Here is a 123190-nt window from a genome sequence, read left to right as displayed (position 1 = left end):
TCAGAGAAGAAAGTCAAGTTAAATATGCAAGAAGGGTGTAAACTTCCCTGGACTTGAAGCTAGAGAACACATGGTAAGGAATGCAGATAGCCCCTGGGATGAGAGTGGCCCCTAGTTGTAGCAGGAATCTTAAAAGTTCTTATTAATAAAAACAACCCCAGAGCCAGGTTCTGGGGTGAATGCTGGAAGATCAGAGAAGCAGAACAAGCCACAGCCACCACCTCACCAATTCTTCAGTTGGTTCTGTTTCCTCAGACTGCAAGCCTTTGTCCTCATCTAAAACAATCTCAGCTGAGCTGCTACTCAAAAGCCTAAAAGCTTAACCAGCTCTAGTTCCTGGTCCTCACACCTCATATACCTTTCTGCTTTCGCCATCACTTCCTAGAATTAAAGGCTCTTGTCACCCTGCTTGGCTGTTTCCAGTGTGGCCTTGAACTCACAGAGATCCAGACGAATCTCTGCCTCTGGAATGCTAGGATTAAAGGCATGTGTGTCACCATTTTCTGGCCTCTATATCTAGTAGCTGTTCTGTTCTGACCCCAGATAAGTTTATTAGGGTGCACAATATTTTGGGGAACATAATATCACCACACCTAGGGGGCAATCAACTAGGAAACTGGTTCTTTTCCACAACCAGAAACTGAAGGCTGCCAGCAAAGGAAAGTCTAGAAGGAGACTTCCCTGAAGTGTCTCCAGATAAGAGCTCAACTGTGTCTTCTTCCATTCTCATGAGACCCTAAACAAAGAATTCAGCCATGTGGTGTGTGACACCTCAGCTCCAGGATTGAGCTCGTAATCAGGCCTGGCTTTAAACTACCTAGCATGTGATGTGCAGCAAAGGAGGGCCATTATCAGCTGTATAGACTTGGTGTGTGCATGACAAAAGATGACTTAAATCCTACCCTGGCCAAGTGCTTGGGATTCAGAGCAACTCAATTCCTTCATAGTCATATTTTAGATAGAATGGCACTAACTATATAGTACAATTATTACATATATAATATACTAGTCTAACCCCAGTTCCTCAGTTGAATCCAAATCTCTGCAGATAAAGATATAGATATAGGCATAGATACTGCTTGTTTGTTTTTTCAAATTGGCCAAATGAGTTAATCTGTGGTTTGTTCCCCCCCCCCCCCCCCCTGCAACTCTTATTCTCAGTTCTCAGACTACATGGAAGAACCATATTTAAAATTATTTCTCAAAACAGGTCACCAGGGTACATGCCTACTATAATCCCAGCATTTGGAAGATAGAGGAGGAAGAATCAGGAGTTCAAGGTTATTTTTGGCTATATAGTGAATTTGGAGGCAGTCTGGGCCATGTAGAAAATTGGAGGCTAGTCTGGGCCACAGTTGACCTTATCTCAAAAAAAAAAAAACACCTTTGTTGGTATTTCCACAGGTACCTCCAACAAAGCATACCCCAAAATGAATTGTTTCTCTTTCAATGTCCTTCCTTCCTTCTTCTTCTTCTTTTTTTTTTAAATGCGCATTGGTGTTTTGCCTATATGTATGTCTGTGTGAGGGTGCCAGATCCCCTGGAACTGGAGTTACAGGCAGCCATAAGCTGCCATGTGGGTGTTGGGAACCAAATCTGGGTCCCCTGAAGAGCAGCCAGTGCTCTTACTGCTGAGCCATCTCTCCACCCCCTCTTCCTTCTTTTTTATTTTATTTTGGAGTTCCCGCTGGCCTGGAACTCACTCTATATAGACCAGAATGGCCTTGAACTTACTATGTAGCTAAGGATGACCTTGAACTTCTGATCCTATCTTTGTCTTCCTAGTGTTAATATGAAGGGTGTGAGTTGCAATGTCCCAAATTATTTTATTTTAGTTATGTATACATGTTTATAGCTATGTGTGGATGTGTTCATGCTAGGGCTGGTGCCTCTAGAGATCAGAGAGCATCAGATCCACTGAGCTAGAGTCTAGGCAGCCATGAGCTAGGAATAGAATTTTGGTCCTCTGCAAGAGCAGTACAGACTCTTAACCACTGAGCCATTTATTTCTCCAGTCTTGAAATTCATATTATCACTTGCCTCAGTTAGTGTTTCTATTACTGTGATGAGGGATCATGACCAAAAGCAAGTTAGGGAGGAACAGGTTTATTTGGCTAACACTTCCACATTGTAGTCCATCTGTTGGTTTTTATGCAGCAGTGCTGTGTTATTCATTAAGCAGCGCTGTTACCATGTGAGAAAAGCCATGAAGTAGACAAAACCCACTATAACGGTTTATTAGGAGAAGGAATGACAGAAGACATGTGCAAGGAGAGAGTAGGGGGAGAAGAAGAAACGAGGAGTCTGTGACTCACTTTTTATGGATTCCCCTGCGCATGCATATATGGGCTTATGGAGCTATGTCAAGCATGCCCATAGATTGCATGATCCACAATCACACTGCACCCAAATTACATGATCACGCAGCACATGGATTACATAGGACTAAAGCCCTGAAATGACTAATCACTTTTGTGCCCTCATATGCATGGTCATGTAGCTGGGGAAGTGGCTAGGAATTCCAATACCGCCATTGAAGGAAGTTGGACAGGAACTCAAACAGAGAAGGTACCTGGAGGCAGGAGTTGATGCAGAGGCCATGGAGGAATGCTGCTTACTAGCTTGCTCCTCATGGTTTGCTTAGCTCGCTTTCTTGTAGAGCCCAGGATTACCAGCCTATGGATGGAACAACCCACCATGGGTTGGGTCCTCCCCATCAATCACTAATTAAGAAAAATGCCCTATAGCTGGATCTGATGGAGGCAGTTTCTCAACTGAGGTTCCCTCCTTTAAGATGGCTCTAGTTTGTATCAAGTTGACATAAAACTAGCCAGGACACCTGACTTCCCATCTAAGTTTCCTTCCCGCTCTGTCTTCTAGTCATCATACCACATGCTGTGCATACCACTGGCAATTCCTCTGCTGACCATCTTTCCTCTCCAGCTTCTTAACTGGTCTTATTCCTAAGTTGTTTTCTACCTGAAATTCAGTATCCTGCTTTTCACTAGTTAAAAACAAAAGCCAAGGCTTCTTCTAACAGCACATGAAACATTTTGGGCAGGGAGGGCATACCCTTGTTCAGCATCCTGCTTAGTGTCCCCCCCACCCTCTCTCTTTAAGCTTGACAATTTTACTAGTTTAAGAGAAATATAGAGAGAGGTTAGTTGAAAATACTAGCAGCTGCCACAGGCTCCCAGCACTTGGGAGGCAAAATATGAGTTTGAGGCCATCTGGTGTACATAAAGAGCTCCAGGATAGTCAGGACTACACAGGGAGACCCTGACTCAAAAACAAACAGCTGAGAGGTAGTGGAGCAAGCCTTTAATTCCAGCACTCGGGAGGCAGAGGCAGGCAGATCTCTGTGAATTCAAAGCCAGCCTGGTCTGGCCTACAGAGTTGAGTTCCAGGATAGCCAGGGCTGTTGTACAGAGAAACCTTGTCTCAGAAAAGGAAAAAAACAAAAACGAAACAAACAAACAAAAAAAAAAAAAAACCACACACACAACTAGACATGGGCATGGTATAGAAATACAGATAGCTTATTAGGAAAGGAAAAAACGCTAGTGAGCTAAGCAAAGAGCCCCCAAGGCTAGTGAATTCTTGATCTTAAACTAACAATGCATGTAGTTGGTGCCAGCATACTTGTTTGGACCTTGTTCTCCCTTCTTGTCTAGGCAACACATTTACATAACCCTTCCCCTAATGCCTACTTATCTTGCAGCTCACAGCTCAAGTTCTTCAAGCTCTAGCTGCCTTCTCTGACATACCTCAATCCACTTTCTCCCAACTCTCGACAGGCTACAGTGCATCACACCACTGGCCAAACTTGACTGCAATTGGCTGTTTACCTAATCTCTTTTTTGCTATTTGTGTTCCCAATCGCTTAGATAACAGGCTGGGGAAAATGCACAGAGAATGAGGGTGAGTGAGTGAGTGAATGGATGGATGGCTGAAAACATTCCTAGCTATAACCTAAAATGAACTTGTTTTTAGTAACCTCTAAAATCACCTGTTCAAGTTCAGAGGCCATGACCTACACAGGTTAGTTATGGAAGAGTCTGAGTAATAATCATGGTGCTGGGATCAAACCCCAGGCCTTGCACATACTCAGTGGCATTCTAGAACTTCATCTACAGCCCTTGAGCTCTTCAAGTTCTTCCCTTTAAAGACCTCTCATTTGGCCACTTGTGGGGGGCCCCAAAACAGCTTGACCACACAGCTGCCGTGATAGGCTTAGAGGCCCAGACACAACTTCTGGCAGGCAACACCTGGACCCAGGAAAAGCCATGAGCTGACCCCACACAGGGAAGGCCTGCATCTAAGGGTAAATACCTGACATTCTAAATATTCCCTATACCCCCAGACAAATGTCAGCCAATCAGGGTCCTGAACCATGGAAATCCCCTCACTCCAACCTCTGCTATGAGCACAACTCCACCCTGCCTGGGCTCTGGGCTCTTTGCTCTCACCACTACATGGGACAGACAGAGAAATCAAGCCCTGGAGCTTGAAAGTAAAGGCTCTTTGCTTTTACATACAGAATTTGGTCCCCATGATCTGGGCATAACACACTCAGCTCCTTTCCTGAAGGAACAATAGACCAGAGCAGCAGCAGTTTGAAAGGGGAGTGGGTCTAGTTACCATAGGCACTCCAGAAACCACACAAGGCTCCAGACGCTTTCAGTGGGTAAGGAAGTGTGGACAAAAGTTGTACACTTTATCATTTATTTGACTGGGTCTCATGAAACCCAAGCTGGCCTCAAACTCATTATGTTGTTAAGAATGAACTTGAACTTATCCTCCTACCTCCATGTCCCAAGGGCTAGGACCCACAGGTGTGTTTCACCATACCTGGAGGTTCTGGATTTTGTTTTTAATGAACAAAATCTGAAGATTTTTCTGTGCCACTTTTTGAGGGTTTATTTTACTGACCCGGTAGAGCGGTAGAGCAAATCCTTGAAGTGCATGGGTTGAACAAGTTTGTGGGACTTGTGAGTATATGTATGTGTGAATGCAATGACTTTTTATAAACAAGGGAGAAGTACCTAGGTTATCATGTCAAGACTGTCCTCTCTGCTACAGGCTGTAGAAAAGAGCCTCCTCCAAGATCCGGTTAATGTGGATGGACCTTGACCTTGGCACAGTTCTTGTGGGAGAACTCCGGGATATCAGAGTAAAGTTCAACAGTGTTCTGGTGTAAGCTGCTCTCTGTCCTTTTCACTGTCACTACTTGACAGCTGCATAGCTTGGAGTCCTGATTCTTTGTGGGGTGGGGAACAACGGTTGTCTTCCTCTTCAGTGTCATCTCTTCCCACTGGATGACCATTTCCCCTGCTGCTTTTAAACTGTGTAGAAATGAAGGCTGGGAGGCAAACATAATGATAAACACCAGTCATTCTTACTTGCCTAAAACAGCATGGTGAACTGAATTGTAACTTAAAAATGGTTACAATTGCAAATATTATGTTCATTAAAGAAAATAGGGTGAGCCGGGCAGTGGTGGTGACATACGCCTGTAATCCCAGCACTCGAGAGGCAGAGGCAGGTGGATCTCTGTGAGTTCGAGGCCAGCCTGGTCTACAGAGCTAGTCCAGGACAGGCTCCAAAAGCTACAGGGAAACCCTGTCTTGAAAAATCAAAAAAAAAAAAAAAAAAAAAAGTGGTGATGGTGTCATGGGCCTATGAGGATGCTGGACAAAAGTCTATCAAATTGTGCAAACAGGAAAATTGTATACTTTTTGTCAATAAAGATTTTATAAAATGTAAAAAAAAAAAAAAAAAAACCAAAAAACAGCATAGTGAACCACCTGTGATGAGAGCCTGTATTCCCCTAAATTTGTGGGACTTTAAAGGTCTGTGAATGCAATGGTTTGAAATTTTGCTGAGTCATAATGTTGAATTATGTTGGACTATGACCCTCAGGCTCCACATCCCAACTCATCATGTCACATTATTAGATCAAAGAGGGATCATTACATACTGTGGCTGTTTGATCACCTCTAATGTAGGAATTAAATTATGTAAAGGTGCTCAAGATCTCGGCACAGGGCTGTTATGCCTCATACCTACTGCTGTGGTTTTCATCTTGCCAGAAAACAAAATAACAAAACTTTACAGCAATTTAACATTTAATCTTGTAATAGTAATCAATCAAATTGAAGAGATAAGTTGTTTGTCCAAGAATCTGGTACAAAAACAATTGCTGACAACACAGCTAGTTTTGTTGACATGAATTTGAAAAATCCAGAGTCCTAGCAGCTGAATTTCTAGTATGTTCTTTGGAGAGGAGCCTTGAAAGAAATAGCACCAGCCTTATGAGCCTGAGCAGACAGCCAAGCACTTCAGTGGCAGCATGTGACACAGCCAGAAAAGGTCACGAGACCACTTCCAAGCCAGTTACTCCCTAGGCAAAGGATAGCTAATAAAGGTCAAAAACCCAGGTTAACCACACCCAGCTTTGAATTCCAACTGTGACTAACCAATCAGCCATGTGTGCCTAAACAAATTTAGTTTTTCTGAGTGCCTAACAGTTTACTCTTAAAAGTTATATGGCCCAGAGAATGAGTTCCTCTGGTACTCTGTACTCTAGACTCAAGGCTCATGGGCAGGGACCCTTTGCTGCATTACTTGACAGGACTGCTTTCTAGGCTCATACCCTATTCTGCCCATCCTCTTCCAGAGCCTGGACTTTGCAGAGGAAAAAGTAAATTGTTGACATTGCTTGTAAAAGGTCTTTTTGCTTTCAAGGCAGGACCTATGTGTCTGGTTTGTCTGGAGCTTGTAATCTTCCTGCTTCCCCTGTGATGGCCTGCACCACCACTCCTGGCCTTTTATTTATTTGAGATTTTGTTTGAGATGGGCTCAGGAAATTTGTCTCAACCTCCTGAGTGCTGGAAGGCAGGTTCCCCTTCATTTTGAAGGTCTTCAAAGTACAACTGCTTATGGTTCCAAAGGCTGGATTTGAACCCATACATCAAAGAGCTAAGAATTTTGAGACTTCAGCTTTTACTAGTGTGTCCCCCAACCCCCGCAGGGCTGGGTCTAAAATCCAGGCCAGGTAGAAATATGCAAAGTGAGCTCTCTAACCCGTAAGCTTTATCCTCCATCCTTACATTTTTGAGGGAGCAGACCCAGAATCAGAAATATTAGTTATGTTTCTCTATGCTAAGACAGTGACAGATGTCAGATTGCAAGGTGGTAAGGCTATTCTTCTGCTCACGAGTCTGGACTGATGTTGAAGAACTGAAATCTAGGAGCTTGAGAGATGGCTCAGTTGTTAGGAGCACTTACTGCTCTTGCAAGAAGCTCTCAGTTTGGTTCCCAAACCCTACATGGTGGTTCATCACCTTTCCACACATTCTTCTGGTCTCTGTGGCCAACAGGCAGGCATGCACTTAGCACACATACATACACGTAGGCAAAACAGTCATACACATACAATAAAGTCCCAAACAGAACAAATCACCACTGGCCAGGTCTCCCTCTGTTCACCACTATTTCCTGTCTAGTAGGAGTAGAAGCAAATCAGACAATATAGCTTTTTAAAAATTATTTAATTTAGTAGGTTTTTTTTTTTTTTTTGAAAAAAAGCAATAAGGCAAAAAAACTGAAAATATATATAGTCTTGTTTTACTTTCATGTGACTTTATTCCATCTTCAGGACTTCTAGGCTTCTTCCATTAGCAGGAATCTGGGAATCAAGCTAGAAATGTAGTGCAGATATATGGGAAAAGGGGCTAAAGCGACGAGGTTTCTTGGGAAATTTCCATTTTATCCCAGTCTCCAGAGATGGTGCCCATTTTATGGGTCTCTCCGGAGTAACCCTTGTGCTGGGGAAAGCCTTCTTAGGAGGAAATTCCCCAGTGATCAATCTTTGATCCTGTTTGATCTGGGGAGGGAGAGCCAGTGGGGGGAGGGGGTGAGAGGATTACTAAAAGTACTAATTTACCCAGGAAGATCCAATTTCCCTGGAGGGATAGCTTCCTCTGGAATGGTATTTTTCCCCAAGGACCCACACTGGCTGAGGCTCAATAGTTAAGGAAGAAAAACAAAAACACTAACAAAAAGTACATAAGGAAGGCACCTCAATTTATGACCCTCAACCAAGGGTGGGTTGCACAAGGGTTATGTTTCTGAACAGGAAACTAACATTAATACAGAGAAAAATGAAAGAAGGAAGCCAGGGCCCAGCAGGAGCAGTTCCCACAGAGCATGAGGGCTCTTAGCTCACATCCTTGGAAGCAAACTCTTTTGGGATTTAGCCTGAGCTGGCTGGAACAGAAGGAAGCTAGAAACCACCCTCCTGACTTTCTACCCGTACTCCCGAGGAAGGAAACTGAGGCGGGGGTGGGGGAGGTGGGGGGGGTAGGAGACTAGGACTTCCTTTCCAAGAGCCAGGTGATCAGGAAAGCAGAGCTGAGGCAGCATTAAGTCACTGTGACAAACCCTCCTCCTTGTCCCTGTCCTGTAACTGCCACACGTGACCCTGCTTAGGGTTGCAATGCCCCTCAAAGATGGAAAGCAGAGGAGCATCAACCCATATTAACATGCGTCCCAGAGTCCCAGGGAGACAGGTGATATAAAAAAAAAAACCAAGATTCTTCATGGGAAAGAGGAAAACAAACAAAAAAAAATTAGATTTTTCTCTACATACATATATATATATATATAATATACAGATGATTTAACACATTATTCCAGAGGTGGCTCCATTCCATGGGACTTTCAAGATGATGAAAACGTTTGTTGCAGAGAAACTTCTCTCAGATTCTGAAATGTACAGAACGGGTCAGGCAATGTTTTGCTCCAGACTGTGGCACACACCCAAACTGGTACTGTGCCAGGAGAGAAGCCAGAAGGGCAATGAAGACGGGATGAGGGGCTGGGAAGGTCCCAGGGGCCAGCAGTCTTCTTCCATCCTGCCTGTGTTCTCAGAGGTTCTCCACCTGAGGAGACCATGAACCCTTTATAAAGATAGCGTGGCCCTCTTATCAACTGCCAAAGAGGCCTCTAGTTGCTGTCAGAGTAGACAGAAAACAGCAGAGAGGTGTTGTATGCAAGTGAAGAAAAAATCTCCAAGAATATAACTCAATATTCCAGCCCTAGAGAACAATCTCTCCTGCAGATGCTCCAAAACCTCAGTTATCTACATACGACGCCTTGTTAAACCAACTCCACACGTGAGCACATTTCCTAACATGAGACCTGTGCATGATGCCTCTGCTGGTTAAGTCTTATGTGTTTCTTTTAAAGGAACTTTAAGTAAGATCAGTTCTTGCTCTGAACAGCACCAAAATGCTCATGAATCACGATCTTAAGCAGGTCTTGGCTGAGTAGGACACTACAAGGGGAGGGTGAATGACATCATCTTATACGGGGGCAGAGGGAGAAGACCACGAACACTTACTTGCCTTTGTAGATGTAGAGTAACACTAACTTTCAGCCACTAAACCGCTCCCTTACAAACACGGGTATCTACTACGTCGATTTCAGCGTCAATCAGCTAAGGCAACCAGCCAATCACCACCACGGGTGTCTGCTTCTGGTGATTGATTTGGAAAAAGTGATTGGTTAAGACAGACAAATTTGAGGAAAGCACTTGGTAAGAGTCCCAACTGCCAGCCTTTTTGAACATCTTCTGCCGTCTTCTCCGATCGACCCTCTTCCTTTGAGTTACAACCACTTCAGAAAATGTCTGGGCAAGAGCCCCAGTCCTGCTTTTCCTTACATTCCCAATATTCACCCCTATAAATATGGGTTAGCTCCTTGGTGACAGGGTCCTTCTTCCGCTCAAACCACAGTGCCTTATAGGGGTCATATGGTGTGCCTAAAAGGGAAGCAATGAAAAGCAAGGTTAGAGCTGGCCCTCGCCATGCACCTAGAAATAAGAACAGTGGACAGGTCTGTTACTACCATCTTCCGTGGCTTTCATAGCTTCTGCTTCTCTCTTTTTCCTGGAGAGTCTCTGTTTCTCCTCTAGGCGCTGCTTCTCAGCATTTGCTTCATCCCAGCGCCCGTTTTCCATCAGTCTCTGGTCAGGCCGAAGCCGGCTGTCTGTAGGTGCAGTGCCACCTTCCCAGGCATTGAGAGTGAGGGCGAGCTCTGAGAAGTAGTACATGTTCTCTGCATTCTTCCTAAGAACAAACAAGACAGAGGAAAGGCAGCTCTACAGCCTCGATCCAACCCAAGGAGCAACAGCTTGGAATATTGCCTACATATAAGTGTCCCACAAGTGGAAAAACTCCAAAGCCTTATCAGGTAATCCCAAATAAGAGAGCCAAACTGTATCACTCCCACCCTACCCCAGTATCACTTCATCCAATAGCTACTGCAGCATCTACACTCAGAATTATCTACACTTATCAGGAAGAACGAAATCTTCAAAAAACTGCCTCCTTCCTATTTCCTTTGCTTCCTTTAGATTTAGACCTCTTTCTGGGGTGATCTGGCTATTTCTGTAGACACAACATATAAGATGATGACAGGAGACAAACAGCCTGTACTTGTCTCTAAAGTTCTGTTTGTCATCTCAGGGGTCTGTAGGGGAAACCGTTAGCAGATGGAAAGTATCTTCCTCTTCTGGCTGCTTTTGAAAACTTCTGCTCTGAATTGCAGTGAGTATACAGGACATGGTGGTGAATGCCTGTAACTCAGCTTGGGAGATACAAGTAAAAGGGTCAGATCAAGACTTCAAAGAGAGCCTAAGCTGTACAGTGAGATCTGCCAGGACTACATAAGACCCAGTCTCAAAAACAGAACACTAAATTACAAAGAGATTCTCTTGAGTCATGACTCAGTGGACCTTCAGAAAGGAGAACTACAATATGTTTGGTGAGGTAGAGTCTTGGAACAAAGCATGCTACAACTCCAATCACATGTCAAACTCTGGTAATCTCCACATGGTTTTCCTCTCCCTGAACAGTCCCACAGATAACCCCAGTGTTAGGGCAAAGCCCCTGGAGGCTTGCATGTGACACTCACGGTAAAGGATTCCTCTTCCATAGCATGACCCTACTCTCTTCTGCTTCATGGCCTCTCTGCCGAGCATCACCCCCATTTTCCCCAGAGGCTGGTTGAACTTTGAAACAATCCATTTTCTCATCCCATGTCCCCAGGAGGGCAAAGTGAACTTTTCCTGACGGGTCTGTCACTTCTCCTGTCACCTACAAGGATGGAGAGCACAGCTTTGGAGCAGAGCGACCACTGTGGGGTGGTCTAACTTAGAAAAGGTCCCAGGGTAAGTCCTGGCTAAGTCCAGTTAAACATCATGGAGTTGGCCAAGTTTTTGCTGATTTTTAAACACTACTTGAAACATAGCTATGAACTGATATAAGCAAAGCTTCTTATTGCACAGGAATTTCTGATGTAAGGATATAAGAAAGAAAAGAAAGTGCCTGACTGACACTTAAACTGCTCTAGAAATTACACAGATCCACAAACACATTTGAATTCCCAACTAGTCTTCATATCCCATCGCCCCCCCCCCCCCCCCCCCCCCCCCCCGCAGTTTTCAAGTTTCTCTGTGTAACCCTGGCTGTCCTGAAACTCACTCTGTAGACCAGGCTGCCTCAAACTTAGAGATCCGCTTGCCTCTGCCTCCCAAGTGCCGGGATTAAAGGTGTGTGCCATCATCCTAGCTAATCTTCATTCCTACATAAAAATCTGAATCTGTGGCATGATGCCCCTGTGGTAGTAACAGACATCTCTCCTTTGCAGTGTCACAGTGGTTCTACTGTCTGTACCTTTTTCCTGTCCTCCATGTTCCCACACTCTATGACTGTGCCATCTGTTTTTGCTTGTCTTTCTTTTAAAAATAAATTTATTTATTTTTATTTAGGCATGTATAAGCCACATGTATACAAGTGCATTTGCAGATCCAAAGGTGTCAGATCCCCTGGAGCTGTTTGCAAGCATTTGTGAACTACTTGATATGGGTGCTGGGATTTCAACTCAGGTCCTCTGGAGAAACAGTAAGTGCTCTTAACCACTAGCATCTCTCTCTCCAGCCCCTGAACTTGTCTTTACTTCATCATCATTAGAAAGGGGTTCAATAGTACATGTGGTCCCTTTCTGGTTTTCTTCTTTATATCTTTTTTAATGCCTACTTTTCTGACCTCTATATATTTAGAATACATGTCTTTCTACCTACCTACCTGTCTATACATGCACACACACCAGCCCTTCTAAGGGATATACATTAAATGAAAAATATTTACATTCCAACCTCTTACCTTTCTTGCTATATCCCGAGAGAAGTAGCTATAAGGAACAAATTTAAGATTACACTTGTCTCCTGTCTTGTGATTTACGATGTCAATCTCACCAGACTATAAAGTGAAAAGAATCATGGGTTAGTTTTATGAAGACTGACATAAATTTTACATGTGAGTGTTCCCTTGTTTAAAGAACAAGTCCTAGCCAGACCTGGGCACTGTGGAACCCTTCTGTAATCATGGTATTTCAGGTTGAATTAAGGTCAAACTCTTTTGGTTTTTTTAATGTCACATGTTGGTGACATAACTTGACCTTCAGTACACATGTAATAATCTACCCTTCTGAACAATCCCCTCACTAGGAGCCTTCTAGAATTCCTTTGCTTAACACAAATTACAGTTTCAAAGTTCTACAGATCTTCCTACAGACTTCATTTGTTTTATTTTTCTCTCCTTTCTATCTTTCAAAGATTCAGCTTAATTCTACATCTACCATGAAGCCCTTCTTAGAAGACAGTATTACCTCTTTTCTGGCCATAGTTAAACCAGTCTTACCCCAAAGTTAACACTTAACTAGATAGTCTCTTAGAATATCTCCTGTATTAGGCAATTTCATACTTTTCAACCTAAATGTCCTATTTCTTCAATGACACAATCCTTGGAGGGCCTTCTCTGACTTTGTAACACTAGTACCTAGGACACTGCTTGGCAACAAACATTTCATGAATAACAAAAGCATTAAGAGCTGGGGCTATGTGACTATGTCTTACATCCCTTTATATTGCCCAACAAAGTCTTGGTAGTCACTGATGGAACTTATAATTTGGTCATTCATAAATAATAATTTATAGGTAGAATTTTATGGAGGTAGGACTACTTCCTGAGAGAAAATTCATAGGAGATCCAGTAAAAACAGTCTGAGACCAGTTACTGGGTCTTAAATACAACAAAGATTACCTGAAGAGGTGCTCTCAAGTTCAGAGGCACTTTGGGTACTTCTGCTTACCTGATCTATCCACAACTTGCCCACAATAATGTTGTGTACTGTTGTGGTCACTTTTTTCCAAGTGTAATGGTGCCCGGTTGCATGGAAAATGCAATGGATGGTACCTAGAAGCAAAAGTGTATAGTCAAATATCAGAAAAACAGCATCATGCACACTAGAAATAAGATTGATTTCCTTTTAACATTTCTTGCTTTAAAAAGAAAGTGGCAAGTGGAAAAAAAAAGCATAACTTTCTTAATTATTGTATTAGTTTACTTTTTTTACTTGATTTTAAGCACAGGAATAAAATATGATTAGGTGATATCAGATAACGACAACCGATGCATCTTAGCCAGGGAGTTGTACTTTATAATACAACTTTCAAAATTTACGGAAACAAGACAAATGTGCCCCATCATGAAAACAACAACAACAAAAACCCACTGCATTGTGAAAGGAACATGTATTGGCAGTCAGGATTAGTAATCAGCTGGGTGACCTTAAAGCAAACTACTTATTTATGGGTCTTAATCCTAAAAGTAGAGAATGTAGAGAGGAAAGCTTCAGAACAGGAACTGAATTCAGTCCTGGCCTTTCACTCACTAGATGTGCAATCCTATGTTACATAATAATTTGTCTGGGTTTGTTATGGTTACTGGAAGAGACTCTTTTGACTGCTGTAACTTCTCAAGAGAAATTATCTTAGGTGGGTTTAATATTTTATGCTGCTGGGGTAACTCAGAGGATCACTGAAATAATTCAGATGAGAGGAAGACAGGCTAGAAAGATCTACCGTGTGGTTGCTGAGTTTGGGCTTTGAATCACCTATTATCATCATACCTACTAACCTTCAAGAAGGAAAGACAGATATTAAATTAAATCTGATAGGATTCAATTAATTAAGCTCACATAATGAAACCCCAATAAAACCTCTGGAGTCCAAAATTGAAGAATAACAGGTCCTGATTCCTTTGGGGGCGGTCATGGAAGTGCTGCATGCAGAACCCTCTTTGCTTCTGCTTCAAAATCTCTTCCTTCAACTAGCCTTCATTTGTACACTGAATGACGACAACACTGTATCTTCACTACTTCCCTGAGTTCCACAAGCCATTCCAGTAAGTTTTCAAAACTAATGACTGAAGAGGTGCTTCAGTGGTTAAGGGCACTTTTTGCCCTTGCAGAGGACCCAGTTTGGTTCCCAAAATCTACACAGTGACTTACAACCATCCATAACTAGAATTCTAGAGGATCTGTCTGACATTTTCTTCTGATCACTGAGGGCACCAGGCACACACAGCACACATACATAAAATAAGATAAAAAAAAAAAATCTAGAATTTTTTTTTTCACTTTTCAAACCCAAGGGAACTTGGGTATCCCTTGAACTTATAGCTTGTTGGTTCAAAGTATGGGAAGCTTAGCCCCCCCCCAAAATTTGTGGCTTATTTAAGAAGCAAGGAAAATCTTGTTGGGGACTGTGCCCTTAACATATGGAGTCTGTAAATACTGTGGGTAGTTAGTGTCAGGATTGTATTTATAATGAATATTTTAACTTCCTTTGGCCAGTTTTTATCATCTATAGACTTGGGAAACCACATCCTGGTCAGCAGTCAATACTTGCTTATTTGCTCATTAAGTTGCTTGTAACATAACAGGTACTCACTTAGTAGGTATAGCTTCCCAAATGCATACAAAATTAAAATCCATAGTAGGAGCAGAGGTATCTGAGAACTCAAATGTGTGTGTGTGTGTGTGTGTGTGTGTGTGTGTGTGTGTGTGTGTGTGTATGTGTGTGTGTAGCTGAAAGCACTTGCTGTTTTTGCAAAAGACCTGAGTTCTGTCCCCAGCACTCATGTCAGGTTCTATCAATTGCCTGTATCTCCAGCTCCAGGGGACTCAATGCCTTCTTCTGGTCCAGAGAGGCATCTGAACTCTCTAGGCATACACATACACATACACACACACACACACACACACACACACACACACACAAAATGAAAAGATAGTTTCTAAAGAAAAAAGAATTCACATTGAATTACAAGGGAATTCAATCAGCTTAAACAATTTTGAAAATAAACAAAGCTGTAAGATTCATACTTTCAGATTTCAGGCTTATTACAAAACCATACTAACCAAAACAATGTAGTACTAGGATAAAGACAACAAGTTATGGCACAGATCAAAAAGCCCAGAAATAAGACCTTATATATATTCTCAAATGATTTATGACAAGGGTGACAAAATCATTAAATAGGAAAAGAACAGTCTTTTATTTACATGAAAAATAAAGCTGAACCTTATTTTTTTTTCCTTTTAAAAAAATGTGCATTGGTGTTTTGCCTGCACAAGGGTGTTGGGTATCCCGGAACTAGAGTTACAGACAGCTATGAGATGCTATGTGGGTGCTGATAATTGAACCCAGATCCTCTGGAAGGCAGCCAGTGCTCTTAACTGTTGAGCTATCTCTCCAGTCTCATTTTTTTTTTAATAAGGACCTTTTCCTAATAGTATACACAAACATTAATCCCAAACATCAAATGTTACACCTCAAACTATATAAAACTCAAAAGAAGTCAGGCAGTGGTAGCAGACACCTTTAATCCGAGCACTCCAGAGGCAGAGGCAGGTGAATCTTTGAGTTCAAGGCCAGCCTGATCTACAGAATGAGTTCCAAGATCGCCAGGGCTACACAAAGAAACCCAGTCTTTTGGTGGTGGTGGTGGTGGTGGGCACTCAAAAGAATCAAAGGCAAAAGCTGCAAGACATTAGTAATGACTTTTTTTCTTGTTTGGTTTTTCAAGACAGGGTTTCTCTGTGTAGCCCTTGCTGTTTTAGAACTCACTCTGTAGACCCAGCTAGCCTGGTATTCAGATATCCTCCTGCCTCTGCCTCCCTAGTGCTGGTACGAAAGGCATGCGCCACCATCGCCAGCAGTAACAACTTTTAGGAAATGACACCAAAAGTATAAACAACAGTAAAAACAAACAGAAAGATAGACAAAATGGTCTTTTTGAAAATTAAAAATTTTGTACATCAAAGGGCAATACAATAGAGTAAAAAGGCAACTCACAGAACAGAAGAAAGCATTTGTAAATCCTATTTTTGTTTTTGTTTTTTGTTTTTTGATATAGGGTTTCTCTGTGTAGCCCAGGCTGATCTGGGACTCACTCTGTAGACCAGGTTGGCCTCGAACTCAGAAATCCAACTGCCTTTACCTCCCAAGTGCTGGGATTAAAGGCATGTACCACCATTGCGTAGCTTGTAAATCCTATTTTTTTTTTAATTGATAAGGGAAAGATATCCAGACCACATATAAAACTCCTAAAACTCAACAAAATTCAATTTAAAATCTAGCAAAGGGGACGAGGTATGATGACACATAATTTTAACCCGAGCACCCAGAAGATAGAGGGCAGGCAGATCTCTGAGTTCCATTCCAATTTAGTGAGACTGTCTCAAAAAACCAAAATAACAGAAATTATCAATAGGCTCAGGCATGGTGGTGTACACCTTTGACCCAGCACTCCAGAAGCAGTGCATCTCAGTAAGGTCAAGGCCAGCCTGGCTGACATTTTGAGATCCAGACAGCCAGAGCTACAAAATCTCAAAACAATAAAAATCATAAAAACAACTGGCAAAGGACTTACATAGACTGCTCTAAAGTAAATACACAAATCATTAAAAAGCACACGAAAATATACTCCACACCACTATTAAACCAAAAGCACATGAGATATACTTCACAACAATCAGTGTAGATACTACTGAGGAATGAATGAATAAATGAACAACAAGGACATGGGGTAACTACAGCCTTGCCACAGTTTGGAGGGATATAAAATGGTAATGTCACACTGTGGGAAACATTGTGGAATTTCTCAAAACATTAAAAAGAGAATTACCATGTGATCCAGCAATTCCACTACTGGTATATACTCAAAAGAATAGGAAGCAAGGATGTAGTGATATTGTGTTCCTCAATATATTGTGCACCCTAATAAACTTATCTGGGGTCAGAGAACAGAACAGCCACTAGACAGACACAGAAGCCAGAAAATGGTGGCACACACACACCTTTAATTCTATCACCAGATGGATCTCTGTGAGTTCAAAGCTACACTGGAAACAGCCAGGCATGGTGACATACACCTTTATTTATGTATGTATTTATTTATTTAAAGTTTTTCAATTCACAAATTAGCAGATTACTTAGAACTGAAGGTGAGATGGGGAGTAAATTATTAAAAAAAAAAAATTCCCAAACAAGAAAACAATAAGGCTTAGAAAACTTAAGAGTTATGGGAGTCCAGTGGCCCAGATATGTGTGTGGCTGGGTGTCCTCTGATCAACTGACTGTCTTTCTTTTTCTTTCTTCTTTCTCTCTTTCTTTCTTTTTCAAGACAAGGTTTCTCTGTGTAACAGCCCTGGCTGTCCTAGAGTTAGCTTTGTAGACCAGGCTGTCCTAGAACTCATAGAGATCTACCTGCCTCTGCCTCCCGAGTGCTGGAATTAAAGGCGTGCGAACCACCACGCCCAAGTTCAACTGTCTTCTGATGTCCCATCAACACAGCAGAGATGGATGCTGGCAGCTGAATTTGTATTTGGTTACATGTTGGTAAAGGCTGAGGCCAAGAGGAGCCGAGAAGAGCTTCAGGAGGCAAAGAAGGCAGGCCATTCCTGCCTGGCCACACATGCGTAAGACAGCCCTTTCCGATGGCTTGGCCAGTGAAGTGCTTACCACACACGCATGGGGACCTTGAATTAGATCCCCAGAATCCATCTGAAAGGTTAGGTAGAGTAGGGTAAGTCTGTAATCCCTGCTCTTGGGAGGCAGACAGCTGAATTCCTAGGGTTCACTAGCCAACCAGCCTAACCCACTTTCCTCCAGGCCAATGAGACCTGATCTCAAAAAAAAGAAGAAACAAGGTTGACAGCTCATAAGGAATGACATCTGAGGTTGACATTCAACCTCCACACATGTACCTATATCCATCCACATGTGCATATGTTCCACCTTCCCAGCTACCAGGAAAATAGAATTTCACCCCAAACTGGACATTGTATTATTCACATTTGATCAGTAAAATGAGAAGCTTGGTGTAATGTCCATGGACACACACCTTTAATTCCAGGAAGTGATGGCAGGGAGCAGAAAAGTACATAAGGCATGAGGCACAGGAACTATTTAGGCTTTTAAGCTTTGAGGCTTTTAGCAGCAATTCAGCTGAGATCCATTCGGGTGATGATTCAGAGGCTTCCGGAAGTTTAAGGAAACAAGGTCAGCTGAGAAGTTGGCGAGGTGAGATTAGCTGTGGCTTGTTCTGCTTCTCTAATCTTTCAGAATTTACCCCAATATCTGCCTCTGGGTTTGTTTTTATTAATAAGACCTTTTAAGATTCGTGCTACTCAAAGACTCTAAGAGATATTTACACTCAACTTCATAGAAGAATATATATGCAATAATTGAAACATAGAAGCAACCTGTTACCATCAACAAGTGGACAAATTAAAAGAAAACCCCAGTGTGTGTACATTTACAATGTAATAGGAATAGTCAGCTTAAAAATAGAAATCGTAACACTGAACACAGAAGAAAAAGACCCTGAGATAAAATAAACCAGTCACAAGAAGACAATTACTTTTAAGTCACAGATCTGTCAAAATTATACAGACAAAAAGTAAAGCAATGGTTTTCTAAGTCTGGAGGAAGGAGCAAGTGAGCAGTTACTATTTACTGGGTGGAGAGTTTCAGCAGAACAAAATGAAGTATCTTGGAGTCAGATGGTTAATAGTGTTCATATGCCATTATGAATGTAGTAAACAGCACTGGACTATAAATTTGACATGTATGAAATGCTTATAGGTGTGTGAATATAATATATATAATTACAATACAAAATTTGAGGGGAAAAAGCATACAGGAGGCCAAGAGACAGTAGAATAATGTATTCAAGACATGGAGAAGACTATCAAAGGAAGAATTCTACATCCAATAAAACTATCAGAGTCATTCCCAGGTCAACAAAATTGAAATAACCGGTCTTCTATAAGAAATTCTGAAAGGACACACTAGTCAAGAACTTTAACCCACATTAAGAAACTAAAGAGATCAGTAAAGCCAGATATGTATTAAAGATAGTATGTAACTTTTTTCTTTTAAAATTTATAAAATATATGTATAAGTAAACAATATAAAGTTATGTGATGAGACTATAAACTATAAAAATACAATTTTCAGCTGGGCGGGGGTGGTGCACGCCTGTAATCCCAGCACTCGGGAGGCAGAGGCAGGTGGATCTCTGTGAGTTCGAGGCCAGCCTGGTCTACAAAGCTAGTCCAGGACAGGCTCCAAAGCTATAGAGAAACCCTGTCTCAAAAAAAAAAAACAAAAAAAAAAAAAAACAAACAAACAAACAAACAAAAAAAAACCAAATAAATAAATAAATAAAATACAATTTTCAGAGGCTGGAAAAATGGCTCTGTGGTTAAATGCTCTTCTAGAGGATCCAAGGTTGACTGCCAGCATGAATACCTGGTGGCACACATCTGTCTGTAACACCAGCTCCAGGGGATCTGACGCCTTTGGCTTCTGTGGGAACTACACTGAACACATATGTACACCCTCACATGCAAACACACATACACACATTAAAAATAGTAAATCTTAACAGGGTTTCTCTGTAATAGCCCTGGCTGTCCCGGAACCCGCTTTGTAGACTAAGCTGGCCACGAACTTACAGAGATACACCTGGCTCTGCCTCTCTCGTGCTAGGATTAAAGGCATGCGCCACCATGCCTAGCAAAAAATAAATCTTAAAAGATTCACACACTCACACACGCATGCACACATTTGCCAGAAAATCAGTGCAAAGTGAGGAATGGCAATGCTGCAAAGTTCTGGTGTGCTCCCAACTCTACAGGTTCCTACTCCAGGCTTCATCTTTTTGATCCTAATACAAAACAGCTTATAATCCAATAAAATAAAGTTTCATCTTACCCAGGATTCAGTCATTACATAAATGACACCTAATCCATCAAGCAGAGGAGAGAGGACCATAGGAGAGAGACTAGCCAAGAAACCTGATCTCATAATCCTAAATGTTCTATGTACAGATGCAACTAGAGTAATGGGGAAAGACATTTAAAAGAATTTGTTAATGCTAAAACCCACAGTCTAAAGTAGTTCTTAGAGACGAAAAAGTAACTACACCAAAGAGACAAAGAATTTTATGGCAGAATGGTATAAAGGTAAAGAGGACCTGGCCTCCTTACTCATTTGATAGTTGGGAAGTTAAATGATTGAGGTTGGTGCCTGAAACGGTGGCCTCCTCCATCATGCCAGAACACCGTTCACTGGGACAAACATGGCGGCCTTACCGAGGGGCATAATGGAGAGGTATTTGCCTCGAAACTTGCTGGTGATTTTGATTTCCTGACGCAATGTCCAGCCATTTTTGGATTCAGCATGGTGTGCAGCAGCAGGGGGATGATGACTCACCTGGAAGAAATCAGGTTTGAATTGAGAAAGAAGACTGGAGAAGAGAAAGATAGGCCTATTAATTGGTGATAAACACCCAAGAGTCTCCTTTGATAGTTTTACATCCACAACAATGGTGGTCTGTTGAACCCTAATGAAAAAGAAGACAGACAGAGCTGACTGAGACTGGCTTCTCAAAAACTACCCAGTCATAAGAAAGGAAAAGTGCTAGGCCTGGGCTCTTTACCTGCTCACAGAGGGATCGATACCCATTCTCCTCCAGTCGGTCCAGTTCGAAGGTCTCCCCAAGGAGAGGGTTGAATGGCTTGCTGGTTCGGAAGACAGTAGTGGAATAGGAGGAAACAGTGAAGGCTGCAACATAGCAGAGCTGTTCTAGAGAGTTCTCACACTTTGCAGCTCTGTCTAATAGCTCATGGTATTCCAGATCTTCAGTAAGGCGCTGAAGCATGGACAAGGGCTCGTTAAAGTTTACCTGTAAGGAAGAGAACAGACCTAAGCTTTTCTAGACGTTCACAGAAGACAGCTGGAGGAGATGCTGAGGAGATAAAGCAACAGGAAGAGAAAAGAAGTTGTAGCTCTCCAATTAGACTTCAGGCAACCCACTCTCCCTTGTTATGCCTATGTCAGTGAGGGACAGGAATCTCTGAGATGGAAATTATGCCTCTTCCATGCAGCACTGCAGACCCAACAACAGCCAGAAGTGACTGACCATAGGAGACCTCATCAGACAGGAACTGAGTGAATGAGTCATTAAAGGAATGAAAAATTTCAGAAGTGTACCTAGAGAGGAGTTAGATAGTGAACATTTTGTGGGGAGAAACCTAGGGGTGATAAACTATAAGTACAGGTGTGTCCTGACTACTGAAATGATTATATGGCCAAAGTCAGCTTCTGCCCTGGACTAGTTGCTTGCTGAGTCTTGATCAGGAGCTGACTTCTGACAGTATTGCCAGACATGGACTGCTGCTGCCGGGGCTGAGAGGGAGCATGGCATGCTCTCACTTTTCAAATTATACAGCCAACTTATAGCACCCAATCACTAGATGATGCAAGTATGTGGAAAGGGGTGCAGGGAGCGAAGAAGCATTTCTGCTAGGGGAAATGTGCACCCATTCATTACACAAATACTATCTGAATGTTGTGTGTGCCAGAGCCTATGCTTCCCACTTGGTGGAGAAGTAACAGCAGATACTGCTCACACTGCGCCTCCCTTCAGAAAATAAGTTAATTTCTAAGGTAACTTTGAAATTTTAAATAATTTTGATAATTTAAAATTTGTTATAAGGCCAGGCATGGTGGCACATGCCTTTACCTAGTACTCGGAGAGGCAGAGGCAGGTGGATCTCTCTGAGTCCCAAGCTAGCCTGTTCTAAATACTAAGTTCCAGAACAGCCAGAGCTACATAATAGAGACCCATGTATCCAAACAAACAAACAAACAAACAAACAAGTACAATTTGCTCTAGGGGCTGGGCCAAGTGGGTAGGAGCTCTTACTCTGCAAGCATAAGGACCTGAATTTGAATTTTGGGAAAAAAAAAAAACAAAAACAGGCATGGCTGCATGGGCTTGTAACCCCAGCACTGGGGGGAGTGGTGGAGGGAGACTGGCACCTCGCAAGAGCTCAGTGGCCATTCAGCCTAGCTGAAATGGGGAGCTTCAAGACTTGTGAGAGACCATCTCAAGAGAATATATGACAGAGTGCCTCCCTTGCACCCCCACACAAAACCATAAATAATTTAAAGAGAGAGAGGGAGAAGGGGATGGAAAGAGGGCTCGGTGGTTAACAGTACTTGCTGCTCCTCCAGAGGACTTGAGTTCTATTAGATGTAGTGGGTAGCCGTTCCAGCTTTGATCTGGAAGTTCCAACCCGCTTTGAGGCTTCGGTAACTGTCACGCCTACAAGGCGGAGCTGAGAGAGGACCCCTAAAGACCTGAGATCTGGATGGGGGAGCTCTCTTGGTTCCTGGACCCTGGAGGTAGACCGAGCAGAGTTCTCCAGAGAACACTGCCAGACTGCGCTACACCTTTCCCAAACCCTGTAACCTATTCCTTCACTTGTGAGTTACCCCACAAAATAAACCTCCCTTTTAACTACGTGGAGTTACCTTAGTAATTTCACCAATAATTAGCAGCATCCATATTAGCTCACAACCACCTGTAACTCCCGCTCCAGTGAATCAGATGACCCTGTCCTCCAGCCACTTGAACTCACATGCACATATCCACACTCATATGTATAATTAAAAATAAAATAAATCTTAGAAAGAGAGAGAATCAATTTTGCTATAAAAGGAAGCTGGGTTCCCAAGCAAGCCTGTAACATTGACTTAGTAATAAAGCTACATGAGCGTGGATATTACAGGCATGAGTTCTAGTCTAGACAAAGGAAGAGGAACAATGTTCTTTCTCTTGAAGACTACTTAAGCCCTGTTTCAGTGAACATTTTCTTTCTTACTCCACCTTTCTGTCTCTGATCCCTTCCTGTGATACTCTTGCCTCAGCCTCCAAAGAAGCCTACACTACAAAAAATCCTTCAAAGTGGTAGTGACCAACTGGTAACAGTCAAGGCCCGAATTCTTACTGCAGCAGAATCTCTTAGTGGCAACACTTTAGGCAGAAGGAAGGAAAATTTTTCACACATTCAAAGCAAAATCCTACTGGTGCTACCAGACATAGACCAGAACCTGGACCAGAGTCTGCACATCCCTGGACTGTCACTACTTTTCATTTACATATAACCCACCTTCTAATAAATGTTCCAAGAACCCTGGCTTCTCTGAAAGTGCCAAGCTTTGTATAATGATCATTTTATCTCTCAGAGGCCAAACACAAACACATGAATTTGAGTATTTTAGGTGGAAGGAAGCAAGGACATCATTCACTGCCAATAAGAGTTGGCTAACCACAAAAGAACCAGAAGTTAGGGCTGGAGAGATGGCTCAGAGGTTAAGAGCACTGGCTGCTCTTCCAGAAGTCCTGAGTTCAATTCCCAGCATCCACACGGTGGCTCACAACCATCTGTAATGAGATCTGGTGCCCTCTTCTGGCATGCAGACAGAACACTGTATACATAATAAACGATTCTCATCCATGAGCTGGGGGGACAAAGAAAAATAGGGACATCACTGCACCTCAGAGGCTCAGGGGATATGTCAAAAGCTTGAGGAGCTTGGGAGGACTGTCTAGTGAAAACTAGAGTCACACAGCCACTACCAGAAGATTGCCTGAAAGAAAGCCTTGATCTCCTACTGGTGTCTTATACTGTCAGATGCCAGCAGGAACAGACACACTCCAATATAACACGGACAACCCTGTGATAGAGTGCTGCCTGAAGAGATGGTGTGACTTGTGTGGAGGCAGGTACAGGACTACACATTCCTAATGGCGATGTCAATAAGGAAAGAAGACACAGAGGTCATCTAACTCCAGAAGCTGTTTATAAGTAGGATCTACTTTCTGAGCCAGTAATGGCCTGCCTTTCCAGCCCACTTGCCAACTAATTCCTCTAAGGTGCTCAATGCTTGAACAAGTGGGTCCTCCTCTATTTATGTTTCCCAAACACCAATTATTTGGAGGTTTCTCCAATATATGCTCACTAAGATCCTTTTCTTGTCTGTAGTTCAACCTTCATTTCATTTTAATTAATTAATTTTTACCACTATTTTCTTTCTATTTTCATTCATTCTTCATTTATTTATTTGTTTGTTTGTTTGTTTGTTTGTTTATTTATTTTGAGACTGAGTTTCTCTGTATAACAGTTCTGGCTGTCCTGGAACTTGTTTTGTAGACCAGGCTGGCCTCAAACTCAGAGATCTGCCTGCCTCTACCTCCTGAGTGCTGGGATTAAAGCCATGTGCCACCATTGCCCAGGTGTTGCTACCACTATTACTATCCTATCATCATAAATATTATTACTTTGCAGTACTGGAGATGGAATGTAGGGCCTTAAACATCCTAGGCAAGCAATCTTATCACTGAGCTACATTTTCACCGTTGGAATAATTTCTTTTAAAAACTAAACCTTATACATGTGTATAAAAACATGTATTTTCTGAGGCTAAATTAATTACTTCAGTATTTGCTGAATGTCCATGCCAGGCAGTAATGCTGAGCAGCAAGGACATACATAACACCACCACAGTTCCTACCTTTGAGAAATAGTCTAAGAGGTAGTACCTATATATCAAGAGACTGAGGAGGGTATTTTATTTCTGCTTCCAAGTACCAGGCTATGAACAGAACATCAGCTCCCAAACCCTAAATCTTCATTTCTAGACTTTTCTCTAGATAGCTATGGTCAGATAAGTAAGTTGTGGCCACAGAGATTTAAGAGATTAATAGATTATGCGATTTCCGGGAAGTGTTCATAAAATTAACAGCCTGCTCTTATTTTTCCATCTTCTAGCTGACTGCAAAGTACCCCTCTGATGGCTCAAGGAGCCATTGCAGATCTATGAATTAAGGCACCTAATCATATGTAGAGAGCCACAAAGTAGAAAGAAACTTGGTCTTGACACTGTAGGTATCAGCTCTGGACAACCTACTTCTGGATTTCAAAATAAGAATGTGTTAGGCCAGCCGGGCGGTGGTGTCGCACGCCTTTAATCCCAGCACTTGGGAGGCAGAGCCAGGTGGGTCTTTGTGAGTTCGAGGCCAGCCTGGTCTACAGAGCAAGATCCAGGAAAGGCACAAAGCTACACAGAGAAACCCTGTCTAGGAAAAAAAAAAAAAAAAAGTGTTAGGCCAACATTTGTTTAAGACAGGTGCCCATTTTTTGGTTTGTTTGTTTGTTTGTTTGTTTGTTTTTCTGTAGAGAGCTACACAGTAAATATTTAAGCCTTCAGGACCAGGTGGTCTCTGTCACATCATTCTATACTGTTGTTACAGCAAGACAGTAGCAACAAACAGAAATAAATGAATGAGAATCTCTGTCCCCACAAAGCTTTATTTGTGGGCATTAACCTCATGAATTATTACATTCCTTTAGATTTCTTCCCCAACCACTTAATAAAAAAATAAAAACATATTCTTGGCTTATGGCTGTTTAGATGGCAGCCAGATTTGGCCACAGGGCCTTAGTTTGCTGACCCCTGATTCAAATTAATGTGGCTTGGGATTTCTTTCTATAAACAGAACATCTGCCTAAGAGACATACTGGCATTGCATATGGCAAATTGGAACTACTCAGTAAATACTCGTAGAATGAATAAGCAAGCAGAACACTGCCAGACACAAACAATGGAGCGTCTTGAAGCACAGGGGATCAATATATCATCCTGATAGATAGGCTAGAGGTTTATTAAAGAGACACAACAAAATCCCCCAACAAAAGGGTTGTAGTCACAGCAAAGGGCCATGGGTTGGTGGGCAAATAAACACAGTTCAAGCATAAAGAGCTGTGTGTCTGTAAATGCCCTAAGGGAAGAGGCAAGATGCTTTAACACCTGAAGGCTATCCTGACTCTAATCTTCAAGACAGAGATCTGCCCATCAGGAGAAAGCACACAGACCACTAAGGAACCAGATTATAGTCAAGGCAGCAATGATCCACTAAAGGACAGTAAGCTGAGAACTCACATGACCACACTTCCAGTTTTTGTTTGTTTGTTTGTTTGTTTTTTGTTTTTCAAGACAGGGTTTCTCTGTGTAGTTTTGGTGCCTTTCCTAGAACTCGCTTTGTAGACCAGGCTGGCCTCAAACTTACAGAGATCCGCCTGCCTCTGCCTCCCAAGTGCTGGGATTACAGGCGTGCGCCACCAATGCCCGGCTTAAAGATTTGTTTTTGTTTTGTTTTGTTTTTTTCCCCAGAGCTGAGGACCGAACCCAGGGCCAAACCCAGGGCCTTGTGCTTGCTAGGTAAGCGCTCTACCACTGAGCTAAATCCAACCCACTTCCAGTTTTAAGATCCCTTTGACAAGAGCATGGACAGTCAGGAGAAGTGCAGTTAGAGGAAGGGAGGTCAGCTCAAATCCCATCTCTTTGCTTATTTTTGAGACAAGGTCTCAAGTAGCTCAGGCTGGCCTCAAACTTGATCTGCAGTCAAGGCTGACTCCTGAACTCTTGATCTTCCTCCTACTTCTACATCCCAAGTGCTGGGATCATAGGTGTGCACTACCATGCCCAGTTCCAATATCCATCTTCACCATGGAGATGGTCCTTTGCTGTGGATAGCACTCTGTATAAATAAAGTGCTGATTGGCCAGTAGCCAGGCAGGAAGATAGGGTAGGCGGGACAAGGAAGAAGAGCAGGCTGGGAACAGGAAGGCTGGGGACAGACACTGCCAGCCGCCGCCATGAGAAGCAACATGTAAAGACACTGGTAAGCCACAAGCCATGTGGCAAAGTATAGACTAACAGAAATGGGTTAATTTAAGATAGATGAAGTAGCTAACAAGAAGCCTGCCACGGCCATACAGTTTATAAACAATGTAAGTTTCTGTGTGCTTTCTTGGTTGGGTCTGAGCGACTGTGGGACTGGCGGGTAAGAGAGATTTGTCCTGACTGGGCCAGGCAGGAAAACTCTAACTACAGTCCTTACCTACTAGGTTAAATAAACAAACTACTTCTGTGTTTCCTTTGTATATAGGACTTCCCATAGCACTAAAAGAGGAAAAAATATCATCCACCTGTTTCCTTGATTCCTTTAATCTATGTGTGTTTTGTTTTGGTGAGACACGGTCTCACTCTAACCCAGGTCGGCATGGAACTACGTAGCCTAGGCTAGTCTCAAACTACTGTCATTCCTCCCAGTGCTGGTATTAACAGGTATGAATTACCACACCCACCTACTACATTCTTCTATTCTAGTTGTGTATGTATGTAGTGAGTGAATGAGTGCATGTGCATAGGAAGGCAGACACAGATGTCACCAGGCTTATGTTCTTGTGCTTACATGGTAGTACCTTTACTGATTACGCCATCTCCTTGGTCCCACTATGTGCTTCTTGAAGACAGTATCAGTGCTGTGTTGTCTGTGCATGCCTCACGCCTGCCTGCCTGCCTGCCTGCCACAGGAATTACTCATAAACGTTACCAAACAGAAGCAATTGACTCTAGATGATCTGGAAACATACCAGATCCATAGCCAGAACTATATAATCTGACTTAAAGGGATGGTTTATGACTAGCAAGGAAATAAAGACCACGCTTAAAGCTGCTCCAGTGTGGACAGAGTGCCCCTGCGGTGGAGAGGACACCAGTCTGGGTACTTGAGGACTCACTGGCATTGGGATCTTAGAGAGCTCTTTTCCAATGCAGTTCTTCATGATGCTCCACAAGTTGAGGCTGTAGTTTGGCTTATATGGTATTCTGGTTCTCTTTTCCTTCTTGGTCTCCTCCAGCTGATGCTTGTACTAGGAGCAAAAACAAAGCCATTCAATCAGCCACAAAGAACAAAAAATCTGCTATCTATACCCTTCCCTTCCCCCATGCTTAACAAACAACAACAGGAGTTTCTATTTCTCTTAGCACTTCACAGACAAATCCTTGGGAATCAAAACTGAAGTCCCTGACTCTGACAATTTCCAAGTAAGAGTTACCTGTTCATCAAGGCTGATGTCACTGCTGGCTCCACTGATATTGCTACCAGTACGTCTTCATGGATGAAAAACAGAAGAGCATTAGAACGAAGACCAGAACGAAAGTTTGGGCCTCATCAGTCTTTTATGAAGCACAATCCAAATATACTGCACACACTTAGAATGGGTATGCTTTTGGGGTCTCTGGAGAATTCAATGTATAAGTGCTAACTGTTTTCTATCGACTTATCACAAAGGGCCCACATCTTAGCAACTGTCACCAGCTCAGATTCTCATGGGAAGGATTCTCATGATATAAATACACATGTTCATTTTCTTCAACAGTCAAGAACAACTTACTTGTGGCCCAAATTTTCAGGCATGGTGATAATCTCTGGTGCATCAAAAAATTCATTCTCGTCATCTTCATCACTCATGTCCCCTTTGCCAGCACAGCACTGATCTACAAGGAGAAGAGCCTCATTTGTTTTCTGTGCCTACATTTACCAATACCTAGCACAGAGGGTTCTTTTAAATACTGATCACAAACATGGTAACAATGGTAGAAAGCAGTGGAGAAGCCAAAAGAAACCAACAGCTCTAAAAGCATCTCACATGAGCCACCAATTGTAGAGAATTTCTTCTGTCAGTTGCGGAAACCAGCTGGGTCTCATCGAGCAGCTATGGAAGAGCTAAGTCTCTCACCTTTACCAGAACCAGCACTGCCCGGAGTGTTGGCCGGCAGCACCGTGGCTCCCCGGAAGGCTCTCTCCAGGTGATTGTGCTGCTTCGCCAGCTGCTCAAGAGTCTCTTCCAGTCGGATGCGCTGGTCTCTTTCATACTGCAGTGACTTCTGCCACTTTCTACTGTGAGTCTGGGCTAACATGAGGAAATCTCTGCAGGCCTGTCCAGAGAAAGTGTCGGTTATGCCACCTCAGCCAGTCAGCCTCCCCACAGTAGCCTCATTCTGGGACATGAGAAAGCATGTGACAACCAAATACTTCCTGCTATTTCATAGTATCAGCGACAGCCAACTCTGTGCTGCAATCACGGTCAGACCTGGGAAAGAGTGAACACCGTTGTCATAGTTCTCCTATTTTCCTTGGTCACGAGGACCAAGCAAATACCAAGTGAGCAGCAAACCCAAACAAGGCATTTGTGGCAGCAGCACAAGGGCAGGCATGTGAACTGCACCCAAGATCTACTGGTTGAGAGATAAAGTGCATGACAACTGCTTTCACTAAACCAACTAAACTCACATAACCCAAAGCTGAGGACTGAGACACCGCGAACAGGATCCGCACTCACTTGGCTTTGCTTTTATTTTAGTCATTTAGGAACCAATTGATCTTAAAAATTAGAATACTACTTGGTGAATCAAGGATGAGATGTAGAGAAAAACAAACAACAACCCTCTGCCCCCCAATCTGATTATCCCAGTCCCTTTACTCATGACTAGGATCAAATCCTAATTATGGTTACAACACAAACGGCCCTTCTAAGTATGGCCACCAACCACCTAAATCCTCCTCTCTGCCGCTGCTACCTCTGTACTGTACAACACAGCCACACTGAACGCATCATTTCTTGAGCACACAATTTTCTTCCAGCCCTGACTACTTGCCTACACTGCTCTTCCCTCTCCCCTTTCTCTAAGAAAGGAGAAGACATGTAAGAGAAATGGTACTTCTGTGACACCCACACTTCTAAGCAACCAGTTGCTTCTTCGATCTCCTTACCAGTTTCAGCATACTTCTACCTAACACACACACAGCAGTATCATGACTGAATTTCTAACTCTCCAGAAGGATCACAAGCAACTTTAAAACACATTTTACAGCTCATTCATATACAGGTCTGCAGCTCCTAACGCAAAGCAGGAGCCTCATAAAGTTTGCTTAATAAATAAAGGAAGGAAGGAACCAATGTAAGCTTGAAAGTGTATTCCCTGTTACAGAGAAACAAAAGGGTTCTATTAGAATGTCTGCTCCCATGGTTTCAACAATTGCCTACAGGTCCACCAATGGCTACTACATCAGTGATTCCAAATTGGACTCTCTGAGTTTCAGACCAGAATATCCAAGTGCCTCTTCAATGGCTCAAAGTAACTTCAAAATCAGTGGGTCTCACGCTTGATTCACCACATTCTCTTGCTGCCTCTTGTTTCTTCCTTTGAATTTCTCCATCACAAAGCGGTTCCAAGCCTATGGGGCGTCCGCTTTCAGTTTTGCTTCCTTCTTCACATCCAAATATCAAGTCCTAGAGACTCTCCTTTAATATTCTGGAGTCTGTAATCTCTTTCCATCCTCCATGGCAGAAGCAGTGGAGCACACATCTGGAATTGGGCTGGTTGGCCTAAATCAGAGCTTTCCTGCTATCTACTTAGTTACAGAACTCCTCTGCGCCTCACATTCATTGTAACAAAGACTAACAGCAGAGACCACCTCTGAGTTGTCACTTCACATACACACTTAGAACCACACTGGGCTCAGAGTAAATATTCAGTAAGGCAGTAAGCCAGCTTGCTTGCCTCAAGACTGGCCTCAGCTTCTTCTAGTCAGCTACCAGCAAGCCCACTCATCTTCATCTGCACTGCCCCTAACCTCCATTCACGCCTCACCTCTAGCTACTTCCCTAACAGTCACCAGCAGTTCCCAGACTCTGAGGAGAAGGGCTCCACATATATCACATCACTACCCTCACCAATTCTTCTCCCTTATTCTCTTTTAATAATACTGATAACAAATTTAGCAGGAACCACTGGGCATGGCGGTGCTTGTCTTTAATCTCAGCACGAGGGAGGCAGAGGCAAACAGATTTCTAAGATTTTGAGGTCAGCCTAGTTTATATCATAAGTTCCAAGACAACTAGAGCTACACAGAGATCCTGTCTCAAAAATTAAAATAAAATAAAAAGTTATCAAGAGATAGTTGTACCGCCAGACACTTTGCCAAGCATTTCAAATCTATTACCTGAAGTCTTTAACAAAACTGTGAAAGATCTACTAGTATCAAAGCATTTACGGCTATGAAACAGAGGTCACAGAATGGGTAGGTTTCCCTGGGTTATGTAGACAGTGCTGGAGTCCAAGTCAGAAGTCTCTATTGCCTTCTTTCTAGGTAGAGTTTCATTCTCTCTCAACATTTAAATGCCATATTAGCTTCGCTAGCCTTCCTAGTACATGCTGAACACCTCCAACGTGCTGCCTATGTCTATTCTGTCTATTCTGTCGTGGCACATAGCTGCTCAGATAGGCTTTGAACTCTTTTTTTTTTTTTTTTTTAAAGATTTCTTTATTTATTATATATACATCATGTATGACTGTAGGCCAGAAGAGGGCACCAGATCTCATTACAGGTGGCTGTGAGCCACCATGTAGGTGCTAGGAATTGAACTCAGGACCTCTGAAAGAGCAGCCAGTGCTCTTAACCACTGAGCTATCTCTCCAGCCCAGCTTTGAACTCTTGTTCCTCCTGCCTAAGGCTCCAGAGTGCTGAGATTAACAGGCATGTGTCACCATACCTGGCTTATTGTTAAAATGCATATTGCGATTATCACCTGAAAGATAAGCAGATAACAACACAGGATAAAAAGTGCATTTCAGGCAACAACTAAATAATAGGGACACAGGCAGTGAACAAGAAAGCAAAGAGGGAGAGAACAGCTTACTTCTACCCAGCTGTTGGAGACTTAGTGTGTGCTGTGCTGAGGATCAAATCCAAGGCCTGGAGCATGCTAGGCAAATATTCTACCACAAAGCTACATTCCCCTCCTCCTAAAACTTTGGTTCTGACTTCTAGGAGATCATTTCCTGACATAATTTAGAACTTGAGGATAATAATTCCCCAAAGAACAAAGATGAACAATTTCCAAGAGAGAAAAGTCTAAGGCAAGGCTTTGGTTTTATAAAGCAGGGGTATCTTATTTAGAAAGAAAAAAAATTCATATTAGAATAAAAAAGAAACTGTCAAATAGTTGAGTGTTCATCTGACATTGACAACAATTAGCCATCATTCTTAGGTGACTGTGATGTTTGGAGTAGTTTTTTACTAAAGAGTATACATATTTGGGACTGGAAAGACAGCTTGGAGGTTAAGAACACTCACTGCTCTTGCAAAGGACCTGGGTTTACTTCCCAGCACCTATATGGTAGCTAGTGGCCACCAGTAACTCCAATACCAGAGATCTGATGCCCTCTTCTGTCCTCCATAGGCACGCAAGGGATGTCCAGACATACATGCATGGCAGATACCCATGTACATAAAACACAAAGCATAAGTCTACAGATTTACCATGGATGTAGGTTTGTGTGATTACCCGGCTTCCTGGTCACTGACATGCTGAGTGCTCCTAGGAGGTGGCTAACCTTCCTGAAATTCCTAATAGGAAAAACTAATTTATCTTCTTTCTGGCTGGGGTAAATCAGAGCCCTGAAGGTGTTCAACACTTAAAATAAAGGTTAAAGAATGTAATTTCCCTTCATCACGGGAAAAGGTCTTTGACCTTCAGACACCCCAAGACCTAGCTAGCTCTTCTCATGACCGTTCCCCACACAAAGGAATCCGGCACCCCTGAAGTGACTTTACCCATGGAATCAGACGGGGAGAGAAGCTCTGCAAAACCATTCCTCACAGAACACTTGTCTCACTTACGAAATGTCCTTCAGTGGTTTATGTGCACAGGAGCTAAAACAACCTGTCAGGTGAGAATCAGTCACCAGCAGAGGAAACCAGCATTGGAAAACTTGGTGTTCCTTTCACTCCTAGCAATACATCAGTAAGGCCAGCGATGCTTCATATTCACCCCCAGTCTTCTAGTGCCCAAGTGGAGTAAGTGTTCTGGAATCAAAGGCTGACACTGAACTAACTAGTTTTACAAGTTCTCAGCAGTGCTCGAGCCAGGCCCTATTCACCGTTCCACGTGCAGGATGCCTGACCATGAAGGATCTGACTCTAAGGAAGAAGGAAGCGAAAGAACACAACAGTGCAAAGGATTCAAGAGGCTCTTTCAGCTCTGACAGATTAGGTTTGAAAAAAAAAAGAGCAAAGAGGCAAAACCAAAAACAAAAGACGTTTGGGCACTGAACTAATATAACAGCACCTCAGACACCCTGCCACTCAGAGAAAGAAGGCTGCACCACCAGGCTCCTTACTACCTCGAGGGCTGATGTGATGTCCTTTTGACCACTTGAGCAGAACATCTTCCATCTGGACAGCCAGTCCTGTTTCATGCAACAGACAATGTAACCTAAAGCACCTGATCATCGAAGCAAGACCTAGTATAGTCAGTGCTTTACCAGCTAGTTCCAAGAGGCTGGGAAAGCATAACATTTCAGAAGGGAAGTGTCAAAAAGCCAGAGGTGCACCATCTTTACTCACATTGATCATGGCATTAGATGTTATCCTAAAGAGCGTGGCTCGTTCATTGACTTGTTTGATTTTCTCGTTGCTCTCAGCAGGCAGCTTCAGGGACTCCAGCTCACTGAGGGAACGCTGCAGGGCAGTGCCATGCTTAGCTATCAAGTCATTGCACGTGCTCAGGTCCTCCACTTTGCTGGAGAGTGTTCGGAGGGTGTTCTGAAGCTCAGTCTTGTCCGTTTGGGAGACAGACTCTTCATCTCCCGATTCATCTGTAGGGATGCCAAGGTTAAGTTCCGCCTCTAGGACCAGGACTGAGAGTTAGAGCCCCACCTCCTCGGCTCCAAGTAGACAACCATGCTTCACTATGTGCATTCTGAGCAACTGAGGGCTGGCCATTCCAGGATTCCTCTGCAGTGTGGCCCATGACCTACACCATACAGACTTGAGGCACTTCATAAAGGTGCATAGCCTCAGGTCACACTCCTAGACACTTAGATTCAGATGATGAGAGGCAAGGCCTGGAAACCTGCATTTCTCTTTTAAAATTACATGTATTTATAATTATATTTATGGGGGCAAGGGTAGGATACATGTGTCATAGTACATATGTGGAGGTCACAACCCACAGGGGTCAGTTCTCTCTCTCCACTATGCAGATCTCAGAAGTGGAATTCAGGTTGGTCAGGCTGGTTAGCAAGTGCCCTCACCGGCTAAGCCACCTCACTGGCCCAGAATCTGTGTTTCTAGTTGTGACCAAAGCAGTCCTAATGTATGCTGAAGTTTAAGGACCCACTGATGGATATTATGGGAAACCGGATGGCTCTTAGAATTAGGAACATATAACTAAACCCAGTCCTAATGTATGCTGAAGTTTAAGGACCCACTGACGGATATTATGGGAAACTGGATGGCTCTTAGAATTAGGAACATATAACTAAACCCTTCAACTCTTTTTTAAGGCAGCATATCACACAGCTCAGGTTAGCTTTGAACTCCCTTATGTAGCCAATCTGACCTTGAACTCCTGATCCTCTTGCTCCAACTCCTGAAAGAGTGACCACTACACCTAGTTTATGCTGTTCTGGGGAATTAAAGGCTTCATACATAGTAGCTAAGCACTCCTACCAACTGAACTACATCCCCAGCAACAAGCTTTTAAACATTAGCTTGAAGAGTCCAATGTAACCCAAACTAATTATTACTGCAAACCCACCATTATCTTTAGGGAAGCATGCAGGCCGTCTGCAAAATGGGTTGAGAAGCGCAGAGCAGCTTCTGGAGACAAAGTCTACAGTCACTAAAAGCTCTGTTCACTTTTCTTCTGCAAGGGAGAGCTGAACTTCATGATGAACTTATTTGACCCTAAAGCCACTGCAAAAGCAAAACAAGATAGCTCTCAACGCATAAGCCAAGTAGGACTCTGCATGGCACCTCTCCCCATCAGCCCTACTTAACCGTCGTCACTGCAGACTGCTCTTCCAGCAGCGACACTCCTTTGTGAACAAGAAAAGACCTGTCCTTTCTGCTAGACCGGCAGGGGCCAAGGTCACAATGTAACCTGTCGCCACAAAATTGATAAGGCAATAAAGTCTCCTCTCATGGCTTAACAGATATTCGGCGCAGTATGGGAATGATGGAAAACAAGTTGGGCAACTGGCAAACAAAGCCAGAGCTGACCATCTCAGTTCTCTGCCGCTAAGCAAGCGCTTAAGGGCAAATCCTATCATTTTCTTTAGGGAAAAAAAAGCTAATTAAAAAAAAAAAAAAAAAAAAGTTTACGACTTTAAACTGTGTGTGTGTGTGCCCTTAGCAGTCAGAGGCAGCAGTCCTCCTGCAGCTGGAGTCACAAGTGCTTGGGAGCTTCCTGACACAGGTGCTGAGGACTCCTGCCCACTGAGCCATCTCTCCAGGCCCAATAAGATTGTTTTTCAGGTCATCTATCAACTCTGTTACAAATGAGAAGCTATCAGAAGCTGGCCCAAAATGCCAGCACTTAAGACGTGGAGACAGAGGGATCAGGAGTTCAAGAAGGTCATCTTAAACTACAGATGGAGTGAGTTTGGGGCCAGCCTGGGATACGACACTGCCAAAACAAACAAACAAACAAACAAAAAACAGAAGAAAAATATACATAGGTCCAAACAATGAGTTGTCATATTCCCACTACTGAGCTAGTAATGAAGTAATTACATCTCAACTAACATTACAAACAAAAGCACAGGCCAGGTATAGTGGAGCATATCCTTAGTCCTAGCACTCAGGAGGCTGGAGGATGGGGTAAGACCTTGAATCAAAAAAAAAAATAAAAAATAAAAATAAAAAATAAAAAATTAAGCATAAGTGCTATGTCATATCTCTAGTTCCAAGGTTTTTCAATTTTGGCTAGTTAATTCTTTGTTGGGGGGGGGGGTTGTTCTGTATCTCACAGGGAATTGAGCAGTCTCTTTGGCTTCTAGTCTCTATGTGCCAGTCACATCCCAGCTTCCATTATTTTAACTAAAAATGTCTCTAGACATTACCAAACGTCATGTGTGTACGTAGGACTGAACTCAGTTTCCAATGAGAAGCTTGGGATATCTCAGGCATAGGACGGAATCAAAGAACACACTGCAGTCAAGGATGAAAACTTGGGTTCCTTAGGTTCAATGTCCTTTGCTTCATACCTGACTCTGCCAGCATCTTCACAGCCTTGGCCTTGGCCAGTTCCAGGGCTGTCACCCAGCGCTGCCTCTCTACTTCCGAGCTGGCCTTCAAGTGGTAGGTCTGAGCACCACCATTGGAAATGATAAAGTTGCAAGAGTCCTCCACAGTGATGTTGGCTGTGGCAAGGTTGATGGTACCACGGCAGGTGTGTCTCATTTCTGCCTTGGACCTGCCATAGCAAGACAAAAAAGGCTAAACAGAAAGGCAATAGACATTTGTCCTGCTCTGCTTTTAATTCCTTTTCATAACTCTGAGCACTTTGAAAATTAAGTAGTATTAGGAATTAACAATCTTCTTACAGTTCTCTCAACCCTTGGAAATTAAAGCAGTGGGAAATTGCTTTCAAAGCTAATAAGCATTGTGTGAATCAGATTTTATTGCCCCACTGTTCCTCTTACCATTAGCTTTAAAAATAGTCTTTACTGAGCTAGAAATGCATGAAATATTAATTCATCAGTTAATTAAGTATAACTGAATGAGTTTTGACAAGTGGATACAATTGTGCAACCACTACCCCAATCCAAGTGAAGAACATTTCCCTCACCTAACAAAGTTTGCAAGTTATAAAACACTTTATAACCTTGTGCAACAAAAAATTTTGACACTCTCATTCTCTAAGAATAGCTCCATTTTTATACACTGAGCCACCCCCTCACTGTAAATCAGCCCAAATGAGAACTGTCATGCGCACTTAGGGTTATATTGCAGAAGTATATAGAAGGAAAACCTTAAGTGATTAGACTATTAAATATTATTATTGGTCATGGCTCAAATGATAAGAAATAAGAATAGCTATCTGTCTGAGACAACAAAGAATAACCACAAAAGAATCACCAGGCATTTTAATCTTTCTGGAAAAGGTAGTTTCCTAAGTTCCAGACTTTTATTGGTGGGAACTCCTAAGCCATCCTATTAATAGCCAGGAAACTCAGCAGGTCTGCATTCAAGAGGACCGGGTGTAAAAATTTCCCCAATCTCTACTGACAGTTCTATTAATAGACTAACTGTTGAACTTTACAACATTACTTGGTGACAACAAGCCACAAAGCACTTGACATAAAATGTCAGGATTCACATTAAAGATCAAACTCCCAGCACCACTGATCACACAGAGAAAAGTGTGCTCATTTCTTCTCCACTGCTGCTATGTTCAGGGACCTTCACGTTGAAACCGCAGTTTTCCCTGTCCAACTCGGAACATAAAGAGGTCAAAGTCCTTTGCCACAGTACAAAGCAGTAGAGCCAAGCGGCCAAACACACCTGGTACATCCAGAATTCCTACATGCCAGGAAGGGCACACACCCTTCCCCAAACACCAAGATTTACTATGTTTGAGAAAGTCTGTTTACTGCCCTTAGGAAGACAGATCCACCGTTGTTCACACCATCATGTGTAACTTTTCTTTCTCAAATGTGCTAATGAGCAATAAGGGATCATGGGGTGGGGGTGGGGGTCTCAAAGGACTGGCCATTTTCCATGTCCTGCACCTGCCACTGTAACATGAACCCTGCTTTTTCTATTCTTACCTCCCAGTCCCACGCTTCAGTTACATTATGAATAATGCAGGCTGAGTTACAGACCCACAGCTGAAAGCTAGCTCACCCTTACTACTTGGGTCTTCTATCACATTCCTCCTTATTGGTACTTTTCACTAACAGCCTCCCAACATCTCTTCTGCCTCCACTGTCTTCATACACCAAAGAAATTCCTCAGATAATATAAACTCTATAGCTGTTTAACAGACACTAAGAACACTGAGAAGGAAGCAGGCTTGCCACAGCTCTTAGGCTCAGGCAAACATACCTATGGTTATAAATGTTTAGAACAGAGACAGGAAAAGATTCCAAGTGTAGGAAAAGTTCTTCAGTCATTACAATATTACATGATTATTTTCTGGCTAGAAAGTTCTTGCCTGAAAAGGCCAGATGAAATAGTAATTTAACCTCCAGAAGCTAAGAGGAAAACCAGTACTATAGCCTAGGGTGTTGGGGAGAGCTGGGATTCTGTACAAGAGAGCAAGTGATGGGGCATCTGTGTCGAGAAGCAAAAGAAAGGTAAAAAGGAAAGCCTGCTCGTGTCTGTCCTCTGCATCAGAGGACGGAGTTTACGAAGGAAAAGGGCACTTCAGAAATGGCATACGTAAGAGAGTAGGTTTTGGACATGTGACAATCGGAAAAGGAGTAACATAATAAGTAATTCTAGGAAAGAGATGGGATCACAGGCGCCCTACTAGGAAGAAAAAACTGCCAATGCTGTAGGAAAGAGGCACTTCACTGGAATTCTGGGAGTGTGGGTAATGTACAGACTGATCAACTGGACCCTGTGGATGGGCTGGTTTGTGTGAATGGGACCATCCTGGTTGGCAAGGACAGGCTAATGGCATATTTTAGTATGTTTTGAAAGGAGTTTTCATGGGGTTAGCTACTGTGAGAAAGAAGGTAGCAACAAATATGAGGGAGAGAGCAACAGGTAAATTATTAATGTCCAAGATCAACACTGATCAAGACTGATACTGAACAATCAAGTAGCCTGCAAAGCAGATCATGCAAGAATTTGGTTGGATTACAAAGGCCACAGAATAGTCTTAGTTTTTCTTAGATTCACTTTATGTGGGATTTTGTTTGTTTGTTTGTGTTTGGTTTTTGTTTGTTTGTTTGTTTGGGGTTTTTAGAGACAGGGATTCTCTGTGTAGCTTTGTCTGTTCTGTAGACCAGGCTGGCTCGAACTCACAAAGATCTGCCAGTCTCTGCCTCCTGAGTGCTAGGATTAAAGGCATTCACCATCACCATCTGGCTTATTTTATGTCCTTTGGCTGCATTTATGTATGGGCAATAAGTGCTCTTAACTACTGAGCCATCTCTACAGCCCAAGACCATACAATATTAAAGTCCTTGGATAATGCACTTTTTTTTTTCTTTTTGAGACAGGGTCTCACTATGTGGTTCTGGCTGTCCTGAAACTTGCCATGGAGACCAGCATGCATCAAACTCACAGAGATCCACGTACTTCTGCCTTTTGCTGGAATTAGAGGCTGGTTATCATCATGCCCAGCCCTTAATGAACAATTTTTGAAAATGAGGAAACAGTGTTATTAGTGATTTATGAACCAAGTTAGGATATGAATCAACTTAACATTAGAATAATACTCAATTAAAACAAGATATGAGCTTGAATAGATGGGGAAAAAAAACTCTGGGCCAAACTAAAACTTTAAGTGTATGTTATAATCCTAAACTGAGTGCTAGATGAGCAAAAGAAAGGGGCTGTACTAAAACTAATTCAGAATACACAATGCAAATGCACCTACTCACAACTAATGTTGCTTAAGCATGGAGGATGAGCTCTCTTCAGGCATCTTCTATAGTTGAGAAGGGGCAAGCATGTTCTACAACAACCCTCAATTTTTATCCTCAAACTTTCCTTCAAATTCTCTAAGAGACAAGGCAATGCTGTTGATGAGAAAGTGATTTGTTCCCCCTGGGCGTCTTGGTAGCAGAGTGGCTACTGGTGAAACTGCAAGGAAACCCCGCTGAACCCCTCTTCTCATCAGTGCTGTGGCTTCCCCAACTGATGGCCTTTGGGAAGAGATTGCAATCAGAGATTACACTAAGCAAATCCCTCTTAAAGTATACGTCTGTACTTTTTGCATGAAACACATTATAACCGTGATCCATAAACTGTGTTTTAGGTAATTATCTCTGTATCTAATTGGTTCATGTGACACTAACCTAGGTTTTAGGTTACATTGGTATGAACAGTAGTTTCAAATCCGGATTTCTCCAAGACCTTGGGACAGCTGCCCATGCTAAGTATGCTTCCTTGTCAGGAACATGGGAACATGTCCTAACTCCCAAGGAGCTAGGAGATCTATGCATACTGAATGAATGTCGCATGTAAGGCATCCAGCCACAATGCCCAGCCATTGGGAATGCTTATGACCTATCCCCAAATCACCTCTCAACACCTCTCTCTGTCTAGTAATATAAGCCCCAGAGTGTGACATGTTATGACCACGTTATGAGTCATAGTAAGTATACATTAGCCATACCAAAATAAGCATTGGGAAACTTTCATAATCATTTCAAAAACATGCATTCTTCCTTTAATAAAACTTAATCTTAAGTAAAACTAAAAAGAGCACAGAACTGCTGGATAAGACACTCATTCCTGTGGGAGGAGGTGGGGCAAGAAAAAGAAAAAGCTATGTAGAGTACACATCTCCATTCTGGGTTGTCCAAACCTAGAAAGTAAGTGCACACTTGGAGAGGTAAGACATACGGTGGACAGAATCCCGAAGTCTCCCTGTCTGTGGTGTTCTGATGTCTGAATGTGTGGAGTGAGCAAGCAAGGGCAGGTATTATCAAGAGTATATCAGGAACCTTTAATTTTAGAGACTGGAGCACAAAAAGTTAGGAGTTAGAATTTCCACTCTAAGTTCCTGAGAGGCAGTGCCCGGGCTGGGTCTGTGCCCCTCCAGTCTCGCAACAGTGCAGAATGAGCGATTGCACCCACGTGGTAGTGGAAATACAATGGCAGAGCAGATGCTTTCCAAACAATTGCTGACCCAGGGATGGAGGCAGATGGGGCACCAGAGTCGGGTGATGGCGGGGACAGGAGCGGTTCTGACTTTTGCAAGCTGTCAACCCGTACAGGTGACAGACAGGGACCTAGCGCGACCTTGGCTGCGAAGCCTGCCGACAGAGAGTGACAGCGCGGGTTCGTGGGCTGCACGGGGTGGGGGGGAGGCCAGGTGAGCGCGGCGCCCCGGAAGCAGTTACCTGTAGTAGCTCAGTAGCCCGTTGCTCAGCACGAACCATCGCCGCTGGTAGCCTTTGATGTAATTGGTCCATTTGAAGAGCCAGCCCTCTCTAGCAGAGCCCGAGCCCCCGGCGCCCGAACCGCCCGAGCCCGCGGCTGGCGGTGCAGAGCCCGGGCCGCCCGCCGCCACTCCCCCGGCCCCGGGGCCCGGGCCGCCCGCCGCCGCTGCCGTCGCGGACGCCACCCCGGAGCCGGGCCCCGCGTCCCCGCGTCCGCCGCCGCCTCCCACCGCGGGTGGACCCGCACCGCCGCCGCCCGGAGCTGCGATGGCGGCCGGGCCCGGCCCCACTACTCCTCTCAGCTCGGTCGCCGCCATGAGTCGCCGCCGCCCGGAGAGACACGACCGGAACCGCCTACGAGCGCCGCCACCGCCGCCCGGAGCGCCCAACACGGCTAGCGCTTCAGCCGCCGCCGCGCAGCGTCCCCGCCCCGCCAGCCCCGCCGCGGGAAGGAGGGCTCGGCCGCCGGGAAGGAGGGCGGCGATTGGTGCCGCCAAATGTCACTTGCGGAAGACCCCGCGGACATTGGCATTTCTCTCGGGCCTGTCATACTACTCCGCCCAGTGAGAGGCTCGGGGCGCGGCGCGTCCTCCAGGCCTGCTTGCGATTGGCTCAAAGGGAAGCCAATCAGGCAGGTCTACAAAACCATTGGTGCTTTTCTGAAGTCCGAAGACAGGAGGATGCAGAGCACCCGGCCGGTTTGGCTTCCGATTGGCTAGCATTTCCGTCAGTCCTTTCAGTTTATGCTGCTGTCACTGCCACGTCACCCCCGCCCATCGCTCTGCCCTTCATCTTCTTCCGCCCTTAGGGATTGGTGGTTAATATCAGCTGCTCAAGCCTTTCTACCAATTATTAAGCGCGTTGAGGTAAAAGGGGCAGAGCCCGGCCGTCACATCCTCATTCTTATTTTTTATTGGCTGACATCTATGTCTTTCACACATCGATGGAGAGGCGGGGCTATGATTGGAGATGATTGGTTCTGGAAATTGTCAGTGAAAGCTGGGGAAGGCTGAGACATCAAATAAATTCCTGGACGCACGAGTGGGCCGAGCCCTTCTGTTCGCAGCTTTAAGGAAGTAGTGGACTTCTATAAGTGCTCTATGATGTGGGTGTGTTGTGGAATTCCCTCCTTCTGAATTAAGATTTGCAGATGGTCTTGATAGAGAGAGATGGATGGTTCCTAGATCCTCCTAGGGATTCCCTTCTCAGGCCCTGATTCCCGAAGAACCGAGAAGGAGCTTCCTTAGCTCCCTCCTGGACCCACGACGCCTCCCTCCCTCACACCCCATTCCCTTTCTTGGTTTACCCTCTATCTCTTCATTCTAGATTGTTACACACTTCTACTGATTCCGACCATCTATTTGCCGACATAGTTTCCGGGCAAAAACCTACCTGCCTTTATATTTCTTTTCCAGATCTAAAGGCCCTTGTTAGGTTTAGTGTGGTAAAAAAAAAAATACAAATAATTCTCTTGTTTGTTGTTGGATTTTTGTTGTTTTGTTTTGTACTGAGTGTTGAATCATTAAGTTTGTTGAGTTTAATTACAGCTTATGTTGGGAGTCATAAAATCAGTAACTAGTGCAGCATTGAGCTATTGTAAACTATTATAAAAATAGCCAAAATCTGTACTTCGGGAACCTCATACCTGTTACAGTTTAGCACTTTGAACTGGCAGTAGTAATAAGATTCAACTTTTATTTATTCTAATTATGTGTGTGGATGTGTGTCTCTGTGTGCTTGTGTGTTAGCACTTGTGTGCAGGTACTTGTGGATGCCAGAAGAGGACATACGACCCCCTGGAGCTGGGGGAATGGAAACTGAACTTGAGTTCTAGAAGAGCAGGAAGCACCTTTAACCATCTTTCGGTTAGGGTCTGAGAGAAGCCCCCAAGAAAGACCATCAGTCACATATGCAATCAGCAAGAGCATTTATTATTTCCAACATGTTGGGGTGGCAAATGGCGACGCCGAAGGGAGATCACAAGCTTCTTTGAAGCAGTATTAGGGGTTTCCAGGGAGAAGGGATTAATCTGGTGCTGATTGGTGGAGGAAAGATTAGTTTGGGGGCTGATTGGTGGGAGGCTCCTAGTGGTTAGGGACCTTCTAGCTGCAGGGCAGGGGAAGCTATCTTTAGGAGGAGAAGGCTTGGGGGGAGGGGCGCTACTGATGAGCCAGCAGAAGGCTGTAGGTCGCTTACTGATTGGTTGCCCCTGAGTTGTGGTCTTCCTGAGAACTGCTTGCTCAGCTCCAGCCAGTTCCAGTAAACTCAAACTAAGGCCTGGTCCCTGGCAGGGCTGTTAGAAACCTGTCGTGGCTCCGGTCTGGCTCCCTGGCCCTCTCACTCTCTAGCTCCGGGAGTTCTTTTTAGATCCTGTAAAGGATCTATTTTCCGCATCGATGTCAAGAAAGTAATCTAAATGAGGCGGTGGTGGTGCACGTCTGTAATTCCAGCACTTGAGAGGCAGAAGCAGGAAGATCCGTGAGTTCAAGCCCAGCCTGGTCTACAAAGTAAGAGCCGTACAGCCAGGGCTACACAGAGAGACCCTGTCTCCAAAAAACAAAAAGGACAGCAGCCATAGCTTTCACCTGGTAGTGGTGCTTTTAAACCAGCACTCAAGAAGCAGAGGCGGGCAGTCTACAGAGTGTGTTCCAGGGTGGCCAGGGCTACAAAGAGAAACCCTGTCTCCAAAAAAACAAAAGAAAGAACGTAAATTGAGCTTGTTCTGTTTGGAAAGTCTGGCTTCTCACTTGGGTTAAGAATGTGTACAGGTAACAGGAAAATGGAGAGACCTTACAAGAATGCAGTTGTAATAAAGTTCGTTTGAATTTTGACCAACTGCAAACAGATGTAAAAAACGGGAGCAGTGCTGCCTGCCATGTGTCCCTCCGTCCAGTGTGCCATCACCAAGGAGAAACACCCACTTTTAAAACCAGGAGATCTGGCTGTCCCCATTCCAACCCAGGAAGCTGCTTTCACATCGCTCACCCAGGGACAACATTTTTAGGAAGTCTGCGTGGTCTTGCAGCACAAAGTATAAATGTCATCAGTGAATGAAATTTTCTTGCCAAAACAATCGAAACCGAATCAAGTAAAGCCTGTAGATCTGAACTCTTGTTTCTAGGGTCTAGAGAAAGCCATTCAATGATAATCCAAGGAGACAGCCAAATCAAGAATGTGGGGTCTGGAGAGATGGCTCAGTGGTTTTCTGCTCTTGCTCAGGAAGCACTTCTCTCAGCTCAAACCAACAATCACTGGTCATTCCAGCTCCAAAGACCTGATGCCTCTGGCTTCCTCTGGCACCTGCATTCAGGTGAACATACCCACACAACAACACACGATTTTAAAATACTTATTTTTAAAGAATGAATGTAAAGACTGAAGATGTAGCTCAGCTGGGGGAGGACTTGCCTGGCATGCACGAGAACCTGAATTCCGGGGCTGGAGAAATGGCTCAGTGGTTAAGAGCACTGACTTCTCTTCCAGAGGACCTGAGTTCAATTCTCAGCACCCACATGGCAATTAGCAACTGTCTGTAACTCCAAGGTCTGACACCCTCAAACAGACATACAACTAGGCAAAAGAACAATGCACATAAAAAAATAAATAAAAATAAATAAATTATATATATTAAAAAAAAAAAAAAGAGGGAGCTGGAGAGATGGCTCAGAGGTTAGGAACACTGGCTGTTCTTCCAGAGGTCCTGAGTTCAATTCCCAGCAACCACATGGTGGCTCACAACCATCTGTAATGAGATCTGGCTCTCTCTTCTGACCCGCAGGGATACATCCAAACAGTATACAGTATATACAGAATACTGTATACATAATAAATAAATAAATCTTTAAAAAAAAAAACAAAAAAAACAAAAAAACCTGAACTCCTCCCCTAGCACCACACACACCAGGAGACAGAGGCAGTAAATTTATTTAAGGCCAACCTGGGCTACATAATAGGGTGATTCTGTTTGCTAACTAACAAACAAACTTAAAGACACAGTCAAATAATACCATATTGGATTCTGGTTCTGCAAAAATGACTTAGACTTTTTTTTTTTTGTAAGCATAGTTGCAAAACTGTCTAGTTTTACCAGCCTGTCGCTAGGTAGTCACTACATTAGTTCAGTGCTAATGTGGGAGATCTGAAAATAAATCTTTAAGTTTGGAAAGCTGGCCAGGCATGGTGGTGCACACCCTTATCCCAGCACTCAGGAGGCAGATGCAGGCAGATCTCTAAGTTCAAGACCAAACTAGTCTACAAATTGAGTTCCAGGACAGCTAAGGCTGTTACATAGAGAAACCCTGTCTCAGAAAACCAAACAAACAAAAAGATTTGGAAAACTATGCCAAAATATATAGAAGTAAATGTTACATTTTCTGTAATTTCCTTCAAAATGATTCAGCTCAAAAGGCAGAAAAAGGAAGACAGCCACTGAATCACTGTGTAAATTGTCATTAGTGAGACAGAATATCTGAGAAATGACTTACAGTAGGAAGAATTTATTTTGCCTTATGCTCTCAAAAGTTCCTGTTCAGGCTCTCTTTGTTCCACTGATTCTGGGCCTGTGTGATGAAGACAGAACATGGGGAGCGTGGAGCACTGCACAAAGTTTAGTGCAGCAAAGCTCCTTGCTTGTTGGCCAACAGCAAACAGAGAGGGGCCAGGTCCCCAGTGGTCTACTTCCTCCAAGCCTTAGAGAGATGGCTCAGCAGTAGGAATGCTTCTCTCTCTCTCTCTCTCTCTCTCTCTCTCTCTGTATCTCTTTCTCTCTCTGGTTTTTTTGAGACAGGGTTTCTGTGTGTAACAGTCCAGGCTATCCTAGAACTCACTTTGTAGTCCAGGCTAGCCTTAAACTCACAGAGATCTTCTTGCCTCTGACTGACCCCCAAGTGCTCGGATTAAAGGTGTGCACAGCATTGTCACTGCTCAATATCCAGCACCCTTAACTCCCAACTGTCTTTAATGCCAGTTCTAGGGGATTTGGTGCTTCTTTTGACCTCCTTGGGCTCCTGTACACACATGGTATACATATATATTCTCAGCCACACACAGCTGTACATAAATTTTTAAAAAATGTATTCCTCTATTGATTAGTTCAAAGCCCTTATAAATCAGTCACCTCTCAATGATTGATCCCACTACATGGGGAACCAAGTCTTCAGGAAAGGAGCCATTCGGCAGGTACTGCGTGTATGTAAATCATCACAGGCATGTGTACTCTAAAATCTGCACACATGCAGATGTGCATACCTATGTGCCTACATAAAAAGCAAATATAGCAAAAATGGAGGAGGTCTTGCATGGTTGGTAGGTTGGTTGTTTTTCTTCAAATAGCTGTGGGTGGTGGCACATGGTTTTAATCTCAGCACTTGGCAGGTAGAGTCAGGATCATCTCTGAGTTCAAGGCCAATCTGATCTACTGAGCCAGTTCCAGGTCAGCTAGGGCTATGCAGAGAAACAGTCTCAAAACAAACAAACAAACAAATAAACAAACAAACAAACAAACAAAGAAAAAATACTTTAAAAATACTAATTTGAATTATTATTGTTACTCTGCACTGCCTCCAGAATACAACTCAGAATTTTTAGTCTGGCAGATGAGGCCCCTTTGTGAATCATCTCTGCCCTCCACCCTCCTCTCCTGCTTTGGTCTCCATGCTCCATTAAATTGATCTGCACACCTTCTCCAGGTGATCTCTGGACTTCCTCTGTCTGGTGCCTTTGTAGAGGCTTTCTCTCCATTTAGAGGCCAATGGGATTACCACATTTTTTTTTAACCTTTTTAGAGCTTTATTGGGAGGGAGGGAGAGAGAGAGAGAGAGAGAGAGAGAGAGAGAGAGAGAGAGAGAGAGAGACTTCGTGGAGGGAAGAGAGCAGAAAGAGAAAAGCAGATTACCACATTTTTATAGAATGTCATGATTTCCATACTGTATCATATCTCCCTTCTTCAGATTCAGACTTTTTCTATGGTATTGTCTTAAGTGTTGGTCAAAACACCAGAGAAAAGCAACTTGAAGAAGAGGACATTGGGATCACAGTGTTTTGCTTTTGTTTGTTGGTTTGGTTTTTGTTTTGTTTTGTGTGCATGTGGGTACGTGTGTGGATGCATATACACTTGTGCACAGAGGCCAGAGGTCAACCTTGGGTCATGTTTCTCCGATCACCTTGTTTTTAGTGACATGGGCTTCTCATTGGCCTAGAACTTGCTGATCTGGCCACCCTGGGTGGCCATGGAGCCTAGGGATCCACTTAGCTCTGCCTCCCCAGCACTGAGATCACAGATGTGCACTACCACCATATCCAGCTTTTTAAATAAGGGTTCTGGGGCTTAAACAAGTATTTTGTTTTGTTTTATTTCCAAAGCAAAACCCTTTACCGATTATCACTCCAGTCCCCATTATAGAATTTCCACAAAAATACTTTGTTCCTAATTACTCCCTCCTTGCCTCTGCTGGTCCCTTCTCTCCTCCAAACAGTCCCCCATCTGCTTTCCTGTAATATGCATTCCATTACTTTCTAGTTCGTTTTCCTTCTGAGCATACAAGTTTTTATAGAAACATGTTTCCTACTTGTCAGGTTAAACTTTTTAAAATTTCTTTTATTTTTGGTTTTTTGAAACAGAGTTTCTCTGTGAAACAGTCTGGGCTGACCTGGAACTCACTCACTCTGTAGACTAGGCTGGCCTTGAACTCACAGAGATCTGCCTGCTTCTGCCTTGAGAGTGCTGGGATTAAAGGCATGCACCACCACCACCCAGCTCCCTGGGATATTTCGCTAATGGTGCAGATGTTTGTGGTGATGCAAACCTCATTAATGTAATGTAATTAATTGCATAGCCAATAAAACACATTGTTATTATGAAAGGTAACCTTTTTTTTTTTAAATTTTAGTTATTGATCAATTGATTTTGTGTGTGGGGGGGTGCGTGTGTGTTTTCAATAAAAGTACTCACCATATATCTCAGGCTGGCCTGGAACTTGCTCTGTAGACCAGGCTGGCCTTGAACTCAGAGATCCAACTGCCTCTGCCTCCTGAGTGCTGAGATCAAAGGCATGGACCACTGCTGCCCAGCCTAGGAGTCTCTTTGTAAAGATGAATGTGAAGTAATTTGAGTCTGTCTTAGACTGAAGTCCCCCAAGGCTTTGCTGGGGAGCATTCCTTCTGGGAAATGAAAGCAGCAGGAAGGGTCTGAAGCAAAAGAATGCAGTGGCAGCAGAGACCCTCAAGCACAGTATGAGCTGGACCGGAGTCGGCTTACTGAAGTGTTCAAGCTTCAGAGTAGAGGAGGCTCAGCCTTTCCCCTGACGATTGTCCAGGGAGTGGGCAATCCTGAGAAACAGACACTCAGCTGTGAGCTGTCGGCTGTCGGCCACCAACACTCCCAGCTGAGGACAGTGCTTAGTCCTAAGGTGGGCATCTTGGTGTGTGTGTGGGGGGGTTTCAGAGAGTCCTGTACTCCACAAGCACGTCCCCTCTTAGGTCAAGACATTTTCAGTCCACTTAACCTACATTAAAGATCCTGGTAGAAGCTACACTTGGTAACCCTGTTGTTACTTGCCAAAGGGACACTAATTCCTGCTCTCCCTAGGTAGGATTCTTAAAGCCTACCAGTTCCAGGTACTGTTCTCAGAGTGGGAAAGAGCTTGGGGAATGAATTCTATTTTTGTAACCACTGGGGATTGGTCTAATCTCCTTTGTTTGCTCTCTAACTTTTCCTGGAGCAAGGGTTGTCTCTGACCTTCCTCAGAATGATGTAATTCATTGAAACTAAGGAGACAGAGTGAATGTGTCAGAACGGATCCTTTGACAGAGGCTGGAGGGAAGTAATGGACCTTCTGCTTTTGGATCCTTAGGCTCAACAAGCACATTAGGTGTGTTTTGTGTCTAGCCATGTGGAGAGCATCATTGTGTGTTTTCAAATAGGACAGTTTCACATGCCCTCACAGGAGGTACTATTCAACTTATTCTTTCAGTCACAATGTCCCAGGGCCTTGATCACCTGGGCTTAAGTCCTGGTTTTGTTAAATAAACTCCATCTTGGGCTGTTTATACAACAGCTGGACAATTTCCTCATCACCATATTAATAACTGTTTTGTAAGGATTTGGAGAAGGATTATGAAAACACAGGAACTGTGCCTTGATACATGATATTATATGCTAATTGTAATTATTAATTGTGCCAGGTCATTAGAGTTCAACATATCTCACCCAAGTTGTGGTTTGGATTTGAAGCGTCTCTCCTACAGGTTCATATGCAGAAGGTTTGGTTCCTAGCTAACGCGTATATTAAAAGGTGACAGGATCACAGGATCTAGCCTCATCATTTGTAAACTCATAGCTGACTGGGTTATTAGGAGATGGCTTAGGGCCAGCCTTTGAAGGGCTATCTTGATTCCCGGACTCTTCCTTTCTTGCTCTACCTTTGCCCACTGTGAAGGGAAATGCTCCATCCACCACATGTTCCCTGCCTTGATGCTCTGTCTCATCACACCCAGAAGCAATGGAACCATGTGAGCATGGGCTGAACCCATGAGACCCAAATCAGCCCTTCATCCCTTAAGTTGTTGTTAAAGCTATTTTTTAAAAAAATGTGTGTACATGCATGCATGCTGGTCTGATGTGTACCACATGCAAGCAGTGTCTGGGGAGGCCAGGGAAAGTGTTAGATTCCCTGGAATTAGAGTTACAGGGAGTTATGAGCTACATGATTAGGGTACTGGGAACCACACCCAATCTTCTGAAAGAGCAGCAAGTAATCTTACCACTGGGCAATCTTTCCAAATTCCCCAAATTGTTTTATTATAGATATTTTGTCTGAGCAACTACAAGCTCAAACAGTTTTCAATGAGAGCTGTAGAGAACGTCTGGGAACATTTGAACTTCTTAGAAGCAGAAGTGGACCGTTATTTCATGTAAAGTATTTTCATGTGTCCTGCTGTTTGTTTTCATACTGTCCTCACTCTTCTACCTACATTTTTGTGGAGAGGCCAAATGAGACCCACAGAAGTAAAGAACCTGCAAAGGCAGAGCCTCTATTCAAACACAGACATGACTAGGCATGTCATATATTACCTATGCTTCGTTATCTTTTACTTATTTAATTAGGTTTTTCGAAACAGGTCATCTGGGTAATAATAGTCCTGGCTGTCCTGGAATTCGCTTTGTAGACCAGGCTGGCCTCAGACTCACAGAGATCCACCTGCTTCTGCCTTCCAAGTGCTGGGATAAAGGCGTGTACTACCACTGCCCTGCAATTTTTGCCTCTTTTAACTCACAATTTTGTTTCAGAATTTTTCCTTTAAATTTGTTTTGTTGTGTTTATTTTATGTATGTATGTATGTATGTATGTATGTATGTATGTATGTATGTTCATATGTGTGCACATCTCACAGTTCTCATGAGAAAGCAAAAAGACAACTTTTGGGGACCGGTTCTTTCCTTCTACCTTGGGGGTCCTGGGATTTGAACTTCAGTCATCAGACTCAGTGGCAGGAGTCTTTACCTACTGAGCCATCTCGCCCACCCTAATTTATAGGGGGATAAGAAAACAAATCAGGATCCATTCAAAGTAGGAGTCACAGGGACGGGGGGAATGTGGCTCAGTGGTAAGGCACACACCCAGCGTGCACAAAGCCCTGAGGTCAAACCCCATCACCACATTAAAAATGGGTGTGGTGGCAAATGCTTGAAGTCCCAACACTTGGGAAGCAGAGGTAGGAGGATCGGAAGTTCAAGGCTGTTCTTGGTTATAGTGCAAGTTTGAGGACAGCCTGGGCTGTGTGTGGCCTTGTTTCAAAAATGGCAAGAAAAGTAAACAAACACAAGGGCCAGTGAGACAGCGCTACCTGGGAAGGTGCTGGCTGCCAAGCCTGATGACCTAAATTCCAGCCCCAGAACCCACAGAGTGGAAGGAGAGAACCAGCTCCCTCAGGTAGTCCTCTGACCTGCACATCTGCGCCGCGGTGTGAACCCCTAATGGATAAATAAGAGGCGTCAAGGTGTCATCAACACAGCAGAATGACCTTTGACTTAATTTTGATAGCATATACATTTTCTTATATTTTAAAAGGGTCATAGCAGGGTACAAGGGATCTGATCAGGTAAATGGGAGAGTGAGAGCCCCTAAGGGATGAGGAGAGAGGTGAACAGAGAAGGTGGGAGGAAGGTAAAAGGGAATGGCAGGACACAGGTGATCAGGTAGGGGAAATGGGAAAGGGGGCTACTTAGAGGAGGAAAAAGGAAGGGAGATGGGTAACACAACAGTATGGTAATCTGACAAGTCCACAAGGATTATACTGTTATTTATAGCTACAATACATGTAGTTCTGTGTATACATAGTCATATATAGTTTTAAGAAACTTTTCTCTTTTGGGCTGATGATGCTTTCTCCAAGAGCCAAAGACCACCTCACAAAATCCTCAGTACCAGACATGAGAAGCCTCCTTTTGAGTTGTTGACCAGGACTGTCCAAGAGACTCCAAAACACTACAAACTATTGCTTTGCCCTTGGTTGCCCCCTAGAGCTGGAAGGTAAGTCCCCATTTCCAAAGACACCATGCACTTCAGACACAGGGCCAGAGGCACCTGAGCTGGGTAGACCTGAATGCCTCCTCCCAGAGGACTACTTTTGATGGTACCCGAAGGTTCCATGCAGGCTTCCAAAGAAGGTAGGCAACCAACAGTCCTACCTAGCTATGATGTCTATGAGCCACAGCAACAACAAGCATAGCGTGATCACGCTATGGGTGTAGTAGTGGCACACAGACCTTGGTGTAACCAACAGCTCTCTAACTGGATTAAAAACCTGCTCAACAAAAGAGAGACCATGCCTAGTATTGGAAACCTAGCTGACTATTTCATGCTATTGAAGTCATGGTAATTAGAGGAGAATCTACAACTACTAATTTACTAAGCCAGAATAATCCCTAACAACAATCTATAAATGTTTGTCCTTATATTCACAGAGAGGTATAGTCTTCACCCCTCATCAAGGAAACTTCTCTTTGCAACAGATGGAGACCCAGGAAGACATAACCAATCAAAGTATAGAGTTGTGGAGTCTAGTCCCAGTAGATACATTTACAAAACACTCACACACCTAAGGTCAGGGATTATTGCTGAAGATGGGGCAGAAAGAATGTAAAAGCTGGAGGATTAGGGAGTTTGCTGTGAGATTGTATCTTATAGTCAGAGGCTATACCTGTAAAGTCTCACCTACGTGACTGCCCAAACATGAGCTGAACAAGAATGGCATCAATGAACATGCCAGACTAGATGAGGAAAAAAACATGGGGAGTCAACCATGTGCAAAGAATTATAGTCTATTGAGGAAAGCTGGGAGCAGGAGAGGTGGTCCTCCCCAGGGAAGAGCACACCAATTGTCAAGTGCTAACTGGTCAGCCCTGAAAGCACAAGTAACATTTTATGGACTCAACAGGTTATATAAACATGTATAAAAATACATATATGGATGCAATATGTATCTTTAGTGAGAAAAGGAGAGGCCATGCCTTTGAAGGAGAGTAGGGAGGGGTATATAGGAAGGTTTGGAGGGAGGAAATGGAAGGGAGAAATGTAATTAAATTGTAATCTCAAAAATAGACAACGAAAAAATTATTCCCTTGGGACACAGTGGTTTAAAATGTTTGTAATTGTGGGTCAGGAGGACCCACATTCAGTTCTTAGCACCTACCTATAACTCCAGGTCTTTTGGCCTCCATGGGCACTGGCACTCATGTAGACACACACACTCTCTCTCTCACACACACACAGAGTAAATATCTTTAAAAAGTTATTTCCTAAATGATTTCGCCTTTTTTGTTTGTTTACTTGTTTCGTTTTTCCGTTTTGAGACAGGGTCTCATGTAGCCAAGGCTGGCTTTGAACTCCTGACCTCTTGCCTCTACCTTTTAAGTGCTGGGATTTTAGGGAAACATCTTCACTGCTGACTAGTCACCTTCTCTCTTAAAGGCACAGATTCCGCATCTTGCAGAAGAGGGAAAACAGTGTGAAATTTTATTAGGGTACCTCTTATATTGTGGGTGTGACTTCTCCTGTAAAATTTATGTTGAAGTTCAGTTGCCCATGTGAGACAATTAAGAGGCCATGGGACTTTTAAGAGGTAATTAGGTTATAGGGTCTCCACTCTCATGCAGGATTAATAAAGCGCCATAAAAGTGGGTTAGTTATCAGGAGGGCTTGTGCAGTGGGTCAGTTGCTCTGTTCCTCAGTTCTGCACTCACTTCCTTTAGCCTCTCCATCATGCATGGAACAGCACAGGGCCCTCAGCCAGAGGAGCAGATTCCAGAGCCATGCTCTTGGACTCTCTACTTTAGCAATTTTGTTAGAGCAATAGCTTAGGTCTTAGTCTCTTTCTACTTCCGTGCCCTGGTGATTGCTAAGGGTGGACAGCAGGTGTTTTTTACTTTCATTTTGCTCTTAGAAATGCTATCTTTCTGATGCAGTGAGGCTGGATCCCTTTCCAGCTTTTGAGGTCTATTCTGCTCCCTTCCTAATGCATGTCCTATGATCCTACTCCTGTTACTCTGGTGATACTGACCTTCAGGAGCTTCCTTTCTTGCTTTTAGATTTATTTATTTCATCTCATAGGTATGACTGCTTAATCTGCACTTATGTATGTGCACCACTTGCATGCCTGGTGCCTGCAGAGGTCAGAAGAGGCCACTGGGTCCCCTGGAACTGGAGTTATGGATGGTTGTAAACTAGTATGTGGGTGTTGGGATCTAAACCCTGGGCCTCTTCAAGAGCAGTGTTCTTACCCACCCAGCCAGCCTTATACAGCAAATGCTCTTAACCACTGAGCCACCTCTCCAGCCCCCTCTAGTGGCTTCTTAACATTTTTGTTTTGTTTAGTTTTTCTGTTTTGTGTTTTCCAGACAGGGTTTCTCTGTGTAGCTTTGTGCCTTTCCTGGAACTCACTTGGTAGCCCAGGCTGGCCTCAAACTCACAGACATCCGCCTGGCTGGGATTACAGGCGTGCACCACCACTGCCCGGCAACATTTTTTTTTTTTTTCTTTTTAAATACTGGGTCTCACTCCATAGCTAGCCTTGAATTCAGACAGTGGTCCTCTTGTCTTAGTCTCCCAGGAGCAGGGATTACAGGCTTGCACCCCCACTTCATGAAGTACCCATAGGCATCTTTTGTGTAGCTGTTCTCTTTTCATCCATATTTGCTTGAAAAGCACCCAGTTACAAAGCCCCGCCCCTGTCCTGCCATGTACAAACCTTACCTCATTCAAAGCCATTACTCTGGCTGCTTCTTTCTAGTACTTACCAACTACAGGTATCCCACTGGGACTGGGAGCTGTACCAGAACAATCAGGGCTGACTTCCGTGATCAAATTGTTCCTGACTCACTGAGAAAACAAGTGACAATGTGTTTCGAAACAGGCCTCGGGAAACAGCCTTCACATTTTGTTTCTGTTTAAAGGGGTTCTTGGAATATCGCCTTTAAGCTCGGTCTCGTCATAGTACACAGCCAGATGTTTTTTGGTTGCCTGCTACCTATCAGCCCTGTGCTGGGTTCTGGGGTGAACAAGACAGTTTCTGCATTTGTGCAGCTCAAATGTGAATGCAGTAAATCACAGAAGGAATAAGCCTGTGTGTTTCACAACACCGATAGAATGGAAGTCAGGAATGCCATCTGCTTCTCCTTCCCAGGATCCACTTCTACAGCACTGCACCCATCCTTGTGATTCAAAACTTTATCACAAACCCAGTTCCCTTTTTGGACATTCCCAAGAGGCAACTGCTTAATCTGCCTGCTGAAAGTGAAGTCATTAAAACCCAATCAGGAAGGCTGCAGATGTTACCTTCAAGCCGTCAGCTTTCCAGCTGCTTCTACACAAAGCTCAGATCTAGGATCAGGAACTATCTCCCAGCTAGGACACAAATCCCAGTTTTAGCCCTTACAGCCAGATGGTCTTGAATTCAGTGGTTCTCAACCTTGCTAATGCTGCAACCCTTTAAGACAGTTCCTCATGTTGTGACCCCCAACCATAAAATTACTTCATAATTGTAATTTTCTATTGATATGAATGATAATGTAAATATCTGATATGCAGGATATCTGATATTCGACTCCAAAGGGGTCGTGACCCACAGATAGAGAACAGCTGGTTTAGATGAACCTTTTGGCAGTACAATTACAGTTGTCCGAATTCTGTTTCAAAATGCTAGAGAATTGTAGCTGGAGAGTTTTCTCTGGGTCCCGCCAAGCCCCAGCAGTCTGATCGGCCCACTTATAAAATAAACACACCGATGCTTATATTGTTTAAACTGTTTGGCCTAATGGCTCAGGGTTCTTGTTATCTACTTCTTCTATCTTAAATTAACCCATTTCTATTAATCTATACTTTGCCACGAGGCTCGTGGCTTAATGGGACCTTAAATCTTCCTTGTCATGGCGGCAGCTGGCCGTGTATCTCTCTCCTCGGCCTTCTACTTCCCCCAGTTCTCCTCTCTGCTTGTCTTGCCTACACTTCCTGCCTGGCTACTGGCCAACCAGTGTTTTATTTATTAACCAATCAGAGCAACACATTTGATATACAGAACATCCCACAGCAGAGAATCAAAGTAGAAAAGGTTTGTTTGGGGCCAGGTTCATGGCACACATACACACAGGTAAAACAATCATATGTATACAAATCTTTTTTTTAAGTAAGTTCTTTCTATATTATAAAATACATACAGGAATGTAAAGTCATGATGGCTTATTCTCGTTTATTCTTCATGGGAAATGGTGACAGATGAGAAATATGTGAAACAGTTAAATTTTTGCATAGTGGGACACAGAATCATAAACAGGGCAGCTCTCTCTGCACCGATGTAGAAAGATGGCCATGGTATATTAAAGGTAAATGCAAAATGTCTCTAATTTATATATTTGTGTGTATATTCATGGTGAAATCACTTCAAGGGCAATACACTAAACTCTTTGTTTATTTTTTCTGAAGAGTAGAATATTAAATAATTTTTTCCAGAATGTTTTATTTATTTATATTTTTGGACAGGCACTCTGCATAGCCCTGGCTGTCCTGAAACTCACAATGTAGAACAGGCTGACTTTGATCTCACAGAGATCCTTCTGCCTCTGCCTCCTGAGTGCCAGGATCAAAGGTGCGCGCACCACACGTGGCTCAAGTTGTTTTTGTTGTTGTTTATTCGGAGCTGAGAACCGAACCCAGGGCCTTGCACTTGCTAGGTAAGCACTCTACCACTGAGCTAAATCCCCAACCCCAAGTTTTTCTTTTTTAAATTAGCATATATTCTACACAAAAAATGGTTGTGCTTTTTATACATGTGCATTATGGTGATATTTTATTTGTACTGAAATGTGATTTTATTTGTATGTTAATAAAGTTGCCTGGGGGTCAGAACTAATAGCAAGCCATAGCAAAAGCTGGGCAGTGGTAGCACACACCTTTAATCCCAGCAATTGGGAGGCAGAGCTAGGCAGGATCTCTGTGTGTTCAAGGATACAGCCAGCATGGAGACACATGCCTTTAATCTCAATACCAACCATAGAAGACCTGAAGGTCTGTATAGACAAGCAATGATGAGGAGGTCATGTGGTTGGGTTTACAACCAATGAGAAGGCAGAACAGAAAGTCAATAAAAGGACAGACACACAGGAAGTAGGCCTCTTGCTGAGAGGAAGGATAGCAGTGGCAGTGGAGGGTAAAAAAGGGTTTTTAGCTCTTAGCTATTGCTCTGACCTCTTGGGCTTTTAATTAGGCATTTGGCTCTGTGTTTCTTATTTAATAAGACTGTTCATCTACAGTGCATTATCTATTTGGATCACACTCACCCCTCTATTACTCTCTGCCTCCTTCCCACTAAACCGCTCCTCTTCCCAACTGGTCCCCTTTTTGCTCTTATGTCTGTGTGTGTGACTCAGTCTCTTATAGGAATGTGGGTAGGGTTTGTTTGAAGAAGCATGGACACTTTACCAGTGACTACACCACTGAAATAAAAGTCTCTCCATCCCCCATCAACCATTAACTACACATAAAACCTCAGGGGGTGTGGGGCCCCATGAGCCCCTCCTCCTTCCATAACAGGATGTTGATATGTCTATTCTTGCACAGGTGATCACAGAGGCTGTGAGTTCAAGATTACCATAGTCCTATCATACCTGGAAGTCAGTATTCTACCTTATTCCATTTCCTCTGTCTTTCACATTCCTCCCACTGCTTCTTCCAATACTGCCCTGAGACTTGTAGGGAGTGATTTCCCTTTTATAGACATTCAACAGCCATTTACTCTCAGCATTTTGACTTGTTAAGAGTCTTTGAAGTCACCACTGACCACTGCTAAAAAGAAGTTTCTCTGACAAAAACTGACAGCAGCATTTATGGTCATATGAACATAGCTATTTAGAAGGCAACTTGATGGACACATCACACCTATTAGCAAGCCAACAGCAGTAGTTTCCTGACTTGGGTGTATGACCTCTCCAGTCACGGGCTTTTGAGTGGGTTTACAGGATCAAATGTGAATATTCTCCTGTGGTGCAAGCATCAATTTCAAGCAGAAAGTGGTTGGTTACCCCCATAACAGGCCTGCCACTATTGTACCAGTGGGCTAGGGTCTACAACTGAGTAAGACTACTGATGACAGTTCTTACCAGCTTTCATAGCATCTTCCAGCACTGTGAGATCTAGTTAACACAAAGGAAACTTCCAGCTTGATTTCTTTATGTCCTGAGACCAAAGCACCTTTAGAAATGGGGTCTTACTACCTAGATCTGGTGGCAACCAACAGAGGTGGCAATTGACTGTTTTGAGGCCTCAGGGAACTCTCTCACCACCAGCCCGTGAGATAGTCCAGCCTCAGCACTGGGATTTTTATTTAATAACTTATAACTATTAGTTTTATTTTGATTGGCTTATCAAGTATCAGGTGTTTTCCGCCTATTGTCATGTATCCTAGGCTGGCCAGGAATTCATTCTGCTGCTGAAGATGACACTGAACTCCTGACCTTGCCTTGCCTCCCCAGTGCTGGGAGTACCTAGTTTTATGCAGTACTAGAGATCAAACCCAGGGATTTGTGTATGCTAGGTTAGCAGTATCACCAGCATTTCTTGATCTTCAAACTGATACAATTTAAGCAATTTTAAGGATGTTATATTCACAATTGGGAACACACACACACACACACACACACACACACACACACTGCTCATCACTTAGTTCTCTTCTACATACTTTGGAGAATGAGTTCAGCTAAATTGGGAGCTTGGAGAGTCACGTTGAATAATGAGCAAGCTCCTCGGAACAGCCTCCCGTGCAACATTTGCAAACTAAAAAGTAAGGCAAAGGCTGTCATGAGACCTGCACTCTAGTCATAACCGTATCTCTAATGCAGGAGGAAAGAAAGTCAAAATTATGCTATTAGATCATTTTAAGGTGCTGAGTTGTTAGAGCAAAGCCTTGCTTGCTGAAATCCGACATACTCGTTTCTCAGAGATCACAATGCTAATCCACTCAAGCAAAGCTAGAAGAGGAAAAAATATAAGATCATTTTGACCTTCACACACAGTAGACCTCACTGTCCTCCCAAAGTAGAAATTCATGAGAATTAAGAAGGCTACTTCAGTGATTCAATAGCTATGGTTTTGGAAAAAATGCAAATTAGGGTAGATATGGGACCTCACTTAAGTACCTCTAGCTTGGACTTAATTAAAGTAGATCTTTGATCTTTCAGCTGGTATGCTCTATCCTTTACTGCATTTTCCCATGTAGCATTTTTTTCTGGGGCTGAAAAGATATCTCAGAGGTTAATAGTATTTGCTTTTTTGAAGAACTTGGGTTTGGTTCCCATCACCCAACATGATAGTTGACAATCATCTCTAACTACTTCCAGGGACTCTGGTATCCTTTTCTGACTTCTGCAAGCACCAGCCTAAATATGGCTACACATACATTTTCAGAAAAAAACTCAAAAAATCTTGATGCCAGTTTTTAACTGGTATACTTCAAATTATCACCTAATACAATTATTGACTACATTCATTATTCCTAGGCTTAAAAAAATACTTTTAAAGAAACTACAACATTCTCTGGGTCTTTAGTCAACCCAGGGCCTCAGTCAAGTTCTACCTCCTAGAGCTTCAGTTTCCAGTCTCTAAGTTGTGAAGTATTGATCGTGTGTTCTCCCACTGAACACTTTGAATCTAGCCTTGTGGATCTTCCCCAAGATTAGCAACCTAACAACAAGGTTTATACTAACGTTAAGAATATATCTCTCGCTTCACCCAGCAATGGGTGGAAACAGATGCAGAGACCCACAGCCAAGCATTGGGCCAAGATTGGGGAATCCTGCTGTAGAGAGGCAGGAAGGATTATAGAAGTCAGAGGGGTCAAGGGCATCACAAGGAAACCCACAGATGTAGCAGGAATCTTAAAAGTTCTTATTAATAAAATCAAATCTGGGATCCAGGTATTGGGGTGAATGCTGGAAGATCAGAGAAGCAGAACAAGCCACAGCTTCCTCACTTTGCCAGTTCCTCAGCTGATCCTGTTTACTCAGTAGACTGGAAGCCTCTGAGTCCTCATCGGAATGGATCTCAGCTGAACTGCTGCTCAAAAGCCTGAATGCTTAACCAGCCAAATACTTCTAGTTTCTGGTCTTCATGCCTTATATACCTTTCTGCTTTTTGCCACCACTCCCTTGGATTAAAGGCGTGTGTCACCACGCCTGGCAGTTTCCAATGTGGCCTTGAACTCACAGAGATCCAGAGGGATTTCTGTCTCTGAAATGCTAGGATTAAAGGCGTGAGTGCCACCATTTTCTAGCCTCTGTATCTAGTGGCTGTTTTCTGACCCCAGATAAATTTATTAGGGTGCACAATATTTTGGGGAACACAATACCACCACTCACAGAATCAACTAACCTGGTCTCATAGGAGTTCACAGAGCCTGAACCAACTAACAGGGAGCCTGCATGGTACTGACCTAGGTAGGCCCTCTGCATGTATGTGGCAGTTGTGTAGCTTGGTCTTCTTGTAGGCTTAAAATGGAAGTGGGATCTGTCTCTGACTCTGTCTGGCTTTTGGGATTCTACTCCTCAAACTGAGTTGGTTTGCCCAGCCTTAATACAAGGTGAGGTGCTTAGCCTGACAACTTGATGTGTCATGTTTTGTCAACATCCATGGGAGGCCTGCCCTTTTCTGAATAGAAATGGCGGAGGAATGGATGGGGATGGGGGGAGGTGGAAGGGAAGCAGGGGAGAAGGGATAGGAGGAGAGGTGGGAGGGGAACTACATTCAGGATATAAAATAAATTGGAAAAAAAAAAACCCCCAAAAACAAAAAACCTCTGAGGGGGTGGCACATGCCCTTAGTTCCAGCACTCAGGAGGTAGAGGTGGGGTGACTGCTGAGAGTCTGAGGACAGACTTGTCTATGGTGAGTTCCAGGACAGCCAGGGCTACACAGAGAAACCCTTTCTGAAAAACACATCTCTCCCCATTATACTCTCTCTCTCTTTTTTTCCCCGAGACAGGGTTTCTCTGTGTAGCTTTGCGCCTGCCTTGGAGCTCACTTGGTAGACCAGGCTGGCCTCGAACTCACAGAGATCCACCTGCCTCTGCCTCCCGAGTGCTGGGATTAAAGGCATGCACCACTGATTCTTTTTTGTTTTGTTTTTGTTTGGTTTGTTTGTTTGAGACAGGGTTTCTCTGTGTAGCTTTGCACCTTTCCTGGAACTCACTTGGTAGCACAGGCTGGCCCCAAACTCACAGAGATCTGCCTGGCTCTGCCGTCTACTCTTAACAAAAGTAACATTCCATGTAGTACTCTGCTCTTGGATCCAACTTCCCTTCCCACAGTTCTTCCTATTCCAAAAAAAAAAGTATGTGCACCATGGCACCATGCCTTTGTGTCCACAGAAACCAGAAGAGGGTATCAGATCCTGTAGAACTGGAGTTATAGAGTGCTGTGAACTGCCAATGTTGGTGATGAGAATTGAACTCGGGTTCTCTGGAAAAACAGCGAGTGCCTTTAACCACTGAACCATCTCTCCATTCCTTATCCTCCTCTGATTTTTACTAGTTTGCTGAATCTTTAATCTTGCTCACTTTAAAAGGAGGTACCTAAGTCTCTTAAAAGGAGAGAGAAATGGGCATCTTTCTAGAAGTATGTGAATTTGTTGAGGGCAAAGTGGTATTTCTCCAACATCAAGAGTTTTGCTAGTGAATCCAAGTATGATGGAAAACCCGTTAAAAACAAATTCAGAAACAAAAAAGGTATAAAATACAAGTACACGTTTTCAAGTATACAATTTGTTTTTATTTACAATACCCTATAAAAATGTAAATTTAGAAACTTTTATTTATTAATTAGAACTGAACAAAAAGCACAACAAGGAAGAAAAAATAATCAAGTGTTTACTTGCTCAGGTGTGAAGGGAAGGTAGGAAAGGCTCAGTGGAGACAGTCAGCAGATGGTAGAGGGAAGCTAGGGACTGTCACTGGGGAGCAGCTGGTGGAGCCTGAGGCCACAGAATGAGAAGAAATGGAGATGAGAACAAGGACAGCTGGTTGTAACGGAGGGCTTTACAGTTATACAATACATGTATGTGCAAAACATTTATTCTCTTTAAATATCATAGCCTGTCCCCTGACTACATTCAAAAAGGTGAGAAGAGCAGAAAGTAGGATCAGGATGGGAATATAAAATAAACCCAATTTAGTTTTTCAGAATTACAACTATTAGGGAGCAAGGTCCCTTTATCCTGGCTGACAGCTGAAGGAAGGAAGAGAGGTGAAAGTAAAGTGTCCCTAAGATTCCGACCCAGGCCCCGGCTGCCAGTGGATGGGGGCTCAGGCAAGACTAAGCAGCCAGGACAGCAGTTCTGCTGCAGGGCAGAGGAGACCCAAGAGCTGAGCAGCCCAAGCTTAGCAGCCATGGCTACATTTGGAGGCTTCTACCCAAGACACTAAATGAAAATGGGGAAGAGAAGCAGAAGCATGGCTTAAAGAAGTCACATTAGGAAGACAGTGCAGGTGTACAAAAGCCACACTGCAGAAGCAGGCTCTAGGTGAGGCTCATCTTGGGTACTCTTGAATGCACTTGAGGGACAGGCTCAAGCACGCTGTAGTCATCACAGGAAAAGGCTTAACTGTGTGTGTGCTGTTTCCATTACGGTGGTCAGGAACAAAGGAAATACCGGTAGGCAGAAAGAAGACTTCTCAGCCTAGAGCTGGGCATCAGCCATTTAACAAGTCTGATTTAATGTAATGTGCTGTGTACCCTGTATTATAGATTAAAAAAGTAGAATCCACCAAATTACAAGATAGAACAGAAACAGACTAAAAATATATAAGCTGGTTTATTTTTAGAGGTATATGTCAACTAAATATTTTCAAACTAAAACTCATCCTTTAAGGACCCTCTGGAGACCACATGAATATGTGTGTAGGGGTATGTGTACATTTACCTATATTTTGACTTCTACTTAGTTTTGGCTTTCCTATAGTCATATTAATAAAGGTGGAGGGAACCTTTGGCAGACTACAACCTACTTTGAACTGTAATAGTGGTGATGGGATAAAGGGATATTATATTTGTGTCTCTAGGGCAAAGAAAATGCAAAGTTGAGAAGAACTGAGTAAAAGTAGGACATGCAGAGTGTAACACAGAAGGTAAAAGAAACCAGCATAAGTATCACCCAGCACAAGTATCAGAGCAGTGGGGAAATACCTGGCATTCAGAGCTAGCCTCTGGAAACAGGTCGATCCCACAAGACTTTCCTTTGGGTCATAGGCTACCTCCCTCCCCTCATTAAAAACACTCCATTGGTGATGGCAGCAGTGCAGGCGGCAGCCAAAAAAGGAGGTACAGGACACACCGGAGAGCTTTTACCGTATCCCCTGAACCAGCCTGAGGATATGAAGAGAAAGACATCTTTTTGTATAAGTAAGTTAAAATAGGATGAATCTTTTGCACTCAAGTTCTATCTTTATAAGAACTCTCAATAAAATAAGACCCTAGATACATCTGTTCTCTTAGCTTTGGTCATTTTCTGAGGTTTGCATACAATACAGTGATTTGTTCAGCACACACACATTTAATGGAGGTCTCTCACTACCATTTAGCTTCCTTCTCCCCACAGTATGATGTCTAAAGGACCAAGGTAGTGAAATGGATTTGGAACTTACTGTAGTTTTGTCTCCAGCAAGTTCAGTTTCTGCTGGTCAACATAGCGAGAAAAGAGGGACACTAGGTTTGTGGGTATAGAGATTGGCTTGGCCAGGGCTGCTTGGGGGATCTGTAGAAGTTCTCGGGTTGCCATAAACATCACCTCTGTCCTGATAGAGAAAACCCAAAACAATATGAGAAGCAGAAAGGGAAGAGAAAGGAGAGCAAAGGTTATTTATAAGAATTTGAAAGAAAAGATAAACAATCAGTACTGACCACTGGTTATTTTGCGTTGATTCTATAGCAGGGTCTGAACTCTGTAGGTCTTCCCCACGGCTTAGGAGGATTAGGAGCAGTGACAAGCCAAACTGAAAGAAAAGCCAGATAGAATCAAATTTAACAATGCATCTAGGAGGCTGGAGAGATGGCTCAGTGGTTAAGAGGACTTGTTGCTCTTGTAGAGGACCAGGGCTGTGTACCCAGAAACTACATGATGGCCCACAACCATTCAGTGACATCTTACAAGGTGCACGTGGAGATAAAACACTCACACACATAAAATAAATCCAAAAGCAACAACAGCAAGACCCCAAAACAGTGCATCTAAGCCTCTTACACCTCAGTTGATGGGAATGTCTGCACACCAAAGTTTTTTTGTAGCCAGGTTGAGAGGGTCAGGCAAGCCTGGAATTAAACTAAAGGTGTGTCTTTCCTTTAGATCCTAAACACTAGGATGACTGTGCAAAACCTACATCAACACTTGCACGTCACTGTTTAGAAACTCACAATCCTCTTTTTTTTTTTTTTTTTTGGAGCTGAGGATCGAACCCAGGGCCTTGTGCTTGCTAGGCAAGCACTCTACCACTGAGCTAAAACCCCAACCCACAATCCTCTTTTCTTATTAGGTTTCCTCTAAGAGGCTTTGAACTAAAAAAGAAAAAAAGGTTTTGTTTTGGGGGTAGGACTGAGTCTTGGAACTCGGTATGTAAACTAGGCTAGGCTGGCCTCGAACTCACAGAGATCTACTGGCCTGAGTGCTGGGATTAAACACAAGTGCACGAAGCTTTGCCTTAACCTTTGCCTCTTTAACATGACATAACTGAAAGCTGTACGTAGCTTTCCTACAGCTAGGTATGCCATGTGACTAAATCCTGGCCACTGCTGCTCAGCAGAAGCTTGTTAGAATTCCTGGGGAAAGTCCTAACAAAGTGGACAGGCAGTTAGTCTACACTTTAATCATCCACATCCGGCTCTGTTCCTCATGCCACGAGAGTTTAACTTTCAGAACTGTCTTGGAGCAGGAACCTCGTGAGTATGGGAATCTACTGTTAAAGAGGACAGGAATAATTGTAAAAAGAGTGAATACTTCATGCCACAAATTTCATAAAATACTGTTTTCTCCAAACCACTGTTTGTTTTCTAGCTTTTGCTAGTGTAATGTAATTCCTGAGTGAAGAAAGCTACAGCAGTCATAATTTTCCTATGCCAACTGTAGATGCCATATGAGTTAAGGACACTGAAACTCAAGAGCACCTTGTTCTGGAGCACAGCGGTGAGGTGAGGGCTGGAGGGTGCTGGTGCAGCTGCACTTTGAGGTAGGTTCATTAGCTGTTGCAGAAGGCTGGTGACAGTCACTGAAGGAAGATGATAGAGGAGAAGAGAGAAGGGACTCAGTAAGCATGGCAGCACCTACAAAACAAACAAGAACGTTACATTCTACCAACTGGTCCTTCACTACCTCCCACCAGTGGTTGTGGCCAGCAGGATGTTCACCATATACAAAAATCATTATATTACTGTGTGCCAGGACATTTGGTTGTAATGGAAAGGCAGGATAAATATTTGACTCTTCCTTTTTCAGTTTTGGAGATGAGTTACTGGCCCAGCACACACTACAAATGACTGATATATTTTTGGTATCATTTATGAACTCATTAAGTGAAATCTAATGCAATCTACTGCTGTAATTTTTCTTTCTGATATTAAGTATAGCACTTCTGGCAAACAGGAGTCCCCTCAAATTGGTTTGTGCATCCCCAGTAATCTATTAGTCCCTTGTCTCTGGTGTAAGACCAGGGTTATCTGTACTCCCATGGTTTACACCTGGAATCAGTGTTCTGTCTGCATGTATTCCTGCATGCCAGAAGAGGGCACCAGATCCCATTACAGATGGTTGTGAGCCACCATGTGGTTGCTGGGAATTGAACTCAGGACCTCTGGAAGAACAGTCAGTGCTCTTAACCTCTGAGCCATCTCTCCAGCCCCGGTTGATTACTTTTTAATTCACATAGGTTAAAAACTCAGCACATGCATGTACACATACACATATATACATATACACAAACAGAGGTGAGGAGAGAGAATGAACTACATTCTACAAACACATATTTTTAGGCTGGCCTCGAATATATGGCAACTCTGCTGCCTTAGCCTCCCTAATGTGAGGAAATCAAGCTTGAGTTACCACATGGAATTTGTCTATATAGTTAATTAAGTGTTCTTTACAGCAAGTAAGCTCTATGAAGGTTTTTTTTTTTTTTTAAGGTATTTTTTTATTCCTAGCTTTCTTTCATTTTTATTGAATTCTAGGAAATCTTTAATTTCTTTCTTTATTTCTTCCTTGACCCATTGATGTTTCAGGTGAGCATTAATCAGTTTCCATGAGGCTTTCTTTCTATAATATTAAAATGGTGCCTGGCATGTAGATGTATTCAGCGAGTATTTGCCAAATGGATAAGATTCTCCCAAACTTGCTTCCATTGATGAGTTTCTGTGAGATCATGACTGACAGGGTGCCTACTGCTCCATTCTTTCCCTTTGGCATTTATGCTTTAAAATAGGCATACCTTTTTATTCTGGCCTTTTATCCTCTAGGATAAATTTAAAATCTTTAAAATTTCCTCCATCCCATTTTTCATTCTTGGGAGTCTCTTAAAAATGTACTGGTTTTGGGGCTCGAGAGACAGCTTGAGTACTTGTTGCTTTTACAGGACTCAGATTCAATCCCCAGCATCCATACGGTGGTTTACAAACTGTAACTACAGTTGTAGGGATCCAATGCCCTGTTCTGACCTCCACGGATACCAACCATGCACATACACACATGCACGGAAATTATTCATTCCTAAGTAAAATTTGAAAAAGCTAATTTGTATTTGTTTCATTCTGTTGCATTTTCTCATAAGATTTAAACTTTTCATTCCTTTCTGTAAATTCTAAAATCTTAAAAGCTACAGTAGCAATTTCTAGTTCTTTTGTGTAGGCATGTCTTCTGCAGATAACTCAGGTAGCTACCACTCAATTTGTAGTCAACTATGTTTCCTCACAAGTACCTCACTACTCTGAATCCCATGCTCAATAGTACTATTTCTTTATTAATTTCTTATCTTGAACTTGAAAAAGTACAAGAAAATTTGCTAATCTTTGAAAAGCTACTACAAGGATAAGCAGAGATCTTTGTGTGTTTGTTTGTTTTTCGAGACAGGGCTTCTCTGTGTAGTTTTTGTGCCTGTCCTGGATGTCACCCTGTAGACCAGGCTGGCCTCGAACATGCAGAGATCTGCCTGGTTCTGCCTCCTAAGTGCTGAGATTAAAGGTGTGCGCCACCATCACCTGGCAAGCAGAGATCTTTTAATCAAAAATTTAGCTGTGGGACACCATTGAACTAAACCTCCAAGCTAACATGAAGCTACTGACAACAGAGCAGGGAGGGATGTCTTACATCCATAAAAGCCAAAGTTTTGCAACCTGAGAAGCCTACAGGAAGTTGCCCTGCGTGGTGAGTACCTCATCTTGTGCGTCCTTCTTGATAAGGAAAGGGAGGTTCCTGGCAGTTGCCATGAGAATGTCAGCTGCTTGCTCTGTAGAGAGGAAAGGGAGAATGCGGGCAACCATTCTCTTCCCTTTTCGGATACACATGATCTGTACAAAGTGGTCATCGCTTGGCCTGCAAGAAGAATGCCATCTAGTGTCAACAAGGGTAATACAGAAAACCACATTTTTTAAAAAATATGCAACTCTATCTTCATAATCATCTGTACTACCCAAACTGAGGATTACTCTCCAATTCCAACCAGATCATAAAAAGTAAAATTACGTTGTACAAATATGAAAAACAATTTCCCATATTATATGTAAAAATGTGATCAAATTTGTAAAAATTAAATGTTAATTTATAAGTGTTGACAGGGCACATAGAATTTATATGGTTTTGGAATTTGACTTTTTTCATTTTCCTCCCCAGAATGGGAAATTAAGTCCAGAGCCTCCTGTATGCTAGGCAAGTGTTCTACCACTGATCTACAGTTATACTCAACTTCAGTTAACCTTTTAAACACTTTTCTCTATCAAGAAATATGCTTCTGTTAAATGCATTTAATGGTTACATAACATGCCTATCCTTGGATAAACTACATTTATCAGACCAACAGCACGTAAGTGTGCTGAAAAGAAGTCTATTCTTATGTGCGTGTAAGTTCTGGCTCAGGAGAATCTGAGCGAAGGGAAAGGAGCTGTCAGCAGGTGGAGTCAGTTGCCTTATATTAATATTTGGGAACTATAGGACATTATCACAACTAGGTTTGCTTCAGACAATGAGCAGGGGAAAGATGGCACAGAAAGAGTTAACATTCTTCACTGGAAGATGGACTGGCTTCCACACACACACTCTATGGAAATCTCAAAAAAGTACAAATGTTGGTAAGTGCCACGTTAGCAGAAAAGTCAATACATTAAAAATTACAAAGTAGAACACACTATTAATCATACTCCAAATATAATCTGTCACCTCAAAATAAAAATCTAGCAGCGTCCCCTCTGTATCTGCAGCATAGCACAATCCTAGAAGACACTGACTATATACTGTTGAATATATGAATCCAAGAAAGAACTCAAAAGGATTGATTATGGAGTGTTTTACACGAAGTAGCCCCCAAGTCTGGACAAAAAGATAGATACTAGTGTGGTGTGGTGGCCCATACTTTTAATAGCAACATTTGGAAAGCAATTCAAGGTCAGCCAGGGCTCCACAGTGTGCCTTTGTCTCAAAACAAAAACAACAAAACCCAAGAATAGAAATGGTAGGACAAGGAACACCATAATCCCAAGTATGTGGAGTTTAGTGGCAAAGGAAGGACTCTCCCATTTCTTTCAAGTGCGCAATGCTTACCTCTCTTGTCCAGGCAATTTGCCCCTCAGGTTGTCATACATGCTACAGATTTTGTGCTTTCTTTCATCCACCAGTGCAGGCCGCTCTTCTTCTAGACTTAGGAGATAGCGCCTCTCATAATCCTCAACATCAAGGAGTAAACTATAGGTCTAGGGGAGAGACAGAACAGGCCATAACACGCTAGGTCAGGACCAGAGTATTGGATAAACATCTTCACAGTTTAGGGCTAACAAGTAAAAATACAAGAGTACAATTCAAACAAAATGTGTTTTTTTTTTTTATTTTTTTTTAAGTGCTTGATTAAATGTGGGGAAACATGGTGAAATAATAAACCTTTAAGCATCAGTCTTTCTCTCTCTTGGACTGACAAGTAGTAAAAATAGTGAAGTAATTATGTTTTCCAAATTTCCCAGCAGCAGTGTTAGGCGGAAACACCCGACTTTCCTAACAATGCCACTAGGCTCACCTTCCAGTAATAAGTGAGTGAGTGAGTAAGAGAGAATGTGTATGTGTAAAGAGGTCAGAGCTTGACTGTCAAGAGTTCTCCTTCACCTTTCAGTATTTTCTGTATTGATGCAGCATCTGCCACCTGAACCCAGAGGTTGCCCATTAGGATCAACTAACTACCTTTTTGTCCAGGATCCAAGGATTCTGTCTCTGCCCTTGAGCACTGGGAGGGTTGCCATACCAGCCTGGCATTTATGTGGATGCTGAGGATGCAAACTCTGTTCTTCAAACTTACACAGCAAACATTTTACCACATTCCCCAGCCTTGCTAATCTTTGAGATGTGGTCTCACTATGTAGCTCTTCTGGAATTTACTATGTAGTCCTCACATTCAGAAACTGCCTTTGTGATTAAAATCACCATACTGGATCCATCTCTCTCTCTCTCTCTCTCTCTCTCTCTCTCTCTCTCTCTCTCTCTCTCTCTCTCTCTCAATGGTGTTTTGCCTATATTCATGTCTGTGTGAGGGTGTCAGATCCTCTGGAATTGGAGTTACAAACAGTTGTAAGCTGCCATGTGGGTGCTGGGAATTGAACCTGGGTCCTCTGGAGGAACAACCAGTGCTCTTAACCTCTGAGCCATCTCTTCAGCCCACAGCATACTGGATTCCTGATAAAGATTTTGCTAACCAGTCAATTTTTTTCTTTTCTTTTTTCTTTCTTTCTTTTTTCGATTTTTTAGTTTCTCAAGACAGAGTTTCTCTGTATAGGCTTGGCTGTCCTGGAACTATCTTTGTAGACCAGGCAGACCTTGAACTCATATTCACTTGCCTCTGCCTCCCAAGTGCTGGGTGGGATTAAAGGCATGTACAACAAAAGATCAGGCAAGGTTTCCTTTTAAAAGACTTAATTTTTTATATACAATGGGGTTTTGCCTGCATGTATGTCTGTGTGAGGATGCCAGATCCCCTGGAAATAGAGTTACAGATAGATTGTGAGCAGCCACATGGGTCCTTTGGAAAAACAGCCAGTGCTCTTAGCCATTGAGCCATCTCTCCAGTCTGACCATGCTGTGGGATGTCTTTCTGTATTCTGTGAATACATATTGCTCTGATTGGTTGATATTAATATAAGCCTCTGTATGTTCATTTGGGTCTGAGCAGCCGCGGGACCGGGCAGGACATAGAAAAACTTCCAACTACACAATCAGGCACTATTTTAAAGTTAACTTTACTACTGGTGTCAGCCAGTGGTCTAGCACTTTGCACGAATTCAATTCATTTGCAAACTCAACCCCAAAACAAAACTACTACAATCATCTCCATGAAGAAACTGAGGACAGCATAAAAAGTTAAATATCTCAGCCTCACATTAGATCCAGAAAAGGGATGGTTTGCGCTTGTGTTCTAAACTACTGTGTTCTAAGTAGTATGGTATGGTATTATGTATGTAGTATTGCACTGTGGTATGTGTGCTTTACAGACTATATGTATCATCTTATTTTCCTTAGTACATAAGGAATGCCTAATAAATGCTGTAAAACTAAATTAAATTAGTTCATGTAACAACAAAACTTTTATTCCAATTTTTATTAGATTGAATGAGTTGGGTTGATGAGATGGCTCAGTGGGTAAAGGTGTTTGCTGTCAAGTCTGACAGCTTGAGTTCAATTCCTAGAGACCATGTGTTGGAATGGAAGGAGAGGCATGTTGTCTCCCTCAAGTTATCATCTGAATTCCACATACAAGTTGTAGCAGACACCAACACCCACACATAAAATAAATAAATAAACAAATAAATATATATGATACTCTTCTATTAGTTGAACAACTATTAACAAAACCCCAGTGCAGTGTTCTTTCCAGGATTCCATAGGCAAGGTATAGCACAATCATTTCTAGAATACTCTCATAAACAACAAGAACTTAACACAAATCAATTCTTAGGTAATATAAAAGAACCTGGGCCAGTGAGATCTCAGCTGGTAAAGGTACCTCCCCCCAAGCCTGACAACCTGAGTTAAGAGCCTCAGAACCCACAAGGCGGAAGGTCAAGAACCCACCCTACTAGTTGTCCTCTGGCATGCATGCACAATGCCATCACCAATCACAAAATGTAATTACAGAAAAATTAATTAACACTGATTTCCTGCTCACTCTACTTCTTGAATACACACATTTTTGATAGTTCTTTAAATTGAAACTAAATACAGAAATAAATTCTTACTTTCTCAATTATGACAAGAGTTTTTCTTCTCTTATCCCGAACTTGTTTTTCTTTTGTTTCCTTAAAAAAAAAAAAAAAAAGTTATTCAGTATAAATTCTTTACCTTTACTGAGACCATTTTACCAAGAATGCACTGGTGAAAATACTTGAGAATCCAGACTCCTTAAAAGTTAACAATCCAAAATGACAACAGTATGAAACAAAGGTCATTGACTGAGTCAGCTCATAAATTATTAAACTAAGTCAATAAATCTAAAAAACATAGAACTATTGTTTTAAGTAGTAAACTGCAGCCAGAGGTATCAGATCCAAAGACTCCCGCTATTGCAGGCTCTGGCTGGCCTCTTCATAAATAAAGGCATTAGGACCAGCAAGATGGCTCAACTGGGAAACAGTGCTTGCTGCATGGACATAACTGACCATTTGAATTTGATTCCTGGAGTCCCTGTTGCAAGGAGAATCTGTTTCTAGAAAGTTGTCTTCTGACTTCCACAAGTGCACCATGGCATGTGACACTGACACATACACACACTTTTTTTTTTTTTTTTTTTTTTAAATAAATGAAGGTATTATATTTCAGCTTATGTGTGAAAAACTAAAAAGTTAGGCCATACCAGGTCAGCTTAGATAACAGACAATTCCACCATGCCTCATCTCATTCCAATGACTGCCACAATGAACACCCCATTAGCTGGCACTTACGTCATCCTCACTCCGAGATGTCACGACCGCGTCGATCATCTTTCGAGGATTATTCACACTAGCGACAGTAAGCTTACCCAAAGAGCCCGCAAACTGCACTGCAAAGACAAAAAGACTGTTCATAGAGACTGGAGCACAGCAGACAGCGTTCAGTGAGCCTTCCTTTGTGCTTCACCCAGTTTCATAACTCACCGCAAGAATGTTCGCACAGAGGCAACCCCTTTCCTTTTCTTTTTTGGTTTTGTTTTAACTCATGATCCTTCTGTCTCTGCCTCCTCAATACTGAGATTACAGATGAGAGCCACTACAGCCATGTAAAGCAACTCCTTTGCATAATCGATTCTCCATCCCTTCATTAAAATTATCATCAAAAGAAAAATTATTTCCTCTTCATGGGTGGTAGCGCACACCTTTAATCCCAGCATTCGGAAGGCAGAGGCAGGCGGATCTCTGTGAGTTCAAGGCCAGCCTGGGCTACAAAGCGAGTTCCAGGAAAGGCGCAAAGCTACACAGAGAAACCCTGTCTCGGAAAAACAAAAAACAAAAAACAAACAAACTAGAACCTTACCAGGCTTATATGCATGCTCCAGTTTGGCCACCTGGGGGGTGATGAGCTTGGTTCGCTCCTTCTTAGGACCATCACCTTGTATTTCTTCAGCAGCTGACAATTTCTCCAGTTTTTCAAAGTAATTCTATCACAAGAGAAGATCGTTTTCATTGCAAAACAAATACAGACCACCACTGTTCTTCACACTAATTACATCAGTGGTAGTAATACAACTGGGACTCTAGAAATACACTGGAGCCTAGTTTTTGTTATATTTTATTTGTTTATGTTGTGGGATAATCTTTTTGTACACTGTGAAGATGTGTCTTTGCCAAGGTGCCTTCTGATTGGTTTAGTAAAAAGCTGAATGGCCAATAGCCAGGCAGGAGAGGATAGGTGGGATTTTCAGGTAGAGAGGAAGAGGAGATGAATCTAGGTGCCAGGAGATGCAAAGCAAGTCAAGACATACAGAATGGAAGAGAGATAAAAGCCACATGGCAGAACATAGGTGAACAGAAGCAGGTTAATTTGAGCTGTAAGAGCTAGTTGGGAAAAAAGCCTAAGCTAAAGGCCAAGCTTTCATATTTAGTAAGTCTCTGTGTCATTATTTGCAGGCTGGCAGTCTAAGAAAGCCCAACAAGAAAGCTTACTACATATTTATTTGTTTAATTTTGTTATTTTGAGACAGGGTTTCTCTGTTTAACAGCTGTAGTTGTTCTGGAATTCACTCTGTAGACCACGCTGACCTCAAATTCAGAGATCCACCTGCCTCTGCCTTCTGAGTGCTGGGATTAAAGGCATGCACCACCACTGCCAGGCTATTTTATTTATTTATTTATTTTTATTTTTTCAATGTCCACCGCTAGGTTACTTTATGTATGTATGTATGTATGTATGAATGATATTTTAATGTGCCCCGGCTGTCCTAGAACTTACTATGTAGACCAGGCTAGCCTCAAACTCAAGACATCTTCCTGTCTCTGCCTCCAGAGTGCTGGAATTAAAGGCATGCATAAACATCTTTGGCTTCAGTAAAATCCAACCTATGGATTATGGGTAAACCTCAACAACAGAGTAGGTTTATAGCATGTTCAAGGCCCAACTTTCAATGCCCAGCACCACAAACCAGACACTCACACACCCACAAACCCTTTAGTCTTCAAAAACATTAACTGGCTCGATAAGATGGCTCAGTGGGCAAAGGCACTTGTCGCTAAGCACGGTGACTGATAAATAGGTACCTCAGCCACTGCTCCTAGGTATGGTGGAGGAGAAGGGTTATTGTAGATAAACAGGAGAGCATAGGCAGAGACACGGAGGGACATCTGGCAAAGTCCAGAGGGGACATGACTCTGAGCCATGTGAGACCAGGAGGGGAAAGGAGAGGGGAGAAAGGAGAGAGGAAAACCAGGTACAGCAGGTAAGAGGACAAAAATACAAAAAAGGCAGGTAACCAAAATGGCTGGATTATATATGGAAGAGCAGCCCAGAACTAGAGAGTTCTGGGGGTGAGGGGATGGGGTGGGAGGGATAAAGGGTGGAATATGCCAGTCATACCCTGTAACAAGTAAGTAGGAAAGGATTCTGGGAGAAACTGGTGGCCAGGTCCATTTGGATGCTAAATACGCATCTTTGGTCATTTGTCCTGGAGCTTGAGACTTAGCAATGACCTAAATTCAACCTCTGGGACCCACCTGGTGAAAGGAAAACTAGCCCCCCTGACCTCCCCATATGAACCTTGACAGCTGTGCTGCACTGCCCACAAAACCAATGTTTTTAAAAGAGTATTTTAAAAGTGTGAATTAGCCTAGGACTTGCACACGCTAAGCCAAGTGCTCTCCCTCTGAGCCACATCCCCAGCCCCACACCACCAATATTAATTGGAAGAACCAGATTATTAATGCTAAAATGAAAATATCAATCTGAGCACATATAGCTTGACACTGAATATTAAAAAATGGATGGAATCTGCTTGGTCAATTTGCATTCAGGGGATAATATCTCCATAGAAAATTCCAAAAAAAAAAAAAAAAAAAAAAAAGAGAAAATTCTATTACTGGCATAAGCAGACAAACTATTCTGTTCTCAAAACAAGTACTGGCTATTTACCTGGTAATAGAAATCATCCAGGTAGGGATCAGTGCTCTGCAGCTGCATCATCTGAATTTTAGAGACCCAATCCTTTTCCCGCTGCAGCATGAGATTAGCATATGGATCCTTCCGGAGATGATCTTGATGATTGGACCGGTGACCTCCTCTGTCTCCGGCACCATTGAGATTCCGATGCTGACTGAAAGGCAAACACATGCTGCATTCAGGCCAAGTCAGCACATAGGCCATGCTTTTCGAAATACAGGAATACAGTACTGCCGGTTCAAAAACACCCCTCTTTGCCTTTGTGAAGAAAAACAGAACTGCACCCTAACAGAATCAAAGGGGAAAAAGCTACGTGATACATAATCACAGAAATCAAACTAAGAGCTGAGTACCTTCCCCTTTGTTAAGCACACCTGGACTTTTGTGTAAATTATAACCACACACACAAGGTAGATTGCTTTTCTTCACTTAAGACAATACACTGAGACCAGGAGAACTCAAAGCTAGTTAGCAGGTGGCAGAGTAAGACTGAATACTGGCTAATCTGATCCTGAAGTCTGTATAGTTTTTCTTTAACTCACTGAAAATCATAAAACATTTTAATGTATCTAGCTCAAGCAAATACTATAATAATAAATATCTATCTATCGTTCAGATTTAAAAATGTATTTAGGCCAATTTGGTTCACTTTGAAGTCATAGTCAACCATGGTGACACAAACCTATATTCCCAACACTCAAGACTTACTAAGAACTGTGGGTTTGAGGCCAGCCTGGGATAGAGTCTGAGGCCAGTCTTGTCTACACAGTAAGAACCTGTCTCAAAAAAACCAAGTAATACAGGGGAGAGTGGAAGGCCTTCAAGATTATTTTTAAAAAATTGATGTGTACTTGTGCATGTACAGGACAGAAGAGGGTGTCAGATCTCCTGGAGCTGGAATGATAGGTGGTTATGCACTGACTGATGCAATTGCTAGGGACTGAACTCTGGCCTTCTTTTCAAAAAATCACCAAGTTGTCATTATATGGATTCTCTTCCGCATGTCCATACCTTTATGCTGCTTGTTCATCTGTCTTTGAATGTTCTTTCTTTCTTCCCTTTCCTTTGATTCAGGATCTCACTGTGCAGTCCTGGTTAGCCTGACCTTACTATGTACATCAGGCTGTCCTGGAACTCAGAGACCCACAATGCTTTCACCTCCTCAGTGGTGGGATTAAATGCAGGAGCCACCACACTTTGCTCTGCCTTCCTTTGCCTTCCAAGTGCTGGGATTAAAGGTGTGTGCCACTACTGCCTGGTTTTGAGTCTTACACAACATTGTTCTGTATACTTTTGATTACATAAATGGTAATGGGCATAATTCTACTCCTTGTTCTTTACATCACGAAAGTATCCTGGGAATACTATAAAGTGAAATTGTGAGGTGTGGTCTAACCATGTTTTTAACTTTATTATCTACTGCCTAAATCCTCTCCTGAGGAGCTACATACTCAACTCTCGCCCCAAATGAAGTAGTGAGACACTTCAAGTTGTGTGTGTCTGATGATGGTAACTATCTAATTTTAACATCACTCTGAAATAAGTGTGCTTGAACATCTCTTCAGTTTTAGGAACAGCTCAATACATTTTCTTCTATTAAGAACTGAATATTTGGGTAAGTCTTTTGTTAGTGTTTTCATTTCTTCCTCAAAATATTGTTTTTTTTTTAAATTTTTTTATTTTTTAAAAATATGGAACGCTTCATGAATTTACATGTTATCCTTGTGCAGGGGCCATGCTAATCTTCTCTGTAGCGTTCCAATTTTAGTCTATGTGCTGCTGAAGCGAGCACCAAAATACTGTTTTTAGTGGTCTTTGTTTATTACTGTTTGGCTTCTTCCTCTTTTCTTTTTTCCAGAGCTGAGGACCGAACCCAGGGCCTTGCAAGCGCTCTACCACTGAGCTAAATCCCAACCCCTAAGTTTCCTGACAGCTCAGTCAGGGTGGGTTAGGGCACTTGACAGATGAGTTCAGTCCCTAGAACCAACTTGATGGAAGGTAAGAATCAACTCCTGCAAAGTTGTCTTCTGATCTCCAGATATACATATGCACACACAGCATAAATTAGATGTAATAAAAGAAAACATAAACGGACAGCATTTAAGCCAACAAAATATACTCCATCTTCAGTAAATGTAGTAACAAAAACAAAAACAAACAAACAAACAAGTAGCCCAAGCCAGCAGCTTCCTCTGACATGTCAGGATAGCAATGATTCCTCACCTTCTATTCTGCTGTTGCCGCTGATGCAACAGGCGCCGGTGCTGTGGATGCAGGTGGGTTGTGTCTGGTCTAAACATTGGGGCCTGAGGTCTAGGAAAAAAGAAAATGGTTCTTGATTATCTTACTTATGGACTTCATTTAAAAAAGGTTGTCAATACAGGTTACAGGTTCACTCAAGGGATGGCCAGAGTGTATTCTATACAAACTTTTAGAAGTGAAAGTTGTATTTTTAAATTTCTTCCACAACAACCAATTCTTAAACCAAAGAGAATGACTATGAAACACCTTTAGTGTTCCTTCAGTGAACTACTTCAGTGATTTAGTAGTAAAACAATATAATTCTTCCTGTTCCTAACAGGCTTAATGTATTTAGCTTTAATTTTTTTTGTGGGAATGACACAGAAATTGTATATGTGGCAGTTAATTTTACATGTCAACTGACTAGCTATGATACCCAAGTTTAACCAAACCCCAGTGTACACTGCTATGAAAGCATTTTAGAGACAACATTTACATTTACAATCAGCTAACTTTATGAAAGTCCATAATCTTGGAGGCTTAACAACCAAAACCAGAAGTCACTCAGAGAAGAAACCTGTATCAAGACCGGAAACGATGTTCTGCTGGGTCTCTAGCCTACTGGCTGACATACTTCAAGGTCAAGACTGCAATGTGATTCTTAGTTTCTAGCCTAAATGGATTTCCAATTTGCCAGTCAGTTCCCTGGAACAAAATTAACTTTTCCCATATATATGTATCTTCTATTGATGTTTCTCTTAAGAATATGAACTGACATGATTTACATAGTAAGACACAATTTTACCAAAGCAGAAACCAAGTCTGTCTCCTTATAAAACCAGCAACTCGGGTTGGGGATTCAGCTCAGTGGTAGAGCGCCTGCCTAGCAAGCGCAAGAGGCCCTGGGTTCGATCCTCAGCTTAAAACAACAACAACAACAACAACAACAAAAAAACCCACAACAACAACAACAACAAAAACACCCAGCAACTCAGCTGGCACTGAGATCAGCTAGCTTCTTGGCCCGTTTCTTTCTTTTGCTTTTTTGAGACAGGGTTTCTCTGTAGCTTTGGAGGCTGTCCTGGAACTCGCTTTGTAGACCAGGCCGGCCTCAAACTCACAGAGATCCACCTGCCTCTGCCTTCCAATGTGCTGGGATTACAGGTGTGCACCACCACCGCCCAGCTTGGCCTCTGTTTCTATCTGTTACTTATTTGAAGTAAATCTTCAGTCATCAGCACTGTACATCGTACTGCATGAATGTTCAAAAAATGGGTATGAAGGGAAACTTTAGTAAAAGAAGCTGTTATTATCATGTACAAAGGAAGCATGGTACTCTGGAGGCAGTGGAGACCCTGAAGACTCAAGCAGTTCTCTGAGAACTTGAGGACCCAGGAACTTCTCAAACACTATACTGAGCAAGTACCACAAGAATTTTACATCATAAAACCAAACGAGAAACATAACTTTTATACTATAAAACGAAAAGGGACTTGGCCGACAATTGATCAACAGAGGCACATTTTATATACCTTAGGTTTTGTAGGTGAGGTCCTGGGCCAGGAGGATGCTGCTGGGGAGGTGGTGTACCGGGGGGTGGAACACTAAAGAAGGCACGGAAGCCTGGTGCTGGGGGAAGCATCTGCCCAACTCGCCCTTGTAGCAACTTAGGATTCATGGCAGCCAGGGGACTACCAACAAATCCAGGGACCCGTGCAAACTGGCTGGGAGACATCCGTCCAGGCTGTAGCTGCGAAGAGGAATAAGATCTTTAACATAACAGAACTAGTAATTCCCACTGGCCCCACCCCACTTTATGTACTTCACGCTGTTTGGGAACTGCCTGTGTAGCCCAGGCTGGTCTCAAACACACGATCTTAACTCAGCCTCCCAAGCGTTGGGATTATAGGCATGCACTACCAAGAAGGGAAACACTGTTTCCATTAATATCTTCACTTGAGATAACAAAGTATGTATATTGGGGGGAGACATGGCTAACAGTGAGAGAAAACCGTGTCAAGCAATGCACCTTAGGACAGCAGGACTACCTTTATGGGCATGGCTGACTATAGGCTTACCTGTGCTCCTCCAAGAAGCTGTGCTCTCTGCAGGGGACTGAGGACAGGAGGAACACTAGGAGGAAAAGGGTGGCCCAGAAGGGAGGAGTTCTAAGGACACAAAAAAGGGAAATTATGTCCATATTATGTATCAAGCAAACCAATGTATTAAGCAGACTCAGTATAAATCTGGTATAAAGTTAGGTGTAAAAACTCTCAAACTGGAGAGTCTTATACCAGAAAAGACTGTTAGAAATTATGAAACACTGGGCTGGAGAGATGGCTCAGCCGTTAAAGGCTAGGCTCACAACCAAAAATGAGAAATTATGAAACACTATGTCCATTTAACAGGAAAAAGATAGCAGTAGAATGAAAGGCTTAAACAGCAGAAATAAAAATGAACTTAGAATCTTTCTGTGCTTTTCCTTCTCTTGAGACAGTCTTGCTTAAGTAGCTCTAGCTCAAACTGGTAGGCTGAAACTCACTTGCTATGTAGACCAGGCTGGCCTGGAATTAAGGATCCTTCTGCTTTAGCCTACTGAGTGCCTGATTACAGGCATATACAGCAATTCCCAGCTAAGCTTAGAATCTTAAAGTGGCATGAAACAAAGTAAACTTTTGCCCTTTGACCTTAGGACCACAAACCCCAGAAAATAAGGAGAGGTTACAAGGAATACAGATAATCTAGAAAATATGAGCTACTACATACTAATGGTGATTATGAAGTTCACATTAAACATTCCTACATGTTGTAAAGTGACATACCGGAACACTGCAGAGCTGGTTTGGAGACATCCTCTCACCATAGGGAGCAGGATAACGTGGTGGCATTGGGGGCCGTACATGAACAGGCTTCGGACACAGAATCTATTAAGACAAACATACACAACTACATTCAATGAAATCAGTCTTTTGCCTTCCTATACTCCCTCCCCTCAAGTAGAGACACAGAACTCAGTGCAAAGCCCTACTTCTAAGCAAATTGCTCTGGCTATGGGTTCAAACATAGAACTTTGGTTACTTCCTCTCACAAATCATTTTCATCTTAACTGAAGGAAGATTTAGCTAATTCTCCAGTATCCCCACCCTTCCATGCTATCTGAGGGAAGTACCAGCAGACATTCTGACTTGAAAACTTTCTCCAAGAGGATATATTTTGGTTCTAGTGAGGGGCAAGGAATGATAAGAAAGCTGGAGGATTAACTAAGTCTATTCTGAAGCCTCAGTGATATGGCCGCCATGCTCAGCAATGCTGTGATACATTGTGACTCCACCATTTCTTAGGATATTGAGCCTAACTAGGCCATACCAACACCACCCTCCCCCCATACCTTCCAAATTGGCCTTCCTTTTCAGCTGCTGGTTTCAGGTGGAGGAAAGTCTATGGAACAGGACTGCACAGGCTCTAGGGAAAGCAGGGATATCTTAAAGGTAAAAAGGGATGTGGACAGTGCTGAGTGTTCCCACTCCCCCCAGCTTTCTGTTATCTTTCTGCTAATGTACCCGGCAGCCAGCAAAACACTTAAAAAAGGATATATGCACTAATGTGGCTAACTACTCTTTTCTCCCCCAGTTAAAAGATATCAGAAGCAGCAGCAGCAAATGGTACTAGGGAATGTGTCTCATTTGTACTAACTTCTTCTCTAATTGGCTATTCTTTTAATGCCTACCCACAACACCCACCCTCCTCCCAGTACCCCAAATAATTTTGCCCAGATTCCCAATATTCTGGGCTGTGTACTTTAATGAAAGATACCTGCTGGTTGAAGCTGGGAACAGCCATCTGCTTAGGTGGGGTGCCTATAGGAACAGCTCTAACTGGAGGACTTCCAATGACAGGTGATGTTGACCGCCTTGGTAAAGCTCGCTCAGAAAGGTCCCGATCATCTTCTGGGCCTTGTGGGGGCCTCTGAGGCAAGGCATATTCTAATACAGACACTGTAGGCATTTCCTAATTGAGGAAGTGGTTAAAAAGCATATAGAGAAATTAGCAAAGTTGGTTGTAATATTTTAATAATCTCTACAGATGCCAAACTGTACTTTGAGAAATTATACTTTGAGAAATTATCTTAATTTTATTTAATTTTAACTCATATACAGTAAAAGTTATCCTTTATTTAGTATACAATTCTCTGACTCTTGATAAATATGCAGACCAATTTTATCATTCCCATAAAATTCCTTTACATTATCCATCCCTCTGGCCTTGTGCCCAACCACTGTCCAACAGTTTGTCCCCGATCTGCAGTTTTGCCTAGACTTTTAACTAGCTCAAATCACACACTGACATTGATGAGCTCTAACAACTCCCTTTCAGCCTTTAAACTGAGGGCTGAGGAAGGGAGCATCAGTAGGCACAACCGTCAAGTGCTGGATGTAGCAGTCATGGTTAGCACTGGTGAATGAGACATACTGCTATATTATTACAAATAATATACTATATTATTACCATAAGAAAAGGATGACAAGAGGAGCCAACTTATCTGTGGATACAAGTCATTCTACATGAAGAGGAAAGTATTTAATACCTGAGCAAGTAGTGGTCCACGGATTCGCCTCAGAACTTCAGATCCATCCCAGATGCTGGAATTTAGACTTCTGGGTTGAGGCTGCCAAAAAAGGAACATACACAGAGTCTAGATGGCTCTCTCAGACTTTAACCTCAACTACTTGGGAATAAGAAGTCACAGTGTCCCAGAATACACAGACTCCTTAACTTTAATCTACAAAATTGCCAACATCAGGAGTTATCAACCTTTTGGTCTGTTTTCTGATATAGGATATTATCTGTAGCCCAGGCTGTCCTTGAATTTGCTAGGTAGCTAGGCTAACTCGAACCCACAGTAATCTGCATGCCTCAGCCTCCCCGGTGCTGAGATTTTGTTTGAGTCACCCCATCTGACCAATTAATAATTTTCTATGGCACATGTAATTCTGTTATTAAACAAAACAAATGACAAAGCTCAGTACTTTAATTATTAATCTGTTGTTATCTGAGCTATTGTTAGTTCCCAAATCAGAGTAACTTACTTGTAAAACCGGCCTGGTCTGCACTGCCCTCATGATAGCTGGATCTTCTAGCTCATTTTCAATCACCATCTTACTGAGCCTTTCTGCTAGATTCTCCTCATGGTCACCCAACAAGTCCATCTCATCCCTCTCTCTATTGCCTGTTTGCTCCTCAGCTGCCGCAGGTAGCTTCTCTTCCAACTCAGCCAGGCGCTCATGTGCTTCCTGCCAATCATCATCTGTAAGACAGGTCAGTTCATATAAGAAATGTAGCTCAGCTGGACAGGGTGGTGCATGTCTTTAATCCCGGCACCTGGGAGGCAGAGGCAGGCAGATGTCTGTGAGCTCTGAGTCAACCTGGCCTACATAGTAAGCTCCAGAGCAGCCAGGGTAACACAATGAGACCCTGTCTCAAAACAAAAACAAAAAAACCACACAAAAAAACCCTGTATCTATATATCTATCTGTCTGTCTGTCATAACAAAAGGGTTTTATGACATTTAAGTTTCTGTAAGCAGACATGGTATACATAAAGTGAACTTTCATTAATTAAAATAAAAAACATATTAGGAATAAAATACAAGTTCTAGGGGACTAGAGAAATGGCTTAGTGAATAACAGTGCTTGCTGTACAATCATGAAGACTGGAGTTTGGATCTTGGAACCTGCATAACAAGCCAGGGGTCCTGCAGATGCCTGGCATACCAGATCTAAAGGTTCTGACACCTGCTTTGGCCTCCACATGAAAAGGCATGCACCTGGACACACATGTGGGAACACACACACACACACACACACACACACACACACACACACTCTCTCTCTCTCTCTCTCTCTCTCTCTCAAATCAATAAAGCTTTGGGATCAACAGTTTAAAGTATTAACTAACAGTGTCTGAATCCCAGTCTGAAACTGACTTCTAGCTTTGGGTTTCAAAATATTTCAGGAAAAAACTTCGGGAAAAAGTAAAAACCTATAGCACTAACACAAGAACTTCTCTTCTGTTTTAACTACCATCTTCTTCTAAGTCAGCAGTTCTCAACCTGTGGACCATGAACCCTTTGTCAAACCAATCTCCAAAAATATTTATATTATAATTCATAACAACAGCAAAATTACAGTTATAAAGTAGCAACGGGGATGATTTTATGGTTGGGGGGGGTCACCTCAACATGAGGAACTGTGTTACAGGGTCAAAGCATTAGGAGGGTTGAAAACCACTTAGAGTCTTCTAAGTCTTTGAATCGATTAATTTCATTCACTATTTTTTAAGTCTCTATTATATGACAAGCACTGTTTTAGGAACACAGGATCCGGTGTACACAACTGGGATGCTACCCTCACATAGCCTTCATTCAAACAGGAAGACAGATAAAGACAATAAACACAATGAATAAGCAAATGACACACTGCATTAGAAGAAAATTCTATGGGAATATGAGAGAAAGGCAGACTGAAAATGTAAATAAATAGATGGTCAAAGACAGGCCACACTGTGAAGAGGACAATAGAGGCAATATTTTAACTCTCCCTCTGTACAATGTAACTTGGATATCTTCTCATGTATAAATACTAGGTACAGATACTTTGTTTTCCATTCTCATTTTAACCACTATACATGATCCCATTCTATCAACAAACTAATTTAGCTTATTCCTTAGTGAAAAACATTCCGAGGATTTAAAACTATACTACTATAGGAAACATGATGCACATCTTAGAATCATAAATATTTATGTAGGCTAACTCGTTTTTTAGGGTCAGGCTATGTATTTAAAATTTACTATTTATCAAACAGAAAAGCATCTATATAATCAAAAAGCAAAGCAGGTAGGACTTCCAAATTCAAGATTTTGATGTTAAAGGACTCAAGGTCTGCTCTTTCTGTGAATGATCCGAACATATTAGTTTTCTTACTGTGTCCTTAAAATGATGTGATCATGGGGCTGGTGAGATCAGTGGTTAAGAGCACTGGCTGCTCTTCCAGAGGTCCTGGATTCAATTCCCAGTACCTACATGGTAGCTCATGACCATCTATAGTGGGATCTGATGCCCTCTTCTGGCATAAAGTCAAAAGAGCATTCATATACATAAAATAAATTAATTAATTAAAAAAATTGTGGATTATGAAGGGCAGTGGTAGTGGCACATGCCTTTATTCACAGCACTTGGGAGGCTGAGGCAGGTGAAATTCTGCGAGTTCGAGGCCAGCCTAATCTACAATGTGATTCTAGGACATGCTCCAAAAGTTATACAGAGAAACTCTGTCTCAACAAACAAACAAATTATAGTATTTAGGTGGGCGGTGGTAGTGCAAAATTTTAATCCCAGTACTTGGGAGGAAGAGGCCAAAAGATCTCTGAGTTCAAGGCCAGCCTGATCTACAGTCAGGGCTACATAGAGAAACCCTGCCTTGGGGATATATATATATATTACTTTTTAATATTTTATTTTAAAATTTATAATACATTTTATTTATAAGTACATATATAACTAAAATTATAGAATTCAAGTGGCTAATCATAAGTGGGGTTGCAGAGACAGTTCAGTGGTTAAGAGGACTGGCTGCTCTTCCAGAGGACCTGGGTTCAATTCCCAACACCCACATGGCTGCTCACACCTGTCTGTAACTGCAGTTGCAGGGCTTCTGACAACCTTCACACAGACATACATATAGAACAAACACCAATGAACATTAAAAAACAAAAAAAAAAAGGGGGGGAGGGAGGGTTGGGGATTTAGCTCAGTGGTAGAGCGCTTGCCTAGCAAGCGTAAAACCCTGGGTTCGGTCCTCAGCTCTTGCCACACAAGCATGAGGTCAAGAGTTCAAATCCCTAGTATCCACATAAAAACCTGTGTGTGTGTCCCATCTGTACTCCCAGTGGTAGAGGTTTGTGGAGGTGGGGATGGGGATGGGGAGGAATCCCAGGGCCAAGTTAGCTAGAAAGACCAGCAAGCTCTGGATTCAGCTAGAGACACTATCTCAGCAATAAAGTCAGAGGGTGATTGAGGAAGTCACCTGACATTAACTTCTGGCTTCCACATGCACCTTCACACATGCAAATATACATGTACACCACACAAAATACACATGATAAAAAGTGAAATTAAAAACAACACACACGTGCACCTTCACACACAACAGGCACATACAAATGAACTAAAACATGAACACAAAGTAAAAATATAGTTGCTTAGCTATATGCCAATGTTTGACCTAAGTATACGATTGGTCAAACAGATAAGACATAAAGAATAATAAAAGGAAGGAGAGATTCCTTCACTTAATTAACCTGCATACCTAGAATGAACTTTTCCCATAAACTTTAACCGCACTTGAAGCCCATATTCAGGGTCATCTAAGTCATTACGCTTATGCTAATGAGAAGAGGAGAGAAGGAACAGGGAGCTTGTCCACCTAAGTGGGGATTTCCAGACTCCCTAAAGACACCTGTACTACAGCCAGTAGTTCACACTAATTGTGTTTATAGTTTCTGAACCCCCAGTCACTGTGCTTATCTGTTAAAACTAGGACAATACTGGGGCTGGGGGTATGGCTCAGTGGTACAGCACTCACCTTGAGAGGCATTTGTTCAACCTCTAGTTCAAACAAATACTGCTGTAAAGATTAATAATATATTAACTATTGAGAATGGAGTCTGTGACCACCAGCTAAGTTTAAGCTTTTATTTTTAGAGAATGGATAGGGATTACACCATTTGTTGCTCTGAGATACTGCAAACTTTTTTTATGCAGAAGGTAAATGTTAAGTTTCTTACAGAAAGGTCACATCAGAACTGGTGCCAGTGACCTAAGGTATCCACTATACAAACAGGTCTTATTCAAGGTGCCAACCCCACTAATACAAATCATCAAATTAACATTTCACTCACTGGTTTAAACTCCTATCAACTCTGTGTATCTACAATGGTTTTTCCAAAGAAGTTACAGATCTATAACGAAGATGCTGTAAAGGAATTAAGAATTTCAGTTTACAATTCCAGCATATCCAACTCTGAATGGAAAGAGAAGACTTTTGGAAAACTTTTCTCTATTATAGACGTTGTTGGCAAAAAGTCCTTAATCACCCTTTTGTTCTCAGGTGCAAAGTAAGCTAGCCATGTCACCCTGTTGTCTCTATAGTCTACAGGCTGTTCTTCTACTGTGCATCCCAAGAACATTCACCTGATCACATAAAATAGATCACATATTCTAGTATCCTTTTCAAGTCCTCTTGTGATGACAAACGAAAACGTAAGGGGAAGTGTCAAAACTGTCAAAACTCTGAATGTCAATGAGAGGCAAAAATCATTCTGTCAAGGTTCAAAATTGAGAACACATTATTATGCTGTCTCATTTAAGTAAATCTAGAAATACAGAAATCTAGTAAATAGAAAAATCTAGAGATAAGTATATATGCACTGCTTGCAGCTTCTATTGTATTTTAGGGGTTACTGCTAAGCTACTTCCTAAGTACGATTTGCAATTCACATCACTTCTCAGTGCTTGTAATTCTATTCTACATAGCTTCCTTTGCTATCTCCATGGAGACAGACAACAGCATCTTGGATCATGTCATTCTCCTGGACAATCTCATCTCCTGAACTCTGGCTATCCTCCAAAAGTTCTTTAATTCCTTCTCTACCAAGCATTGCTGCTACTTTCAGCATATTTCTTGTTGCTCTCCCTTGTGACAATTTTGGTTTTCTACTGAATTTTGTAAATGACAGAGACAGAAGCAAACTTTCCATTTTTGCCATTTCATTCAACTCTGTGAGCTTTGAAGAATTTAAGCTATTTAAATTGTTGCAAGACCAGTAAGCACTATAACACTTATCAAGTTTTTTGATACTGAACACCTTAGGATCATCTACTACTGCTCTATTTTTCCTGGCTCTCTCATTATTTAACTTGGAACACTTGTTGCACAGACTGAACTTCGGCAATTCCAAAGAAATCACAAATATTTACACACACACCCAATCTAAACACTGTTATTGCTGTGTCCCAACAGCCAAAGCAGCAACATCTACATTTCATGTTCTCATCTGTACACTCTACTTGTTTTTTTTTTAAAGCATAAAGTTTAGCTTGTTAGTTTACCTACTCTGAACTTGTTCTAAGTACTTTTATTAACTTATGAAGACATTCTACCACCAAAATTCTTTGTATAGAAAGTGTTTTCATTGTACTGAAGAAACCTTGAGACAGCAGAAATTATTATACAATATACTAGTGATGATCTAGAATGTTCTCCCCCTTTTTGAGACAGGGTTCTTTTCTTGTAGCCCAGGCTAGCATAGAACTCAAGATCTTCCCTTCTTCCTCTACTTGATCATGGTAGACTGAATTTTTTTTTTTTTTTTTTTTTTTGGTTTTTTGAGACAGAGTTTCTCTGTGTAGCTTTGCGACTTTCCTGGAACTCACTTAGTAGCCCAGGCTGGCCTCGAACTCACAGAGATCCGCCTGCCTCTGCCTCCTGAGTGCTAGGATTAAAGGCGCGCACCACCAATGCCTGGCTGGTAGACTGAATTTTAAAACATGTTTTACATAGAAACTGAATTTTCTACAAATCCATTAGTTTTCCTTGCATGCTCTACATCCTTCATCTACAATTATTTTCAACATCATTTAAATGTCTACTTTTCTAATTATTTAAATTCCTTATACTGGAGGTTGGGAATTTAGCTCAGTGGTGGAGCACCTGCCTAGCAAGCGCAAGGCCCTGGGTTCGGTCCTCTGCTACAAGAAAAAAAAAAAATTCCATATACTGGCAACCTAGAGCTACAATGCATAAAGATTACCTGTTATTATAGGTAAGGCAAAGAGGCCCAGGTGAGCAGAACAGAAGACAAACTACTATGACTGAGTGAAGGCTTTAGTAGTTTATAAAGAACAGAGTGGGCCAGGAAGAAGGTTCATCTCAGTAGATAAAACCACTTCATTCACCACGGAGGCACACGCCTTTAATCCCGGCACTCGGGAGGCAGAGGCAGGCGGATCTCTGTGAGTTCAAGGCCAGCCTGGTCTACAGAGTGAGATCCAGGACAGCCTACAAAGTTATACAGGGAAACACTGTCTCAAAAAACCAAAACTACTTCATGCGCAAGTCTGACAAGTTTGAACCCCAGAGCACAGCTGGATGTACTGGCTCCACATCTGTAATCCCAACATTCCTACTTTGGGAGAGGAGGTGGAGACACAAGAATAACTTCAGTCTCTGGGGCATCTAGCCTGTAATATGTAGCTCTGTGGCAGAAACAAGAGAGATCATTTCTCAACAAGGTATAATGTGAGAACCAAACCCTGAAATCTGTCCTCTGACCTCCACAAGACAGCCCAGCACATGCTTACCCATACTCATATGCATATACACACAGAACAAAAAATCAAATTAGAGGTTGACTTTACTAAGACCAAAGCACTTGATAGGATGAACAAAAACCATAAAAAGAAAGATGTCACTTACCAACTGCACCTGACCCAAATGTATCATCATTAAATTGATCAATTTCTTCATCTTCTTCTCCCAGGCCTTGAAATGCATCTTCATCTTCATCTAGAGGACAATCCTCTAAAGACTACAAAAAAAGAGAAAGACAGTTAACTTCCCATGATATTTATGTGACCATTTCAAGTAAGTCCTAATATTGGTTCTTTTTAATGACTCTCAAGACTTTTTGTAGATAAGCACACAATTCCTCTACACCACTAGCTGAGTTTAATATAGCTTTTTCAATAAAATTATGTTTTCCTCGTTACATCCATGTGAAATCTTTCCATCTTTCTTCCTCTTTCCTATAGAACTAAATCTAGCCAGAATGCAGAACTCAAAACATTTTCACCCACAATTAAGTTGAACATCAGAAAAAGTCAAAGGTTCTTGCTCTACTCTTACACAGAAGTCTAATCACTAGCAATTTAACTTTAAAAAAAATTCTTTTTAATAATTTATTTTCACTTTATGTGCACCGGTGTTTTGCCTGCATGTATGTCTGTGTGAGGGTGCCAGGTCCCCTGGAACTGGAGTTACAGTTGTCAGCTGCCATGTGTGTGATGGGAATTGAACCTGGGTCCTCTGGAAAGCAGCTAGTGCTCTTAACAGCTGAGCCATCTCTCCAGCCCCAGCAACTCACTTTTTAAATTAATTTAAATAGTAGGCCCATTTGAGGGCCTCTATGTCTCAGGCTCAGTGCTAGGTACTAAACCTCAGGGTCTTAAACTGTAATTTTGAGCCAAATACAACTTGATTCAAAGAAATCTGTGTGAAGACCAACCAAGGCAAAGACTGTAGAATGCTGAATAAAAGCCAGAATCACCATTATATCTGGGTATGTTCTATTATTTCTCTAGGTACTATTTCCTCCTGCCTCCCCTTCCAGCCAGTAAATAAAGCCGTCACCAGATTAGCTTGGCGTATTCTAATTTCAGTCATTCCTCCCACTTTGGTTTACCAAGTTTTCTTTGCTTCTGGCAACTTTGTTTTAAGACAGGGTTTCTCTGTGTAACAGCTCAGGGTGTCCTGGAACTCGCTTTGTAGACCAGGCTGGCCTCGAACTCACAGAGACCCACCTGCCTCTGCCTCCTCAGTGATGGGATTAAAGGCGTGCACCATGCTGCTTCTGGCAATTTCTATTCACTGTATCTCTTCCTCTTTCTTCATGTTTACACACAGTGAGTTGAGTCAAAAATTGTAAAGTCAAGTACCCTACCTACTGTTTTCAATGTTCCAAGATTCCACATTGGAATTCCACACTCTAGTGGGACAGCTTGTGATATACCTCACCTGGGAACTTTTCTACCCATGCTACGGTCCTCTCCAACTTCATAGAGCCAGCCCTGCAACTGCCTCCACAGCAGAAGCAACTTCTAGCAGTTCTCTACGAAATCACAACGATCTACTTGACCAAATCAGGATGGCTCTGTAACGATTTCCCTAGCTCAGTCCTTAAACTATAAATCCGGAATCTGTGTCGTCCCAAGATTAGGAGTTGCTCAAGGTCACACAGCAGTGGGCGACGGCCAGCGAACAGCGACATTCTCTGCACAACGTCATCAAACCCACTTTTTCCTCCACTCACCCAGAAGAAACTTCTGCTGGACACGCCCCCCTCCCCACTCCGTGCCTCCTTTACAAGCCGACTGAAGTCTCAGCCAAAAGGCCAGTGCCGGCCCTTCCACCTGACGGCTGCCCGCCGGCATAGGGGTGTGTGTAGCAGGGGTGAAGGGGTTCCGGGTGCAGGGCGGGAAAAGCTTCCGTGGGCTTTCCCCGGGGATCTTGCCTCAGGAAAAGCAACCGGGTGGGAGCAATGCTAATCACCCCGGCAGATCCGGGAGCGGAGGCGCAAGTGTAGGGTCAGGTTACCGCACTTAACGGGCCCTCCCCGCCGCAACCCAGCGGCCGGCTCTCGCCAGTCCCGCCCCCCGAGGTCCGCTCCGGGCCCCGCCCGAGCCCCACGGCCGATGCGGGGTCCCAAGGCGCCCGTGCCCTGCCCCCTCCCCAGCGGAACAGGACCCACGCGGCGGGCGGCAGAAGAAAAAGGGGCGCGCGGGCGAGGGAGGGGTCACTTCCGGTCGCAGCCACTCACCTCGTAGCGGAACATTCTTGGGGAGGGGGGAAGGGAGCGGGGAGGGGAGTGGGGGGGAGGGAGGGAAAGAAGCGCCGACTCCCCGGGCTGCTCCGCGCGCGCGGGTCTTCCACCGGCTCGCGACCCCTGGCCGCCGCCGTACGCCGGAGCGTGCGTGGGGACGTGCGCAGGCGCGCCTCGGGCTGGGCGGGCGTCCCGGCAGCGGCGGCTACGCGGGGACAGATTTGGCGTTTGGCTTCCTAGTGCGAGCGGCGGGAAGGAAATCCCGAGGCGAGACACTGCGCACGCGCGGGCTGTCGGGGAGGACCTAGGGAGCCCGGGCCTGCGGCTCCGCCTCCGAGCTCCCAAAGGCAACCTTGCGCTGTGCTCCGGGTCACGAGGTTCCCGTCAGTGATTGGGCGGAGGAAAGCCTTGTGATTGTCACAGGATTCGTCCCTGAAGCGTCTCGGCTGAGAAAATCGGGGATTTATTCTTGGGTGGTTTTCTGTAACGTCCTTATCGGGTGCCTTGACTTTGTGCGGGGAAATAATATGGAAAGTCAGTGTTCTTGGGAAGGGAAAAGTCGCTGGCTTCATCAGCGGGAGGCTGAGGCTGTGATCGATAAGGGGTCAGTGTTCACAGAGCCTGTTTTCTTAGGAAAAGGCCCGAAGCACATTTTAGGAGGATTACTTTAAGGTGTTTATAGGCGCCAGACACTTCAGGCTGGTGGGAAGCGGGGGGAGCCCTAAACAGGGCGGCGCAACCTGGGGGCTGGGGTCACCGCAGCAAGGTCGGCAGGCCTAGATGCACAACAAGGCGACATGTCCCACTTCCGTTGAGGAACAAGCTTGCCAGCCTCAATAGCTGGTTCTGGAATTCAGGCGCTTTGTTGTTTTATTGCCTCTAGCGTTTCTGGTATTGCCCTGCCGCACCTCTCCTCCTCCCACCCCCTCAAGGACTGGGTGGGTTTTTGTTGTTTGTTTGTGTGTTTGTTTTTAGATAGGGTTTCTCTACATACCTCTGACTGTTCAGGCTGGTCTCCTACTTAGAGATCTGCCTGTTTCTGCCTCCCGAGTGCTGGGATTAAAGGTCTGCACCACCGCCTGATTGTAAATTTTTTTTAACATGTTACTGTGACTGGATTAATCTACTAGGTTACTATAAGCATTGGGTTTTGTAAATAGACGTTCTGGGTGGGAAATGTCTGTATTTTCACTGCTGTGAGATCTTCTTGTTATGTTTCTTTTTAAATACCTGACCCTTGGGATTTTTCTATTGTAAAACGGATATAATTATATCTACCTCAACGGGTGTGTGGCATCTGCCTTTAATCCCAGCACTTGGGAGGCAGAGGCATGTGTATCTCTGTAGGTTCAAGGCCGGCCGGGTGTACATATTGAATTCCCAGACAACCGGGGATACATAGACCTTGTCTCAAGAAGAGCTGAGAAGGGACCAGGTATGGAGGTGGCATATCCATAATCCAGAACTCAAAACAAGATAGAGGCATGAGCATCAGGAGTTAAAGAATATTTTAGTGAAGTGTTGGAAGTCATCTGGGCTGCATGAGATAGACCTTGCCTTAAAAAAGAAAAAATCAAGCTGAGAAAGAGTATCAGACATCACCATCGATTACAGGTCCCCAGACCTTAACACAACTAATGACATAAGGGAAACACCATACAAGCCTTGAAACTCAGCATGTATGTAGGCAGCAACACCTGCTGAAAAGAAAAAAAGAGAAAGAACAAAGATCTAATCCATCAAAGTCCCATAGACTGGAACGTTCCTAAATGTACTGACTTTTCATTTTGGCTTCTGTAGTTTGGCTTCTGGCTAACTGTCCTTGTTAACTAAGGTGTGCCAACTCAGGGTATGGTTTTTGTGCTTAAATCTCACCTTGAGAAAGGCTCAGCACTGCACTGGGGTCCTGAACACCCATTGTAGTTGAAGGACAGCTAATAAAGACCTTCTATTGGCTTAAACCCGTGTCCAAGTAGTCTTCTCTGGTGGATACCTCACAGCAGTACCAACTTTCTTTGGTTTCATGTTTTCTCCAATTTGTAAAGGTAATTTTATTTACTTTATTCATATATCATGAATTTAAAAAACTTGTAAAGCAGTTGAATGTGGTGGCACACACCTTTAATCTCAGATCTCAGTTGGCCGAGGTAGGTAGATCTCTGTGTTTGAGGCCAGCTCTACATAATGAGACCTAGGCCAACCAAAGATAATAATAAGAGCCTGTCTTAAAAACAATATTGGGTGTCTGGAGAGAAGGTCACCATTTAAGAGCACTGGCTGCTCTTCCGGGGACTTGGGTTCAAATCTCAGTACCTACAAGGTAGTTCACAACTGTAGCTTCAGTTCCAGGGGATTAGATACCCTCTTCTGACCTCTAGGGCATGAGGTATGTACGTGGTATACAGACATATGTGAGGATGTGAAAGCCAGCCCTAACCTGATGGCACTGTGTTCTTGCCTGCCCAGAAATGAATTACTTTATCCCAGTCATTAGAGTGCTCAGACCTGAGTAATAGTTTACACAGGCCCCCTGTTGTAGTGGATAGCCATCCCAGCATCTACAGTTAGTCTAACTGAGATTTAACTATCTGAGCTTTCTCACAATACCCAACAGAGATACCATCACCCCCTAAACAGAAGGAAGCAATTCTAAGAAAACGACGCCCCTTATCCCTAAGGTTTCATATTTCTCAGGTTTATGGATAATGGTTCTAGGGTTGGGGGTGGAAGGAACTGTTAAACTCAGTACTCTCCTTAAGGAAAGAAAATATGTCTCAAAAAAAAAAAGGGGGTGGGGGGAGAAGAAATGGAATGGATAGGTATAAGATATTATGGTAGACTATCATATACATTAGTAAACAAATTTAGTAATATAGCAGCCTTTGCACTGTTATGAATTCTTATATGTTGATACAAATATAAACTTTTTATATTCCTATTTAAGATAATTTGTATATTGATACAAATACAGAACTGTGTTTGTTATATTGTACACATATTTTTACTCTTATTTGAAATATTTGTATATTGATACAAATGTGAATTTATATCTGTCATACTGTATGTATGTTCTACTTCTGTTTAAGATGTTCTGTATACTGATATATATTTAGGATTATTATTATATTGCATATTGCACTATACATTCCTACCTCTGTTAAAGATTATTTTGTGTATTGTCACAATTTAAAGTCATTGTCCTTTTACTGTACATTTGCTTACAGACTGCCTTATTTATATGAAGTCTTCTTAGTCCTTAGGTTGTTTGGTAGATAAGACTTATAGATTTATTGTCACCTATGCTTGTCATCTCTATAATTATGTTAGTTAGGTTATCCAGATTTATAAATACATAGGTCAGATGGACAGGTAATCTTCAAACACTTCATGGACCTAGAGAATATGGCATTTAAATAATTTAGAATTCTGTTGACGTGAGACATAATTGCTCCTGGCAGCACCAATTTGATCCCGAGAGAATGTTGGGCTTCTAAGACATTTCCATTTGGAAGTTTGTCTTCTTGGCACAAAATGGCCTACTGGGCAAAGAACTGCCCTTGCCTCAACTGCTGACAGTACAAATGCTGTCCTTTCTGGACAAGCGTGACACAAGAAAAGCGACCACTATACTTTGCCAAGACAGGGTAAGATGGTCTTTCAGAATTCCTGCTTCTGAAAATGGTTTGTCAATGATACTCTAGGCCTGTAGCCAATTTGAATGCACCAACGATGCTGAGAAACATTAGGTGACTGTCCAGGCTGCCAGCTGTCTCTGTCTACTCTTGCAAGACTCCCGAAAGTTGCTTGCGTCCTTCTCCCATTTCTCAGGTATTATTATATTCCTTCTCAGGTCTTTGATGAGGTTGAAGATTAGCAGTTTTAGTTACAACTTAGTATATATACATATATAATAGATAGAATATATTAAGTATTAGACTCAGGTTCTTTAGGATAGGACACCTTTTGGAATGATCTTTGTAATATGCCACCTACCCATCCTCTAGACTTCCCTGGATTTTGCTATGTGTTTTTTGCTTGATATTGTTTGCACTTATTGTAATTCCAACTTATCTAGGTCATTATCCCTCATTACTCCTGGACAATATTTGATAACCATCTCTTTGTATATAGTCTTGTATTAGGTTAGAACTTTCTTATTTAGACAAAAGGGGGAGATGTAGTGGATAGCCATCCCAGCATTGGCCTGGAAGTTCCAACCCCCATTGAGGCTTTGGTAATGGTCACGCCCGCGAGTCGGGGCGGAGGAGGAAGTGGTAGACCCAGGATCGAGAGGAGGGCTCTCTCTCTCTTGGTTCTGGGACACTGGACGCAGGAGGTAGACCGAGCAGAGTTCTCCAGAGAACACCGCCAGACTGCGCCATACCTTTGACACACCCTACAACCAATCCCTTCATTTGTAAGTTACCCCACAAAATTAACCTCCCTTTTAACTACGTGGAGTGGCCTTAATAATTTCACCAATACCCTGTGATGACTCAAGCAACTTAATATGGAGCCAGGCATCCCTTAAGGACCATTGATTTTGCTCTGGAATGCCTGGGTGCTGCGGGCCGCAGGAATATGTCATAAGAACTCAGCTGGTTATGGCAAAGTCATTACCTGGAGGGATCAGGGAATTCCTCCAGAGGAAGCCAAATCCCAAGGAGTTTTTGGTGTTACTTGGCTTGTTATATATCAGCTGTATTCTGTTATGAAAATCATGTGTACCTTCATAGTTTTCCCATTGACTTTTCCCTAAGAAGGGCTAACAGTGTGGACTGATCACTCTCTGGACATACACATTCCAGGAATTTGGAGAACAGCCTCAGGAAAGGCTTTCTCTGGAATCAGATATCTCCTTTAGCCAGTTTCAAGGACTACAGGAAACACCGCCCAGGTGGGCGCCCAACTTTCAAGGACTAACAGTGATAGCAGCCCATATACAAGTCTCCTGACTTAAGGTAAATTCCACAAGGGGACACCGCCTAGGTCATGTGGACATTAAGTAATAGCTTTATACATTTTAGCTCAGACCCTCCCTTTATATACCTGGACTTCCAGGACACAGGACAGAGAAGAGAAGAGAATGGAAGAACTAGATGGGTAAGAACTTGAGAGGAACAAACTGAGCTGGGGAAGAACTAGATTGAAGGACTAGAAGAGAGTACTAGAGGAATGAGATGGAAGATGAGGAAGAGCCAGATGGGGAAGTACTAGCTGGGTAAGAACAAGCTGAAAAGGCCCTAGGTGAGGCAGAATCAAGACAAGAGAATTAAGATAGAACTTAGAGGGAGCAATAGATAAGTATAGAGAGAAATCAGGCAAGAAAGGAGCTAGGCACGAGAACAGAACTGAAGCTGTGTATATAGGATGTTATGGCAGAGGAATTAAAGCAAGTGGACTATGGAGTTCAGTGTGCTGAGATTCTATTTCCCGAAAATAGTCCTTGCCGTTAGTAGTTCTCTCTCCTGAGCCCCTGGGATGTATAATATTGAGGCTGGTTCCTCTAATATTATACAAGACCTGGGAGATGCTAGTACCCTGCAGATGAGATAAGATTAGCATAATGGGCTGTGAGGAATTAATGGCTGCCTTCTGTAAAACCTGCTTATCACATTGGAAAGGGGATGAAATGCTCCTTTTATTACTATATAGTGGGAAAGTGAGAAACATCTGAGAGAAGTGTTAATTACATTGGGAAACAATAAGATCATCATCACAATTTTGAGCCAAATTTGAAGCCAGGTTGATTTTATTGGGATGCACCCAAGAGTTGGCTAGCGAGTGCCTCCTAAGTCGGGTTAAGGGGGGCAGCCCCGAATCCATTTCCCAGGCCCTCGTAAGGAGTAAGAGCATAAGTAGTTGCAAAGGTTTACAGAAGAGAGACAGTGGAGTGTAGTAAGCAGGTCCTTGGACCACCAGCTCCCAAATAATGACACAGAGACTTCTTAATTATTAAAGTTTGGCCTTACCTTAGGACTGCTCCCAACTAGCTCTTAAACTAACCAGGCTGGGCGGTGGTGGTGCATGCCTTTAATCCCAGCACTTGGGAGGCAGAGCCAGGCAGATCTCTGTGAATTCAAGACCAGCCTGGGCTACAGAGTGAGATCCAGGACAGGCACCAAAACTACACAGAGAGACCCTGTTTCAAAAAACTAAACCAAACCAACCAGCCAACCAAACAAAAAACCCCAGCAACAACAACAAAAACAAATTAGCCAGGCAGTGGTGGCGTATGCCTTTAATCCCAGCACTCAGGTGACAGAGGCAGGCGCATCTTATTATAAGCCACAGTCATCCTAGGGTACCCACCTGCTATTTAGCCTCCTTGGTTCTGTGGGTTGCAGTCTGATTGTTCTTTGCTTTATATCTAGAATCCACTTATGAGTTGAGTACATACCATGTTTGTTCTTCTGGGTTTGGGTTACCTCACTCAGAATGATATTTTCTAGTTCCATCCATTTGCCTGCAAATTTCATGCTGTCGTTGTTTTTCTCTGCTGAGTAGTACTCCATTGTGTATATATACCACATTTTCGTAATCCATTCTTCAGTTGAGGGGCATGTAGGTTGTTTCCAGGTTCTGGCTATTACAAATAGTGCTGCTATGAACATAGTTGGGCATGTATCTTTGTGGTATGATTGAACATTCCTTGGGTATATGCCCAAGAGTGGGTCTTGAGGTAGATTGATGCCCAGTTTTCTGAGAAACCGCCATACTGATTTCTGCTGTGGGTATTTCTTATGGCCCCCAAATTTATTTGCAGAGAGATGGCTGGATTCCAAGAACAAGTCCCCTCAAAGCCAGTGAGAAGATGTACAACATTTATCACCTAGGTCTGAAACGGAAAGACAGTATTCTTCTCATGGTCAGGAGGTTGACCAAAGCCTGGGGGACACTGGTGGGAGACTGAAAGAGAGCTGCCATATTGACCAGAAAGGAATACGTAAGAATGTGGAATAGCCACTCAGCCAGACCCTGAGAGACTACCATTTCAAGTCATATTGCCAGTATACATTAGCAGGAAACCCATGAAAACGAACATCTGTATTTTCAGGATGGTGGAAATAGATCTGGTCTCTCTAGTTTGGTTTTCACATCCCCCCTCCCCCATGAATATGATACATCAGGTTTTCTAAACAGAAGAAAAAAATTTAAGAAGCAAAATGTTGATGCTGTCACCTGGGAGCTCCAACTGATAAAAGGTAAGGTACTGTTTTTATCATGTGTAGTGTTAGCTATTCTGAAGATGGGGCTTGCAGAGATGGCTCAGTGGTTAAGAGCACTGACTGCTCTTCCAGAGGACCCAGGTTCCAGTCTCACATCCACAAAGTTGCTCACAATCAGTCCCAGGGGATCTGACACCATCTTCTGGCCTCCATGTACTGCTTGTATGTCGCACACAGATATACATGCAGGCAAAACCCCATACAATAAAAATTAATTAAATTACAAAAAAAATACAATTCTGAAGATGAACTTATATTGTTCAGGTCACACTTCTGACTGAATCTAACTACCAAGCTCATCATCATTGATAAGTCAAATTATTTTGCCCCTTGTGGGCAATTGAAATCAAGACACTGACCTCATTTTTTGTTGTTGTTGTTTAAGAATTAGCTTGTAAAGTTTGTAAACATCTTCTATGCTTCTAACCACAAGTCAATGAAAGTGCAGAAATTGGGCAAAAAGCAATGTAATCACTAGGCTTTGAGGAGTTTATAGATATTCCATCACAATTAGATGGGTGGTCACATTTCTTACTTTTTTAAAAAAAGTTTTATTTATTTATTATGTATACAGTGTTCTGCCTGCATGCCAGAAGAGGGCACCAGATCCCACTGTAGATGGTTGTGAGCCATCATGTGGTTGCTGTGAATTGAACTCAGGACCTCTGGAAGACCAGCCAATGTTCTTAACCGCTGAGCCATCTCTCCAGCCCCCACATTTCTTTTAAGGTAAAGAAAACATATACTATATTATCTCTTTAAAAGAGTTGGTCATAGTGGTGTATGCTTTTTTGTTTTGTTTTGTTTTTGTTTTTCGAGATAGGGTTTCTCTGTGTAGCTTTGCGCCTTTCCTGGAACTCACTTGGTAGCCCAGGCTGGCCTCGAACTCACAGAGATCCACCTGGCTCTGCCTCCTGAGTGCTGGGATTAAAGGCATGCACCACCAATGGCCGGCTGGTGTATGATTTTAATCCCATCACTTTAATTAAAACGATCTCTGTGAGTTCAGGGCCAACCTGGTCTACATAGTGAGTTAGTTCCAGGATAGTCAAAGCTACATAGTGAGACCCTGCCTCAAACAAACAAACAAACAAAACCAAACAAATTTAGGGAAGGAAGAGATGGCTCAGCAGTTAAGAGCATTTCATTTACTGCTCTTCCAGAGGACCTGCGTTTGATCCCCAGTACCCTCATCAGATGGTTTACAATGGCCTGTAATTCCAGTCCAAGGCCTCTGGCCTTCAGGCACCTATTCTCACATGTACATACAGCTGCACGCAATTAAAAATAAATATTAAAATTATATTTACTTACTCTGTGTGCATGTATGCATATGTGTATTGTGTGGGCATGTAGGTGTCATGTCCATGTGGACATCAGGACAACTTGCAGAAGTTTGTGCTCTCCTATTATCATGTGAGTTCCAGGGATGAAACATAGGTTTTCAGGACAGGTGGTATGTGCCTTTACCTGCTGAGCTGTCTTACCAGCCCCTTGCATATCTTTTATTTATATTTTTATAAAGATTTATTTATTTATTATGCATACAGCATGTATGACTGCAGGCCAGAAGAGGGCACCAGATCTCATTACAGGTGGTTGTGAGCCACCATGTGGTTGCTGGGAATTGAACTCAGGACCTCTGGAAGAAGAACAGCCAGTGCTCTTAACTTCTGAGCCATCTCTTCAGCCCCCTCTTGGATATCTTTTAAAATATAAACTTTAGCCTTATGATAATTTGTTCTGTGTGTCTCTTTATTCCTCATAGATATATAATCTTTTTCAGTGGAAAAACTGTATCTTACTCTCTTTTTCATGCCTGCCATGATGATGAAGAAATATTTTTCAAATAAATAAATAAGCCTTTTTAATAGCCAGGTGAAGATTAAACTTAGGAAATGGTACTTAAGAGTTCATGTAAAGAAATATTTATTTATTTATTTTTTAAAATTTATTTATTATGTATACAGTACACATATCCCTGCAGGCCAGAAGAGGGCACCAGATCTCATTACAGATGGTTGTGAGCCACCATGTGGTTTCTGGGAATTGAACTCAGGGCCTTTGGAAGAGCAAGCAGTGCTCTTAACCTCTGAGCCATCTCTCCAGCCAACAAGAAATATTTATTTTATAGGTGTAGTGTAGCTTAACTCCTCTGTGTTTAGAACACATAACCATTTGATGTTTATTCACTCATTAGTACTTACAAATTTAACTTTGGACTGTGAAAATAGCTAGCAGTTAAGTTGCTTGCCAAACATGCACAAGATTTTGGGGTCAATCCTTAGCACAACTCAAGTGTAAATGAATGTGAATTTAACTTAGAATAACTTGAAATTTTACTTATTTTCGTTCCATGTGTATGAGTGTTTTGATTGCATGTATGTCAGTACACCACATGTCTGCAGTGCTCAAAGAAGCCAGAATTTGCAGGTAGATTCTCCTGGAACTGGAGCTGCTACGTGGGTGCTGGGGACCAAACTGAGTCTTATGCAAGGGCAGCAAGTGCTCTTCACTGCTGAGACATCTCTCCGGCCCCTGGATGAGTTTTTGGCATTTCATTTTCTTCTCAGTCCTTCATGTAGTATATATATTAACACACTGTATGAAGTATACCTTGAACTCAGAGAGATCCACCTGCCTCTGCCTCCTGAGTGCTGGGATTAAAGATGTGCGCCACTACATTGTTATCCTCCTCCAGCATTGTTCTTTCTGATTATAATTGCATTAGTTATTCAGAGTTCTTTGTGTTTTCATATGAGTAATAGTTAATAGCAAATAAACTTTCAGAGAAAAATAGTTTTAAAACGTGGACCCCAAACCAGAAAGGAATCAGTAATTTTGAATGTTTACATCAGGCAAAGAGATTTGTCACAAGACCATTGTGAAAACACAATAATTATCTAATTACCTGATTTGTTACCCCAGCCTTATATGCAGCAATGACATTTAGGGACATATATACAAGCATAGTATGTTAATCCTCACATTACAGCTTGTAGCATTTAGGCATAATTGTGAAACTTAAGAATAGAGTTGATGTTGTAGCCCACTTGGTCTCCTAGTATTTGTACCCAGCAGAACTACATAAGAGGTTGATTGGGGGCTGGAGAGATGGCTCAGAGGTTAAGAGCACTGACTGCTCTTCCAGAGGTCCTGAGTTCAATTCCTAGCACCCACTGACAACCATCTGTAATGAGATCTGGCGCCCTCTTCTGTGTACATAATAAATAAATAAAATCTTTAAAAAAAAAAAAAAAAGAGGTTGATTGTACCATGGGCCTGGGTGCCAGATGTTTGTAAAGGTCTACACTTGACTATACTTAGCAAGTGGGAGATCTTTTGCTTTACCCCTCGGCATTGTTATAAGTAGACTTTGGAATAAAGTTCTGGGCTGGTGAATAAAGACCCAGGCCCACTTGAGTCAAAAAAGAAAAAAATAGAGTCGAGGCTGTGTGGTGGTGGCTCACACCTTTAATCCCAGCACTCAGAGCTAGGTGGATCTCTGTGAGTTTGAGGCCAGCCTGGTCTACAGAGCGAGATCCAGGACAGGCACCAAAACTACACAGAGAAACCCTGTCTCGAAAAACCTAAAAAAAAAAAAAGAGTTGATTTTATTTTAAATTAACAAGAAGAACTCAGATAATAACTGGAGACATGAAATGCATTCATGTAAATAAATACCAGTTTTCAAATATTGGTGTAATGGCTTAAAAGACATAGGCAAAGTGTTTTTTGTCTCTTCTTTGAACAAATTTTCTGTCCAATTATTTCTACTATAAAATGTTTATTATATTTGGCAAGAATGATTAACTCAAGATTTATCCTCCCCACAGATTTGAAGGTGTACACTATGACTATAGGGAGAATTTTGCTGAGATCTCTTGAATGTACTTACACAACTGAAACCTTATGCCTGTTGTATTGATAGATTTTCATCTGCTATGGTAAAATACCATGACCAAGAGGATTTATTTGGTTGATGATTCTAGAGTTCATTGTGGTGGGGAGGCATGGCAGCAAGCAGCAGGAAGCTGAGAGATGGTATTTTCAACTGAAACAGGAAGCAGAGAAAGTGAACTGGAAGTCAGGTGAGGCTATGAACTCTCAAAACTTTTGCCTCAAAGGTTATTCCTCCATGGAAGCCTTAACACCTCCCCAACTCCCACCACCAACTTGGGCCAGGTGTTCAAATACATAAGCCTATCGGGGACATTTCTCATGTAAGCTACCACACCTGTTAATTAGCAGTTTTTCAACTTTTCCACGCTGTCATGGGCATCTGCGCTTCTAACTTTTATGAATTTGACTGTTTTGAATCTCATATAAACAGAACCACGAAGCACTTGTCATTCTGTGACTGGCTCATTTTGCATAGTATATTATCCTCAGAATTCATATTGCTGCACAGTCAAGGGGCTTCCTTTTTTTATTATTATTATTATTATTATTATTATTATTATTATTATTATTTTCCGAGACAGTGTTTTTCTGTGTAGCTTTGGAGCCTTTCCTGGAACTCAATCTGTAACCCAAGCTGGTTTTGAACTCAGAGATCTGCCTACCTCTGCCTCCAGAGTGCTGGGATTAAAGGTGTGCTGTAGTTGGAGACCTTCTCTCCAGCCCTCGCCAAGCCCTGTTAGATGGCCCACTTATAAAATAAATACACAGACATTTATATTATTTAAACTGTTTGGCCATTAGCTCAGGCCTACCGTTGTGTAGCTCTTACTCTTATATTTAGCCCATTTCTATTAATCTATACTTTGCCATGTGGCTCATGGCTTACCAGTACCTCACATTTTGCTTGTCATGGTGCCCCCCCCCCCCTGCGCCTTCCTGTTCCCAGCATTCTCTTCTCTGCTTGTCCCACCTATACTTCCTGCCTGGCTACTGGCCAATCAGCGTTTTATTTACACAGAGCTATATCCACAGCAGTGTGCACTACCACCACCAGGAGGGTTTTTTCCTTTTAAAGAATAAGTAATACTTCCTTTACCGTATTTTTTTCATGTGGTCATTTTGATGGACATTTGAGCTGTTTCCTCATGTTAGCTGCTGTTAATAGCAGTCATTGGAGCCTGGGGTACCAATGTCTCTTCCTTTGGCTCCAATTATTATTATTTTTTGTTTTGAGATAGGTTTCTCTGTGTAACAGCACTAGTTGTCCTGGAGCTCTTTTTGTAGACCAAGCTGGCCTCAAACTCACAGAGATCTGCCTGCCTATGCCTCTTCCTAAGTGCTGGGATTAAAGGTCTATGCTACCACGCCTGGGTGATTCCAATTATTTCTAATAAATACTAATAATACTATGTCATATGGTAATGTAGGGAACAAGCAAAAGCACCTTGTCCTAAGTACTGCCATTTTAACTTCAGATTCCATTTTACCTGTAGGGTGAAACGAAGGGGAACCAGTAGCTGACCCACCTCCTCCTTAAACCATAGAAATAGTTGTTATGCATCTTTAGTTTTCTAGAAACATTATGGCTGTTCCTAACAACAGAAGGAACAAATGAATCTGATTGGTTGGACTGAAAAGCTTGCATTGTATGTCAGTTGAAATGATGGAACACTTAAGGAAAGGCCCTAAGTTTTGCATTCTAATTGGTGAAAATCATAACTGTAACTTGGCAACCAATGTTTGTGACTTTCGTGCTTACATACTTGTTTCAACTGACATTTGGGGGTCACAGTTCAGCTCCTGACTCTTCAGCCCCTCCCCCTCCCCCTTTCTTTTGTGCTGTCCTGAATCAAATCTTGCTTTGTGGTAACCCCTTGTGTCTGCTTGGGTTGATTTGGAGCCTCAGAATACAACAGTAATTTTATTTTTTAAGTAAAATTTATACTGTTTGCTTTTTCGAGACAGGGTTTCTCTGTCTAACAGCTCTGACTGTCCTAGAACTCACTTTGTAGATCATTTTGTGGTCTCGAACTCACAGAGATCCATCTGCTTCTGCCTCCCAAGTGCTGGCATGCACCACCATCACCCTAGCATTTACTGTATTCAATAGTGGTGGCTGCATCATTTTGCTTTCCCAACAAAAGCGTATTAAGCATTTCTACCTCTTTTCATCTTTGACAAGAGTATTGTCTATAGTTTTTAAATATAAATGTATTTATTTATTTTATATACTTGATATTTTGTCTCCATGTAGGTATATATATGTGCCATGTGTGTGCTGTGCCTGAGGCAGTCAGAAGAGAGTATTGGATCCCCTGGAACTGGAGTTAGCAGAAGGTTGTGAACCACCATGTAGGTGCTGGGAACTGAACCAGGGTCCTCTGGAAGAGCAGCTAATATTTTTAACTGCCAAGCCATCTCTTCAGCCTTATCTTTTGTTTTGTTTGTTTATTTATTTATTTATTTTTCATTCATTCATTTATTTATTTATTTATTTATAACGGAGCTGAGGACCAAACCCAGGACCTTTCGCTTGCTAGGCAAGTGCTCTACCACTGAGCTAAATCCCCGACCCCCAGTATCTTTTGTTTTTGATAGTAGCTATCTTAACATGGTTGAGGATCTGAATTGTGGTTTTGATTTACAAAATCCTTGGTGATTTATGACACTGAGCATCTCCTTATACACCCGTTGGCTATTTGTATGTCTTCTGAGAGAAATGTTTATTCATGTTCTTAGGTAATTTTTAGATCAAATTGCTAGTTTTTAAGATGTTCAATATTGAGTTATGTGAGTTCCATATGTATTTTGGAGATAAACCCTTTTTCTGATGTGAATTTTCAAATATCTCATTTTGTGTCCTTTTTCACTCTGTTTTTTCCTTTGTTATGCATAAGCTTTTTAGCTTGATGCTGCCTCACTTACCTATTTTCAGTTTGTGGCCAATATACTTGGTGTCATCCTTGAAATCCTTGAATCCATTGCCCAGACCAAGATCAGGAATTTTCTTTTATGTTTCTTGTTTCAACTGACATTTGGGGGTCACAGTTCAGCTCCTGACTCTTCAGCCCCTTCCCCTCCCCCTTTCTTTTGTGCTGTCCTGAATCAAATCTTGCTTTGTGGTAACCCCTTGTGTCTGCTTATAATTTGGATCTTATGTTTGTCTTAAATCCATTTTGCAGATTTTTAAAAATTATTTTACTTATGTGCATGTGTGTGGATGTGTGTGTACACATATGTGTGGGGTACCCATAGATAACAGAAGAAAACATCGGATCCCCTTTAGCTAGAGCTAAAGGCTGTTGTAAGCCACTGAACTGGTTGCTGGGAACGGAACTGTGGTCCTCTTGAAGAACAGCAAGTGCTCTTAACCTTTGAGGCATCTTTCCAGCCCTTAGTCTTTAATCCATTTTGAGTTAAACTCCCTCACCAAGTGTGTGTGTGTGTGTGTGTGTGTGTGTGTGTGTGTGTGTGTGTGTGTTTATGCATGGAGAAGTCAGAAGTCAATCCTCAGGAATCTTCCATCTTAATTTTTGAGATAAAGTCTTTTATTGGGATCTGAGACTAACCAACCAACTAGGCTGGTATGCCAGAGAGGGCTAGGGATCCACCTGTCTTTGTTGTCCAAGTGCTGGGATCACAAAGGCACACCACTTAGCCAGTTTTTTTTTTTACACTGGTGCTGGTCCTAAAGCATTTACTAGCTGAGACATCTCCCCAGCTCCAAGTTGCTGTTTTAAAAATTAGTATTCACTGTAGATAGTCCTAGGTGTCATAAAGACATTTTTATATAAATATATTATATACTTTGACCATGATCTTCTCTTATACTCCCTGCCCTCCTCTTCTTGAGTTAATTTTCTTTTTTATTCTTTTCTGGGGGGTGTTGAGACAGGGTCTGACCCAGGTTGGTTTTGATCTCTCTGTGTAGCAGAGGATGAGCTTGCTCTCCTGATTTTCCTAGCTCCACCTCTCAAGAACTAGGATTATAGGCATGAACCATACAGTTTTATGTAGTTCTGGGAATCAAGCTTCATTCGTGCCAGGTGGAGATTCTTCCAACAAGTTACACTCCCAAACCTTGAGTTGAATTTTGTGTATAGTGTAAAATAAAATACAAAATCTGTCAAATATCTTTGAAGAACTGCCAGATAGAAGTTACCCCTAGAGAGGAGAAACAAAGGGACCAGTAGAAGGATGTGAGTTGTAGATAGACTTTAGCCTGAGATGAAGTTTAACAACTTGAGCTATCTTGTAAGGGATGGTCCATCTTACAAGGTAGTGATCTCTCCTACCGGGAGCCAGAGCAGATCCTGATGAACATCCAGAAGGAGAAATCCTTTTTGACTTATTTTGTGTGTATGAGTGTTTTGCCTGCATGAATGTATGTGTACCACATGTGCTCAGTGCCTGAGGAGGTCAGAAGAGGGCATAATATTTCCTAGAACTGGAGTTAGAGATGGTTATGAATAACTGTGTGAGTGCTAGGAACCCAGGTCCTCTCAAGAGCAGCAGGTGTTCTTATCTACTAAGCCATCTCTTCAGCTCCAAGAAGAAGATGTTCTGAAAAATTTTAAGATTCAGTGGTGCCCACTTTCATCATTTCCATTGTTTTTACTTATTAAATTAAACAGCTTTCCCTTTATTGCCACTCTTTTTCATTATTGAAAGCCTCTCTAAAAGTTCTGAGCACTGCTATGAGTTTTCATTCTAATTAACAACAACAAAATACAAAAGAAAAATTATCCTACATATTGTTAATATAAAGCTTTAAATATTTTTATTATTATTTTTTCTACTCATGGCCTCGTTGTACAATAAGTAAACTAGAGCCCACAGAGAGGGGGAGACTTGTCTGCAGTTACTTTTTGTCTTATTGGCAAAGCAAGCCCAGAATTATAAGAACATCTTCTAGAGAGAGTTTAGCCTTTAGATTTGTAGATACTGTGTTTTCATCTTGGATATATAATTTTTAGCCACTTAAAATTTTTTTCTCTGAAAAAAATGATGATGCTTAGTATGGGGTATATGAGTTAATTCATACAAAGTGCCTGTGATATAGTAGCTGCCCAATGAATGTTGCTTTGCCTCTCTCCATCCCAGGACATAATATTGCCTTATGTGATAGAGCCTTATTTTCAGAAAGACAGAAGCATAAATTTTCTCTGGAAGTCAAATTAGACCTAGCATATCAGACCAAGTGTCTCCAAGCACTGAGGACATTCCTGATTTATGCATGTCATCCCACCATTATTTTATTATTATAGTTGGTTTATTTGTCTTGAGACAGAATTATCCTATGTAGCTTAGGCTGGCTTCCAACTTGCAATCCTTCTGCTTCTGCCTCCTCAGTACCAGAATTATAGGATTGCATCAGTTTGCTTGGAACCTTCTCAATTAGTAATAGCATCCCATTTCATTTTCAGAAGTACCTTTATTTAAATAAATCACAAGATCATCCTACCTAGAACTTTCTTAATGCCTTCCTTAGAGCATCTTTTAGTTCCTTGTTCCTCATACTATAGATCAAAGGGTTTAAAATGGGTGTGATAAAAGTGTAGACCACAGACACCATTCTGCCCATCTCAGGAGAGTAACTGGAACTGGGGGACAAATATATAAAACTGGTGCAGCCATACTGCAGGAGGACCACTATGATGTGAGAAGAGCAGGTAGAGAAGGCTCTATGGCGCCCTTCAGCAGACTGGATCCGTAAAATGGCTGTAATGATGAAGACATAGGAGATGGAGATCAGAGACAGGGGGATGCTTAGGACGATGAAACTGATGATATACAGGGCAGTCCTGTGAACCTGTGTGTCTGCACAAGCCAGGCGCATGACTGCAGGCATGTCACAGTAGAAGTGGTAGATCTCATTGTTATGGCAGAATGGGAGATGGAAGATTAAAATAGTCAGTGGCAGTGACAGCAAGAATCCCAGCACCAGGGACCCCACCACCATCTCCACACACAAGGACCAGCTCATGATGAGTGTGTATCTCAGAGGGTAGCAGATTGCAACAAACCGGTCATAAGCCATGACTGCAAGCAGGACACAGTCAGCTCCACCCAAGAAGACAAAGAAAAACATCTGGGTGCCACAACCAGTGATGGGAACAGGAGTCTTGCCCATAGAGAGAAGGTTTGCCAAGGCCAGTGGTGCAATGGATGATGTATAGAAGATTTCCAGAACTGCCAAGTTGGCTAGGAAAAAGTACATGGGGGTGTGGAGTGAGTGGTTAATATGGACAATCACAGCGATTGTGGCATTTCCACTGAGGCTAGTCAGGTACATCACTAAAAAGGCCACAAAAATCACCATCTGCACCCCAGGGTCTGGTGAGAATGGACGAAAGAAAAATTGGATCCTGGCCGTTTTATTTGTTGTTTCCATGGAAGAGTGTGCAAGACCCACCTCAAAGAAAAATGACAGGTGTCTCAGGGTATCTCTTATTGAGTATGATGCCTTCCTAACACCTCCATTCGCTGTTAGAGTACCTTCCAAGGTACCTCAGCCACAACATGCATGGTTCATTTCACAGAAGGCCATGGAACATGTAACCATTTGTGATCTCCTTGCCTCTCTTTTCTTTCTCTCCAAGTGCCAAAGATTGAGAAGTCCTCAGTGGTGGGAGCTTTGATGTATTTGAATGAAGTGTGTACCGCAGTTCCTGATGTAGAGGAGTTCTCTAAAGTATGTGCTGAACAAATCAATGAAGAAGACCAATTAAAAGTTCAAAGCTGCAAAATGGAGAAACAGGATATTGATTCATTCTATGAAACTTGAAATAAAAGATGTTAGAGCTGAATAGCCAAATGTGTTTCATAATTTAGAGAGAATTGTGCTGTTGGTGTTTTATGATATTATATCATAAACTCTTGTGTTTTTCAAAACCTAGAGTCTTTATTGTTTCATTTTGCTTTTGCTGTTGTTGAGAAAGGGTCTCCTGGAGCCCAGGATGGCCTCAAACTCACTGTGGAGCTGAACCTGATCTTGAACTTCTGTCCTTCTGCCTCCACTTCCTGAATGCTGGGATTACTGGTGTGGACCACCATGCCCAGTTTTATGGGGTGCTGGTGTTTTGTACCTACTAGGCAAGAACTCTACCAACAAAGTTGAATCCCCAGACCTGAATCTACCTTGTTTTTCTTAATTAATTTTCCTGCAAATGTGACTGCCTCTTTAAATGCTGAAATGTCTACTTTCATATACATCTGCCAATTGTCCGAGTCTTTCTTGGCCTGTTCACGTTGGCACTGAAATAGTCATGTTTGTACCATTTGGTTTACTCTAATCTCAGTCTTGCTTCCAACTTCATACACTTCTGCTCTCAGTCTCCTGTCTTCTGATTAGTCTAGAGCCCATTCACTTTTCAGATTCTAGGATCTGTTCTTCTTCCATGAAATCACCATAGAAATTTTGTACTATAGTTCAAAATTCCCCTTCTGAAATTATTCATGACATTTTGATTTAAGTGGTATCACATTGCCTTTTCTTGTATTATTATGTCCTGTATCCTGTATATGTATATAATTGGATACAGGACATATAATACATACAAAAGAATAATAATTATTTTATTATCAATAAATATATTGATTTTTCTTTTCTTTTCTTTTCTTTTTTTTTTTTTTTTTATGTGGAGCTGAGGATCAAACCCAGGGCCTTGCGCTTGCTAGGCAAGCACTCTACCACTGAGCTAAATCCCCAACCCCAATATATTGATTTTTCAAGACAGGGTTTCTCTGTGTAGCTTTGTGCCTTTCCTGGAACTCACTCTGTACACCAGGCTGGCCTTGAACTCAGAGATCTGCCTGCCTCTGCCTCCTGAGTGCTGGGATTAAAGGCATGAACCACCACCACCCAGCTCCTAATTTTTTTTTTTTTTTGAATGCTGAATGCCATTTATTGAAGGAGGGAGGAGGTCTTAAATACAGGCTTACAGCATAATGGGAGAACCCTGGAGGGCAGAAGTTCCCTTCTGATTTTTTTTTTTTTTGAGCCCAGGCCTTGCACTTGCTAGGCAAGTGCTCTACCACTGAGCTCAGTCCCCAATTCCGCTTATGTTTTACAATCTTGCAGCTAAGCTGTTAACGCCCAATATGCTGGATACACAGACTAGGAGACATTCAGGAGGGTGGAATCTCAGCAGGGAATTAGCATAGGGAGGATATCAAGGTCAAGGTCAGCAAGCAATGCAACAGTTACCCAAAATGGGGCCAGGGCCCTACAGGTCCCCCCCCTTTTACTAAAAAATGAGCTTCTGACTTAGGTTGCATGGGATGTCATCAGGTCACCTTACCCGTCATGGAATATCTCTGAATATTCATTATCATATAGGCTCAATTGTGTGAGACCAGCTCCTAATTATTATTTATTTTTAGTTTTCCCAAATCAGGGCTGGGCTTCTGAAGTCAGGAACTCTTCCTTATGACAAACAGGCATAATGAAACATGCTTTATTATGAATTTGCTCCCTTAATCCATAACACTGTTTCAGTAGGCATCAACACCAAGCCAATCCAACAGGTGAAGACACACATAGGAGATTAAGGAAGTCAGTGATTCAGAAAAGCATAACTTTCCCTTTCTTCTTTCTGTCTCTTTCCTATGCATGCTTTCCTTGACACTCTGGGTTTCCTTACTTCTTCTCTTGACCACATGGTCCCCCTTTGTCCTGCTGGTGCTTATCTGTCATGTGGCTGACCTTCACTGTTGAACTTGACTCTAAATTAAGAAAGAAAGCTAGTTCAGGAGGTGGTGGCACAGACCTTTAAACCCAGCACTTGGGAGGCAGAGCCAGGTGGATCTGAGTTCGAGGCCAGCCTGGTCTATAGAGCAAGAGCCAGGACAGGTACCAAAACTACACAGAGAAATCTTGTCTTGAAAAAACCAAAAACCAAAAACCAAAAAAACAAAAGCCAGTGACATTCAAAGGTGAAAGAGGCAGTCATTATGCAAATGACATGTAAATCAAAGGAGGAGTCGCCCAGCACTTGAGCATGCGCTTTTCCCTCATTTCACTAGCCCACTCCCATTCTCAAGAATACATTCCTTTTGTCAATAAACTGTCTTTATGTTTATTTCCAAAGAAAGAAATAAGGAGAAAGAAAGAAAAAGGTGTCGGAAATTCCAAAACCATAACACAGGAAAGCCATGGTTTGATCAATTTGGTTATGCAGCATTTCTACTTAACCTTAGGTTATGTTGTACTGCCTCACTCTTTATCTGTTAAGTTGCTTTGTTGAGTGGTTGACGATTATAGCCTTAGGAAGAACTCTAGGTGGTCACTGTGAGGAAAATACAGCTAAGATAGAGCTAAGGACAAATTGATAGGTTACAGTGTTTTTAGACTTAAAATGCCGCCATAACCTAGACTGTGACTTATCCAGTAAGGGCTGCCTGCCAGTGCAGCAGAAAGAACCTCTGTTCTTTGTCTCCTAATCATAGGGGAAAATATTTGTCTAAAGACAATGCTGTTTCTGGATACCGGGAAAGGGAGAGTGGTTTAATCCATCCTTCATTAGGGACAGAATGGAGATGAAGCAAAGAGTCCTCTGTGAGCTAGGACCTGATGGCTTGTGCAATGCCCCGAGAATTTTCATTAGGTGCCTAGGGTTTGAAACACCTGCTTCCTGGTTGCCAAGATTCTAGTTCAAAGTGTCTTGAAATTAATGTAAACCCATACACAATGAACTACTCAGTTCACTGGGACTCCAGAGATCATGTTCTCGATAGCCTTTCCTAGGCTCAGGAAGTCACCATTTAGGCATAAATGTACCTAATTTTAAAGCAGCTGTATTTAAATGATGACAAAGCTTTCATTTCATAATAATGTTTAGAGAAAAGGAGAAGACAATCATTGAAAAATATGGCATAGTGCAAGGTACTTCATTAAACAAAATTTTTTGTTTAATGAAGTAAACAAAACAGAACTCCAAGCATCATAATGCTGGCATACCACCTATCTTAATTTCTTTATGAAAATGTTTCACATTCATCATTTCCCCTCCTACCTGGTGATGAGGCAAAGCTGTAAGTTAGGTCATACATGGGCAAAATATTGAGCCAAACATTGGTCATTGTGAAAACACACAACCTTAAACAGTGCTGATTTCATACTTCATAGTATGTCACTTGGGGTAACACTGAACCCATGCATCTTTCCTGGGCTGGAATGTGTTATGCTCTAGGATCTGAAGGGTAAAAAGCTATGTTCCTGGAAAACTGAAGCCACAGGACCTTTTAAGGATCATTTTTAATTTGAAAAATTGGGGGCAGTAATTTTTATATCAAAACAAACATTGGTTTGTTTGTATGACTTTGGGAGGATCAAAACCATAAGATTTCAAATAAAGGTTTTTGTTTGTTTGTTTGTTTGTTTGTTTGTTTCTCTTCCCCTTGTGGCTGATCACTAAATTCTTAGGAGTGTAAACTGTCTTGTTGCTGGTTTTAGGTGCGTTGATTTAGAACATGGATTGACTATCACCTAGTGCAAGACACAATTCCCCAAAGTTTTCAAGTCAGGAATCTTCACTTGGAACAGCTCCTCTCTTAATATATTTTTTTAAAGATTTATTTATTTATTATATGTACAGCATGTATGACTGCATGCCAGAAGAGGGCACCAGATCTCGTTACAGATGGTTGTGAGCCACCATGTGGTTGCTGGGAATTGAACTCAGGACCTCTGGAAGAGCAGCCAGTGCTCTTAACCTCTGAGCCATCTCTCCAGCCCCCTCTCTCTTAATATTTTTAAAGAAAACTATTTTTAAAATAGCAGGCAATTTCTTCTGAGACAGATACAACTCAGAAAAACTCCCAAGAGGCCTCTCCTTTTAAAAAAGATAGTTTATTATTATCTCTTGAGATTATTCACCAGCATGAACCAAGAGCAACAGCTTACAAGTTCTTTGCCCACTGCTTTATCCCTGTCCCAGTTGGCTAGTGGCCTTTGAAACTCACTGATGCCTGTAGAGTGAGAATTCTGTAGGCTACCTAGTCTATCTCTTTGAGGAAGAGAGTGTTTGATTTGTCCAAGATTGATAATAGATCAGTTTAAAAATTAGTCATTTAAATACACAAGATGATAAAGGGGACTCAAAGATGACAGAGATGCCATCTCCTCTATGGGATTAGTGGGACAACACCATTTACCAAAAATTTTGCACAATCCCACCTTGTCAGTTTCTGTCAGTTTTGCTTTGTAGACAACATTTAATTGCAAAAGAAAATCTCAGTGGCTGTTGGTCAATAAAACTGCCTTCTTGATAATATAATTCCAGTTGTATGTATGTGTGATACATATGTCTGCTCCTATATATTATATAAATTTAGGAGTGATGTTTCCAGGGAAGATGACAGAAAGTAGGCTATGATAGAATTACATGGGGTGTGTTAGAATTCCATCTTTCTCACTTAGTTAGTTTTGTATCTTGTAAATCAGTTTACCTTATCTCCTCGGACTAGCATCTCACTATTTCACTATAAGGTTATTGTTAGGTACAAATGAAACAACATCTATGAGAAAAATAATCTAAAATGCTTAGCATCTATGAAATGTTCAGCAAAGTGGGCAGATTCATTGATTCATTCCTTCGTTGTCTGTCCTGGCAATTAAAATAATTTCTGAGTGGATAGAATATGTGGCAACCTATCTCATATTTTCTGGAAGAGATTCTGTGGCTCACTTGATTCCATTTCTAGTTTCCTACATCACCTTTTACTGTTAAAAAGATATGAGCTTATATATATATATATATATGAGAGAGAGAGAGAGAGAGAGAGAGAGAGAGAGAGAGAGAGAGAGAGAGGTGTTGTGCTGTATGGGCATGAATGTGCGCTCTGCCTTATTCCCACGAGACAGAGTCTCTCACTGAACCTGGAGCCCCCACTATTTGAACTATGCTAAAAGTTGATAAGTCCCAGTGATCTTGTCTCTGCCCCACCACAGTGTGGTCATGCTCAGCTTTTCACGTGGATGCTAAAGATTCTAACTCATATCCTCATGCCATTTTCCCAGCGCCATCTTAAGATGTGTTGTCTTTAAGTCCATCCGCATGGCAGGACTGACCTAAGTTTATATACTGGCATCAATCTGGACTTACCCAAGGAGGGGAATAAAATATTAGTTTGGGGATTCTGATCGTGAGATAAGCAGAGATGGAGGAACAGCATCATAACCATCATAGCCAGGGCAAAAGCTCCGACTGCAATACTGCATGTGGTAGCTTCTGGAGACACACTGGCTTCAGTTGTCAGAAGAGCTGCTGATGTCTAGTTAATAGCAAGAGAGGACAGGAGGTTGGCAAAGTGGAGATAAAACAAAATTGGACCCCTCTGCTATTCATTAGCCTGTTTAATTATTCTTTTGTTTTATAATGATCTTGTTGGAAAAGGATCAAGACAATTTTATATTGTGAAAATCCCTTTATCTCTCTGCCTCAGTTTTTGTTAAACAAAAACACTGGATCTTTCTAAACAACGACAGCAGCAGCAGCAGCAGGTTTCAGTGTTAGATGCATCCAAACAAAAAATATTGTATCCTTATAAGAAATTATTTTTTGAGACAAAGTCTACCTATGATGCCTTGACTTGCCAGAAACTATAGACTAGGCTGAAGTGCTAGGGTGAAAGTCCTGTGCCACCACTGCCAGGTTTCATCTGTGACATCCTTGAATAAAAGTTATGTATGATTTGCTGGGATTTTTGTTTTCATTTTTTTTTCCAGTAGTATCTAGAAAGGAATGAGAGCCAAAGCTGGACCCTTTTATTGATAGCATACTCCTGAAGTTCAACAATGGTAGTGTCCAGGCAGGCAGTTTAATGTGGTTGACATGTCTACAAGTGAGCCATGAAGGTGTCACATAAAACTTGTCATTTTATTGTTCATGTATGTTTCATTTTAAAAATTATTATTATTACTTTATATGTATAGGTGTTTTGCCTACATGTATGAATGTGGACCATGTGAATGCCCATGTGAGGGCAAAAGAGGAAGTCAGATCCCCTGGAACTATAGATGTGAGCCACCATGTTGGTGCTGGTTACCGAAATGGGTTCCTCTGGAAAAGTACCCAATGCTCTCAATTGCTGAGTGATCTCTTCAGCTCCTCATATTTCCTGAATGAAGAAAATGAGGTTTAAAAGTTTAACTAACTTGCCCAGTTGGTAAGTGACAGGTCGGGGAGTTAGTGCTGAGACTGACCTGGAATTAAGGCTGTCATAAATAAATGACAGTGCATCAAACAGTGCACTGGGTGCAGAGGAAGTGACAGCCATCCTGGGAGGAGAAGTCCTTTCATTCTATATTTTGATTTTTTTAACTAACAAACTCTACCACTGTAAAGTGGTATACCCAAGCATCCCATCACAAAACTGTGTTGATTTTCAGGCTGGAGATTGGCTTAGTGGTTGAGTATGTGTGTGTGGCACCCACACAACAGCTCACAGTCATTACTGACTTCAGTGTCCTCGAGAACTGAATGCCCGGTACTGGCCTCTGTGGGCACCAGACATGCACATGGGGACTATAAATACATGCAGACAAAACACTCACACACATAAAGCAATAAAAAAATTTAAAAAATCATGCTGATTTTTGGCTTCTATTTTCTTTCCAATCTTCCTACTCTTTCATTACCTACTTACTTAATGTTTATTTTCTTGAATAATTTTGACAAATGTGTGTGTGTATGTATGTACATATATTATACACATTTTGGGGAGAGAGTGATGTTTCCAGGAAAATTCGCACATCCCCCTCCATACACGCAGAGGGGAGGGGAGAGGAGGGGCTGGAAGGAGGGAGGGAAGAGGGGCTGCGGGACAGGGTCTGACTGTGTATTTCTATCTGGCCTGGAAGTTGCTACGTAGACCAGGCTGGCCTCAAACTCATAAAGTTCATTCTTCCTCTGCCTCCTGAGTGCTAGAATTAAAGGTGTACATCACAACACTTAGCTTTATTTTAACAAATATTATTGAGACTTTATCTTTTCTTTCCTTTTTTTTTTTTTTTTGGACTTTATCTTATACAAGGCCTAGCTCTAGTTTCTGGAGAAAGAAGAGTTGAAAATGAGAGAGCTCAGCACTGAATGCAAAAGCCAGTAAAAAGCACACCAGGCACACCCAGCTGAAGGCTGCTCTAGGACATGTGCTGCGGTTGCCGGGCATTTCCCTCTCTGCAGCAAGGCCTGTCAACAAGACATGGGCCATCACAGTTTTTTTTTTTTTTTTTAAATGCAAAAGGAGGATCCAAAAACACTTGGTTATTTCTTTTTTAATACCAGTATTTTCTATTTTCTACTGCTGTGAAATTAAAATTGTGTATTTTTTTTAAAGTAGAGAACTCCTTGAACATATTCATATCTCTGTTTTAGGGCTGATTTAGTGTTGAGTATATATTATCCACCTTAGGATGTGTGACCTCTTACTCTTTGGAACAGATGTTTCTCTCTGCCTGGCATCGGTTTGACAAGCACGGCTTCACAATTCTTGAGTTCCTGAAAAGCTTCCAAGTATCAAATGCTGCTTCTGAGTAGGAACGACACAGTGGCTTTCTTTGCAAACTCTGCACTCAGCCTCTCCCTGGCCAATGGCTACCCAAGCCTTGGCCTGATGACAGGCACAGGAGTTTTCTAATATAAAATCTGAGGTAAGGGATGAAATTCTTACCTTTTGATGGGCTCCTTTGGACTTCTATACATTATGAATGTACAAGAATCCTTGGCAAAATTCTGAGAACTCAAGGGCTGTGCCTCAAGGCTTTTCTGTTCTTGTAAAATCTCCAGGCTGCAATGGTGACCACTTCTAGATCACACGTGTTACTAATTGACAGCATGATGCTAAAGCACTTAAAAAACAGACAAAATTCCTATCCCATTAATTCTAAGTGTACATTCCATCCTACCCTTTTCTGTGTTCAAAGTGACAAGTGGCTTTTACTAATGACATCTTTGTAGCTTGGAACTTAGCCTTGAAGTTGCACTAGTATTTAGACTTGAAAATATTGTTAAGCAACAATCCTAACTAACTTAGCTAACAAGCCATTGTTGGTCCCCTGAGATGACTGAGGTCAGCTTGGGAAGCATAAATTAGCACGATGACATAACACTGTACCCAAGAGTTAAAATGTACCAGGGCTATTCCACCGGTACAGTCTCCCTAAGGACTGTATTTTACTTAACTTGTTCGTGTTTTCAGTGATGAGGTCAGTTGGGGGCAAGACAAATTACTGTTTCAATTTAGTTTACCTGAAAAATCATTTGTTTGTTTGATTATTGTTTTTAAAGGCTTAAATTGGGTAGACTAATTTTTGAGATAGGGTTTTAGGCAATGTACAAGAATGGTTAAAAGATAATGCAGGTCTGATGCTGGGGAAATGGCTCAGCTGGCAAAGTCTTTGGGAGTTCTGATCCCCAACACACATTTAAAAAGTTGAGATAAAACACTTGTCATCTCAGAAGGCAGAGGCAGGAAGATCTCTGTTGCTGGTTAGCCAGCCAGTCTAGAGAAATTGGAAACTTTCAGGTTTAGAGAGAGACATTGTCTCAGAAAATAAGGCAGTGACAAAGGAAGCCACCTGATGTCAACCTCTGGGCAACACACACACACACACACACACACACACACACACACACACACACCAAAATGTCTGGATTCAGACATTTTTGAATTAAAATTTTGGCTCAGCTACTCATTAGTTGTATGCTTTTGAATAAGTTACTTATCTTTTTAAATCCTCAATTCCTAATTTGTAAATTGGAAGCAATACTACTCCCCTCACCTCATGGGCTAGTAGTTCTGGAGATAGACTAAGATAACACATGGACAATGCTAATCACAAGACATAGCACACTATTAGCTCTATTACAATTACTTTGCTGTTCAGAGAGAACACTGTAAAATTTCCATGGTGCAGAGAATGTTGAGAATTGCTTATGTTATCTAACCCCATTTCCAATATGGCTATTCATCTACACTATTTTGGGCAGAAATTAAGTCAGATAATCCACAATGGGAAATTAAATTAGGACAGAGGGGATGAAAACTTCAAAGGAAGTAATAGTTCTACAGAATTATTGTCAGATACAGATCAAAACCTTGAGGAAAAACTTGATGATGACCATGAGATCTGACATACAACCTCACTTTCTCAGAGTATCACACAAAGGTGTGAGGTGTAAGTGGTCTCTAACAAAGACTGAGGCTACCACACTGTGACCCACTTCTTCCACTGCAGGTTCACATCATTCCAAGGGCATCATTGTAAAAGTTAAAAATGAAATTATGTTGTTCACACTTTCTCTGAAATAGCTAATTAGCTGTGCTCTGTAAGGGGAAAAAGTACGGAGATGCAGTCAGACTAGTAAACCAGGGTGACTCTTTCATTCATGAAGCCACAATGTGTAAAAACACTAGTTATATATATCAGAGTGCTTATGAGTGTAGTGAGTTTATACTGATACTAGAAGAAAATGCCTGGGATGGAAGAGGCTGTACAAGGACAGAAAGTTAGATAAGCACAGGATCAAAAGAAAACAAATGGAATCCACATGGAAACCTCTAGTTACATATATTAGAATATATTCTGTTTGTGTGTTCAAGTGGCTGAATCCATGATAGAAACATGTCACTCTACTGTCCAGCACAAAGTTTACTGCCTGACAATTTTAAAACATTAGCTTTGAAGACTTTAAGAAAATGCAAGAAACAATTTGTAACTTTGTTAGAGAAGTATTTCAATGGATTCATTTACCCAGAAAGAATGAGGGCTCAATGTATGATTTGTCTCTTTGATGGTAACTCCAGACCATGACAAAGTTTTAAAGTCAGATATATGTACATATACACATGTTAAATAAGGTGGTCCCCGATTTACAATGGTTCAAATTATGATTTTTCAACTTCTGATAGTACAATAGAGGCTAAATACAAATTGAACTAAAATTTGAAATGTTAGGGTTTATCTCTTCCCAAGCAAGCAGTTTATAGCATGATACTCTCATGGTGCAAAACAGCAGCAAGAAGGCCCAGATTCCGGACAACTACGTGATTGCAAAGGAAAACAGCTAATTCCGAGTCTGTTGGAAACTGAATTCCATACATTGTGTGGACAGTCAGTGCTTCACAATGAAACAGCTTTTATGATAGGTGGCTTTTGTCAGATTGTGGGCTGAAGTAAGGGAGAAGGGGGCTAAGCTGTGATGTGCAGTAGTCTAGATGTATTGAATGCATTAAGACAGGATTTTCAATTTGTGCTAGGTTTATTAAGATAATATCACTGTTAGTTGGGGGCAATCTGTGTATGCCATTAAGATATCAACTCCTCTTCATCTTTTCCTTCTTCTACATTTTAACTCTTCACTGTTCCTTGACATTCTACTTCTGCAACCACCAAATACTTACTACAAGCTGTCTGACTTCAGAGTGCCTCATTTTCATTTCTTTGTCATTGTGATGCCATCTGGAAGCAACAACTCCTAGTAGATTAAGATATTAGGTATGTTTAATCAAACCTCTTAAACTTCATGGCATGGACATCTTTTAGGTTACAGAATTGCTACTTGATAATTGCACACAGAGGATGTAATCAATTTTCCCACTTACTAAACATTTCAGCTCTCCCAAAGCAACTGATCCACTCACATTTTCCTTTTTGTGAAATCCTTATATAAATATATAAATTTATAAATGAGAAAGAGGGAGAGAGAGAGAGAGAGAGAGAGAGAGAGAGAGAGAGAGAGAAAGAGAGAGGATAGATTGATTAGGAAGATACCAGTTGTTCATCAGATGTACTTTTTCTCATGGAAATCTAATTATTATTAATAACACAGAGACAAGAAAACTGCTCAGAAAATCCCAAAAGTTGTGACTATGGCTGAGCACTGCCTCTCTGGACTGTAGAACTGAAAAAAGTTGACTGAATGATAGCTATAAATGTCAAGGATAATGAATAATCAGAGAAATCCACCAAATGTGCTAACCTGAGAATAAAGTAGTATTTATCTTTGAATATGCTGGAAAATATCATGTATTTCAGTAGAGAGTCTTTTTCAAAGTTTTAAAATTTCTTTATTCTGGGTTACATAAGGCCATTTTTGTATAAGTATATAATATACCTTGAGTATAGTCCTCTGTACCCTGTTCTTCTCTACTTTGCTTGCTTCCTAATGTCCCTTTTGTTGCTCTAGACAGTTAAGTTCCTACTTTTCATGAAATGAACCAAATAAGGTACTAGTGACCGACTTCAAGGTAATGGAGATGAATGAACAGCTCGACAAAGAATTCAAAATGTTTGCTTGAAGGTGGCTTAGGAAACTTTAGGAAAATACAAGAAGTAATTCAAGAATTTATTAGAGAAACAATAGATATTGAAATAATTAAAGAAATAAAATAGAAATCCTACAGTTGAAAAATGTGATGAACAAAATGAAAAGTGCAATAAGGAACATTAATAACAATTGATCAAGCAGAAGATAGAATCTGTGAATTAGAAAATACATTATTTGAAAATATTCATCAAAAAATTATGAAAAAAGGAATGAAGAGTAAGGGTAAAGATTCCCAATTTATTGGATATAATTAAAAATAAAACATTGAAGTTATTGATATTAGAGGGGGACAAAGTCAAAGGAAAACTATTTAGAGATATAATAGCTGAAAAACTCAAATTCTGGAGGATATATAAATATTGAGTGCTAGAATGTCTTCAGTAAGATTCAATCAAGCTATCAAAATCAAATTAATTAATCAAATTAATTAAATGTATTCATTTATTTTCCATCCCAAACACAGTTTCCCCTCCCTCTTCTCTTCCCCTCCCTCTCCTTATATCCTCTTCCCCCCAATCCACTCCTCCTCTGTTTCTGTTCAGAAAGGGGCAGGTCTCCCATAGGTGTCAACAAAGCATGGCATATCAAGTTGAGGTAGGACTAAGCTCCTCCCCTTGTATTAAGGCTGAGCAAAGCCACCTAGTATGAGGAATAGGCTCCCAAAAGCCAGTCCAAGTGTTTGGGACAGCACCTGCTCCCACTGCTAGGATTCCCACCAGTAGACCAAGCTACACAACTGTCACACATATGTTGTGCTGGTCCCATGCAGGCTCCCTGACTGTCAGTTTAGACTCTGTGGGTTCCTATGAGTCCATGTTAGTTGTTTCTGTGGGTTCTCTCATAATGTCCTTGACTGCTCTGTCTCATACAATCTTTCCTTCTCCTTTTCAGCAGGATTCCTTGAGGTCAGCTCAATGATTGGCTGTGGGTCTCTGCATCTGTTTCTATCAGTTACAGGATGAAGGCTCTCTGATGACAATTGGGGTAGTTACCAATCTATGAGTATAGAAGAATATTTTTAGGCATCATTATGTTGACCTTTTTCTCCTAGTCATGTTTGGTTTAGGTCTCTTGGCCACCCAGCCTCTAGGTCCTAGCACTCAGAGTCTGGCACTCCTAGCAGTGTCAAGGGTGGATTCACTCTTGTGGTATGGATCTGAGGCTGGAACAGCCATTGGTTGGTCACTCCCACAATGTCTGTGCCACCCTTACACCCCCCAACCCCCACTGCATTTCTCATAGGCAGGACAAACTGTAGGTCCAAGGTTGTGCGGCAGGCTTGGTTTCCCGCTCCCTCCACTGGAAGTCCCACCTGGTCACAAGAGATGGCTAGTTCAGGCTATGCAACCACCATTGCTAGGAGTCTTAGCTGGGCTCATCCTTGTAGATTCCTGGGAGTTTCTCTTGCACCAGGTTTCTACCTGGCACTGAAATGCCTCCCTCCTTCCAGGCATCTTTTTCAGTACTCTCCCTCCATTTATCCCACAACATGATACCTCATGTTCCCATCTCCACTCATACCCAGTCCATCTACAAGCTATCTTCTATTTCCCTTTCCCCAGGAGATCCATGGATCTCTCCTTGGGCCCTCCTTGTTACCTAGCCTCTTTGGGTCTGTGGATTGTAGCATGGTTATCATTTACTTTACACTAATATCCACTTACAAGTGAATACATTCCATATTTGTCTTTCTGTGTCTGGGTTACCTCACTAAGGATGTTTTTTTCTGGTTCCATCCATTTGCCTTCAAATTTCATGATTTCATTGCTTTTAACAGCTGAGTAACACTCCATTGTATAAATGCCCCACATTTTCTTTACCCATTCTTCAGTTGAGGGACATCTAGGTTGTTTCCAGATTCTGGCTATTATAAATAAAGCTGCTTATTATGAACATAGTTGAGCAAGTGTCCTTGTACTATGATTGAACATCCTTTGGATATATGCCCAAAAGTGGTATAGCTGAGTCTTGTGGTAGGTTGATTTCCAGTTTTCTGAGAAACCTCTATATTGATTTCCAAAGTGGCTGTAAAAGTTTGTACTCCAACCAGCAATGGAGGACACTTTCCCTTGTTCCACATTCTCTCCAGCATAAGCTGTCATCAGTGTTTTTGATCTTAGCCATTCTGACAGTTGTAAGATGGTATCTCAGAGTCATTTCAATTTGCATTTCCCCGATAGCTGAGGATGTCGAACACTTCTTCAAGTGTATCTCTGTTATTTGAGATCTTCTGTTGAGAATTCTCTGTTTAGATCTGTACCCCACTTTTTAAATTGGATTATTTGGTTTTTTGATGTCTAGCTTGTTGAGTTCTTTGTATATTTTGGATATTTGCCCTCTGTTAGATATGGGATAGGTGAAGATCTTTTACCATTCTTTGGGCTACCTTTTTGTCCTGTTGACAGTGATCTTTGCCTTACAGAAGCTTTTCAGTTTCATGAGGTCTCATTTATTGTCAGTTGTAGTGCCTGTGCTACTGATATTCTGTACAGGAAGTTGTCTTTTGTGTCAATGTGTTCAAGGCTACTTCCTACTTTCTCTTCTATCAGGTTCAGTGTAACTGGATTTATATTGAGGTCTATGATCCACTTGGACTTGAATTTTGTTCTGGGTAATAGCTATGGATCTATTTGCATTCTTTTACATGCTGACATCCAGTTAGACATACTGACATCAAGTTAGATTAACACTATTTTTTTGGAGATGCTTTCTTTGTCCCATTGTATAATTTTGGTTTCTTTGTTGAAAATCAGGTGTTCATAAATGTGTGGATTCATGTCTGGGGCTTCGATTTGATTCCATTGACCCACCTGTCAGTTTTTATGCCAGTTCCATGCTGTTTTTATTACTATAGCTCTGTAGTAGCACTTGAAATTAGTAATGGTGATACCTCTGGAAGTTCTTTTATTGTACAGTATATTGTTTTTAAACTATCCTGTTTTTTTCCCCATATGAAGTTGAGTATTATTCTTTTAAGGTCTATAAAGAATTGTGTTGGAATTTTTTTTTTTTTCGAGACAGGGTTTCTCTGTGTAGCTTTGTGCCTTTCCTGGAACTTGCTTTGGAGACCAGGCTGGCCTTGAACTCACAGAGATCCTCCTGCCTCTGCCTCCCGAGTGCTGGGATTAAAGGCGTGTGCCACCACCGCCCAGCTTGTGTTGGAATTTTGATGGGGATTGCATTGGATCTGTAGATTGCTTTTGGTAAAATGGCCATTTTTACTATGTTAATCCTACTGATTCATGAGCATGGGAGATCTTTCCATCTTCTGAGATCTCCAATTTTTTTCTTCAAAGACTTGAAGTTCTTCTCATGCAGGTCTCTCATTTACTTTGTTAGAGTTACCTGTT

General features: G+C 42.1%; 3 protein-coding genes and 1 non-coding gene across 4 annotated transcripts; all 4 read right to left on the bottom strand.

Annotated features, from left to right (window-relative positions):
* Positions 1-7613: 7613 nt before the first annotated feature.
* On the bottom strand, positions 7614-41543 carry LOC118595424 (oxysterol binding protein). The gene is made up of 14 exons (XM_036205957.1): positions 41054-41543; positions 36236-36444; positions 33591-33841; positions 28918-29116; positions 28573-28675; positions 28234-28288; positions 27916-28047; positions 20922-21167; positions 20575-20695; positions 13219-13322; positions 12231-12326; positions 10981-11162; positions 9913-10133; positions 7614-9826 (listed from the first exon to the last, which is right to left on the bottom strand). Exons 1-14 carry the CDS (start codon positions 41407-41409, stop codon positions 9684-9686), a joined length of 2418 nt encoding a protein of 805 aa, XP_036061850.1. The 5' UTR covers positions 41410-41543; the 3' UTR covers positions 7614-9683.
* Positions 41544-61243: 19700 nt separating this feature from the next.
* Positions 61244-90575, bottom strand: Patl1 (PAT1 homolog 1, processing body mRNA decay factor). The gene is made up of 19 exons (XM_036172256.1): positions 90374-90575; positions 88255-88366; positions 81807-82024; positions 81305-81385; positions 80533-80727; positions 79542-79643; positions 78798-78887; positions 78252-78469; positions 76702-76791; positions 74452-74632; positions 72364-72487; positions 71796-71893; positions 71094-71153; positions 68422-68570; positions 67041-67200; positions 64788-64943; positions 63531-63622; positions 63275-63424; positions 61244-62996 (listed from the first exon to the last, which is right to left on the bottom strand). Exons 1-19 carry the CDS (start codon positions 90386-90388, stop codon positions 62975-62977), a joined length of 2313 nt encoding a protein of 770 aa, XP_036028149.1. The 5' UTR covers positions 90389-90575; the 3' UTR covers positions 61244-62974.
* LOC118576801 lies at positions 76164-76270 on the bottom strand. The gene has a single exon (XR_004944011.1). It is a non-coding gene; the product is annotated as a U6 spliceosomal RNA (small nuclear RNA).
* Positions 90576-106972: 16397 nt separating the features above from the next.
* LOC118577206 (olfactory receptor 10V1) lies at positions 106973-107902 on the bottom strand. Its single transcript, XM_036177292.1, has one exon. The coding sequence runs from the start codon at positions 107900-107902 to the stop codon at positions 106973-106975; it is 930 nt and encodes a 309-aa protein (XP_036033185.1).
* Between the last annotated feature and the right edge of the window lie 15288 nt (positions 107903-123190).

The sequence above is a fragment of the Onychomys torridus genome, chromosome 1 (assembly GCF_903995425.1).
Source record: "Onychomys torridus chromosome 1, mOncTor1.1, whole genome shotgun sequence".
Classification (NCBI taxonomy): Eukaryota; Metazoa; Chordata; class Mammalia; order Rodentia; family Cricetidae; genus Onychomys; species Onychomys torridus.
Note: the sequence above shows the minus strand (reverse complement) of the source record. Positions and strands in the feature narration are given on the sequence as shown.

Coding starts and splice junctions, on each gene's coding strand:
- LOC118595424 (XM_036205957.1), bottom strand. CDS start 41,409: ATGGCGGCGACCGAGCTGAGAGGAGTAGTGGGGCCGGGCCCGGCCGCC. Junction 28,048..28,233: donor ACATCAGCCTTGATGAACAG/GTAACTCTTACT, acceptor TTTTGCTCCTAG/TACAAGCATCAGCTGGAGGA. Junction 20,696..20,921: donor ATCGATCCCTCTGTGAGCAG/GTAAAGAGCCCA, acceptor GATTTCTTCCAG/GTGAGTCATCATCCCCCTGC.
- Patl1 (XM_036172256.1), bottom strand. Junction 82,025..88,254: donor ATTTGGGTCAGGTGCAGTTG/GTAAGTGACATC, acceptor CCTGTCTTACAG/ATGATGATTGGCAGGAAGCA. Junction 63,623..64,787: donor CCGCTGTGCTCCAGAACAAG/GTGCTCTTGAGT, acceptor CTTTTCTTTCAG/TTTGGCTTGTCACTGCTCCT.
- LOC118577206 (XM_036177292.1), bottom strand. CDS start 107,902: ATGGAAACAACAAATAAAACGGCCAGGATCCAATTTTTCTTTCGTCCA.